The sequence below is a fragment of the Alligator mississippiensis genome, chromosome 5, assembly GCF_030867095.1.
Source record: "Alligator mississippiensis isolate rAllMis1 chromosome 5, rAllMis1, whole genome shotgun sequence".
In the NCBI taxonomy this organism is placed as follows: Eukaryota; Metazoa; Chordata; order Crocodylia; family Alligatoridae; genus Alligator; species Alligator mississippiensis.
This window is the reverse complement of record NC_081828.1, coordinates 209,231,660-209,375,348: the sequence shown is the minus strand read 5'-3', so window position 1 is coordinate 209,375,348 and position 143,689 is coordinate 209,231,660. Positions and strand designations below refer to the sequence as shown.

The following is a 143,689-nucleotide window of genomic DNA, read 5'->3' as shown; positions in this document are numbered from 1 at the left end:
GCCTGCCCAGGTAACCTGCTCTGGGGTCTTTCTTAATGTACAGCATAAATCTTCCTTGTTGCAAATGAAAGCTGGCTTCTTGCCTTCCATGTTCTCCAGTGAACTCAGAGAACATTGCTCCTTATCCTCTTGATGGTGAGCTTTTCCCGTTTGGATCATGGTTAGTGTCTTCTCTGTTTTCCCTTTCTTAAACAAACCAAACCCAATTCATTCAGCCTTTCCTCAAATTCGTTTTTTAACCATCACATCCTTGCTACTGATGAGATGGTTTCTGCAGTGGTTGCAGTACTCCTGCTAGCTAGTGCATCCCAGGATGAGACTTGCCTTTTTTGCAGTAGCAGCATAACCTTCTTGACGTGTTGAGTTTTTCTTATCCGTTCTGACCCGCAGCCCCTGCGCCTTGTTGGGAAGGATGGCATATAAATAAATAATACATACATACTGCTGTCTGGCCAGATATTTCCCCATGTTTTTGCATTTGAGTTCTTCCTGCGTGTAGTGGTTGTCAATATTTTGTCTTGCTGATTTCAGATCCTCTCTCCAATCGGCTCAGAATATTTTTAATCCCTACCATGTCCTTCATAGCGCTTGCATCCCCTGCTGTTGGGGAGTCAGCTGCAGACTTCATAAGTGTGCTTTCTACCCTGCTGGCCAAGTCATTAATAAAAAAATTGTATGGAACTGGGCCTTGGACAGACCTGGAGCGCCCCAGTTGAAATATCCACCCAGTTTGACTCTGATAATGATGCCCTTTGAGAGCAATTTTCAAACTGTTTATGAATCCATCTTGTAATGATTACAGCTAGACAATATTTGCGTGGCATATGAGAATGTAGTCGGGGAGAGCATCAAAAGCCTTCAAAATATATTGCAACTATTTTTTACTTTAGCCATTAAGCCAGTTACTGTGTCTAAGAAGGACATGATAGGTTTGAAGCAATCTCTTCTTGATAAATGAATTTTGACTGTTCCTAGGTTTGAGAGATTGTTTAAGTCGCCTTATTATCTACTAGGTACTGACAAATTAATAATCTGTTCCAAAATCTTTCTAGGGCTCAAACTTAGGCCAGCCGGTCCATAATTCCTCTTTGGTTTTCCTTTCTCCAGCTAGTACAAATTAAGAGCATAATTTTATCCCCTGCTGAAGATAAGACTTCAGGCTATGCTAAGACAACCTTTTTTTACCACAAACTAATGGACTGAGTTATAAATAGAATGATAAAAAATGAGAGGAGAGACTTCAAGAGGTCACATCTAGTCCAGCCCCAGCTAAATCATCCCAGCAGGGCTTGTCTGTTCTCAGTGGTGACAGATGATGGAACAAGGAGCAATGGTCTCAACTTGCAGCAAGAGAAGTTGAGACCATTGACACCACCTCTCCGGGTAACCTGCTCCAGTGCTTTACTACCCTCCTCGTGAGAAAGTCTTCCCTAATATCCAACCTAAACCTCCCTTGCTGCAACTTGAACGCAGGTAAGGGAGCTCACTTGTTTGTCAAGATTACTCTGGATACTCCTCTATGTCTTGCTCCTGCGCAAGTAGCTGTCTGCAATAGGAAACAGGCACTGTAACGGCAGCAGCAGCCATCAGGATGTGGAGAGGGTTTGCCATCTCTTCTAAGCAGTCATCCTTTGTCTTCTGGTACCAGCTGGGAGCTCATTGCTGAAGCCCAGGCAGGTCAGAGCACTGAATGAAGGCAAATGCCTGGTGCTGGTCCTCTTCCTAAGCACAGGGAGCAGCACAGAAATGAAGTTGTGGGCCTTTTGAGTCCTCTGAACCAGAAGCCCCAACTGTGAAGACCTAGACAGATTGGGTAGAGGCATGGCCCAGAACCAGATGCTGATCAGCAATGAGAAGTGCTTTCCAAGCCCAGGTGGGATGCAGCCATAATGACACATCCAGCCCTGGACTGGCTCTCCCATACTGCATTTCCCCAAACAGCTGCTGCCCACTATCCTCCACCTGCCAAGGTTACTTTGCCACAGTCAACAACAAGTGGTTCTCCAATGTTTTATAGCTCCCGCTACCTGCTGGCTCAGAAGCTGCCTGGAAGAGCACAACAGACAGGGACAGCTCCATCGGTGCCCGAGGGAGCCTTATGCAGCATGGGACACCTGCCACAGACAAGGGTCACGGAGGTATCAGAGCAGGCAAACTTTTCCATCTAGGCTTCTCATGAGAGGCTCAACCAGGAGCAGGCCCCTTGTCCAATGACCCTGAAATGCAGCCTCTAGAGGATACTTTCGGATCATGCCAACAGCATTGTCAGGATTGGCGTCGCTGGTCTTCCAACCTGATGTCCTCCCTGTTTGAACACATGCAGCATTTGTGTATCCTTCTGGTTCACAAGGTGTGAAAAAGGCTGATTTGCATCTTACAGCCCCCTCATGTCGTTTGCACCCTTATCCTCATGCTTTCTTCACCCTCACACACTCCCAGCCACCTTCCTGGTGGCTGTCCTTACAGCCGGGAGGGTTGGCACGATGCAGGCATTACTGGCAGATACCCATTCTCACTCCCACAGGTGAGGGGATGCTGAAGCCTCATCATTCACTTGAGCAAAGCCCTGTACTTCCCCAGCCAGCACACACAGATCCCAGAGGATCCAAGCTTCATGTTTTAGATGGCGTCAAGCACATGGGACAGACTGTGACAGATCAGGCTGTCTCCTCCCAGGGATCACTCAGTGCAGCACGCGCTGCACTCCACGCTGCTCCCATCTTGCGTCAGAGACACTCACCACAAGCCCAAATATCTTCTGCAATTCTCCTAAGAAATACAATAATTTTGCTCAGAGTTGGCAGGGGCTCGGGCCGTGCCTTTACTACGTGTTAGCACTGAAGTTGGCTGCCTTCCCACTGTGAGCAGGCTGCTCTGAAGTCTCTGCTGAGCTGACTGTAGCAGAGTGTCCTCGGGGCCTCCTGCTCATTGAGGATGACCTTGTTCATCACCAAGTGACTCTCAGAAAGCAGAATTTCTTCCTGGCGATGCTGTGGTTTGTTGAGATGTTGCATCTCCTCCCATGCCTGCCCTTATCCCCACTGCTTTGATGTCGATGGTGGATGGGGCCTCTGAATTGGTGAAGATACCAATTGGTGAAGATACCAAGCCAGCAATACATTGGCTCAAAGGCATGATTTTTTAAGCTGAGTTAGACTTGTGCAAGCTGCAGTGTGGACACTTATTTCTGTTTAAGCAACAGTTTTAGTTTAGCTTAAACCAGGGCTGTCCAACTTTGGTGCAGCCAGGGCCCATACTTGGCCCCCAGGCTCCTCTTCCCTACCCCCTCTCCCTTGGGGTCTTGCCCTACCCTGGGCCACTGGGGCAGCTTCACGCCATGTGGAAGGGAGGTTGGGGACACGATAAGGTGCAGGTGGCAGATGCATCTTCAACAGACTTTGCCAGGCAAAGGCTTTGACCTCCCATGTAGGAGGAATGTGCTCAGCAGGAGGGAGACCATGGAGACTGGACTTTTAGCAGAGGAACAGCTTCTGGGAGGTAAAGTGCCCCTTCTGTATGGGTATCATCACTTCTTTACACATCCGTGCCAAATAATCCCTTGGAGTACTGCAGGTGCAACTTGGAAGAGAGTTTGGCATAAAATCATCTCCCTTTCTCTGGGCCCTGTACACCGAGTTTGAAGAGCCACCCAGGAGAGGATTCATCCTTGCAGACACTGGAAGTTAGCTGCTGCCTGAAGACCACCCTCCTTGCCCATACCAGCGTGTCCTGCTCCCGGGCCCAGCACTGAGTACAGAGGGGGCCTGGGAGCAGGACACTCTGGTGTGGGCGAGGGTAGTGATGCTTAGGAGTAGTCCTTGGCATGGAGGTTCATGGCTGAGGGAGGTTTTCCAGGATCAGGGCCCTCATAAGGTACCTGTAACTATGCTGAAATCCCACCATGCTGATGGGGTGCAATAGGATCATAGCAGGCCAGACGCCCCAATGGGCTGAGAAGTGGTATGCAGTTTACCAGCCCATCTGCTCAGTTTTTAGTAAATGGTTTGCAGTCCCACCTAATAGGTCTGGAAAGGTGAAGGACTGAGCAGAAAGGGACAGCTAGCTGCCCTGGTCCAAGCAGGATGTGGAGGGACAGATAAGAGAGCGCTTTGGGCTCATTCTTCCATGGAGGGTGGCCTTGTCCTGTACAGTCGAATGAATTGGGCTTTGCCAGCTCCAACGGGGATAGTACAGCAAGCTAGGTTGGGGCAGCCTTTCTTGAAGACCCAAGAAAAAAAAAAAAGCTGAATGGGCTGCAGAACTTGGTACCACAACATGTTTTCTTTCCAGGGAATTGATCCCTTCCCAGGGCCTGAGGAAAAATCCAAGTGGAGACATGGGACTGCCCCTTGAAGTTTTCGTTTCACCTAATGAGGAAGAATTTGGGACCTGTTAAGCTCCTCCTGCTTCCTCCATATTTCATTCAGACAAGACGGCAACTTCTTGAAAGCCATCCAGTTGCTGTAATTAATTCTGGGTGGCCGGTCCGGGAGAACAAGCGTTACTGTTAACAAAGCTTTTTTATGTATTAACTTCCTGGCGCCTTCAGACAATTTGCAGAATGTGGCATTCAGGTCTCTGCAGATTAATGACATACAGCACCAGTGGGGTGGCCAACTGACTACAGCACTAGGGAAAGTGCGCTTTCCCCCCTACAAATACATCAGAAGAATGATACTTCTGCATTTCAAAGGCTAATGTTTAACAGACTCCCATTCAAAAGAACTGCCTGTGGCATGTGAGAAATCAGCCTGTACCCAAACGGCTGTACACTCGGGCGGGTGGGTGTTGCACGCAGGAGCTTGCTTCCAGGGAGAACTGATATCATGAAACATCCTTTATAGTGAGGGAGAGCAAGGGGGAGATGAGGGGGACGTGCACCTGGACTGCTCAGGTGAGATCAAAGGAGCACTTGTGGCAATACCCTGGCTCAAAGGCATGATTATAAGCTGAATTAGACTTGTACAAACTGCAGTGTGGACACTTATTTCAGTTTAAGTGAGTTTTAGTTTAGCTTAAACCAAGGCTGTCCAACTTCCTGGTTGGTTGCATGGACAACCAACATGGGTTCATTCGAGGCAGGTCCTGTCAGACCAACCTGATTGCCTTCTACGACCAGGTCACAAAATCCTTGGACGCAGGTGTTGCGGAGAACATAGTCTTTCTGGACTTTAGGAAGGCCTTCGACACTGTCTCTCACCCCGTTCTCATTAAAAAACTAGGGGACTGTGGCATCGACACCTACACGGTCAAATGGGTCACTAAATGGCTGGAGGGCCGCACCCAGAGAGTGGTGGTAGACAGGTCTTATTTGACCTGGAGGGATGTGGGCGGTGGGGTCCTCCAGGGCTCGGTCCTCGGACCCGCGCTGTTCAACATCTTCATCAGTGACTTGGACGAGGGGGTAAAAAGCACCCTATTCACATTCACTGATGACACTAATATGTGGGGGGATGTGAGCACGCTAGAAGGGAGGAATAGGCTACAATCAGACCTAGACAGGTTACAGGGGTGGGCAGATGAGAACAGGATGGGTTTCAGCACGGACAAGTGCAAGGTACTGCACCTGGGGAGGAAGAACCAGCAGCATACCTACAGGCTGGGGAACTCCCTTCTTGTCAGTGCAGAGGCAGAGAAGGATCTTGGAGTCATTATAGACTCCAAGATGAACATGGGCCACCAATGTGAGGACGCAGTCAGGAAGCCTAACCGCGCCTTGTCATGCAACCACAGATGCATCTCAAGCAGGTCCAAGGAGGTGATCCTCCCCCTTGATGCAACACTGGTCAGGCCGCAGTTGGAGTACTGCATCCAGTTCTGGGCGCCGCACTTCAGGAGGGATGTGGACAACATGGAGCGGGTCCAGAGGAGGGCCACTCGCATGATCAGGGGGCAGCAGGGCAGGCCCTACGAGGAGAGGCTACAGGACCTGAACCTGTTCAGCCACCACAAGAGAAGGCTGAGGGGGGATCTGGTGGCCCTCTATAAACTTACCAAGGGGAACCAGTGGGGAACGGAAGCACTACCCAGAGTAACAAGGAATAACGGCCATAAGTTGACCGAGAGTAGATTCAGACTAGACATCAGGAGGCGCTGCTTCACAGTCAGGGTGGCTAGGATCTGGAACCAACTTCCAAGGGAAGTGGTGCTGGCTCCTATCCTGGGGGTCTTCAAAAGGAGGCTCGATAGACACCTTGCCAGGATCGTTTGACCCCAGCACTCTTTCCTGCCATGGCAGGGGGTCGGACTTGATGATCTGCTCAGGTCCCTTCCGACCCTACCAGCTATGAAACTATGAAATGATGAAACTTTGGAGCAGCCAGGGCCCACACTTGGACCCCAGGCTCCTCTCCCCTACCTCCTCTCCTTTGGGGTCTTTCCTTATCGTGTGCCAGTGGGAAAGGTGGTTACAGGGACCCGTGGACCATGTTGACTGCTGGCAAGCTGCTAGATGGATAGTCCTATCTTAAATCAGTGCCTAATCAAATCTAAACTGAAATCAGCCTGGTTTAAACTGGCAGAAGATTTCATTCAGCATAATAAAATCTGTTTACAAATGGCGTCTGCAGTTAGGCCAGCGCAGCTTTCTGATGTAGAAACAGCGTTTGGTCCAAAATCCTGGTCTCTTGCACAGGAGTGCAAAAATTTAGTCTCGCACCATCTTTGGTACAGTATAACTCTAGTAAGTTTTGTAGCATTATGTTATAGCCCTAGATGTGGCCACCATGGTCCCCCTGCTTTAGAATCATAGAAAATGAGGGGTGGCAGGTTGCTCAGGAGGTCACATCTAGTCTAACCCCCTGCTCAAAATAGGACCATCCCCAACTAGATCATCCCGGCCAAGGCTTTGTCTACTTGGGTCTCCAACGATGGAGAGTCCACAGCCTCTCTGGGTAACTTGTTCCAGCGCTTTACTACCCTCCTCATGAAAGTTTTTCCTGATATCAGACCTTGTTCTGTTTTCTGCCACCACTGAGGACAGTCCAGCTCCATCCTCTTTGTAACCACCATTCAGGTAGTTGAAGGCTGCTATTAAATCCTCCCTTGGTCTTCTTGTCGCCAAACTAAAGCCCAGTTCCTTCAGCTTTTCCTCACAAGTCATGTCCCCCAGCCCCCTAACCATTTTCATTGTCCTCTGCTGGACTCTTTCCAATTTGTCCACATCTTTTCTGTAGTAGGGGGTCCAAAACTGGATACAGCACTCCAGTTGTGGCCTCCCCAGTGCTGAATAGAAGGAAAGAATCACTTCCTTTGACCTGCTGGCAATGCTCCTACCAGTGCAGCCCAGTATGCCGTTAGCCTTCTTCACAACAAGGGCACACTGCTGGCTCACATTCAGCTTATTGTCCACGGTCACCCCCAGGTCCTTTTCTGCAGAGCCCATTGGTCCCCGGTGGTCCATGGGATTGTTTCACCTTAAGTGCAAGACTTTGCACTTGTCCTTATTGAACTTCATGAGATTTCTTTTCATCCACTCCTCCAATTTGTCAAGGTCTCTCTGAATCTTAGCCATATACTCCAATGTATTTACTACTTCCCTCCAGCTTGGTGTCATCTGCAAACTTGCTGAGGGTCCACTCCATCCCATCTTCCAGGCCATTAATGAAGATATTGAACAAAACTGGCCGAAGGACTGACCCTTGGGGCATGTCATGTAATACTAGCTGCCAACTAGACATTGATCCATTGATTCCTACCCTTTGAGCCCAACAATCCAGCTAGTTTTCTATACACCTTACAGTCCATTCATCCAACCCATGCTACCTGTGTTATGTCTTGTGCTTGCATTAGGGTTGACAGTGTAGTTTTACTGATAGGTGTTCAACAATGGATTTGCATAGGAGGGTTTGGAAAGGGTTGATCCCAACTCTGGTGCAACTAGGTGAGCTGTGGAGGTCCCTTCCAGCCCTACTTTTCTATAATTCTATGAATCAGGCCCAAAGGAGGTCTTCTGGATTGACAAGAGTGGAAGTGAGAGCACAGCGTGGCTTTCCAGTGCCCCAGGTGTCCGAGTCTGTCAAGACAGAGCCTACAACACTTGTGCAAAAGGCAACAGGCCATGTGGGTGTTGTGCTCGGACCGTTGTGCTCTGCAGTGTGTGACTGCCCGAAGGAAACCAGTGCAGCTGAGAAATAAGTGAATGCAAATGAGGACATTTTACTTAGAACACGAGCTATTTTCAGAAATGCCAGCCCTCACACAAACAGTTTGTTTGGGTGGATGTCGACCTTCAGATCTCTCTGAACCAAGTGAAAACAGAGGGCTAAGACAGAAAGGACTTGGGAGACATTCTTCAGTGCCTTTAAAGTGAGGTCTGCTCAGGAATATAATGGTGAAGACAGACACCTTCTTATTCAACAGACCAGTTCTGGGTCTGAATTCAGAATTGTATTTGCTGACAAAGACAAAAACGCCACTGCTTTTACTTCCCACAAAGCCTGGTGTACATCAATGAGTCAAGATTTGTGGCGGTATTGCAGAAAGAACCCGGGTTGATTTTTAGAGCCCAGGTTTTTCTTTGAAGGGGCTGAAAACCTAAAAAATCAATCTTTTACTGATTAATTGGGAAAATTTTGAATTGAATTAGGGGTGAAAACCTATTTATCCTGCCTTTTCTCAGAGCAGTACCTCATCTTGCAGGTCAGCTCCTGGTACAACTTGTAAAAACAGGCTGTCAGGACCCAAAGGTACTTGTAACCTTTGGACTGCGACCTCACTCCGGCTCGCTGCAAGGGACCACGACAACTGCAATGTTTGAGACAGTTCCACCAATAGCACCTAAAGCTGGCCAAAGGGGAATCTAGCCTCCATGTCTTCCTGCCCTTGGCTTCTCTTCTGAAGCCACCACCAAGAAAATCAGCCCATCAGCAATAGGATCTGGGGTATTGCTGCTGGAGTTTGGCAGGGCAAACAGTGGATGATGCAAAGGTTGTTGGCTTGGACTTGCCGTGACATTGAGGATTCTGGAGCAGAAAACTGACTGCAGGAAAGTAGCTTAGGTTGCTCATGGAAGATCTTGAACAACTGATTGGGATATAGGAGAGTAACAGGAGGAATATGGTAGGGAAAGATCAGGCTGAGACGATTAAGAAGCCGATGGATTTCTGGTAGGAATGGATGGGAAGGGTGTAGTTATGCAATGGAGATGTGAACTGGAAAGCCTGCTCACTGAGAAGTGATCTTGCTAACGGTTACTTTTCAGGTTTCACCACACAGCAGTTGTGTTATGCTTTTCCATGCATGAGGGAGTTGATGTGAGCCGAGGTCCCAGATCTGTGCACACTGCTTGCAAATGACTTGCAGTTGGGTGCTTCAACAGCAAATACCGCGATGTAGCAACACCTTCTGCTGACCTGCAATCACCACTGTTTCTGAGAGCCTCACAAGCATTAGTGCCCTTATGCATATACCTCTGAAAGGTAAGGAACCTCACTCTCCACCTTACAATGGGGGGACTGAGGCACAGAGAGAGGTCTCCATGGCAAGCCCTGCGGCACTGCACGTCCTTTCACTCCTGCCCAATAGAGTCCAAGCCCAGACTTTGGACAGCATAGCCTTTTTGGTAGCATAGCCCTGAACACACACTCAGAGCCACCAGCTTTCTGCCTCAGGCATGTGCTTGGTATGTGTTCAGGGCCATAGTAAGCTGGATCCCCTGCCTAATTTCACCTGCCCTGAGCAGGTGAATGGGTGGGATGGGCTGGGACGTGCTTCCTGGTGCTGCTCCCACAGAGGAAGAGCAGACCACACAAGAAATTTGTGGCGGAGACAGGAACTAACCCCTCTATGCTCCTAAAACTTGGGCCTGTACCTCAACCATGGCACTAGTGCTCTTCCTTGCTGGTGTAGCTGCACAAGCATGCGCTGACACTGGTGTAACAAGCTGACAAGTTGATTTTGGTTTGACTGGAGCTGAACCAGAATCCATGAACAACAGTGAGGGCTGGCTGGTGAGTAGAGGCTTGTCGATATAGGGAAATGACCAGAATAGGTATGGCATAGCAGGCTACTCCACAGTCGCTAATGTGGAATAGCCTCTGTGTGGACATAAAGCCACCAGAATGATATGTCTCCTCCCAAATCCAGAGTGAAGCATCCGTCTGGGAGCTATTCCAACCCAGCCCCTCATGCAGAAAAAATCCAAGGTGTTCCTAGGCCACTCCTGACCTGGGCAGCCCTGCTCCCAAGGAAAATACATCATCCTAATGCATCATGAGTGCTCAGGACTAGGAGAATGAGAGGCAATAAAGATGAGAGGTTCTTTCCTCAGGAGGTTTAGAATTTAAATCAGACTTAATAGACCAAGGGATGGCACAGTAGAGTAGAGGCAGAAGATCCCAAGCTAGAAACTGCTTCCTGTAACCAGGAGCTGAACCACAGTCATTTCATCTGCGGATTGGGTATAGAGCAGGATGCAACAGTGATGGGCATGACTGCTTGACTGGAGACCCAGTTCCTGCTAATGAACACACTGGACTCAGATGCCACTGGGGTAAAACTAATGAATGCAGTAGATTGCAGTGCAAGGAAAGGGCCTATATAAACAAGGCCTGGGGTAGCAATAAAGTAAATACCTTTTCTTTGGCAATATGCTTTCTGTTGTACTCGGTAGAGGTGCAATAAAGAGCAGTACACATAAGCCAGATAGTTGTACATGTTGTCAAACACAAGGCTTAACCCTTTCCTGGGACAATTACATAAGCATTTCTTTGGTTTAGTAACCATAGGAACAAGCTGTATTTGCTGATATCGTTACCCTGGTAAAATGCTGGCTGGGTCCCAGCTGAGCTCTAGACATGCCCAGCCCTCTGTTACAAGGATCGTTAAAGATTTTTTCTTTAAAAATGATGTCCTGTGAAGAAATCTACTAACCACTAACAGATGTGCCTCTGACCATGCTGCCTTCTCTCCAAATCCAGCATTAGGAACAAAGCAGCAAGTCGAAACAATCCTGGACCTGCAGCAGGTTAAAGGAGCATGTCATAGACCTGCATGCAGTGTGCAGAGACTTTGGGGACAGACCCAAGAGTTCAGTGGCTTCTGCTGGTGGGACGTAGAAATGTAGTGAGCTCTGGGCAACACCGAGTAGTTTCCCTAGGGGTAAGGGGCTGGGTGAGAGTCACTGCTGAGAGAAGGGAAACCAGAAGGTCTCTGAATGCGGACCCTCTTACATGAGCCAAAGAGAACTAGCCACAAGTGTGGGTCTTCTTGTTGGGTTGGGGGTGAGATGACAAGCCTGGTGGATGATGACAGGCACTAAGTCAGGTTTTCGGCAAGCATATCCTTGAGAAGCAAAGTGCCCCAGGAGACAAGGGTGCCAGCCTACATCTCAAGAGACGTTGGCTGAAATTCGAGCCTCACCGAAGTCATTGTGTCACTGCTGCTTTCTTTCCTCAGCTTAGCCAGGGCCTGGGGCAGCTCCCTACCCTTTGTCTGTCTTGCCTACTTAGAGAGTAGCAACAGTCCCTCATGATATCCACGTTCAGCGCTTACCACAAAGAAGTCTGATCATGGCTGAGGCTCCCAAACTGCCTGGCCGCTGGCCTTCCCTGGACTCATGGCCACTGGTATCCAATCTCAAGCTGAGAGGCAGGTGGCTCTGCCCAGGTCATCGTTGGTTTGGACGAAGAATATGTGTCATACAATTTCCCCCGATTGTGGGACTTGACACCATAAAACAGGAAGGGGTTGCTCTTGATAAATAATGCACGGCAAGCCTAACACAAGGATTCCCTGGGTAGATATTGCGACCGCAATGCTATGCTTGACTTCCTTTCCATTTGAGAGCTTATGTGAGACTTAAATTGTGCATAGGCCTTTGGGTGCTCTCTCTCTCCATCTCTCTCTCATCCTCTCTTCCATGGGGTGAATCTCAACTCAGCTGTAAATTAGGGCTCACTGCAGAAAAGCCATAAACCAGCCCACTAAAATGGTTCTATCCTGCCAAAAGAAGGAAAATTAAGTCTACACTGATCGAGATGACAAGTGGCATTGGGCTGGACCAAAAGTTGTGAGTCTCAGATTTGAACCCTGTGCCGAGAAACCATTCTCTTCAATAAGTGTTTTTAGGAGGTCTCTCAAACCAGAAACCCAGCTTCTGCAAGCCAGGCCTACACCCATGGCAGTGCTGTTTCCAGCCCAAGGTGCCTGAGTAGTGTAAATCATAACTGTGGAATATTGAATAACAAGCCAAAGAGCAAATGAAATGCACTTTTCATAATTTTTGCACAGTTTCCAAAAGTGGCTGCATTTTTCAAGTCTGTGATCAACTCCCAAAGCAGAGAAAGAGGTTAACTGTAGTGAATACACTATTTGTTAGGAACGATTTCCTCAGCTGTAAAAGTAATAATAATTAAAAAAAACAAAAAAACCCCACCGTAATGACTATTATGTAACACACTGTTAGCTGTGAAGATGGCATGTGTTTCCCCCACACATAAGGAGCTGTTTAGTCATACTTTTAATTTATGGAGTCTGTGCATATTATTTCCCGTTATGTTAATTGTACTTCAATTGAGAGAAGAATAGACCCCATTGTATTGATTCATCAGCCATATGAGCTGTGAGTAATGGGTTTAGGTCCTGAAGGGATCGGGAAACTGTAATGATGGCTTTATGCAGCACTGCACATTTTTCTAAGCTGAAAGAGGATGCTGTTCTAGCCATGTCCTTCCGCTGTGCCCATCACCACGGCATCTGAGACCCAAGAGCTTGAGCCCGTGTCCACTCAAGTCAATGGAAAGACTGTCAGTGACTGGAGTGGGTTTTGTATCTCTCCTAATGACAACACTGGCTAAAAGTATAGAGCATAGGCAGACGTCTCCAGCTCTGTGGGTTTGGCTAGTACTGCCTGCCTCTCCCAGTGACTGGGGACTTGCTGTTCCAGCATGAAAGGGTTCACGGAGCCTGATCTAGCTTGCTTTGCATTAATAAGACTCCTGCCATGTTGTTCAGTGGGCGGCCTCTGTTCCCACCTAAGGGCAGCCACATGGTGGTGTGGGCATGTGATAGGATAAACAAGCTCAGGACATTGTCTCTCCCTTCTACACCTCCTTCATTTGCTGAGTCTTCCCGGACAGTGGCAGCAGGAGCTGGCAGCATATAGAATAACAGCAGACTTCATAATAGCCTCTTTGTGCCAAGAGGAGTTTATGTTTGATTTGAATAGTATGCAAGAGAAGGCCCGGGAGGAATTTCCTTCAGTGATTCAGTATCATGTCTCTGCAAGGCCATAACTTTAAAGTGACAAACACTTCATTTTTATAAGACTGACTTATAAAAGGCCACAAATCTGCCTAACCTATTTTCTTTTAATTCTATTTCTGGTGCCTCAAAACGAAAGGGAAAAAAAAATCAGCTTTCTGGCTCTTAGCCTCCATAAAATATCTTACCAGGCTATTCTGGTACTGCCAATTAGTGCCACTAAGCCACTGCAGGTTGTGCCAAGCCAATGGTGTCAGAGTATATTTAACATGCACCCCGTGCCCAACAGGCCAGACAGAGTCTGATGTTGGTGCAAAGGCAATGCCATAGGAGCTGGCAGTGCTCTGCCTGATTTAATGTGGAAATAAGAGTGGAATCGGGCCAGTGGACACACTGCAGGCACCGCTGTGGGCAAATGCAGGGTCACAGTTGGTGGCATCAAGAGGTTCTTGGCTCAGTTGCTTGGAAGCGGTGATGGGCTGTTCAGTAGATCCTTGCACTGTGTGTTTGTAATCCTGGGCTTGTGCTCCTTTCCAGGTCTTTCTGTTTCGCATGATCACTGTCCAGTCATTTCTTGCTTGGGGCTTTATTAGCTCTTGTTTTTCCTGTGCCAGGCAAATCACATGGGTTTTTCTTCTAATACTCATAGGCAAAGAATGACTGATTCCTTGCCTGTTTCATACCCAGTCTGGACCAGCATCTCAATGAAGAGTTAAACAGCACATTGAGCAACCGGTTGAGAGGTTTCCTCTCTGGGTCACAGAGCAGGGTTTCAGAAGAAGCTAAGTCCTTTTATGACCAGGAGTAACTATTCCCAGGATGCAGCACTGGGATCCTGGGACTTCTGCATAGGTAGCATTGGACAAGCAAAATCCTCAACTGTTGTAGATCTGCTGATCTGCAGTGAAGCCAAGTGGAGTTGGCAAGTGAGACTGTGGCATCACAGCAGAAAGTGGTGTGGGGCAGCAACTCCCAGAGCTTGGCATGCAAGGTGATCTGTGCAGGGAGACGCTTTCCTTGCATCACCATCATGGATGGTATTGCACAAGCAGCTTATGGGATATTCCTCTGAAACATCAGGCCCTTCTCACTGCCAGACCTTTCATTACCCATTCAACTTCATCTTTATCCAAGTACCTTTGGGCACTGACAGACGTCCAGCCCCTGCTCTAACGCATGGCGCTTTACATAAAGCACCGTGAGTTAGAGCGCTCCCCGCCACGACACAACAAAGTTCACCTCTTGGGTTCAGGTGGGGGATCAAACCTGCCTGCAGGAGCCCAGAAGCCTGCCTGCACCCTCTCTCTCCTAGCTCTGCCCCCCTCTCCCAGTTCCCGTGCTGTCTGCAGGAAGGGAGGGTGGTTGGGGAAGAGGGAGCAGGCTGCAGGCTGGGGTTTGCCCAGCCTGAGCTGGAGGGGCAGGCCTGGGAGCTCCAATCTACCCACCCTGCCTCCAGCTCAGGCTGGGCAAACCCCAGCTGCAGCTCGCTTCCCTTCCCCCATTCCCTCTCTCTTCTTGCAGACAGCACCGTGGGCAGGGCTGCATCAGCCCAGCCCAAGCCTAGGGAACACAAGTACCCTTAGGCACTCCAAAGTGGAGCACCTTCATCTGATCCCTCAGCTGATGTGGGCTAATTTGTGCTGCAATCAGCCACTTTAAAAGTGCTGTAGAGCGCTTTCAGGGGGCTGATTGTGTGGCAAACATAACTTCTGTCTGTGCCCTTAGTGCCCTTTTTTTCTGTAGCTGATCTGGGATCTGCAGGTGAAGAGCTGTCTTTTGGGACATTTTTGGCCCTCTCTAATTTGATATGAAACCAGCTCTTTCTTGTCTCACTTCCAGAGATTTATATTCAGAACGCTGGGCTCAGTCCTCATCTCATGTACTTAAGTCAACAAAGTTTTCTCCATTATTCAGAGGGAGAGAGAGACAGATCCAAACACTTAAGTCATTTTTTTCTTAAGCATGGGTGCTTCAAATTAGGCACTGGTGTACCAGCAGCTCGATTTTCAAAGCTGCAGCTCTCACATAGGTCAAACAAAGTTCTGGGTACCCAATGTCTTGCAACATGTAAGGCCCTACATAACAATTTAGGTGAAGACGTTCACAGCCAGATTCAAATCTACCTATGAGGCACAAGAGAGGATTTAGGCACCTCAGTGTGATTCTGTTCCACCCTGCTTGATCCCCAAGAAATCAGTTAATGCCAAAGGTGAAAGGTGAGTGGCATTAGGTGAATGACCTCTGCCTCCTTTGGTGACTCAGTCCTAAGGGGCCGGTGATTGTAAGTTGCACAAATAGATTCATAAATGGCTTTTCATGGACTTGAGCGGGGTAGAACAGCATCACACTTAGGCACTTAAGTCTACTTAGATGCCATGTAGTTGGAAAAGACTCCGGTCCTTCAGCTCCCAAAAGGGAATATTTTGGCATTACTATTTTCCCAGCGAAGGATGATTAAAAAACCACACACCCAACCATGTGCGGGAAAAGGAAGTGGTCGCACTTTAAATGATTAATAGGGAAGATTAACTTTTCTCCTTCACCGACAGCACCTCTTCCTATGACCTTTTTAAATGTGGATGCCTCTATCCATATTAAAAAGAGTGAGGCAACAGCTCAACAAATAGCAACATCACCACCTAACGGGCAGCACTGGCAGTACTCCTTTGTGCCACTAACTTCCTCTGCTAAAAAAGTAGCACTGGCTTTCTGAGATCTTCTACTTCGCCGTCTGCTACAGCACACAGCAGACTAGGATGTTCTGGGAAGCTCACGGGATCCAAATCCAGCTGTGGCTGCTATGAGCTCTCAGCAGATGACAGCTCTTGGATGGAGTATATGATGCGAGGCCAACAGTCTCAGGCCAGCACTCAGTGGTCAATAATTCATGCCACAGACCCACCACAGAGGGGTGTTAATTGGCATCCTTGTCTCAAACAAGAAGCAAAGGCCTGAATAGGCCCAGAACCTGAACTGCCTTTTTCACACCATGCAGTGCAGCCTTCCCTCTGGGCTGAGACACACGGGTCAGCTAGAAAGCCTGCTGCTGCTCCTACTGCTGCATTTGTTTCATGGCTAAACATTGAGGCTGCATCACTTTGGGGAGCTGGCCCATTTCACAAGGCTTGAGGCCTACAAAGATCCCAGCCTGGGACACCTGAGTCCATCATGTAGATCCTCAAACCCTAGCTCAGCCAACCTGGAGGCACCTATAGTTTCAACAACAAAGTTGCCTTGGTGCCTAGATGTCTGCTGCTGGGCATCTCCAGAACCACCTCACTCCAACAGGGCTGAGCAGCTGGGTGACCCGGTCCTTCTGGGCTTTACAGAGCACACGGTCTCTTTTCCACCTCTCGTCCAGGGCCTGCTCCGATGCCAATGAGAAGGCATTATCCCAAATCATGTCATGCACAAAACACAGCCAGAATGGATAGGAGGGTAGGTACTGCCTTACTGAACCCCAAATCTTAGGAGACAGAACTAGAAGTAGGAGATGTAGTTTTAATTCCTTTCTCTATGGGAAGGTTGCAAACACCCATCTCCCACCTGCCTGGAAAGTGCTACAACCACCAGGCCCAAAGCTATTCTGGGAGGTGGGCTGGGGACTATCTTCTACCAAAGCTTTACAGTAAATGCTGAAATATTTAATTGGAGAATGGACTGGAAGTCTGGTCCTTTCCCAAGGTGAGTGCCCTACCAGCAATGATGATGAATAATGTAGAAAGATCTAGATTGCAGATAGGTGGGATTCAATAAGCAGCAGTGCACTGGAGGCTATTAACTGTTACACTTCCTTGGAAGAATAAAGAATGGAACGTAGTGGTGTTTAAGTGCTTTAATACCTAAAGCATTCAAAGTGCTTTCCAGTAATTAAGGCTGAATAGTTGTCATGAGACAATAGAGTATTTTATTCATGCCTCCAAGTGCCCATAATTTTTGTCTGCTGGGACGTGGATGGATGAACAAGTGAGTCAAGAGAGGACACAGACGTGATTAGAGGCTTGGGAGCTAACTCCAATGAGAGACTTCAGCACCTAAAGCATGTCCTCGGTGGAACTGAGGCACCTTTGTTCTAACTCATGAGCCAAAAAACCCCTATTAGGGCTTTAATTATAGGCAGCTCCCGGAGCTCTTAACCCCTGGATTGTCCACATATTAACACCTGAAACTAGTTTCCAGCACACTTTAGGCAGCTTAAAGTTTTGCTATTCCAGGGTAGGTTTATCTCTGGCCTTGTTACACGCTGCACTTCGAGCTGCCCAAACGCTGATCAGTGTTAGTGCGAGCTCAAGTTTGGAGCAGTCACACCTTGAGACTAAACACTTTCTGATTGTCCCCTGCTTGCACAGCTGTGACTTGCCATGAGAGGCCTGGTGAGCCAGGACAGGTTACTATCCCTGCTCTATGGACAGGGGTGTGAGAGATTTGGGGGGGGGGACAGGACACAGACTTGAAGCTGGGAGGTGGAGAGTTAATGGGATGGGGGTGGGTAATGAAAGGGGAGGTGGAAAGGAAATGAGGGAGGGGGGGAAAGGTGGTGAAATGAAGGATAAAATAAAAAATAAAATAAAAAAATAATGTAAACAGAAATAAAGAAGAAGTAAATGAAAGACGGCCTCATGTTTTAATAAATTGGGATTTTGGATTGAGGTGTAGGGGTGCTGGTCATGCTTTCTGGGGTGGCGGGGAGGTGGGAGTGGTAAGGGAAAGTGCTTTTGAGGGAGCTACTGCCCCTGCCCTGGGAAGGAATATTAGGGGGAACCTCATAGAGCTAAATCCTACTTCACCCACTTTAGGTCTGGCATGTAGCCTGATAGTCCTGACATATGATCAGAGTGAGAAAGATGTCCAGTGTTGCCTGTGTAGACACATAGCTCTCCTATTCTTTCAGTGGGGCACAAGTATGGAGCTCACACACCCCCAGAGGTGACTACCTCACCCTGCGGGGACACACGTTCCAGCAGCCAGCAGGTTGATGCCTCTGGAGCTGGATTTGCAGTTAGGGAGATGCATCAATCCCCATTCGCACCAGTGGGATATTTTAACCTGGGGTAGTGGGCGTCCAGCTGCTCAGAGTCTCGCTTCCCCTCTGCCCCGTTTTTGTCTAGGCAGTTAGACATCTATGGCTAGGTACAGACATTCAAAAAGCCCGAGGCGGGATCTATTTAACTTAGGCCATTTTCTGGGAGCGGTGTCGTTTAGGTTGGTAGCGAGCAGAACACACATTTGTCCTTTCGCGGGAGAGACGGGATGCAAATCTTAAACCTGGCTCTGCCATTTTTAAACCAGTCTTTGTGTGCCCAACTTCTGTTCTGTTACAGGTATAGACCAGTTTCCAATCACTTATACTGGTAAAAGTGTAATGTCTGCACCTGACCTACATGAGCGGCATAAACATCTTTCTCCCATAGCCTAGTGGTAATAGGGGACTTGCTCTGGGCGTGAGAGGGGTCTAGGCCCATTCTGCTTCAGACAGTTTGAACTCACACCTCAACCTCCCAGCAAAACACCCTGACTCCCAGGCTGTGAGTCAGATGCCTTCAACAACTCTCCTCATCAAGCTGGCTCATTAAGCAGAGAAGAGCTGAGGAGCCAGAAGAAGCAAGCATCAGGGACCAATCTCCCTGCCCAAGGAGGAGGACACTGTCCTGGAAAGCACAAAACCCTGGGCTGTTGCTCTTGCTCCAAGGACCGTTTCTGTATTTTACCCACTGCTTCCTGAACGTTAAGTGCATCACCCATTCCCACGTAAGCCTAGGAGCACGCCACATAAGTCACAGCACGGCTCCGCATTGCATCTGAGTACCATCTGGCTCAAGAGAAATGCAGCAGTGCCGGTGGGTGGGGATTGTGGCCTACAGGGCCCTGGGGGCTCTGCGAACAATGGCCATCTCTACCTGCCAGTGTGCGCTGGAGGTGTGGGGAGAGGAGAGGGATCACCTGAGCAGTGTGATTTCAGGAGACCCTGGACATGGAGAGTCAGCACAGGGCAGGGTGAGCTAGTGACAGAGAATTAGAGCTGGCTGAGCACTGCACACATGTGGGCGCCCTTATTTTCTGAAAGAAAACCTCAAGATCTCAATAACCAACTCACCGGGCTTTTAACTCTGGCCAAACACAGGTGCACGCTCCTTCCAGTTAGGGATTCTGAACAAAGAGGCTTTCTGAATGAAGAAATGAGTCGTGTGAAGCAGACTGGTGCTCAGAGCCTGTGCAGACAGTGCAGTCTGAGCATCCTCCTCCCAGGGAGCGAGTGTTGAGCAGCACAGGACGAAGCCTGGTCCCTGCTGCCGTGCTGCCGTGGCAGTTTTCCAAGGCAAAAGCAATGGTGGAATCAGGAGCTCTCTCCCCTGCTGCTAGGCCAGCACCTGCCTCTCTCTGAGGCACAGGCAGGCTCATTTATGCCTGTGCTCCTTCTGTCCCCAAATTTTTCCCCCTCTTGGCTGCCCCAACAAGAAGGTGTCCTCAGGCCTTCATGACTTGCTGATTAGAGCAGTGTCCATGAAGTGAAGAATCAGCGTACAAATCCCCAGGGAAGGGGAAGCTAGGACCTGGGTCCACTGACCTCCCTTTTTGTAGGCAGGTGCTCAAAGCACTAGGATGCCATCGGACACTTGCTGTGGCTTTGGTCATCTACAATTCAGAGGCTTATGCTGTACTTCTGTGTTCACAGTGCAGATGAATTATAATGGACTGTCTCTTCTTCTGGCCTGAGTCACTTCTGAGCAAGCACAGTAGGGACAGGCGTAGTCACATAGGACAGAACAGCAGCTACATTAGGCAGGTAGCCCGGTACAAGTGATTCATGAGGTTACATGAGGTGAAACAGGATGCTGTTGGGTAACTTAAATGCCTAAAAACAACCTAAGTGATGCTTACATGTCTTAGCAAAAAAACAGAATTGGGGCCTGGAGCAACATCCACACCTCTGACCTTGTTATGTCCAGAGTTCATCTGGTTCTGCTTCACCTATCTGCTATTAGACTAGGCGATCAGGTACAGACCTTACACTTTTACCAGTATAACTGATTGTAAACTGGTTTACAGCCATTAAAAACATAAGTCCAGCAAATGTATGCTGGTTTAAAAATGATGGAACCTGGTCTAAGATTTCCCGCCCTACCCCCAAAGGGCAAATGTGTTTCTGTTCACTACATATCTAAAGTACACCACTTCCAGAAAACCACGTCATTCAGATCAATTCTCTCTCAGGCTTTTTGAATGTCTGTCCCTAGCCCATAGGTCTGGACAGGCCCTGCCAGAGGGCCCCAGCTGTAGGAACCATTGTCAGAAGACACCAGTCTGAGTCCTCATCTGACTGAGGAAAGGGAGAGGATTTTGCTGAATGCCGTTCTATGGCTTGTGTGATGCAGGACATTATAATGCCCCCTTCTTGCTTTAATAGCCATGACAGGCATGAAACACTTTCTCACGAGAGTCTTCTCCCAGAATCAATGAGGAAATGAGAATCCCATGCTCACAAGGCCATGCTCCTCTGGCTGGGAGCGCTGGAGAAAGATCTCTCTTTGTCTAAGCTTTTGCACTCTGTATTTTGCCCAGTTTCTAATAGCACAGAAGTAGACAGACGGACTCGCCAGGTGAGACTGGAGAGAAGCAGTGGCACCTCAGGTAGAGGAAATAAAGCAATGTGTGAAATGGGGTGCGGGCAGGGCCATTTGCAGTCTAGGCAGCCTGATTTAACCACTCAAAGCCTACCAGCTCTGATCCATTCACATTCGCCAGGCTCTAGGGCTAGATGTGGGCAACCCAGAGTCTCAGGCACAGCATGACATGAGATATCTCATCTCACACAATTGCGTCCATGCCATAGTCCCACCCTGCAAGAGGGTGGTGAGGACGGGTATCCTCAACCTCCCCAGAGGCAGCAGAGACAGCACCGATACTTCCTTTAACAACCAGACATTACGAGTTTGGGTGCACAGACCAAGCTCACTGTGCTTCTGCTCTTTCTGCCACACAGGGTCCTGTGTGGGAGTGGTGTTGGCAGGAGCAGCAATTCATGGAGACAGCAAACCATGGAGAGGTCACAGAGCAATTGGTTCAGGTTCTCTGCAGACGTAGGCATACATCTGCCGCACCTCACTTACACTTGAGCTCTTGCTTTCTTTTACAAGTAGGAGACCTACAGACGTGTTTTTGAAGGAACGCTGAGATTTTGATGGACTCGCATGACTCCAAGAGCCTGGGTTTGTAGTGCCGATGCCTTGATCCAGCCCAGCCAGCCCAGCACTTGAAGCAAGATTTACATTTCTGCTTCCAACACATTTCCAACACGCTCAGCATAGGTGTCCCAGTTCGCAGTCTGCAAACTACTGGAGATGGCAAAAAGCATAACTCCTAGGTGCTGCCATGGGAGACCCAAGTAGCGGTGTGGATTTCAGGAGGACACCTAAACAAAGGATTGAATTGACTCAAAGGGACATGCGTTCAACCCACAGGCACAGTACAACCACAGGTGCAAGCTCTTTGAAATGTTTTCCTCTGCCAACCAGTATAATTTCAGTCAGACTTAGGTTCAGCCCCAGTGAACTGTTCTTTGTGTATGAACTGATCTCACTGAGGCACTGGGCCATTTTGCTGGTAGTGCTACAGTTCTGGGTTGTGAAATATAGATAGTTTTGAGAATTGGGACATGGGTGATTTTACTTTGAGTTAGAAAGCAGGGGCCAGAAGTCTGGTCGAGGAGCCAAGGCCAGTAGTTCAAAGACATGCCAGAGTCAGGAGCAAAGATCAATGTCAGAAACTGGAACAAGGAGCCGAAAGGAAGAGTCAAGAGTCATGGGCCAAGGTCAAAGCCAGGAGCCTGCAGTGAGCAGCCAAAGTCTGAGAGGGCTGGGCTAATATCCTGAAGCCCAGCTTCTTGCAGCCAGTCAGGTAACTGGCCTATTGCAAAGAGGGAGCCAAAATATATGACAGCTAATAAAGCAAAAGGATTAATCTCAATCAGGTCATCCTTGAGCTTGATGCACACCCTTCACCCTAATGGGCAGTGTCACCTGCTCATTGCTCGCATTTGGGTCCATGTCATCTGAGCAATTCACCCAGGTGGCCTGAGGGGGACGGACTGAACTTTGTAGGACTCCACAAGTACAAGGTCTAGTCCTGAAGTCTGCCATCATCACTCATGGGGGGCATCCTTCCAGCATGGAAATCATTTTACCCTGGATGTTCACCTCTCAAATCAGACAGAGCATCTTATTTGTGACCGTGTGAAATTGTGTAGAGAGGACCAGCAGGATGAGCATGTGCATCTGCCTTCTAACCTATCATGACAGCAGGGGAGCATCCATCAGTGCCACTGAAGTGGTTTTAGTTCCAACTCCCAGCCTGAATCCAGATTATTCGAGGCCTCAAATATCAACAGCAATCAGAGCATGAAGTTGGCCTGTGGCTACCTTCAGTATGAGCCTGCTCAGGACGGCAGTGTTGGCAGTGTAGGGGAACTGGTTAGGGCCAGTGAACACAGGCAGGGGAGCTGAGCATGTGGGGGCCTGAGGGCCCGGGCCCCCCTCAGGAAGAGGACTGTCACCTGAAATGCATAAAACTTTATACATGTCCATCATCTTAGGCCTCCCTCCCCGACAAAAATAAAAGTCGGCATATTTGAAAATATGGGTGGTTTCTGCAGCGTTGGTTAGATTGTGGTGTGTTTGGAGGAGGCAGAGGCAGTGTCAGTTCTTCACGACTTTTTTACAAGTCAGAAAAAGCCGGGGTCAGATTCACAGGTCTTGAATCAAGACTCCAGTTGGATATCTAGATTTTCTTGATGAATGAAAGTACAGTGGTTGAGTACGGGAATACATTTAGCTGTTTGAGAAGCTATTTCAAATATGAGTGATCTTTGCAGCCTTCAGTGTCAGCACCTGCCAGGCTTAGCAGCTTCTCTTCCAATAGCTTTCAGTCTTCAGGAGAGGGCAAGGGTTACAGTGTTTATGAGGAATGAGATGAATCCTTTTACTAGCTGCAACTCAGGTAGGTCCTATGTTTGCAACAGGTCAAAAAAAATATGTTAGCAATGATCCAGATAGTCCACGATAACACCAGGTCTCCTGCCCTAGAAGAATGAACTCTTGTTTCTAACAAATAAATAGGACCAAAGGGCAAGAAGTCAGTTGATTTGCAAGAGCCAGCCTTGCTTTCTTACTGGTTAGCTTGGTTTCCAGCTTGGTTTAAGACTCAGGTTGGAGTCTTAAAGCTGCTGCCTATGAAACCTGTTCCCCCATGGCCAGAACAAGAATTTGCTTATAGACAATCATAGACAGGCCGGGTTGAATGGGCCCTTGAGATGCCATCCAGTCCAACCCCCTGCCTGAGGCAGAACCATCTCTATCCAAACCACCTTATACAACGCCAGTCTTTTATCAAAACTACACAGTCAACCATGACACAACAGAAGACATAACACCCTAACCTCAAGGGTAAAGCAGGGGGACCACAGGTCTGCTGCTGCAAAGGTTGTTAAAAAGAAAAGTCCCAGTCCCATCCTCAGCTCATTAATAGGGTGACTAACAAAGGGAAATGGCTATGGGGAATCAACTGAACTCAAGGGTTAAGATAGCTCTTTTACAGCATCCAGACTTCATGCTGTCTTTCTCAGTACACACCACGCTGTCTCGGGCTTAGCAGTTCCACCAGCCAGGCTGAGAACAGGTGGCTCAATCAACTACTGGGAAAAATCATTTTCTGCAATTTGGCAGGAAGGCTGCCACTATCTAAAGGGAAAGAACAGATGGAGAAACCCAGATTTGCATTTCATAGTGTCGCAGTATATGAGATTGCATGATGTCAGCTGGCAGGACACAACCTTGGGCGACCTCACACTACAGAAACGTTGCATGATTACTGTTTCCAAGGGCTTGGGTGCTTGTGCAGATGCAGGATCCCCACACTCCCATGTCAGCACAATGCCCACAGGCACACACGTCATGTAGAATCGTCTCCTTACAAAGCAACTAGACTGCAAACTCTTTAGAGATTCTCCTCTTTCTCAGTTCCTGCTCTCCAAAGCCTTGTCTTGATCTGGTTACTCAAAGCATGCCTTGCCCTCAGCGTAGATCCTCATTTCATAAAGACTACACTTTGCACATTTAGTAACAAATGTATGCATGCAGTTTCCTGATCTGTGCACATACATGGCTGAACAGGCATCTATCTAACTCTTGTGTGCATGCAAACCACGTTCTGTTTCTGTATGCGCGCAAGGAAAGTAGGCCTGTGCCTGCACCCGCAGAAGAAGGCTTCTATGAACTTCCTGAGCTCATCTTGAGCATCTTTCTCTCCTTCTCACACCATCCTAACTCTGCTGTATAACACCACAGTTTTCCTTGACTAGGCACTACCTATTGTCTTTTGCCCTGAGCAGCTGGCTGGTACTCAGATGATTTTCTTTAGGAAGAGAAATAGAGGATGGAGTCAAGGATTTATATGGTTCAGTCCTGCTGATTTACAAAGCATGTTCACCAAATCCTACATTCCCTTGTTCCCAGGTCCCAAGTTTGGCTTTCCAACCAGTCTGGTGCCCCAAAGAGCTCTGTTTCTGCTTTATCTCAGATTAATGATCACAACTGCCTCGCTGGCTTCTCCTTCTTTTCTCATCACTTACTGCTGCTAATACATACACATATATAAGCACAGCTGCAAAGAGTGTCCCAGCCCTTGTATTCACAGTCAGTCCCCAGGAAAACCCTTTTTATTCCTCCTGAGTTAGTTTTTACTCAGGCCTTCCATGTGGCCAGTACCTTGGGTGGTGGCTTCTAGTGTTTAACTTTTCTCTATGAAGTTTAATTGCTTTTCCTCCCATGTAACCTTCATGATCAGCTTTACAGAGGTCTGCAGTTGTTCATAAATCCATAGATATCTCTCACCCTCACTGGAAGCAACCAGTTCTGCAAGACAACACTGCAAACACAGGCACCTTTAAGTAGACTGCACAAGTTAGTGGATGCACGAGAAGCTGGTGTGCTCTAAACATGTGGCCTTATAATATTATCACAAAGGTCAATGGCATAGCACAAGCTGGATTTTACTGTGTAGTAAAAAGTGGATGCATGATCCGCTCTTTCAAACTGGCTGCCCTCAGTAGGTGCTATTAACAGTGCCTGGCTGCTAGGTGGAAGGGAGCCAGCTTGCATGAAGCCTACACATTAAATCAAGTAGGGGAGTAGATCCATGACACATTCTACATGGTGGCTTCCCAGACAGCAAAGTTACTATGTATTATCTGACAGGGTGTGAATGATGCACTGTGTGGTACGGTTGTGCATCAGCTGTCTGCTCCATTGTTGCTCCATAGTGAAGCCAATTTACCCTGTGATCCACCATGTCCTTCTTCTAGCAAGTCAGCTGGGAGGAGTTCAAGCCTGAGATCAAAGCCAAAAGGAGCCCTTTAAAAGGCAACACTCTTCATGAATAAAAGAAAAAGGGGCTGTTGCTTTAAATTACCCACATCCAGTACTGTTTGGATTGGTCTCCTTGATTAAACACCGTGTCTCTAGTGCTGAAATATCCCGTCATCCAGCTCAAACTGACTGTGTTCACTGTGAGCCATGCATGAGAGCAATCCATCAGCGCTACAAGTGAATACAAACTTAATTAACTCTCAGAGTCCCCTTTGCCCAGAGTCGTGCCCAAGGCATTGTAGCAGGCCTCGCTTTGTGGCTCTGGCTGAGAGCAACGGATCGCACCCACCTGTCAAAGGAAACATGATTTAAGACAGTGCTTCTTGCCACAAGGCCAGAATAGCATCCTGGGGTGTGGAGCTGTAAAGGGTTGTGGCATCTGGTTAACAGAATAATTTTGGAGCTATTTGATGAGGGGTGGAGTGATGCTTCTGTCTGAGGAGCTGTGACGGTGGAGGATTGAAGGCCCAGGGGGGCAGTTTTGGGAGAGGAGGCTCAACCTGCGGGGGTTTGGCTTTAGCAGGGAGAGTAGCTGCTGCTGCTGCAGGGGGACTGCCAGGCTGCCTATCTCCACTCTGGCACAGCATCGGTGTGTGCCGCTCACAAGCTCTTCATATGCACCAGGGGGCTGAGAGCATCCCTCAAATCCTTGAAAGGAACAGAACGGTGTAATAATGTAGGGTGAAAAGCCCAAAGCACACGTGGGGAACATACCTGTTGGTTTCCTTATCAGAAGACAGGGTAGATATGCACCCAAATGAGGTATATGTATATGTATATGTATATGTATATGTATAGAGAGAGAGCACAGGTTTTTGTGGGCTGAAACTCATGCCATCAGATCAAACAGCAAAGCATGCAGCTTAATCATTGCTGAGCACGACTTGGTGCCTAAATGCTCAGACAAGGGACTCTCAGATCTAATCTTCCCTCTCATTTCTAGTGCTTTAGCTCCTGGTGGGGAGGAGGTAAATGCCTGAACCAGTCAAATGTCAAACACTCATCCTGATCAAAATGATGAGAGGAAGCCCTGCGTCCAGCCCCAAGCAGTTCTCATTGCAAGCTGTGCCACTCACAAATTGGGCCAGTCAGCCAGAAGTGGAGTCTTGTTGTGTGCATAGATATATGGATATATACAAATCTATGGATCACGGTGCATGCGTAAGAGGTCTAATTCGGTGCCTGACGAGCAAGCCCAGTTCAAGAGTGACACGGCTTGTTAGGTGTTTCACAGATGTGTGTGTTGCCTGAGTTATGTGTGTATGAAACCTCTGAGGGGGCCATGCAGGCAGCGTTCTCAGAGCCTAACACACACCAGCCGAGGCAGACACCTCACCAAAAGCAGTGGTGACTGCTTCCATTTTTAAAAACGTGGCTGGAGGATGAAAACGAGCAAGCACCTACCAGCACTCACCCAGGATGGAAGACAGCTAGGTACAATACCCACCCCTCTGCCTGAGGGGGCTCAAAGCCACATCTTTTACCCCAGGAGAGAGCTCTCACCACAGTTTTATCAGTTATGTGGAGGTCCTGCAAGAGCTGTGCAAAAAGGATGCCAAGACTCACGGATCTAGAAGAACACACCTGGAGCCTGACTGTGGCAGCGTCCTGGTTAGGGAACCGCCTAGGAGAGGAAGCGTTGGGTTCCAGCTCCTGCTCCATGGACTGCTGATGTATAAGCTGGACAGATGCACAGACAGTCCCTGGCATCATCACTATTTGCAAGAGATGGGCAACAGCAATGCCTTCCCCAGTGTTTTACAAGTGTTGTCTCTGGTTGGTGTTTGAAAGACAGTGTAGGCACCTGCCTTTGGGAGAGAGCCCAGGCTGAAGTCCCCAGTAGATGAAGGCCCATCCCTGTGACCCCGAGTAGGATGGACACAAGACACCCTCCTGTGCTCAGCATTTCCTCTTGGTAAGCTCTAGGGCAGGGGGTGGCCAACCTGTAGCACAAGCCACCTCTCTGTGTGGCACGTGGCAGATCAGGGAGGGACTGGGGAACACAGCAGTTGATGAGGGAGCAGAAAGCAGAGCAGTAGATAGGACAGGGAGCAAGGAGCTGGGAGCAGAAAGCAGAACAGCCGATTGGGTAGGGGAAGGGGATTGGAATGGCTCTTAGGGCGGGCACAGGGCTTAATTTGTGGCATGCCTACCAAAAAGGTTGATCCCCACTGGTCTCGGGGGCTCCCTGCTGAGTGTTTTCCTGCCCAGCTTGCTCTCCCTTTGCACTCCCTAACACAGGATTCTGGATACTACCCCAGGGGGCAAGCATCTAAACACTAGGCTTTGAAACTTTTAGACACCTTTGTAATTTTTTGCATCTAGTCCTTGGTGCTCTCTCTAAACATCAGAGCCCTAGAGCCCTGGATATGCATCTTTTCAGCTATTATTGAAATCAAAATGAAGAAATTAAAATATAAAGGGTGAGGCATTTAAGCCTAACATCATTTTGCCCAGCTCTCTAGACTGTAGCCTGTCATATTTTACAAGACAGTACTTCACCGTTTGGATGACTTTTAAAAGTCTACTTTCTTTTGTCAGGTTCAAAATATTTTTACTTGATGCTACAGCAAAAAAAAATTACACACATGATGAGATAATGGAGTTAAAAAACATTCTGTAATATCAAAAACTGCTAAGGTGAGATACCCAATATTATTTTTTCACCATCAGGAGAAGGCTTTTTGTTAATATATGTGAGCATCTAGAATATATAATCAAGGGTAGTCAGATAACTTAGTGATCAGTAGCAATCAGTACAGATACCCAACTGTATTATTATAACCCTTACAAAAATTATTCACTGATTTCATCTTGGTGTGAACCTCTGATAATATACAAGTCATATTTGTAAATCAGTAAGGAGATCTTGCTGATAAACTGTACCTGAAAAGCAGTCATCTTTGATATATTTTATGTGAATATAAAGGATAGCATGCAAAATTTTATACATACCATTTCATCCTTGGATCCAAAGTGGCTTTGTGCAGATGGCTGCATTAAGTATTTCTTTGATGTGATGGTGCCCTCTTGTGATGAGTGTAGTTAATAGCAGGCAGGGTTTCTGTCCTACCGTTGGAGACGATTCGTTCAGGCAGTTGCTTGAGACTTTTCAGCTCTCAGAAGGAAGACAAGGCAGCACAAAGAAGTTAATGAGTTGAAATGGAAATAACGGTAAATTAATCAGGAGTTCTACCATTTAAAAGCATTATCTATGTACAGGGGCAGATCCGGAGGGGCTGCAGTGGTATAGCTGCATCCCCTTTAGGATGGGACCATGCCAAGATAGACCTCTGGGGACTTTTTTGAAGTCCCCAAAGCAGGTGAAAATACTCTCTCTTCCCCTCCTGCTCAGAGGCATGACCCTGCCCATAAATTCCCTGCTGCTGCTGTTTTCTGGACGTCTCAGGGGAGAAATGCTTCAGAGCCACTCCTGCCCACTCCAGCCAGGCTGTGCAGGGCCTGGGCTCAGCTGGGACAGTGACAGCAGCAGCAGTGGAGATGTGGGAGATGATTCGCCCTCCCTGTGCCTACTTCTGAGGGCCAAGCAAGGTGGGGGAATACACCCACCCACCCACCCATCACCACTGCTGCTGTCCTGTTATGTTCCCAACTGAGCCCAGCCCCTACGCAACCCCTCCAGAGCACGCAAAAGTGGCACTTAAGCTTCCCCAGGACAGCTGGGAAAGCAATAGGTGGGGGATGGGGGCAGGAGTGGGGAGGGGACATGACTGTGACCCAGGAGGGAAGGTGGGGGCAGGACTCTTACCTGGTTTGGGAGCTAAAAAAATTCCCAGACGCTCTCCCTGCCTGATCTGCCCACACCAGTGGGTGAAGGGGAGGTTGGGCAGAGGGAGATGCTGGCAGTGTGGGATGTAGCCATCCCTAGAGCATGGCGTACTGCTTCTGTACACCACTTTGCCAAATCCTGGATCCACCCCTGTCTATGTCTTCGGCATAAGAGGATTTAGCAGGGGAGGTTTTCCCCATATTTTCCTGCAAGATCCACCATGCAGACTATAATTAGCCATAAAATGAAACTGTTAGCTGCAGATACTAGTTACACTAGTTTCATAACCTACTATTATTGGTGAATGGTTCTGAATCATCCCCTAAGCAGCTTAAAACAGTCCACAAAAATACTGTATATATTGCTGCTAATCTCCAACTGTCTGGGATGTTGAATTCCAACATCCCCAAACCCCACTGCATATAAGTCATGGTAAGGGAAAAGTAATGAAAAAGACTTTACTTTCTATGGCCTTTCATCCAGGCCTGCACTCAGCACTCTGCTAGCAATACCGGCCTAGAAGACATTTGTCTCCCTCCATCCCTCATCTCTGTCCTTTTCTTCATATTACACCATGAACCTCAATGGGTAAGTACACACAGTCAAAAAGCCTGAGGCTTAATCCATTCAATCTTTGCAGGTTAGGCTAAGCTGCATAGATTGAACTGATAAACAAGTGAACAGACATTCACTTTTGATTCTGAAAATACAGCCAAGTGCCTGCAGTGGCCCAGGCCAGGAACCAAGGGGGAGGCAGGGGGCGGGGGGCTAGAGCAGGCTTCCCTGCTTGGCTAGAGCAGGTAGCTTGGGGCAAGGCTAGTTTGTCCACACTGTGAGGGGTACAGGGGGTTGCAGGAGAGATGCAAAGCATCCTGGGATGCTGAGGGACTGTGAGTTAATTTGAATCTGGAGAGAATCTGGAACGGAAGTTCAATAAACTGATTTAACCTAAATCAGTTTAATCTGATGTTACACCCATCCAGGTTTATCTTAAACCAGTTTTGGTCATTTTGAAAGCAGTTTATGCGCACTGAACTTCTGTTGTGTTACAGATTTGAACTGGTTTCTGATCACTAATACCAGTTTACATGTAATTTCTGTCCCTAGCCAATGAGTTCTGACATTCCCTCTTGGTGAGCTAGAATGGATGGAAATGTTCCTCATATAAGGAGTCAGGCCTCCAAGATACCACTTCATTGAAATGCATCCTAAAAATTCACCTTACACATCCACCATAAGCGATTTAACAATTAGTTTTTAAAATCCAGCCTAGCTCCTTTTTTCTGGGTTCCCCAATGCAAGGTGTTGTCACTTTTTCCCTGTGCCTGTCCATGAAAGCTCAGTCTTCCAGGCATCTTACTCATTTACAAGGTAGGTAGGTAAGGTGCGATTCAGTGTGAAGTTACTCTCACACTTTAACTTTACCTGTTGAGAGTTGTCTGAGTGAATTCAATGTGGTTACTCCCAGTGCTTAAACTGAAGCCAATGTAAAAATCTTTGCAGAATCAGGGAGTTGGATTGTAAAATCTTTGGGCTGGGATTAGTTTTGTTTTTGTGTCTTGTACAACCTCATGGGTATTGTCAGAGTGACGTAAATAATAATAAGCCTTATCTTGATTGAAAGCTGCACCAAAGACAAATTGATTAGTTCTGCTGTAGATTTTGTAGCTGGAGCTGCCCTCTTAATGAACTGAATGTTGCTAAACAAATCACTAATTAAAAGTCTTAAGATTTTTTTCTTCTTAATTAATTACTATCCATCTACTATCTCAGCATCTCACAGTCTTCAATACAGGCATTCTAACAACAAGATACATCTATTGATGTATCTACATAGTTCAAGGACTGACAACTCAGTGAAACATGACCCTTCACGTCGACAGCCTGAAAGGATGTAATGTTGCTGACTTGCAGTTTGAAAACCCAGGAGTTTCTTTCTGTGAAAAAGCTCCAGGAAGGTTATTTGTTCCATAATTTCTGCATTGTGTATGGTGCTATCTAATTGATAGCCCCAAAATCTTCTGTTCACGGATCATTACGCAACTGTCCTGATAATGTGTCTCACTCTTAGGCCTTTCCCTCATCACTAGGGAGGCTTCCATTGTGGTATACCACCATGAGATTCCTTCATGAAAATAGAGCCTTGGATGTTATCTCTCCAACTCAGTCTTCATGGTTCATCCAGTCCTAGGTTCCTCTACTAAAGCAACCAGTTCAGTTGCTCATTAGTGCCAAATGCACTAAAGGATACAATGTACTAATAACTGGACTGAGGCCAAACTCAGTTGAGACAGAACTACAAAGAAACCATGCTGTTCTTACTACCTTCGGATAGGAGTGGCTTTGAACTGGTGACTTAAAGATGGAAAATACAGTTGTTTACCAGCCCTAAACTGTACCAACTCTCCAAGTTGGGAGCTTGTCTAATAAAGTGTTAGGACTTGTGCCCTACTTGTGTGATGCCCATGTTAACTAAGTACAACTACACTATACTCTGCCTGAGCTGTTCTGTTTTACTAAATTGGAAGGCACAATAGTATGGGTTTTGAATTCATTGATTCTTTATTATCATTTCAACCAGTCTCTTCTATTGATGATCCACAGAGATGCAATTAGCAGGCATATCTTTTCGTTCTAATGATAGTTCATATCCACGTATAAGTTGATCCTTCCTTAGTAGCCACCATTTTTCTCCATAGTCTGAAAAAAATAAAAAGTGGATTCAGTGCAGAACAAATTCAGCTAGCTTTCCCCAGTGTTTTTAAATGAATGGAAGATATAAATACTGTTCCACTCTCCAGTTGCACCACAGTCCTACCCAACAGTCCAAAGGAGAGTCACGCGTATGATCAGAGGTCAGGAAAACAGGCCTTATGAAGACAGGCTGAGAGCTATGGGACTCTTCAGCCTGGGAGAGCGCTGGCTCAGGGGGGACCTGGTGGCTGCCTATAAGTATATAAGGAGTGTGCATCAGGATCTGGGGGAACGCCTGTTCACCAGAGCGCCCCAAGGGATGACAAGGTCAAACGGTCACAAACTCCTCCAAGACCGTTTCAGGCTGGGCAGAAGGAAGAACTTTACTGTCCGAGCCCCCAAGGCCTGGAACAGACTGCTGCCAGAGGTGGTGCAAGCACCTACTCTGGACTCCTTTAAGAGACATTTGGACATTTATCTTGCAGGGATCCTTTGACCCCAGCTGACTTCCTGCCCCTGGGGCAGGGGGCTGGATTAGATGATCTTCCAAGGTCCCTTCCAGCCCTAATGTCTATGAAACTATGAACACAGCAAATGTGGCTCTCCCAGTTCTGCAGATGGAGGCCGGGATAGGTGGGGAGGGGTGTTCTCTGCTAGAGAATTTGTCAGGGGCCCAGAAGTAGCTGGCCTATTGAGCCAAACTCTCTTGCTGAGATCAAGAGCTCTTCATTCATGTCCAAGCCCAAAAACTGATTTGGGTGTTTGTGGGTACAGCTTATAACTGAATCTGCTCAGTGGGGAATATGATACCAGATGAATGCAAATGACTGTGGTATATATGCAAAAAGTGCTGTACAGGGGTCCATCTCGAAATGTACTGGGACATTCATCTATGTTAAGAGCAGAAGAAGCCAGTAACATTATCTAGTTCAGGTGTGGCCAACCCATGGCATGCGTGCCACAAGTAGCACAGGCTGCTGTGTGTGGCATGTGAGCCCCAGACACTCAGAATGGAGGAAGGAAGCAGAGGGCTCTGTACAGCAGAGTGCAGAGAAGATGCTGCTGTAAGAGGAGGTGCCAGGTGTCACTGCCAAGAGCCAAGTTAACCCTTCCCAGGCCCTGCAGCTCCTGCCAAATCCAGGGCTTTGCATCCTCACTTACCACATAAAACTGTGGGGGTTGCAGAACCAGGGAAGGAATAACCTGGCCCCTAGCAGTGCCAGTTCCTTTTAGTGTCCTGCCCCTGTTCCATGTGGCTGTGGCCTGAGGCTGAAGCCTCCATTCTGGCACCCTGGGTACAAACTCTCTCAGGTCTGCCTCTGGGGTGGGGATCAGAGCAGCACTTGGAATGGAGGTGAGTCTTAACTTGTGGCGCACCTACCAAAAGGGTTGGTTGCTACCGATCTACTCTGATTTCTTGCATAACACAGGGCAGAGAATTGCACTGAGGTCCTGGTACCACATATATTATTGCAGTCAGTGGCTAAAGCTTGACTAACCAGACAGATAGCCCAGCAGGCAGATAGCCCAGCTGATCTTAGAATTCTCTCTTTTTTCAACTCCATTCTTCATAATGCCATCAAAGAATGGGCTCGGGCCAACTTCTCTCTGACGTAACCCCTTGACTTCTCTCTGGTGTAACCCCTTGAGCTTCCTGGGAGTTATACACCGGATGAAATAAGTCCAGTGACTTGAGAGGCACTTACGTCATAAATCCAATTGATGTAGGCGGATACTCGGGTGAAGACTGTGGGCTTCCTGTAGGTGTTGCAGTAGGGGACAATGCCAAAGCTAACGATCCCATGGATTTTCCAGTGACCTTCCGTGTGACACTGCAGAGGACCCCCTGAATCACCCTGGAACCAGAGGGAGGGAAAATGACACACTGTTGGTTTGACCCAAATTCTCAGAGTAATTCAGGAATCAAGGCTTAGAAAAGTGGAAACAGTTGATTAGCTGTTTGGGGTGACCGAGTTCTTGTAGGTACAGCCCATGGAAGAGCTAAAAGTGGAGCTATAACTAAAATAGTTTTACACCACCTTGTCTTGCTTCCCAAATGGGGGCCAGCCAAGGACTAATTTGGATGCAGGCACAAATTGGAGTGGCCTCAGGCGCTTGCATAGGAAGTCAGCTGGGCAAGGTAAGCATAGTATGCTTGGGGGAGGGCCAGGAGAGTAGAAGGAGAAAATTGTCTCTGCTAGTGGCCACCTGAAGCTGAAGGAGGCAAGTTAACACCTCCAAAGGTTACATTTCTGCAGCCTTGTTCCTTTGTCATGGAGATATCCCTCTAACAGGGACTCTGGACATTGCCAAAGCCTTGACTGCAGGGCTACAAGGGAGTCCTGGACATCCGTAGGAGATGCTGGTGAGAGAGTCAAGCTTCTTTGCTGCCTTCCCCAGAAGAGTTGAGGAGAAATGTGTAAAACAAGAACCTGGGAGCTTCCCTTCCATTAACCTCCCCGTTTCTGTGCACGGGGTGGGAGGAAGGAGGGATTTGGAACAATAGCAAAGCAATAGATGATTCTCAGGAGATGTAGTTTGCTTGCCAGAGGTGTTTTGCATTCCTAAGCTGCTGCAGGCTTTGGGAGGAGTGTGTTGTTGGGGATTACCAATTTGTGTGATAATTGGGTTGAACTGGAAAGGAAGGAAGGAAGACATGAGGAAGAGAGAAAGAGTCTCAGGAAATCCCCAAAACTATGCCTCTTACACTGCACCCGGATTTCACGCCGTCTCCACCAGCACAAACCATGGTCACCTTGGCTGCTGAGCCCCACCAGTCACTCTGAGAGCAGATGGCATGGTCAACCACTGGAAGTATCACTTCCTGCAGTGTGGCTGGGATGCCACCCCCGACTGAAAGGGAAGGAACAGTATTTAGCCACTCTCACTATAATAGACAAAGGTCCAACGCAGCCATCATCAATGATATAAAGCCCAACATTGCTGTGTAACCAGAGTCACTGAGGACAGCACAGCTGGGAGTGGCAGACGCTAGACTGGGCCCAAACCAAGAGTAAAATACCCAGTGGATCTATTCCCCATGTGTATTCAGACAGATCTGCTGACCTCAGTGGCTACAATACTACTTAAAATCACAATGACTGGTTGTGGATGCCAGGATAAACTGTGATCACTGACAGCATTTTAAACACAGTGATTCTGGTTCACACCGTGCGCTAAATAGCAACATCATGCTATTTCACATGTCAAAATGTGATGCATTCCCCCTACACAAGCAATGTCTGCCTTACAGAAGGTGCTGCTGCTTTAACTACAGTGGTAACGCGGTGGTGAACAAGCCCCCTGTTGTGGACAGGAATTTTTTTCTGCTGCCAGGTTTATAATAGCTCCCCTGAATGGCAGCAGCCTTTGGCTGCAAAGGTGAGTCCACAGCGAGAACTTTGTCAGCAAAGGTAGGGCAGTTATGCGGGGTGATCTTTCCACACCCTTCGCTGGCATAGCTCAACTGTCAGAATTTAATAATGCAGAGATGATACCATCCTCTTGGTCCTGTCACAGCAGGGCTGCAGCAGTGCACCGTGGTGAATTTTTCTCTCTTTCAGAATGTCTTGGCATTCGATTCATTTTGGGGCAGGATTCCCTTCCGTCACTCTTTGCATTGGAGAAGATGCATGTCAACAGACTTGATTCACACAAGGGCTTGAATCTGGCATGGTCTTTCTAAACTGCAAAACATTTTTTTCCACTTACTAGTAGTTACTCCCCATCCAGTAATGTAACATGGATAGTTATTAGGCAAGATGTCTCCTTCGGCTGGAAGTAATCCTAGCTCAACAAAGCCGTTATCATAGGCAGAAGCAGAGAGACGCAGCAAGGCAATGTCGTTGCTGAAACAGGACACAGATAATAGGCTTTCAGATGCCTGGCTGGAAATTCTAGTCAGTCAATAGCCAAAACCTGACACTTCAGTTGGTTTTCACTCACCTCTGCAGGTACGTGTATGGCCGCCATCACCCATGTGTCTGAGACCTCACACACAATAATGACCCCATGAGACAGGGAATTATTAACCCCACTCTACAGGTGGAGAGCTGAGGCACAGAGTTTAGGTACATCTAACACAGGACTTTAGAGACCTAGGTCCAAAATTGCCATTCTGAAAACCCCTTCTCAGGTACCATGTAACCCTGGAAGCATCTCACTCCAGAGATGGCAGAATCTGTGACCTAACAGTTCCCCAGGTGCCTGTAAAGTCTTTTTCTGCTCATGCACAGGCCTAAGTCTGACAGAGATCCAGAAACGTGGTGTTACTTCACCCAAGTCCCCTTGCCAGACTCCACCCCATGCATGTTCTCCGAGTATACCATAATGCACCCTAACAAAATTGGGCTCTCTGCAGTGGTTATTGCCACTTTCTTTGAAAATGTTGGTAGTGATGGTACTGTTAAAGCCCTTCTTTTATGTGATATCCTGGTGGCTAGAGATGAGCTATCAAGCATATGGCTCGCAAGCCAGATCCAGCCCATGGGGCCCTGTCACTTGGCCCCCAATGCTACCCCTGGATCTGATCAGGTATCCTGGAGGAGTAGGGGAGGGGGTTTGTGGATAGGAGAGCTGGGTTTAATTCCCTCCTCTGCCTGAGGGTATTGCAATCCACATCGCCCACACCTGCCTCACACACTAGGGAGGGGAGAGACGTGGGTCCCATTCCCTGGTCCCAGAACTGTTTTGTTTAATGACTGTGTCAAGAAAAATAGAGAAAGAGGCCTGGGAGCAGGCACCAGAAGCCTCTGCCCTCCTGGGAAAGTGTCCTAACCACTCAACTACAGAGCAGGGCTCCCTTTTGCCCACGCTTTCTAGCCTACTGAACCTTGAACAAATCTGCAGCATGTTTGGAGACTGCCTCCAGACAGCCTAGCCTCTGAACTAGTGGTTTTAGGGCATTTCTCCTGGGAAGAAGAAATGGGTTTGATCCCTCTGTGGCTAAAGAGGGCATTGAGCCTAGACCTCCCACTTCCTGGCCAGGAGTCCTACCCACCAGGCCATTACAAACAGAGGGTGACAGCTTGTCCCCCCCAGCAGTCATGTCGTAGAAGAACAGAGTGAGCCGCACTCCTTCTTGGACAAAAAGAGCACAGGTGCCTCTCTTCCGGAGTAGAGTAGAGTAGAGTAGACGGAGTTACCTTGGGGGTAGGATTTCAGACCTTCCCTTGCCCTTAGCATCCCCCATTGATGCACGCTGGGCACGTCTACATGTGTCACTACAGCAATGTTGTTACTGTGCTGTGATTTGGTACTTCCGTTTGGAAGCACTAAATCATGGTGCAGTAACAGCCCATACTTCACCCTATGTATGATGCATGGTTATTTTGAGCAGCTACATTGCCGTAGCAGCGTGCTATACTGGGGAGCGTGTCGCTACAGCAAAGTAGCTGCTGGTCTCAGTATTGTTATGCCCTACATGTAGGCTGAGCCTCTGCTGAGCCGGCTGGCTATTTTGGGTCCCATTGGGAGCCACCTAATTCTCCCCATGCACTGTGTAGAGATCCCAGAGTTCTGGACACTGCTCCGGATTCCATCTGGGGAAGGGGCACCCAAGAGTCACCTACTTTTTAGTCTGTCTTTTTATTAAGTCTGTCCCTAAGCAGCTTGCAGGAAGCTAGCAGACCAGGAACCCAGGTTCAGGGCTTCCCACAAGACTTTCCTCAGCAGATATTGGAGAGAATCTGGGCAGGTACATTTGTGGGAACAGGCACTAGTATGCCTCATCATTCAGTCATGCAGCAAGGTGGTATTTGAGATTAGTTACCCATTTGCAATGTCAGAGGGGTCCCAACCCTCATGAATGAATATTCCATCAACACCGATAAAATACTCAGTGCCATCAAAGTTGAACAGATTGTGGTCACCCAGAGCCACTCGGTATATTGTTCCAGTTCGCCTAAAAATAAATTGCAAAAGAGTTACTGTACAGTATCCCCCTAACTCCACAGGAATAGCTTTGTACCACAGATTCTGTGGCAGTAAACTTCCCTGCCCACCCCACCTCCCATTACAGTCATCTCTATAGCATTTTCCATCTCAGGATAAGTTTCAGCCAAATATTCTATTGTATTAGGGATGTACATCTGCATTTTGCTGGTCAGGGAACAAAAGCTGTTCTGTCTGTCCTCTTGTTCAGCTGCTTACAACGTTCTCAGACTAGCAGGAATCTGGAACTGTTCATGTTGCAATTATTGGTCTGTCTAGAATGGGATGATGAGCATGCTATGAATGCTTTGTTTAATGATGTATTGGCCAAAGGCATAAGCAATTAAAGATGTGTTCATTTGTATATAATGCATTGTATATATGGTTTATTATTTATGGTTTATATTATGATCTTAATTATATGGGCGTGTTACAAAGCACATAAGCTATGGCTGAGAATGGATGAAGGCAGGGTTTCTCTCTCTCCCTCAGCCTCTATGCATAATAATACCAATTTAAATGTATTGAAAAACTCAAATGTATGCTATCACATATACCATCATGTAAATGTACAATCAACCAATTGCTTTCCAGAAGTCAGCAGTTATGTGTAAATATATTCAGTGAATCTAATAAGAGATTTTCTATATATCATGAAACTAACTGTGTATTAATACCAGCTTGCCTTGACCAGAATGAATGTGCTGAGAACTCGGAGTGTTTGAGCGGCCCAGCAGCGGTCCAGAGTGAGATCTGGGACTTGTACTGAGAGTTTAAAGTCTCTTACTATTGTACTTACGCGTTGATGCAGTGGGCGGCTGTCATGACCCATGTAGTACTAATGAGTGTGCCACCACAGACATGGTAAAAATACTCAGGAGCATTTGCATAAGCAAGTTGGAGGGACACCTGGATCAAATGGCAAAATATGATATGTCAAAGTTTTGTTCATGACTCTGCCATGGCGCTTGTGTGCACTATTCTGATTAGCGATGTGGCACATAACCAGGCTCCACCTGTGGCTGGCAAAAATAACGAGAGGTTCAGAATGACTGAAAACGCAAACAGGCAGACACTTGCTTTTTGGGTGTGCTTTGTTGCCAGCTGCTACTAGTCCAGGCTCAGCATGATACAAAGCAAGGCTGTCTCCAAGGTCTTGCCCGACCTAATTAAAAAGGCCCCTTTTCAGTGAAATTACCTCATTCCAGCTGATGTGACTCAATTGTTCACTAAAAAGCAATATAGACAAGGATTAACACTTCTAAGAGCTATCTGGGTGGAAAGAACCATTTTTTCCTAGCATAGACAAAGGCTGATGAAGGGGTTCAATATAATAGCAATATATATGAACACTCGAGTCCAGTGTGCAACAGAAAGCTACTCCTTTGGGATTCATCTGCAGGTGAAATATCTGAATTTGGAACATCCTTATCATGAATCTCTGAAGAACCTGCAGGCTTGGGTATAATTCTAAGGTATAAATGAAGCTTTATGGAGCCAGGGAAACACCTGTTTACGACCTGCCATTCTTTGGGATGAGCGGTCAAAGAAAAATGACCCATAGGGGTGGGACCACGGCTGGGTGGGGTTTGGGGAGAAGAATTCTGCCAGTGACTGCAGAGAACCATCTGTTCAAATCTCTCTGTGCTTCAGTTTGTCCAGCTCTGACATAGGACTATTACTTAAGAACACCTTTCTCCTAAATAGCTGCATTTGATTAGCTCACAGGTAGCAGTGGCTCCTTGAGCTCCCTCTGAGACATCATTCTGCAAGTTAAACTCAAAATAGTTGGTCTCAGCAGAGTCCTTTCCAAGGAGTGCTGCTGATCAGGAGAGAGTTACAAGGTCTCTCCGGTATATCTGCGTGACACAATGCAAATGCAACACAGAGAGATGCATGTACTGGTGGCAGTACAGATACATTAGTTGTGCTAGCGTGGATACACTGCTTCCAGTACTTCAGCCAGCTTCTTTAAAGCTAGTTTGGCTTTCTGTGCATGGCACTGCTTTGTGCCATGAAGATAGAGGACAGAAGCATCCCTTCAGTGTCATTCTTAAATCAAAGCTGATATATTCATCTTTTATTTTACAAAGTAGGATTGCCAACAATTGAGGCTATACAAGGATTTACTTTTAATGTAAGATTTTTAACACTAACAGTCTTAACAGATGCTCCTCTACACAGACTGTTTCACATTATCCAATAGATACAAAAGTAAAAGGCTTGTAATTCCAAAGTGCAAAAATATCAAAAGATAGGATATAGAGCAAGTGAAGCATAGCTTGGTAAAGTAAACCAAAGAAATCCAGAAGTATACTCAAGTCAAAAACTCACTAACCTATAGAACCAATGTTCATATGTATTTAACATTAAGTAATATCAGAACAGTATGCTGGAAGAAATAATACACAGCAATAGCATTAAGAAGTAAATATTGTTAGACCCCAATCAATGCGGCGCCCAATGACCAGGGAGACGACGATCCAATTGCCCATGGATCCTGTTACTCGTTAGCCAGAGCGAGCAGGGAGCAAACCCCAGCACACATTGCTCGCAACAGCTTTATTCAGAATGGAGACAGCTTCGGGCTAGCTCCCAAACAACCAACAAACCGGAGAGCCACACCAAACAATAGTTCTTTCCACATTTATGCACCTTGGTTCATACTTATTAACATTTACCCCGCCTATGTCCCTCCTTCGGTCCCACCCATTTCTCCTCCCATCTCAAGCTTCGCCTCTGTTTCCTGTTTGCTTCCTTAGCACGGTATGGCCTACGCATTTCATTCATTTACATGCCTCTCTGCTAAGAGTGCATGCGTAAGACTTTGACCCCCATCTTCTCCCAGTCAGTGTGGTTTCTTGCTGGTTCTTTCTGGTTTCTTGCTGACTTCAGCACCATCTCCAATGCCATACTTGTGCTCTGTCCCCTAACGATAGCCGTTGGTCTGTATCCTATTTTTACACAACACATCATGCACTTCGCACCCTATCCTTTTGTTAGGAACCTGCTTACTTAAGCATTAGCAAAGTTACTTTTAATGTATCATCCAGCCTTGTGACCAGCAGCTTTTGCTGAGACACAGGAAAAAGCCTTTATTCAGCTGCACGCCCAGTGCTCCCCAAGATCCAAATATCGTCACCCTAACAAATATATCCTGATTCATATTTTCCTTTTATTTCTTATGGGGAATTTCTTTATTTGCTTTAAGAATGGGAATTAGAATTCTACCTCAACTGTAGAATAATTCATGCAGTATAACCATCTAAAATGAAATACTCTTTGAGTCACTTAAAACTTTCATTCTGTGATTTTAAAAGGAGATTCACAATAATTGCTGATGGATTCTTTTAATTGCTCCTAGTTTTGTTATTTTTACTGAGGGCATGTAAAATTGTGGATCGTATCGTACCACTAAATATTACCAGTGACATCTAGATATGAGAGGTCAGTGAAACTAACCTCATCTTCATAGTGAGGGTGAATATTATTTGTTAAATGGAAAGTACATTTGTTAAAAAGCAGTTACATTCTTAGAAGAGGCTCTGTAAAATTGTCAAGAGGTTCTATGTAACTACGTTAAATTGCTTAATCTATGAACAAAAAGATTTTTTTTAAATACAGGGAATATGAACTCACACTGGGAGCGGAAATTCACAGAAGTCTTTTGTAGACTCACACATCATTGCTGCCATGTCTGCTTAGGAGAAGAACTACATTGTTAAACTTGTGTTACCATATATATTGCAGTGTAGCCCCAGAAAAACATCATGACCAATGGAGGTAATGAAAGGATTTCCCTCCTCTATCTCACGTATCTGACAAATTTTAATTTCCTTGGCTGTATTAGGATTTTACATACATTAGATACCATGAGTTAAAAATATGCCTTTTCCTTAGTGGTGACCAAGCCTAACTAATAAAAATGCAGAAGCTCAATTAACAATTCTGTCGAAGAAACCTAAACGACACATAGCATCAACCCATTCTTCCATAGCTCTACCAGCAAACTGGTGCTAAACAGGAGTAAAAGGAAATAAGGAAAACATGTATTTTTGATGAAAAAAGACACAAATGATTAGAGCTGTACTAGACACAAACATATATAAGGACGTGCCATTTTTCATCTAATCGAACACTTGTCTAATCAGAATCATACTTTAAACAAGCAGTCTCTTCTAGGAAACTGCAGCCCAGTCAAAGCAACTGTCTGTTAGTTTTCTCTGTGGTTTTAGGAGTAATGTTTTTCTAAATTCTTGATGCTGAGCCATTCCACATAGAGACTCCAGGCTGCTGCACTTAGGGCAGTGGTGGGCAATTATTTTCAATAGAGGGCCGCTTACTGAGTTTTGGCAAGCCATCAAGGGCCACGTGCCAGGCAGCCAGGGGCAGATATATTCATTTTCTAATTTTTTTAGGGGCCCTGCGAGCCAGATAGGATGGCCTGGCGGGCCAGATAGAATGGCTTGGAGGGCCTCATCCGGCCCGTGGGCCGCATTTTGCCCACCCCTGAGTTAGGGGATGGTTTGTGAATGCCAGCTGCTGTTTTGTATTTGTGTGCTGGATGGACAGTAAGTGTTACTAAGGTTATTGCTTTGCCCTGACTAGACCCAGCAGCACTCTGGCTACGTCTGACATCCTGCATTTTTGCTTTGCTGTCATGTTCTCAAACTTTCTGTTTTACTGTGCAGATTTCAAATTTAAAAAAATGAAAAAGGCTTTACCTGCCACTTCCAGCTGTTCGGTTGGGCCTCGTGTCCTCCAATTACTCGCTCCGTTAACATCTCATTGTGAACAGCATAGCTCGGGGGACTTCCAGAAATTGCCCCTAACCACAGAGAAATGAGCATAGTTTGCCACACAACTAATCAGTGTCAATCAGCTTGGATTTAAGGTCAGCACAAGCATCCTACAACCAACTAAAAGAGTTTGAGAGATCAGGTAACTTTCTCAGTGATGAAAGAAATTGTGGTTAGCATAGGAGCCAATTTTTATTTTTGATGGGGTTGGGGGGGGTAAGATGATACCCCCCCCACCCCACTCCACTCCATGGCACAGCCAGAGCACAGCTGAGCGGTCCCCGTGCGGGGCAGGGGTGCAGACGGATACAGGCAGACTGCTGCAGGCTCGGCGCTCCTCACCCTGCTGCCCTCTCCCTGGGAGCCCTGCACCGCCATGGCAAGGTACCCCCTGCCCACCTGGCAACAGCGGGGGGTACAACTCTTGTGCTGCTGCCCCTGCTGCTGCCTCATTGTGGCAGCGTGGGGCTCCTGGGGAGAGGGCATAAGGCAGCGAGCTCCAAGCCTGCAGTAGGCAGCCTGCATCTAGGGCTGTGCGAGGCTTCAGACAGAGCTTTGGATCTGGAGAAGCTTTGGATGCTTCGGGGTCCAAAGCAGCATGTCCAGGTTGAAGCGCTGGCCTCGTTCGGCTTCCCGAAGCAATTCAGAGCCGCCTCGGAGATCCAGCCATAGGGTATAATGGGGAAACAATAAAATATCTATAACTTTGTTGTTTTTTGTCCAATTTCAATGAAATGTTCAGGGGTGGTAGACTCTGTGGAAAACATGAAGCCTGCCAAGTATCAAGAAGATCAGTGCAGGGGTTTGGGGGGAACTGCACCTCAAATTCTTGAAAGCAAAACTCATGTCATCTCTAGGTGTTACACCACAGGGGGGTCAAGACTGCAGGGCTGGTAGCTCTCACTGAGGCCACAATGCCTGCCAAGTTTCAAGAAGATCGGTGTAGGGGTTTGGGGGGAACTGCCCCTCAAGCTGTGGACAAGCAAAACTTGTGCCATGGGTGACCCTGCGTGTGTTAAGGCACAGCAGGGTGACAGCTACAGGGATGGTGACCCCTGCTGTGGCCACGAAGCCTGCCAGCTGTTGAGAAGATCAGTGCAGGGGGGCTCTGGGGCCCTGAACTCCTAGCTGCTGACAGGCAAAACTTGTGCCATGGGTGCTTGTGGGGCTGATGTGTCTGTCTTGGGGTGTGGGAGACACTACTGCAGGCCTGGCTGCTAAGCTACTGTGTTACCAGTTACCAGTCAGTCATGATTCACTCAGGGACCAGCTCAATACACAGGACCTAGCTAATGTAACCAGTTAATTGCCATCAATTAGCACCTACAAAACCAGACTAAGGAGTGAAACTGCCCCAGGTCTGCCTGCAGTCGTTCCCTACCCTCCGGAGTGTGCACTTCACCCCACAATTAAGTATCGTCTGCAAACTTAGACAGAGTACACTTCACACCCACATCGAAGTTGCTGTTGAAGATGTTGAAGGGTACTGGTCCAAGGACTGAACCCTGAGGGACCTCACTACCTACATCCTTCCAGGTCGATACCTACCCATCTACTACCACTCTGGGTGTGGCCGCTAAGCCAATTTGCTACCCACCGGACCATGTAAACATGTGTGTCACAGCCTCTTAATTTATTTATGAGACTGGGATGAGATACCGTATCGAAGGCCTTACTAAAATCCAAGAAAATGACATCCACCTCTACTCCTGCATCTAAGCATTTTGTGACCCTGTCATAAAATGAAACCAGATTGGTCGGGCATGATCTACCTGCTACGAGTCCATGCTGGTTTCCCTTCTGCATTGTTTTTCCCACTGGACTCCCACAAATATGATCCTTCATAATCTTTTCAAAGACCTTTCCAAGGATGGAGGTGAGACTGACTGGCCTATAATTACTCAGATCCTCCTTCCTCCTCCTCTTGAAAATAGGGACCACACTGGCCCGTTTCCGGTCTGCCAGGACCTAACCTGAGTGCCATGAACACTCAGACAGCTGTGCCAGTGGTTCAGCAATGACACCAACCAATTTCTTCAGTACTCTCGGATGAAGCTCATTTGGGCCTGCTGATGTAAACACATCCAGTCCATCCAAGTGACTTTGCCCCAAGTCAGCGTCATCAGTTGGTAGGCTGGTGTCCCTCTGATGCCCATGTAAGAACCCATTCAGAGACTTACTTTGACCCCTCTTGAGGAACACTAAGGCAAAAAACTCATTGAAGAGCTCATCCGTGGCCCCCCTCTCTGTCACTAATTGCTCCTTCTTGTTCAGTAGGGGTCCTACACTGGTCTGTGCCTTCCTTTTACTCCCTACATACCTAAAAAAAGACTTTTTCTTGTCTTAGTTTGTGTTGCCAGCCTCAGCTCTGTCGTTGCTTTGGCCTTTCTAACTGCCTCCTTGCAAGTGTGGGACAAGTAGGTATACTCCTTCTGATGCCCAAAGGGCCCCTTGGTACTTACCTAGGGTGTACTGCTGCATGTCTTGCAGTTTATAGGTTCTGTTTGTAGTTTTTCTTTCAAACTCATATTGTTTTCAAGGTCAAATGGTTACTTTGAAAATGGAAACTTTATACTGCACCACACAGTTCCCTTTTTATCCCAACTCAGCTCACCAATACTTGGGCTAGCGAGCTATGAGTTCAAGACTCTTGCAATGAATTTGGCATTACCTCACTGAAATGCTAATGGTTGCATAGGCCACTGGGTACAATGGTGGAAAAAATTTAGGGCAGCAGTTCTAGCATAAACAGGATCATTGACCTCCCTTAGAAATGAGAAACTGATCTCTCTTCTGCCAATGACTGCTAAAGATCCCATTCCACTATCTAAAAGGAGAAGGGTATGTTCCTAGCATTCTGAGTAATTCCTCTTTCAAGAAAAACAGATCCAGGGTGTTCAAGAGTTTGAACTTGTCTTCCATTAAAACAGGTTGCCAGCATATATATATATATGCACACACATATATATATATGTAGTGGTAAGACTGAGGCCTACCAGGGTATCACCCTACTGGAGACCAGTTTTTGGAATGGAATAAGCTATTCTTGCAAAAGGATTTTCTGGTTGGTGTAAATGAGCGTACAAACAGGTGTTACAATATGTAGTACTACAAACACCTTTATAGTGGCACAGAAGTCAAATGCACAGATGTGTACACTAGGGCTGTGTGAAGCTTCAGTCCTTGATTAGATTTGGTGGAGATTCGGCCCGATTTGGCAGCTGAATCGCCGAATCCAAATTGAATCAGAGAACCCTTGAATCTCTCCAAGTCAAATCAGAAGCCTCTGAATTAATTCGGCAATTCGGACACAGACACAATTTAAATGTTTTTTCTACATACCTCAAGGTACCAGGTGGCTCATCAATGCTGTGATGCTGGGGCGGATGGAGCATCCCACAGGAGCACGGGGGGCTCCCCAGCACACTCGGCAGCAGACCCAGAAGTGGACCAGAAGCACTTCCAGTCTACTACTGGTCCGCTGAGGAGTGAGCTGGGCTCCCTGTCCCGCACCCCCTCAGCTCAACGACTGGTACCTCCTGGGCCTGGGGGGGCACCCAGGGTCCCCCTGCAGTCGATCGCCGAGCTGGGCCCCTCAGCACACAGCAATTGAGCAGCTGTGGCAGCATATGCTGGTTTTGTGCCTTCCCGAGTCAGTGCCCAGGATTGGGGCCCTGATCACACTAGTTACACTACTGTCCTGCAGCTCCCCCATGTCCCTCCCAACCTACAGGCACTGGAAGGAGGAACCCCCTGCTGCCACTGTCATCCCTGGGGTAACCCCCATACTCAGGTCAGCTGGGACAAGAGCAGCAGTGGGCACGTCCCCGCTTTATGTGCCTGCTCTCTGCCTGGCTCCCCAGAGGTCCCCGCCAGCTTGGGGACTCCAGTCAAGCCTTGCCTCCTTCCCCTATGTTCATTCAGCCACATGACCACCAAAGTTCTAGTATTTCATTCATTTTTTTAAAATTGATTATGAGAAAACTTACATGTCAATGGAACTTCATAAAACCTAGCTTTATTTTTTCCCAAGAAATTCTCATATTGCTAACAATTTATATTGCAGATGTATTTAAATAAGCATGACAAGATTCTCATACACTTCCAGGTGTGTCTGTAGGGGTACATCTCATTTGGATTCAGTGGTATAAAATAAAACCACCAGAAATGCAAAATGAATTTCCCCAAACCAAAAGATCCAGTCTTTTTCTCTGTACACTGTGCAGTATAAATGCTGCAGTAGCAACATGCTTATGTCTTAATGTGAAACTTCCATTTATTTAAAATTAAATTTTTCTGGTGGTTAATCAGTACTGACAAATTCTGAGGGGATTCTTGTCCATCCCACCTCAACAAAAAGGAGGGTGCTACTAATAGTACCTTAGTGCATCTGGAGAAAAAGCAGAGATGCTCTAGGCTCCCTCACATATTCAAAGACTACACCCTCCAACCCGCTCTCTCTCCCACCTGAAATCTTCTAATTATTACTTACCCAGGCAGCTAAGAAGGACCAGGTAGCAGAGCATTTTTAAAATGAAATGGGATGAATTTTCCAGTGAAATATCTTTTTATACTGCTCCATCTGATAAACACTGTATAAGCTTGTTATTTATATCATTTATCTTTGCTCCCTCACTATTACCCACTAAAGTGACCCAAATGGTCTATGTATAGGAAAAACAAATATAATGTGTTAGTGACACAACCCAAGGTTACAAAAATGTTTCCTCACCTGCACAATTCCCATGGAGTGGAAAAAGCTGAGTAAGATATTTAGTATATACTCAAATTAGGAACAGAGGGGAAACCCATGTGAAACATCCCAGCACAGCATATTAATAGGTACCAGTGTCTATATGTATAGACTTACATGTTATGTATACACACACACACACACACACACATATATACTATACATAGAGCATTTCCTGCAAAAGTATCTCTAAATTGTCTTCCCCTAAGCCACACAAATGCTACACCAATTAAACATAACCCTCTTAAGATGGTAAATGTAGCCACAAAGGCTGAATCCAGATGTGCAGGCATGTGCAGTCATGAACGACACGTGCCCCCGGTGGCTGGGGGGGTCATGGCGACAGTGGGAGCGCAGCGGTGGGAGCACTGTGGCAGTAAGCGGGACCTCCCGTAGACCCCTCCAGCGCTGTCGGTGGTGGGGGAGAGCGGGGGGGCTGGCAACCACCTGCGGATGCCGCTGGCAGTGTCAGCAGCGGTCAGCGGGGATCACTGACTGCCTGTAGACACCACTGCCAGTGGCATCAGCGGCGGGGTGGAGAGTGGTGACCGCCCACAGGCACCACCGACATTGTCAGCGGTGCCTTTTTGTAAGGGGTGCACCGCCATGCTCAAGGGATGCACATGCACCCACGTGCACCCCTGACACATTGCCCCTGCATGCAATTTGTGGTGCCACAAAAAGGTTTGTGGCACCACAAACTGTACACCCAGCAAGGCAAACAACATGCTGGCATGCATTAACCGTTGCATCTCATTCAAAACTAAGGAAGTGATACTCCCACTGTACTCCGCAGTGGTAAGACCGCAGTTGGAGTACTGCATCCATGTCTAGGTGCCGTACTTCAACAAGGACATGGAAAACCTTGAGAGGGTTCAGAGAAGGGCCACCCATATGATCAAGGGCTTGCAAGGCAAGCCATACGAGGAGAGGCTGAGGGACGTGGGGCACTTCAGCCTACAGAAGAGAAGACTGAGAGGGGACTTGGTAACAGCTTACTGCTACATCAGGGGAGTATATAAAAAACTCAGTGAACAGCTGTTCACAAGGGCACCCTGGGGAAGACCAGGACCAATGGATATAAACTCCTGGAAGGCTGCTTCAGGCTCAATTCCAGGAAAAACTCTTTCATAGTCAGGGTGTCCAAACTGTGGTATAAACTCCCTCCAGTGGTGGTACAATCGCCTACCCTGGAAATCTTCAAAAGGAGACTGGACAGTCATCTCGCTGGGGTCACTTGACCCCAGCTGTCTTTTCCTGCCTAGTGCAGGGGGACTGGACCAGATGATCTACAAGGTCCCTTCCAGCCCCACAACCTATGAATCTCCTGTGCTGTAGCAGAGAGAACCAGTGATGATGGGAGCTTCCCCCGTGTTGTGGTGGCAGCAGCAGCAGCCACCTTCCTGCCCATGCTTCTCTGACCTGAACTGGCTCACACCAGTCCGCAGCCTAAATACATTGCCAGCCACTGGTTTAAGACATAAAACCAGCCATGTAAGATCAGACTTGAAGTCAAATCTTGCTTCAAAGAAAGGTTCAAGAAACTTCATAACTTACACACACAGGGAGGCCGCTTTCCAAGCCCTGTCAGCTTGTGGTTGTTTTATGTCTTGGAGTCTGAGGGTTTATACAGCTTAAATGTTTTTACTGCGTGATATATAAGTGCAAATATTATCATAGAAAAAGTCTCTTTCCATAAGAAATTGCAGTGAGGTGGTGAACAAGCAGAATAAAATTACCTGGCTGATGTTATAACTAAAGAGGGGTCAAAAACAAAGACTCTCCAAACCTTGTCAAATGTCAGTGGCATTCAGATTTGAATTAATGAGGGCCTATTTTTTCCTAGCTCCACCTCAAAGAAGCTGAAATCTCTTGAGAACAGCCATTTGCACAAAGTTGTACCTTAAGATTGTATCTCATGGGGCAACCATCAACTGAGATGATACAAATCTTGCAAGGTCACTTGGTCTTATCTAGTCTTCTCTTCAGGACTTGTTAGATTTTGATGCCATCAGATTTGAACCTTGGTCCTGACACAGCCGCAACTACAACTGTTGTCCAAACTTGATTCACACATCTCCTTGATCACGCTTTGCCAGATATTTTTCTAATTATAACAGTAAAGATAAGTCTGTCAAATTTATAGTTCCAAACAAGACAGTACTTGTGAGTCTGGACACGGTGAAACCCTAAGACACCACTTAAATGTAAAATAATGCCAGATCACGCCCAGTCCTTGGATAAGCATGTCAGGAAGGAGAGAGCAAGATGTTTTTACTCCCTCCAACTTTGCAGATTCCATGCAAAGGAAAATGATAGTTCCTGGACTTGATGGGAATGCCACAGCTGCTCTGGGCATGCACCTCTTGGGCCACATAGGGTGTGTCTATACATACATTAAATCTGGGAGCAAACTGCTCCCACTTCCTGGGACCCTGCAATTAGCCCCTGCCACCACCAGTGGGAGCTCTAGGGGGCCAGAGGCCAACACAGGGAGCTCTACACAAGATGCTTTACTGTGCAGTAGCATAGTTTACTGCATGGTAAGCATGTGCATCTACACATGCCCTCACTCCCCGATCGTGATGGTGAAACAGGGGCTGGGAGATCCTTATGTCCTAACCCTAGCTCCCTGATCACGATCTTGGAGTGGGAGGCTTGGAGCTCCCTGCTGCTGGGCAGGGGGACATAAACCCTGCCCAGGCTCTGGTGGTGAAGCCCACCCCAGCAGTAGGCTGCTCCTGCAGGCAGGGAGTAAACTCCTGGCCCCTGGTGGCCAGCTTACCAGAAGCAGATTTGTGTCTACAAATTTACTTATATTTAGTGAGATTTACTGTGCAGTAGGTATGTGCATGTGTAGACACACACACTTATTACACAGTAAACTATGCTACTGTGCAGTAAAGTGTCTCATGTAGATGCACCCATAGAGTATCAACAGATAAGTTGCCTAGCCAACTCTTATCCTTTCGTTCTGGACCATGAAAGCAACACTCATATGTGAACAGTAGCTAAAACATTCCCAATGCACTTTGAAAGGCCTGCAGTATTACCCCAGAAGCTGGCTTTAGATGAAGTCCTAACGTTGCAACCTAGCCTAGGGATGGGCAATTATTTTGTCTGCAGAGCCACTTGACAAGTTTTGGTGAGCTGTTGAGAGCCACACATATATTTCAGAAGATAGCATTTTAACAAATAATAGTTAAAAAACAACTCATATACTAAAAATCAAACATCTACTCTAACATATTTTAATTTCATTTAAAAAATAATTTTTGTCCTGATTTGTTTTTTGAGTAGTGTATACAGAGCAGGGGCAGGTAGTTATTTTCAGTGGAGGGCCGCTTACTGAGTTTTGGCAAGCCATCAAGTGCCACATGACAGGTAGCCAGGGGCAAATAAATATTAATTTTCTACAGTTTTTAGGGCCCCCCTGGGTTGGATACAATGGCCTGGCGGGTTGCATCTGGCCTGTGGGCCACATTTTGTCCACCCCTGATATAGAGATTGCATAATAGCTCAAAATAAAGTCTAACTCTTTTATGTCATGTGTAGATGTGTGGGGGTGGGGATGTGGGGTGGGTGTGTATGGGAGGTGGGTGTGTGCATGTGTGTGTGTGTGGGGGGGGGGCTGCCTGTGCATTATGTACTAGGAGCTGGCCTGCGGTGGGAAGAGAGGGATGGGGACAGGGGGCGCATGTAGCAGAGCTTGCATTTGACAGACTTATCTTTACTGTTATAATTAGAACAAGGTGAAGGTGCAGGGGCAGGTGTGGTCCATCTGTTCCCCATCCAGCCCATGGCACCACATACCCAGCCAAGTTGGGGGAAGCAGCTGGGTGGTTCCTGTCCCGGTGCACGGAGTTCCAGCGCCTGGCTGCCTTCCACTTGGCTGGCTGCATCTTCTCCCCACCTGGCTGGGCGTTTAGTGCCTGGCATGTGTCCCTACACTGCCTGCTGCCTGGAGGACTGCAGCATGGGCAGTAGGAGGAGGAGGAGCTCCTGGAGACGGTGGGAACTGAGCGGTACCTGAACAGCTGAAGCCACACTGGGAACAACCCCTGCCGGGGAGCTGTGCATGCTGGCTCGGATGGGGGTGGGCATGAGCATGGCACAGGCTGCCCTGGGTGGGAGTGGGTAGAACTTGACCCCATGTAGAGCGCTGTGGGCTGGATATAATTGATTAGCAGGCACCTATTCACAGACAGGATCCACTCAGTTGGAGGGCCAGATCCAGCCTGTGCACTGCATTTTGCCCACCTCTCATCCAGACCATAAAGAAGTGTTAATGAAACAAACACTGGAAACAATAGTAAGGAACATACCTATTACTTTATCAGTGGAGTCCAACGATTTGTCTTCTCTTGTCCATATCCTGTCCACAACACTGGCATGGCACATTTGTTTTAGAGAAAGCCATAAGAGGTTTGATGTGATTTTTCAGTGGATGTGACTGATGTTGAGAAGAAAGGATCCCCACCCCCTGCACATGATGATTAATTTTTAGCTTCTTTCTTCCTCAAGCAGAGAATGGCCTTCTACCCAAAACAATCTCTTTACTGACTTTCACTGAATTCATCTTTTCTGTTAGCCCTGGCAAGCCTCCATGCTTTCTATGGTTTATTTGTTATTCCAAAGGCTGTTACTTGTTCCCTATGTACAATTTTATTGAAAGACACTGTTGTCTATTTATTCTCATTTTAAACATCTTGCCACTTAGTTTGATTAATTGTTTGTCCATAATCTGTACTCTGCAGTGATACACATGGTATCATACTCATTTTGCAGCTGAATGGTTTTGATGTAGGGTTATGTTGTAAATGCCCAAAGGAGAAATAAATTACATTGAGGATGATGAACTACAGCTGTTTTCGGCAATCTGCTGCTTTAGTCACTGTTTTAAAGTGCAGATCTGGAGGGACTGTCTGATTTCTATTCTGTGCGGTGACTGCAAACCTCGTGAAAGGAAAGTCCTTAGAAGGTATCTGAATGAAAACAGGGTGGGGACTGCTGGGTCTAGGAAGTTGCTCCATGTGAGGGGTTGGCATAAATTCTGACCATGAAATTATCAGGTTCACCGTCCGCCGTAAGGCTGACAAATCAACCAACAGGATTGAAATCCTGGACTTCAAAAATGCTGACTTTGACAGGCTCAGGACATTAGTAGGGGAGGCAACGTGGGACAAGGAAGGGAAGGCGAATGGAGTGCACAAAGAGAGGTCATTGCTCAAAGATATGATCTTCAAAGCACAAAAGAAAACCGTTCTTGGAAAGAGGAAAGGTAGCAGAAGGGCTGGCAAGCCCTCCTGGCTTAATAGGGACATTGCGATCCTCTTAAAAAAGAAAAAAGTGGTATACGCACAGTGGAAGCTAGGGATGGTCCTCAAGGAGAACTATACAATAGTGGCCAGCACTTGTAGGAAAATGATCAGGAAAGCCAAGGCGGTGACTGAGTTTGGGTTAGCCATGGGAGCCAAGAACAACAAGAAGTCCTTCTTTAGGTATGCAGGCAGTAGAAGGAAAACAAATGGAAGTGTGGGACAGCTGCTTAACACCTCGAGACAGCTGGAAACCGACATCCAGGAAAAAACTGAACTCCTGAATGCCCACTTTGCTTCGGTATTTCACCAGACCAGGGGGATCTATGTAATTAGGGATCTACTTAATTGGAGGGGGCTGCCCCCCGATTTTGTGGGGAGATCACAGGTGCAGGCAACCATTTCATAAGCAGGACACAATGGTCCCCCATACCTCTGATTGGCCGAGGGGCCCTGGTGGCTCTGCCCCTCACTGCTGACTGGCTGCAGGGGCTGCCTGTCTTGTGGCCCAACCCCTCACCACTGATTGGCTGCAAGGACTGTCCATTATGCAGCCCCACCCCTCACTGCTGATTGGTGGAGAGGGATGGAGCCACATGACAGGTAGTTCCTACAGCCAACCATCAGTGAGAGACAGGGGTGTAGCTTGCCTGTAGCTCTTCTAGACAGCAACCCTTCCCCCCACCCTATTTTCCATCGTGCTGGACTGCTGCAGGATGCTGAGGACTGCTGGCTCCCTCTAAGGAGAGAGCAGTTTCTTTCCTGGAAGTTTTTTTCCCCCATGGATTTTGCAGGCATTGCTTGGATTTCATGGACAATACTGGATTTTGCAGAATCTGCGAAATCATGAATTTGGTAGGTCCCTAAAATAATAGAATATAATAGAATAGGGGTGGAGGCAATCATTTGGAAACAGGTTCAGTACACTCCTCAGTCAGACAGGGAGATGGCTCCTTGGACAGGGACCTCTCCAGCTGACAGTCCTAACCATTAGAGCAGGGGCAGGCAATTATTTCACCTGGAGGACCGCTTAAAGACTTTTTGGTGAGCTGTCGAGGGCCGCAAGGGTAGCCCCACCCCATGACAGGTGCCCCACTCTCTGATTGCCATCTTGGGACCAGAAGTCTCACCCCCTCACTTCTGATGGCTGTCACCAGAAGCCCTTCCTCTTGCCCCTGGAAGTACTCCTTTTGGGAGGGGGTGTTGACATCTTGGAACAGGAAAAAAAAACAAATTATATGCTAGAAATCAAACATTAACTATAACATGCTTTAAAAAAAATGTTTTTGTACTGATTTATTTGTGTTTGCATGGTGTATATAGAGGTGGTTGCATAAAGCCTCAAAATAAAGTCTTATTCTTGTATATTGTATGTATGAGGGGGGGTGTGGGGTATGGTTGGGAGTGGGTGTAGGATGTGTGTGGGGGGTTGTTAAGGTGTGGGGGTGCATGGGTGGCTGTGGGGGGTTTGTGAAGGGATGTGGGAAGGTGTGGGATATGTGGGTGGGTGTTGGGTGGTGTGGGTGTGGAAGTGTGTGGGATTTGTGTGGGGGGTAGGTGTGGGCCCTCCTGCCACGTGCCCCCTCTTGTGCACAGCCCCTGCCACTGATGGCAGCAGCCCCCCTGCCACACGCACCCTCCTGCACACATCCCCCGCCAATGGTGGCAACAGCAGCAGGAGGCAGAAGGCTCTTGGGGCACTCATGGCCATGGCAGGCAGAGCTCGCCAGCAGTGCATGGCTCCAGCTGAGTCCCAGGAGCTGCACATGGAGGCACGGATCCAGCCTGGCCCAGCCCACTGACATGCACCTTCAGACCAGGCTGGGTTGGCTCCATGCTAGCATGTGGGACTTGCAACACTGCTGGTGGGAGTTGCATGGCATCAGGCCAGGCCCAGCCAGCTTTGTGCCTCTACATGGGGCTTCCAGTACTCTAGCAGGGAGCTGCACATGGTAGCAGAGAGCCCGCCTGGCCTGATGACGCACAACTCCCTGCGGCTCCTGGTTGGAGTGCTGGAAGCCCCATGTGGAGGCATGGAGCTGGCCTGGCCTGATGATGTGCAGCTCCCACCTGGAGTGCTGATTCCCACATGCTGGCATAGAGCCAGCCCAGTCTGGGTTGAAGGCATGTGGCAGTGGGCTGGGCTGGGCCAGGCCAGCTCCATGCCGCCACATGCAGCTCATAGTTTCATAGTAGCTAGGGTCAAGAGGGACCTGAACAGATCATCTAGCCTGACCCCCTGCCACAGGCAGGAAGGAATGCTGGGTTCACAAGACCCCAGACGGGTGATCATCTAACCTCTTTTTGAATTTACCCAAGGTAGGGGTGAGGACCACTTCTCTAGGAAATTGGTTCCAGATTCTGGCCACCCTAACTGTAAAATATTGCCTCCTATTTAGCTCCTATTTTAGTGATTAAAATAGCTCCCGGGCCTTGGCTGCAGCTGCACCTGCACACTGCTAGGGAGCTCTGCCTGCCATGGATATGAGTGCCCCACGGGCCAACCACATACTGTTGCTGGTGGGGGCTGTGCAACATGGTGGGGTGCTGGGGGGGGCCCATACCTACCCACATACACCCCCATGCCCACCCACAAACACAGCACCATCTTCCCCCTGCAGGCAAGAGCTCCCCTTCCCACTCACCAGCTATCCACTTGCGTGCCATCATGCCCAGTGCCTGCACATGGGATTCCCAGCTGGAGTGCTGGGAGCCCCATGGAAGTAGAAGCACGGAGACCTCCCAGTCTGATTCATAGATTCATAGATGTTAGGGTCAGAAGGGACTTCAATAGATCATCGAGTCTGGCCCCCTGCATAAGCAGGAAAGAGTGCTGGGTCTAGATGACCCCAGCTAGATACTCATCTAACCTCCTCTTGAAGACCCCCAGGGTAGGGGAGAGCACCACCTCCCTTGGGAGCCCGTTCCAGACCTTGGCCACTCGAACTGTGAAGAAGTTCTTCCTAATGTCCAATCTAAATCTGCTCTCTGCTAGCGTGTGGCCATTGTTTCTTGTAACCCCCGGGGGCGCCTTGGTGAATAAATACTCACCAATTCCCTTCTGTGCCCCCGTGATGAACTTATAGGCAGCCACAAGGTCGCCTCGCAACCTTCTCTTGCGGAGGCTGAAAAGGTCCAGTTTCTCTAGTCTCTCCTCGTAGGGCTTGGTCTGCAGGCCATACAAGTTGCCCTTCTCTGGACCCTCTCCAGGTTATCCGCATCCTTCTTGAAGTGTGGCGCCCAGAATTGCACGCAGTACTCCAACTGCGGTCTGACCAGCGCCCTATAGAGGGGAAGTATCACCTTCTTGGACCTATTCGTCATGCATCTGCTGATGCACGATAAAGTGCCATTGGCTTTTCTGATGGCTTCGTCACACTGCCGGCTCATGTTCATCTTGGAGTCCACTAGGACTCCAAGATCCCTTTCCACCTCTGTGCCACCCAGCAGGTCATTCCCTAGGCTGTAGGTGTGCTGGACATTTTTCCTCCCTAGGTGCAGCACTTTGCATTTCTCCTTGTTGAACTGCATCCTGTTGTTTTCTGCCCACTTGTCCAACCTATCCAGGTCTGCCTGCAGCTGTTCCCTGCCCTCTGGCGTGTCCACTTCTCCCCATAGCTTTGTACTTCTCCCCATAGCTTTCAGAGGGGCAGCCATAAGACAGTAATAATTGTTTTTTGGAGGGGCCTTGTGGGCCTTATAGAATTTTGCCTGCTCTTGCATTAGGGTCAGGCTCCTTCAGGTTCTCTTTCTCTCTAGCCCACATTTTCCACTAGAGGGATGGAATGACCCAGCTTAGGTCTGACATGGGCAAGCATTAGGACCTGGACACCTTCACTACTTCTCCCTGATGCCTAGATGTGGTTTGGCCCAGAGAGAACTTGTCCATCACTAAGACCCCAGGCATCTGACTGTCATGGTGCAGGAGGAGCTCCCCCTCCATTAAATGTTGCTGAAGTCATAGCTGTGCAGGCTGGATCCAAAGAATTTACAGGCTGGATCTGGCCCATGGAGCAGAGGCTGCTAATCCCTGCTCTAACCTGATAAAACTTGCATTCTTTGCTGTGCAATGGCACAGCTTTAATCGCACAGGGGAAACTGCCTCCCCTGCAGCCATACAGCCTACAGCCTGATGATTACATACTCTCTTGAAAAATGGTTGATGTAAATTTGAAGCCCTCAGGCAGGGGTTTGGAGTACATGAGCTCTGGAGGTCCCTTCCAGGCTTACTTCTCTATGACTCTATGAACCCAGCTCTCCCGGTTTCTGGATAACCTCTCTGACTAAATGGCAGAATGTGCCAATCCCTATCATCACTTGAAAATAAAAGGGTGAAACCTACTATGGAAAAAATGGATATAGATGCACGCAGAAGAGGTTCTGGGCTCTGGGTCCTGAGTAGATAGGGATTCCTGGCTGAAGCTGATACAAAGCACATCTGATCTGGAGATGGACAGAATCTGGGACAAACCATTTTCTACAGCAGTAACTATTGCCTAGCTCTAGGCTCTGGTCACAAGCATGAAAGACTCGGGAGGAGTAACTCTGGTGGGGGGCTGCCCTTGCCTTCTCAGGTACAGACAGCGGGCAGGGAGAAGGCATCTGATGAAAAGATTGGGGCACGGATGGCTGAGGTTCTGTCCCTCCTGCCCTCACCTGGCACATACTGGATCAGTGGTCCTAAACCTTTGTAGCCTTAAGGCACCACTGCATAACTCTTCTGATTTTAGATTCCAACTCAGTGATTTTCAAACAGGGTGCCAGTAAATTCTGAAAAATCATGGTGTGGTGCTTTGAGGTTAAAAAGGTTGTAAACCATTGACATATATGATAAAGCTCTGTCCTTCTTTACCTCTTTACACATTTTTAAAAATAATGCCTCAACAAACAACTAAAAAGTACAATAAACTTAATGAAGCATTGAAAAAAAAGTTCAAAACCAGAAACCACAAAATGTCATAGTATAGTACTTGCTCATTTATTTTTAGTGAATAGATTAATACATTTTTTTTCAAAAAAGATGGTTTAGTGTTATTAACTATAAAATATAGCCCATATTTGCTGGTAAAAGAACTTGAAATATTACATTTAATAGGTCTGTGAGGCCCCAGGAATGCTTAAAGTAGGGGTGTTGAACACATAGCCTGCAGACTAGATCCAGCTAGTTTCTTGTGCACTGGACTACCCTCCTTCACAGGTCTGATTTGACCTACAGGCTTGTTGTTATGACTGCCAAAGCCCCTGAAGCAGTGACGTTAATCCCCATGGCCCTTGGAACTACCGTTTCAATGCAGCTCTGGAAACCAGGGAGTTAATGCCACTCACTTCTCCCACCCCAATAGCCATTGCTGAAATCAGGGGTTTAGTCACACTTAGTGACTAAAATAGGTGACAGGGGAAAAACGGGGAGGGCAAACAGCAATGGTGTTTAGTCTTTGGGTTTTGGAACCATGCTGAAATGGTGGGAAGAACGCCATTGCCACTCACAGGTTGCCCAGCCCCTTTAGAAAGTCTAAAATTCATAATCCTTACTAAAGATATGTTTTTATTTCTAGTATAAGTGACATATTTCTATGTCAGAAAATTTTATATTAACAAAGAACTCTATTTTTAGGGTTTGAGACCTCTTTGAGCCTTTTCCAAAATCTCTTCTCTAATTTTGGGGTAACTTGGGCACACCTTCAAGACCTAATAAAAAAGAAAAGATTGTCAGTTATAACTTAACTTATTCACCCTATGTTTCATGATGTAATTAACAGTTTTATCATGACATGTAATTAACAGAACTTACATCATGACAAACTTCTATTGCTTCCACATATCTCTTATCTTTTAGGTAATTGAAAGCAAGTTTGAAACCTGGAAAAAAAAAAAAAAGGAAACGAACATGCTGTAATTGGAACACAAGCCTATATGTCCACTTAAGTTGAAAGATTGTATTAGACAGTGCTTCAAACAAAAAAACCCTATAATTAACTAAAATTAAAATAGGATATACTAAAATTGAACAAAGGATAATGAACTTGAAATTGTGCTGCAAAAATTTTTCTGTGTATGTTTAATTGGATTAATATATGTGTTGTGTTTGGTTATTAAAAAACAAGGACACAAAAGAAAAATTGCTAATGGATACAAAGAGGTTACTTTAATATAATTCAGCTTGCCAGGATGTGATAGACATTTTTCAAGATGAAACTATTTCTCCTGGGATGCAAACGGGCATTAAATCTATCGTAAAAAGTAATTGGGGATCCTCCTGTGCTCAGATGCTTGCAAAATGGCCCCTATGTGACTAACTTCTCAGGATCAGATCTGGACTGGCAAACTGGTATAGAAGGGGTTGGGTGAAATTTAATTTTCAATTTGCAAAAAATGTTTCAGAAAATTCCACTCCAGGCATCACAAAACCCACTCACAGCGACTACATTTTGGACTGCCACAATATAGTGTCTAAACATAGGTTTCTACACGTGCACAGAAGTGCTCCAGTCTGAGGAAGTAGGCGTTTAGCCGCTGCCTGCTCTCTGTTGTTACCCAAATGTAGGGGAGACGCTCATCCTTTTGGCATGCTCCAAGCATGTATAGCAAACACAAACAGCAATGAGTTCAGTAGGAAGCTCAGCAGCCAGTCTCTTTCACTCAAAATAGAAAAAATGGTGCCTACCTATAACGTAAGAGCCCAGTGGATAGAGCATTTGTCCAGGAAGCAGGAAACCAAGCTGTAGGCCCCAGAGTGAAGGGATTCAAACATATTTCCCAGCTCCACAGAGATTGCTCATACCACCAAGATATACAGTAGTCTGAGTGGAGGCATTCCCTACCCCTTCTACTGAAACTGGACCACTGAGCACTACCATGGGGATTGAAGGGCAGGCAGAGGGAGGCTGAGTTCATAGTCTCATGGGTTCCTGCCAGATGCTAAATTAAATCATGCTATGGGATCTGAAGAATTTTATCTGGATGCCAAAACGAGTGTGTGCTAGGGCAGACGTTCAAGGTCTGGCATGGTAGGATGCATGATTTTGGGGATCTTGGATAACACTCCTCAGATCCTATTGTGCATCTACCAGTGCTCAGGGAACCTAACATCAGGGAACAGCTCCTTGGTGCTGGGCTGCCTGCATGCCCTTTAAATATGCTGCTGCATGGGCAGCCCTGGATCACGGAGCGGCCGCCAAGTCCTGGACTCTCTGTGCCGGCATGTTCAAAGGGCATGCATACAGTTGGGATGCACACATGACTTTTAAAGGAGCAGGCATACAGGGAGCCTGGGTTTGGAGAGTGGCTCACCAGTCTCAGGGTTTCTGTGTGCCAGCATGTTCCAGGGGCACTTTAAATGGGTGCATGAGCAGCCTGGCATAGAGGAGCTGGTCTCTGATGAGAGGCTTCCCATGAGATGGGTTCTCCCTCAGCTCTGGGAAGATTTTGTTTCCAGTTCTTGTTCTGGGATGGTATATACATTTTACTTATTTGGAAAAAAAATCCTGAGTAGGGACTGGAACTAAGAAATCTTGTCCAAATGTACCCCATCTCTATACAGGACTCTTCTGAATTTAGTCCTTCCTATACATAAAAAGTACCATGTACCTGGCCAAACAATAAGCTTTCACTTTTTCTCCAATATTATTATTAGCTGTCATTAAACTCTTGGCAGTATTAAACTTTTAGCTGTCATTAAAACTCTTCTTCCTGTCATTTGTTATACCTTTTTTTAACCCCACCAACGTCATGTTGATTACATCAGTATAACTGAAGACAGAAATTACCATAGCCCAAGTATTTCTTGCATTTTTAGACCATGTAAAATAAAGTTGCAGGATATTTAATATAATCTTTTACAATGATTTAAGAATGAATATGCTGGCTAATTTTCAAGTAGGATTTAAAATAGAATAAATTTCTATCAACTCACCAATGGCAGGGTTTGCTTGATTACTATATTTCCAAGCTAATTTGTAATTAGCTGCAGCATCCTTATAGGCCTGTTCTTTCTCCATAATAAAACCCATGTATTCATAAGCTTTTGAACACGACTAAAATGGATTAAAAATTAATATATTTTGACATCATTTTAGCATTCTCTAGATTGTAAATCAGGATCCTAAATTATATTTTCTATTTAAATACATCAGTAAAACAATACAAAAGTACTAGATCTTGTCTATTTTTTTCCTTAAAGGTGTAGCTTGATGCTTTACTGTCTATCCCATAAATATGTACACTAAAACACACAGGATATTCAACTTGGCTAATCTCACATTGCTGTTACAACCTTCACTTTTACATTTCCTGATTTTTATGATTTTAAATCTGAAACCATAACTAACTAGTTAGCTATTCAATTACAAACCACTTTTTGCATTTAGGGTCAAATTCTGCTCCCACCAAAATTAACTGTAAAATTCATGTTTTGGTAGTGTAGGAGTGATGTTGTAGCTGTGATGATCCAGGAATTATGTGAGAAGCTAGGATTGTTGTGGCTGATATCTTTCACTGGACCAACTGTATGGTTGGGATAGACTTAGACAAGCTTTCAAATGTGAAGCATTCTTCTTCAGGTCATATTTGAAAGCTTGTTTAAGTCTATCTCAACCATGCAGTTGGTCCAATGAAAGATGTCACCCACAACAATCCTTGCCTTTTGTCAAATTCACAAACTGAATAAGATGAGAATCTTAATCATCATGACAATCACATTGATTTTATTCCATTAGTCAAATTTACTGAAATACAGGTTCCAAACTGTAGCTGGTCTTTAGAGCTTTTACTTTTTGGGTTAACTTTCAACGGTTCTTAATGAAAACAAATTTCCCAGCATTGCTTTGGCATTCATACTCCAAACTAATCAAAACGCATTTTTACCTTTCAAGATCTCCTTGTAAACATCTTTTCTTCTCACCTTGTTGTATTGTAAACAGCGTTTCAGTTGCTCCATTGCAAGATCATACTTTCCACTGTTGCAGTATATATCAGACAGTAAAATCCAGCTTTTTTCCAACTCTTCTGCATCTGACACAGTCCAGTTAGCTTTAGCTAACCGTTTTAGTTGGGTTCTGGCCTTAGGAGTCTGCTTAAGGATCATGTAGGCTTGGGCCATTGCCAAAATGGCTTGAACATTTTCTCTCTAAGAATATATACATATTGTAAAGATTAGAAAAAAAAATAATTAAATAAAAACTGCCAGTTTGAAGAACAAGCTCTTTCCATGATTTGGAAATATTATGGGTTTAATTGTCTTTTATAAGGTTTAGCAATACTGTCAATAGTTTATTAAAATCAATAGGCTTCTCAGTATTTCTGATTGCAGTACTTAATTTGCCATGAGAAGATTAGAGATGCCAATTTAACACATACCAACACTCCTGCTCTGTTCTTAAGAGTCCATCCACATAGTGTCAACTGTATCTGAATGAAAGCTCTATAACAAAGCTAAGTATATAATTGTGACAGGGGGCAAGCTTGGGGCCGAGTCTCAAGTTGGCCCGCCCACTTCTCTATGTAGGGCAGTCTGCCCAGTCTCGCCTGCCACGACATTGCTATTACAATAAACTGGTGATAAATACAGGAGGCTATCCATTCTATGCCCTGATGCCAGGGAGCGCTATCCACAGCTCTGTACCTCCCCTACACCATGGCCCACGCCTTGCAGACAGCATCCAAGATATTATCATACTCCTGGCCACAAGTTGGACCAAACCTAGTCCTCCACCAGGTCACACACACACCCACGCACACACTCATACTGCCCCCCTCTCACAAGAGCCTCTTGCACTCCACCCCCTCTCACAGGGTCTCTTGCTTGCTGCAGTATACTGTGACCCCTCCACTCTGCCCTGCTGTCTCCTGGAGCAAACCTTCTGGTCATCAGGCTTATCTGAATCATGCCTTGGTTGGTGACATTCAGTCTCTTGAGTCTCTCCTGTGACCCTCACCTGGGTAGTGCCAGCCAATTCACCAACTGGAGGACCAACTTCTCCTTAGCCCCTCACTGGGCTCCTTATACACAACACCATGATCTTGTGGGGGGTTGGCAAGTGTGTTGCCCTTCTGGCCATCCATCAGCCCTACTCAACACACCCCCTGGGGCTGCCCTTCCAACAATCCCTTCAGCCCTACTCAACCCCGAATTACACCCAGTCCTTCAGGTTGTGAAGACACATCTTACTCTGGTAGGGCCCACCAACACCCCTGCTCTCTCAGGGTCTCTCAACTGCCCCCTTCTCTAGGACTCCACAACTGCCCCCTCCCTGGGGCCTCCAGGGTGTTGCACCCTTGTGGGCTCAGGTGGCTGCAGCCATACCTGGCCCCACTCCTCCCTCTTAGTAATCCACCCAAAGGTGGGGGCTTGGGTTTAGGTGCCTCAATCCGCCTTACACAGGGGAGGTTCATGGTCCTGGTATTTTAAGTGGGGCTGCCACGCCACTGGCAGTCCCACCAGGCCTCCCTATCATGGCAGGGTACAGTTTTAGATCATGTCCAGGACCACTGAGGCCTCCTCTGTCCCCATAGCCTCACCCTTACCCTGAAGGTGTTCCAGGAGCAGCTCAGCCTGATGCTGCCTCTTTGGCTGCTCAACACAGACTGCTGCCGCTCTGGCCTATGTTAAAAAATGGCTGCCCTCATTAGGCACCTGGTGGCTACCTGCTCCTGCCTGTAAAGTGGCAGGCACCAAAGGTAAGCTGCTAAGTGGCAGGCACCACAGTAAGCTGCTAAGTGCTCTAGCTCCTGTTTGGCGAAGCATTTAAACATATGGATAACTTTAAACCTACATAATCATTTGGAAGGGTACTTGTATACTTCCAGTTAAGCAAGCAATGAAAAGCTTTGCTGGAACAGGAACACCCTTGAATTGCAGAGTGAAGCCCTTGTTCCCCAATATCCATTTGACTGGAATGAAAATTCCTTGAGTTAACCAGAACCTCAATAATGCAAACTTATTGTGCACTTCACATGGTTAAGGATTTATTAATGAAAAATGATAAAACACTACAATTTAATCAGGGCATTTAAAAATATTCTTGATAAAAAAAAAAAAAACATGCATGGGGCTGTTAGCATTCTACAGAAGAACAGAATGCAAAATGCACTGAAGAACTTCTTACCTCGTTTTGGGCCATTTCTATAAATGCACTAAGAGCTTTCTCCACATTACTTTTGTCTTTCGTAGTCATCAAACAGCAGTTCTGTAGCATCTTTAGTTGATTTTGATCATCTTGGGATCGAGGATAAAACTCCTTCAGTAGTTTCTCAGCTGTGCACACCCCATGTTGCTGAGCTTCTTGCTTCTCTTTTAAGTTACTGATAACATTAAACTTCTGATATTTCAAAATGTGTTAAATACAGCTGAATGGTAAAAGCAACTGCTATGCTCATCCTTCACTTTTAATCACAACAGAGCAGGGATGCATTTATAGTCGTACATACACAGAAGCAGATTTTATACATATTCAATGTTATTAAATCACAAAACCACTGCCCCTATCCAGAACAGAGCTGAAGCACCTTAAATTGCCATTACTTGTATACCTACTTTGTGACTAAGTGCAGGCTATTATGTTTTAGGCTTCTTAGTCTAGTAGTTTTCACAACCATTAAATACTTCTCAACATTTTTAAAGACAGGCAGAGGGCAAGGCAGGTAGCACTTTAGAGACTAATTGGTTCAGGGAAGCATAAGTTTTTGTAAGTGACAGCCCACTTTGCAGACTAACATGGCTAACTATCTCTCTCTACTCATGGATGGCAACATTTTTAGAGGGAAAACAAGTATGTCAAAAGTTTCTATTTTGTGCTCGTGAATATAGTGAAGAGGGGGCAGCTGAACTAAAACCCTCTGTCTCTGTACAGAAATGACCAGACCTTGAATGTTATTCTCAAATACTTCTTGGTAAATTAACTTGATAGTCCAAGACTTTTCTCTGTTACTAATCATTTCCAGAAGTGCTGGTCTGGTTTCTTACCTGTTCTCTTCATTAAGGCCTTCAAACACTTCTCCTCCTAATATCTCATTATCAGGATTTAGACAAATCTGAATCATACTGCTGATGGCTCTCTGGCCCCACTCACTGTCCTTTCGAGCTTTGTTGAAATACTTCAGTGCTTGATTGGGTTGTCCCATGTGCCTGTTTGAGTAAAATATATCATGCCTAGTTATAACATGTGTGAGACTGTTGTCAATCTTAATGATAAAGGCATTCCCATATTTATTTACATAAAGTATTAATAAAATCTAATATTTCTCTTAAGTATATTATGGTTCCACGTACATGAAAAATTATCTTGGCAGAGTACTAAGTTAATGTAGTTACATTGTTTCTAGAACCTGAGCTAGTGCATTTAGGAGTATCCTGTAAAGATATCTACAGAATAAGGTTTTCTGTTGCTTTTTTTGGTCTTTGAGCACTTTAAAGCCCCTACAGGCGATACTAAATGAGCTGAACTGTGCATTGTATTGTATCACGTGTCTTGATAAAGCTGTTTATTAATTTCCAATCAGGTCTACCTGTGCAACCCACTGCTGGCCATCAAGTTTCACAAGTATCCCTGAATATGCAATTTGAACTCTGTATGGCTTCAGAGCTCAATTATGAGCAATTTAGGCCTGTGGAGTTTTTACTATACATGAGAAGGAAAGAACCCCAGCCTGACTGTCAGATCCCAGATGGAGCCTGTAATCTGAAATCTTTCTACTTGTCCTAATCTTATGTATGAATCACTGAAATATAGTATAGAAATTTGCACACAATGTCAGTTTTACAGTCATGTTTTAAAGCAGGACCAAACTTTAGGGTTTAATTAAAGTAGGAAATCTTCTACCTTGATTTTCCTGATTGAAAAAGGTGTTTTATAAAGAACCATATTTTATTCATTGCAAAACATTATTTGATAGAATTTAATGTATTAAACCAAAAGACTTCTGGCAATAACCTGACCCTATTGAAATCAATGAGAGTTTTGCCAGTGACTTAAAAGGGGCCAAACTTTCACTCCTTGTTGTTGGAGCTGTATACAACCTCAAGTCTCTTGTAATAAACCTTCTGAAGTTGACATACAGGTCAACCAAATGTCTTCTATTGTACTCTGTTCTTTTATACTACCTATGACTGTACTGTATTCATTTGGCCTTTTTCGCTCTATGCTCTAACACACTTCCTATTTCCACACAAAACCTATTTGCTTAAATTTGTACTGAATTCAATTTCCAAGCAAACCTATCTGCAAAGAATAGTTCTCACAAACCAAAATGCTTGGTTCAGTTCACCACCTGAACCCTGGAAGTGGAAAAATAGGTAAAGGTGGAATGATACAATCCTGCTTGTCAGAGTATTCATAATATTTACAGAAATTACTTTGTACAATTACCAGCAGTAAAGTCCTTTGCAGTAGTTATAACCAGGCTCTAAAGGTATTCGAGTTGAATGTTTCCTTGCCATGTCAAAGAAGAATGTAGCTTTATCAAGCTTACCACTTCTTCTTAGTAAATCAATTAATCTTTCCATGACTGAGAAGTTATCTACAAATTACACAACACAACAAAGTAAACCTTATCTTCATATTTAACTAATGCAGATTGTATCAATCTTTTTTAAGGTAAAACTTTGATTTAAAGTGTTTTGCTGTTGAGTTATCAACATATGGTAATGCTGCTTGAAAAATTCAAAGCTGGGAAGAGGCTAAGACTCCCAATGATGAAACAAAGGAACCTCAAATTCACCAACTTTTTAACATCTTTAAAAGTGCTAAAGCAGGGCTGTCCAACTGGCAGCATGCAAGGAGTTAAGTCATGGCCCCCAGGCTCCCACCCAGCCACTGCTCTCTCCATCACTCTGTCTCTCTCTATCACTCCAGCTGCAGCAAAAGCTCGGGTCTCCAGGCAACTCTTCCCTCCTTTAGCTTCTACTTCTCGCCCCTGCCCCAAAGGGTGGGGCAGCAGGGCACAGCCTGCAGTGCTGGGGCAGCCGTGACATGATGCAGTAGAGGACCCTGTGGCTGGTGAGCTGAGAGTGAGGTAGGGCACTAGCATGTGTAGTACAGTGTAGGAAGGCATCTGCTTGCACAGTTCAGGGAAAGTAGGGAGGTGCCCACGTGCTGTGCTGTTGTGGAAGGAGAGGGGAAAACCCAGGAAGCATGCAATCAAGGGGACCCAATGGCTCGAGCTGATGTGACTTGCATGGCAAATAACCCCCACTAGTGTGGTCCAAAAGGCGCGTGCTTCCAGTCACTTAGGATATGGACAGCCCTGTGCTAAACCATAATCCCTATAATAAAGTTTCAGATTTATTCATCTTGTTCCTTTAAGTGTCATGGCATCACAAAAAATCTTCATACTATAGATGGTACTTGGAAGCATCGTAGATGAAATTAGAAAATAAGGATATCACATAATTTCCTTAGTTATCCTTTTAAAGTGGAAAACTCCAGAAAAAGAATTTGATTTAATAGTAAATACCTGGTGCTTTATCCAGAACCTTCTGGTAAAGGTATATAGCTTGCTCACACTTTTGTTTTCTAAACATAAGATCTGCCATCATCTAACAAAGAACAAAGGTGTTGAATGAAAAGTTGCAATGAGTTAAATTCCTTGCAATAACCAGGAATGTGAAGTTATTCTACTTTTCTTGAAACAAGATAAACAGAAAAAGATATATTAATAATAATGGGGAATGGAAACTAAATGCAATAAAAAACCCTCTACAACATCCTTGCTTAATTTACACAAGGGCTGCATTCAGACAAGCATGCACGTGTGTTTCTTTGGAGACAAACAGCAATGGCACATATTTGTGCTGCTGTTAGTTGTCCCCAGGGGAATGCCCCTGCATGTGTGCTCTGGTACAGGGCAAATTATCCCAGATGGGATATGGGAGGCTGGGGCCAGCACCTGGGCTGGCCCCAGCAGCCTTACCTGAGGTCCTGGGTGGCTCCTGGGCTGCAGTGACAGCGACCTGTGAATGCAGAGCTGGGCTGGCAGCCAGAATGTGGCTCTGGCTGGCCAGGCATTAGTTCTGGATGGCACATGCTGCTGCCACATGTGCTTTGCCATTTTCTTTCAGCATGTTTTTTTTTTATACCAGGATTTCCCAGTATCTAAATTTGGCTCCATGCTGCAAATATGCGGCATGGAGAACCAAATCACGTATGTGGGGTGTGTTTTGTGGTCCCTCAAAAGCCTTTGAGGTGCTGCACAGTGCAGGTACATACTCATGTGGATGCACCCATGGAGTTATTCTGGAATCACGCTATAAAGGGGTGCAAAGATGGCTTTTTTTCCAAATTAACTTAATCAATTTAGGAAACAAATCAAGCTAAACCATAAAAGGGCCCAGTGATCCCAAAATAAGAGTGTTCATATGTAAAATTATTCCAAAATAGCTATTCTGCTACCTTATTCTGGAATAACTGTCATATCTACATGAACCTTTGCATGGACACTTGAATATATATAAGAATACTGTAGCTTCTTGTTTTGGGGCTGAATGCTGTCATACTTCCTCAGGGGGCCCAATGTATTCTGTGTCTGTGGAACATGCCATGAAATTAAGTCCTTGTCAAAGATATTAAAGCTTTCAAAAAGGTATGAGAATTTTCAGTTTAAATATTTCTCATCATTATGATTACAGTAACCAGAGCCTCAAAACATGAACCAACAGTAAACTTATACAGAACTGTCCTTCTGCAGTCAGTCTGCTGACAGACACAGCAGTTGAGAAGCATGAATAGCCCCATTCATTTAAATAGGTTAACTATAAAATGCAGATAAGACAATTTAATTGTCAAGATTGCTAGCTATTCCAGATAAAATGACGACTGCACTGAATGTCATATCATCTGACTTAAATTGCATTTTATTAATATGGTGTATGTCTAAACTGCAGCCCTTATTGGAAGGTCTAGAGATTCAAAGAACAGGCTATCAAGGCTGTGTGGCTAAAGAAATACGATAATGAATATGTAAGGGGAAGAGCAGAAAGGATAAGGGGAAGAAGAGGTTAAAAGATTTTTCTGTGTGCTTGTGGCTGGTTTTGTTTTAGTAGGCTTGTTTCTTCAAATAACATTGAAGAGCCTTGAATTGGGAAATTGTTTCTTTGACTGTTACATATTGAAAGACATAATATAACAAGTAAAAACATATCAATTTAGCATGTGGAAAACTTCCATGCCATCTACTGGCTCAATCTTAGTTTTATGTTATAGGAAACTGATAGGTAGTTTGATGTCACCAAATGATGGTTAAATGCATAAACTGAAAAGGAATTCTTCAGCCCCACCGTCTACTTTGTACCGCCCTTAATGGCATCCTTTATGAAACTATCCTGCTTCCTAGCATTCTAAAGAGACATTAACAGATCAGGATGGGCCTGTCAATTTCAAGGCTGCAATTGAAGGCCCTCATGAGAAACAAGATGATGAGCCCCCATGAATAGGTTGACCAGTTTGGCCAGAACAATCTTGGATATTGGAGGCTAGTCTTCGGCCTGCGAAAATTAAAATGAGCATCCCGGGTGCAGGGCGGGGAGACTGAGTGGCATGAGCTGGGAAATAGGAAGCCCTAGCAGACAGCAAAACTGCCCTAAAATCGATTAGCTTGGTTAGAGGAATGACCATTAAAAAGGGGAGATGATCGTTAACACCTGTGAAGTAAAGAACGAATGGGTCATTAACAGGCCACTGATTTCCTTAGGTGCCTGCACAGTAATGTCAGAGCTGCACCAGTCCACCCCCATCTTTGCCTGCAGCTGTGTCCCATATAGTTACCCTATCCAAGCTGTTCCTGTAGTTAGTGAGCATTGTTTACCATGAGTTGTGGTAAGTGCATACAGTGGATGACTGCACAGCCTTTTACCAGTCCCTAGGCTATGCGCTTAAATGGAGCACCCTATACAGAATTCATTTCTGGGATATATACATTTGATTTTCCTCTTTCCCCCTATTTTTCCCTAGGATCCTTCCCATATAACATGTTTTTAGTAATCCCAACCTAGCTTACCCTCTATTTCAACACAGATGCTTGGGCAGCAAGCATAATATACTAGTATAAGAGTAACAGCCTTTAGAAAGTTCTGAAAAAAAGTCAAAACAATTCTCTGATGGTCGGACTGTCATCTATTATATACTACCCATTTATACCATTGCTGCAATTTCATTACTATTGTCATCTTGAAGAAGCAGAGCACACTGATGTTCACATGACTCGATGTCGCCATACAGCAAATAAAGATGAGCCAACTGCAATGTAACCTGGGAATGAGAGAAAGAATAATTAGTAATGAATAATTTTAATGATTATTGCAATTGCTACTAAGAGTCATCTTTGTTTTCTTGTTGATTTAGAATTCTAATCACAGAGGTTAGATCCAGCTAAGGTCTATCCAGTCAAAATTACTCCAATGCAATTCTGATTGACTTCTGTGAAGTTACATTGAAGATAAATTTGTCCTGTTATGAAACCTACTCCATCCTCCTGCCAATGAAAATTATTCCCTACAGTAGGTTCTTCAATGCTTTGTCTAGTCTAGTTTTAGTAAACCCAGTGATGAGGATGGAATTATTGCTCTTGAAAACAAACAGGCCCAAGTGATTTAGTTTCCAATTACAGAAACGTCTCCCTACACAGTACTTGAATTTTGTAAAACAGAGTAACATATTGCAGAAAAATATACCTATGGTAGTAGTGCTCTCATTTAAATGGAAGGTTCAGATGTTCATCAGAAACTCAGCCTTGTAACATACTGATTGCTACTGGCTCTCAGTGGAGCCAGCTGAAGCTGAACATACATAATATTTTAAAGCTGTATTCACCATGGAGCCTTCATGAAAAAGGAAAGTAAGAATCTGATCTGGGAAAATCCTGTTGAATTCAATGAAAGTTTTGCTTGTGCCAAAGGAATTCCTCAGCAGCAGTCACCAGTCATTTGAATGCCACTTTGCATTACCAAGCAGACCTGAGAATCCAGCCAACCAAATATAAAAAGGAGTTTTCTGGGCTCAGTCTTTACTGTTCCAGCAGTCTAAGAAAAAATTATCATTTTTCCTTACTTGAAATCAGGATTGGTGTTTCATTTATTCTATGAAATTGTCTTTCTGCTGCTTCTGCTTATTACTTTTATATATGTGTTCATGAATTCTCAGGTCAGCTTGCGAAGGCACTTAAGGCAAAGGATGTAGTTGTCATGGGTGATCTAAATTACCTGGACGTCTGCTGGGAGGAGCAGTCAGCCAGGTCTGACCACTCATGAAGGTTCCTTGCTAAGATACAGGACCTCCACTTAACCCAGGAGGTGCACAGTCCCACCAGCGGAAATGCCCCGCTGGACCTGGTCCCGGCCACAGGCGATGACCTGGTGAGGGGACTCCAGGTTCTTGACCACCTGGGTGACAGTGATCATTGCCTACTGGAATTCACCATCCAGTGCAGGGTGCCAAAGGCCTGCAGCAAGGCAGTAGCCCTGGACTTCAAGAGGGCCAACTTCAATGAGTTGAAGAGATTGGTAGGAGAGGCACTGGGGTCCTGGAGAGTAGGGGAACTGGGTGCCCAAGATGACTGGTTATTCCTTAAGGAGACGATACTCAGAGCCCAAGGGGTAAAGATCCCAACGAGAATCAAAGGGGGCAAGAGTGCTCAAAAGCCCCCCTGGCTCACCAATGGCATTTGGGAATGCCTGATTGCCAAAAAGGAGGCAACCCAGTGGAAGGGAGGAGCTATCACCAAAAAGGAGTATACCTCCATCACCTGGGTCTGTAGGGGGGCTGTTAGGAAAGCTAAGGCAGATATGGAGCTAGGGCTAGCATCAAGGACAACAAAAAGTCCTTTTTTAAATACATAGGGAGTATGAAGAAGGCACCGGGTAATGTGTGGCCCCTGCAGGATACGCTAGGAATCTGGTGGTTGCACCAGAGGAAAAAGCGGACCTTTTTAACAAATTCTTTGCCTCCATTTTTTTGTGCAGTGACCCAGACTCCCCCACTAAGATTTGGGACAGACTCAGGAGAGACTCCGCCAGGCCTAGGGTCAGGGAGAACCGAGTTAGAGAACTTCTGGAGGGGCTGGACGTGTCCAAATCAGCAGGTCCAGACACTCTACACCCCAGGGTGTTGAGGGAATTGGCAGGGGTTATTGCAGGGCCCCTGGCATGGCTTTACGAGCACTCGTGGTGCTCTGGCCAGGTGCCAGATGACTGGAAGAGGGGCAATGTGGTCCAAAAAAGGGAGGAGGGAGGACCCAGGCAACTATAGGCTCATTAGTCTTACTTCGATCCTGGGGAAGCTCTTTGAAAAGATTATCAAGGAGCACATCTGTGAAGGGCCAGCAGTGGGGATGATGCTCAGGGACAACCAGCATGGGTTCATTAGGGGCAGGTCCTGTCAGACCAACCTGTTTGCCTTCTATGATCAGGTCACAAAATCATTAGACGCAGGTGTTGTGGTGGATGTAGTCTTTCTGGACTTCAGGAAGGCCTTTGACACTGTCTCCCACCCCATTCTCATTAAAAAGCTAGGTGAATGTGGCACTGATGCCTACACGGTCAGATGGGTCACAAATTGGCTGAGGGGCCGCAATCAGAGAGTGGTGGTGGACAGGTCATATTCAGCCTGGAGGGATGTGGGCAGTGGGGTTCCCCAGGGCTCGGTCCTTGGGCCTGCACTGTTCAATGTCTTTATTAGTGACTTAGACGAGGGGGTGAAAAGCAACCTGTTTAAATTCGTGGATGACACCAAGATTTGTGGGGGGGTGGGCACACCAGAAGGGAGGGACAGGATACAGCTGGACCTGGACAGGTTACAGGGGTGGGCAAATGAGAATAGGATGGGATTCAATACTGACAAGTGCAGGGTGCTGCACTTGGGCAGTAAGAACCAGCAGCATACCTATAGGCTAGGGAACTCTCTTTTCAAAAGCACAGTGGCAGAAAGATCTTGGAGTCATTATCGATTCCAAGATGAACATGGGTCGACAATGCGAGGACATGGTCAGTAGGGCTAACTGCATCTTGTCATGCATCCACAGATGTATCATAAGCAGGTCCAAGGAGGTGATCCTCCCCCTCTATGTGACACTAGTCAGGCCACAGTTGGAGTACTGCATCCAGTTCTGGGTGCTGCACTTCAGGAGGGATGTGGACAGCATCGAGAGGGTCCAGAGGAGGGCCACTCGCATGATCTGGGGACAGCAGGGCAGACCCTACAAGGAGAGGCTACAGGACCTTAACCTGTTCAGCCTTCACAAGAGTAGGCTGAGGCCATCTATAAACTTACTGGGGGGACCGGTGGGGAAGGACTTACTAGGGGGGACCATGGGAGAGACCTTGTTCCCCCGAGCACCTCCCAGAGTAACAAGGAATAATGGCCATAAGTTGCTAGAGAATAGGTTCAGGCTGGACATTAGAAGACACTATTTCACAGTCAGGGCGGCTAGGATCTGGAACCAACTTCTAAGGGAAGTAGTGCTGGCTCCTACCTTGGGGGTCTTTAAGAAGAGGCTTGACGATTACCTAGCTGGGGTCATTTGAGCCCAGTTTTCTCTCCTGCCTAGGGCAGGGGGTCGGACTAGAAGATCTGCAAGGCCTCTTCCAACCCTACCTCTATGAATCTATGAATCTATATGTTCCCCTTGTTTTTGGATGGATGCATTTTAAAAAATGAATACATTTAAAAAAACACTTGGAAAAAAAATATTTCTGTTTTTTCTGGGAGTTCTGAAATGCTTGGAATACAAGTTTAAGAATTCATCCATGGTGACCTTTCATTTTTGTACTATTCAAAAAAATATCTTGGAATTAAAAAAAATACAGCTGGCTAACTGTTCTTCTACCTCAGTGTTTCTCAACCTTTCTAGACTCATGGCACTCCTCCATAACTTTTTTGAATTATGTTGCACCCCATTTCAAATCTAATTTCTTTCTTACAATGCTTATCTTTGAATACCCCATGGCACACTTAAAGGATCTCATGGGGTGGCAGAGTATCCCTGAGCATGGTGGGGGTGGCACATATGGTCTGTGCTGCCAGAGGCTGCTTAGCAAGGCAGACTGGGACATTAAGGGTGGGACATTAGGCTCCTGAAGAAGGCAGCGGTCCCTGCAGGAGGTGGAAGGGGCAACAGTGGCCACAGGAGGTGCCAAGGCTGGTGCTAGGTAAGGGCAGCAGGGGCAGGACCCTACTGTACCCCACTATTTCCATTGTCTGCCCCCTCCTTGCCCGCAGTCTGTACCTGGTAGGGTGAGCACAGTCCCCAATGCTGTGACTATTGCTTTGGTGATTTGCTCCAGGAGTATATGAGGAGAAAGTGAAGAAGTTGGTCTAAAAAGCATGGCTCAATGGCCCTACATCTATCTGCCCTCAGCAGAGTGTGCTGCTTGGAGTGCGAGGGTGGTCAGTGCAGGAGTTGGTAAGAGGCAGGGGCACGAGACCCCAGAGGAGCAGCTAGGGACAAAGCCAGTTGCCTGCAGGACACTGGTGGGTGCCTGACTGGTGGAGGAGTGAGCACTTACCTCCTTCATAGAGACCTGGTGCCACAGCACCCCTAAATAAATCTTGTATCCCAGGGTGCTACCACACGCTAGCTGAGAATCGCTGTTCTAACTTAAACACACACATAAGTACTGTTGAATAGACTGACTTGGGTTTAAGAAGCTGTTTACTTTACTGTCTGTTGGAGTATAAAATAGTGCCTCTTTGTAGTTCTTAACAGCTTGCACATAGTCCTTCTCGCTTAGGTAATGTTCAGCAAACTGAACGCAGATCAGTGATGCACACCGCTTCTGAGAAGGAATCAGTTCAGGTTGTTCCAGAGGTATACGGTTCAGTACCCTCACCTGTATGTCAAAGGCCTTAAGGAATAAACAAATAAACAAAAACTTGTCATAATATTCTTGGGCAATAGTATATTGTAAACTTCCATGGACTATAAATGAGTACAGATGTTTCAAAAAGGATTTTTTAATTCACTATTTTAAATACATTGGGTGCATCTACACGTCACTGTGCTTTAGTATTTCCTTGTAGAAGTACTGTGCTGTGCATGTAGTGCGTGATTAGATTTTGCTGTTACGTCGCTGTAGCAGCACACTAAAATGAGGGAGAATGCTGCTACAGCAATGTAGCTGCTGGTCACGTGTAGACCCATATGATCGCTACGTTGCTGTAGTGCACCATATGGCAATGTAGCACATCGTGTCATGTAGCAGATCGTGTCATCACACATTTTCTATCAAAATTCGGCAGCTACTTTCATTTTAAGCACATTTAACTCATCCTTATTGTTTTTCGATATATTAAATCTTAGGTCTATTGCTTAAAGCACTCCCCTGCTCCTCATTTTTTGATGCAAACAACCAGCTACCATAGTGTGCATAAGTTTATGGTTAGGACATTCACTTGGTAGGTGGGAAATTGTTTTTGAATCCTTGCTCTGCCTGGTTTAGAGCAGCAACTTGAACTTAGCCCACTTTGCAAGCAAATGTCCTAAACACCAGGCAACTGGACATTCTAGGATGAGTTCCTTTCACACTAACTAATTATCACAAGGCAAGATAAGATCTGAGCTTGCAGCAAAACAGCTGCCTTGCAATAACTGCAGTAAAGCTGATAGGGCTGGGCTAGCCTATCTAACTTTGACTGAGGAATAAGCTCCCTTGCATTACAACAGCATAAGGGCATGCATGCAGGCATTTACTCTGAAGAGGCCTATGTGATATGATTTTGAAGTAGCATGTTCATACCCACACTTTAGTCTGAAACTGTTCTGCTTTGTATAAACTAAATTGTAAATTGTAATAAGTAAACTATAATTGGGATAGGGACTTGAACCTGACTGCTCATATTCTTGGTGAGTCCCCTCACTACTGGCTGTAGAGCAGTGGTCTCCTACCTTTTTAAATAGGAGATCATTTTTGACATTTAAAAGCAACCCAAGATCTACCATGTGCTGCCGCCCCCTGCCCCCACAACCCAGCAGGTAAGTCTGTGGGGAAGGAAAGGGGGCATAGATCAAGGCAAAGGAAGAAAAAAGTATTTGGGGGAGCAATTCCCCAGCAGGTAAGGCTCACCTGGCCAAGTCCCTGCTCAACCTGCCTCTGTGGCACTGTCCCTCACCACGGGTGCATCGATCTAGCCCCTGCCCCTTCCCTCCCTGATGGACTGACCTTCTTAGCTGAGGTGCGTGCATGCATGCACGCGGGCACTCAGCTTCCCATCCCAGCCTCGGATCAACTCTAAGAGGCTCCGAGATCTACCAGTGGATCGAGTGATGTAGAGTTAATCTCAATCTTCACCTCTTCTCTCTGGCCCACTGAATATTTATTTATAGAAAGTGGGGATAATGGGTGCATCTTTCTCTTCCACACTTCCCTTCTCCCTCTAGTTTTTCATGAGAAAGTTTAGTGTAGGAACCTAACTCCATAAACGGGGCTTACAGCTGAGAATCTCAGGCAGAGGTAAGTGTGTTTCCCCTTTCCCTATCCCTATCTTTGGCATTTCCTACTGGTTTAGTTAGATGGCTCCCCATTCTCACATTACTGACTTCTGTGAATCTTCCTGTACTATGTGGGAATCTCTGGCACCTCACTTAGAACTATGAATTCCACCAGGCAGCAGAGCGGGCAAAAATTAAGCATTACAAAAGTAAGTCCTTTCTTGGATATAGTTCTTGGTTCATCTGCTTGTTTCAGTAACAGGTGAACATGCTAAAGGGATGAAATCCACCACCGTTTAAAGAGGTAACAGAAGCCTAAGAATTCCAGCGGCACTGAAGAGGGGAATATGACTGTGCTAACCCTGGGCAGAGGGATGCTTTTTTCAGGATCTAATATTCTATCTAACTTTTATGGACACATTTTCCTTTAGAATAATATAACATTTTAATGTGAAACAAGATATTCTTTGACTACCTATAAAGAATAATTAATTAATAGAGTCATACATTTTAAACCCCTTGTTATTCCCAGATGATGTGGATATCTTGAAATAATTCACAACCATATTAAAAACACACTACCGCTCTGAGAAAAAAGGATAAACAGAGAATGTCATATATAGAAAGATGATCAGTAAAATTTTCTACATATCAAGTAAAAAACACTAAAGCCAGATTATTTGCTGGTGTAACTCTATTTAAGTCAATGATGGTGTTACAGCAGCAGATAATATGCGCTATTATTCTTTTATTGTTGAGAATGAATGGAATCAAAAGGCAAGGAATTCCACAGCTTAAGGTCCATGACAGTTATGATTTCTGCTTTTCAAGGATGTGTTTCTGGGAAGTGTAAAAGTATAAATACTAGTTAGAATCAGGCTCAAAGAAGGAGATCATGAATATATTCAAAGCCTATTAGTACTCTTTATAGTTATTGCAGTGCATAGTGAAGTATTTGAGCTATGAACTGAGGGAATGGAGAGCTGAACTCTAATTCTAATCACAGTCATGGAAACTGTATATGTTCAAAGCCTCTGATAAATTATTCAAACCCTTTATACGAATATATTATTAAGGAAAATGTCTAGCAATATAGAAAGCATATATATCTTTTAGCAATTACCTTCTTCAAAGTTCCCACCACTTCTTCTTGTTTATTACTTTTGTAAACTTTTGCTAGTAAAATCAGGCTCTTGACATCTTTCATCATAGAAGGCAAGTCATTAACTAAAAGATTAAAAATGACAATATATTATATTTCTAGCCTAATGTTCTTGGCTATCAAGAAAAAGAATGGATGTTTAGGGCCTATGTTGAAGCATTTACACCATTCTATCCACCCACATATGGAAAAGCAAGGCTTGAAAGACAGCTCTCACACAAGATAATTTAAACATTTGTTGAAAGCTTGAGAGTCTAAAATATAAGTTGCGTAGAATATTTGTTTATGACAAAATTCATATAAGGCATTGTAAATAATTCACAGAACACAGCAAGTTTAGTATACATGATGAAAACTGTTACCAAAGTCATGGTCCAAAGCCTGATTCAAAACTCTTTCTGCTTTGCTGAACTTCTTGAGTTTGAGGAGGAGTCCAGCAAGATCATGGCACAAGAAATCCTGCTTACTCATCTTTAGAGCCGCTTCATAGTAATTAATAGCCTATACAGCAATTAAAAAGATTCAACAGATTATTCCAAATGCCAAATTACACTAGGTCAAATTACCATATTCATTTGTGATTTATCATTTATTAATTTATTAGTTTTCTTTCTTTGTTCTTACGACTTAAAATACTCAAGAGAATGTTCAAGACCTTATTATATTGATGTGTTTTCACATACGCTTGTCCAATTTTTCTGGCCAGTGCTGCATCCAAAGGATTCTTCCTTTGAGCTGCTTCATATACTTCCACAGCTTTCTCTGGCTAAGAAAAAAGAAGTTGGAGTTATTTTCATATTTAACATGAACTGTTAAAGAAATATTTTGCCAGTGACTCAGTTATATTTGTTATGCTATAGGAGTGCTCAGTATTATTATGGTTAATAAGAAATCCAGCTTTCTAGTTAAATGTATCTTTGTCTGAATTTGCTACAGATTTATTGGACAAATTCATGCTAACCTCTTGAATATTCATGTAGGCATCTCCCAAGAGAAGGCTAGTATGAGGACTTGGCAAATGTTCACAAAGTTCACTATAAAAACAGAATTAAGAAGAGAATTTAGAATCAGGGATTAACAAGAAACAAATGTTGCAACCCACTGCATGGAATGTATTTTCATAACTTGATAGACCTTTGGGAAAACAACATCAATTATGTCATATAAAAAGAACCTCAGCTGGTATATATCACAATAGCTTTTTTGATTTTGGTAATAGCCATCCCAGAAGGTTGTACAATCTGAAAGAAGCTGAAATACAATACATTAGTGTTACAAACAAATACAGAGGTCAGGGGTAGAAGAATGAAGATATCAGTTGACATGTCTACATGAGACATTTATTGTGGAATAGACTAATTAGCTCTGCAGTAAATGTTGCACATCTACATGAGTGCCCCTATTAGGCTGGAGTAATTAATTGTGCAACAGGATAGTACTTGTAAATACAAGTACTATCCTGCTGTGGAGTTTTTGACTCCACAGCAGCACACATGTAGATGCTGCCCCGGCTGCCTGCTGGCTAGCCCCACATTGGAGCACTATCATGCCCCAGCTAGCCCTTCCACAGCACATTGAGCCAGGTCAGAGCAGCCCTGGGTTGACAGTCTGACCCCCAGGGCCCCGTTGCAGCTGCTCTGACCCGGCTCATTGTGCTGCGGTTCTGGTTACACATTTAAACAGCATGCCTGGGAGCAATACACTCCAGAGCAAAAAGAACCAGAGTTTATTGCTTTGCATTGATTGCATGTGTAGATGCACCCAACGATCAGAATTCCTGGCTATGAAGATTAGGCACAGAAGTTGCAGATTTTGAATAAGAAGTAATCATTAGTAGTGCAGGAGTTAATATTCCAACAATTTGATGGCTCCCCACTAACTTCAGTCCTCAGTCTAGACCATGCTGAGATGGGTCCAGAATTGTGTCCCTTAGGTAATATCCAAAGCATGCCCACAGTAAGGCCTGAATTCAGGCATGGGTGTTTGATTTTACTTCCTGGAGGTAAGTCAGATCCCTGTAACAGCTTCTACAGCCTGCCCCCCACACCTGTTCATCAATCAAGGTTTATCTAGACCTTAAAACAGGAGATATGATGTGAGATCACCACTGGTTGCTCAGCAGCACCAATAGGAAGACCTCAAGGTATGAAAGAAGGCTTTTTGTTTGCAGATCACTAATTTTTTTAAATCAGAGAAGAAACATAGATTTTTTAATCATACCGTTGGGATCTACTGTATTTACTTTACAGCTACCTACAGCTAAAATGTGGTAGACCTGAAGACTGGAAGTCCAGGATAGCAGCTCTTTGGTCCAGACATTGTTTGAGATTCCAAAACAGGTATAGGAAAGTTCTGGTACTTTCAATTTTACAAATAAATAGAATAGCAAAATTGTACAGCTTTACTAAGTATTTTGGACAAATCTATCAGGGTTGGAATGTGTACACAAATATTATCAAGTGTATGCCCAACAAGGCTAAATTATTATGTTTTGGGGGAGCAGGTACACATTTTTTAATAAGTAAGACTGTTGAAATTAAGGAACATTCAAACTTCCTATAACCAGCACCAGTTATGTTGGCATGTCTTGAGTGCTGGCATGAAGTGTCAAAATGTTTGTACAGCTGTAACAATCTCACAGACAGTGCTTAAATACCAGTGCATAACAAATGAATCCAAGTTGTTATGAGTTGGGAAAATATGCAAAAAATTATTGATAGGTAAAGCTGCTGAAGAAATATGCAGCCAAGAATAAAAACCTTAACTTTTTAGAGGTTTTAATTCTGTAAGTAAAACATCTCTGAGAAAATAACTAGTTCTGCTCAACTAGGAGATTTATATTATTTATCTTGTATCTCTGAAAAAAAATCCTGATTGACACTAGTTTTAATAATAATGATTCATTTCTTTACTATAATGTTGGTGGGAAAAACCTGTATTTTAACTCTATTTTAACTTCCCCTGTGTTTATTATTATTTTGAAACTGCGTTTTAAGTAGTTTGCATATGTGAGTATACTTGAACATTAAGAAATAATACTAACTGAAATTCTGCTTCTTCCCTACACGATGCATAAAGGTAAATGGGAGAAACCAAGAGGAATATATACCACTGTACATTTATCCTGTGGTGGAGGCACAGGGGACATGTGCCCCCTAGATCTCTGTGTGGGGCAGAGGCAGGCTGCCGCTGGGGGCTGGGCTCTGTTACCCATTGCTGCTACCTTGGGAGCTGCACAAAGCCATGTGCCTGCCACCGCCGAGCAGACAGGGGATGCAGAGCAGCCTGGCAGCAGCAGGTACGTGACATCACACAGATCCCGAGGAAGTGGGTTGCAGAGCCCCAGCCCACAGTGGCAGCCCACCCCTGCCCCATGCACAAATCTGTGGGGCACGTGTCCCCTGTGCCTCCCCTGTGGTGCGCACAGTGGTGGGGAACCATGCCTCCTCCCGCCCCCGCCCCTGGACGAGCTGCCCAGGCTCTGACTGTCACACAACCCATCCGGGGCCCATTCACCCCAGCTCCTGCTCCTGCCTCTGCCTCACTCCCTCCCTCACTGTGGAGGCCTCAATCTTCTCCCCTCCCATGCACCTTCCCTGTCCCCACACCCTTTCCCCTCCACAGACTTACCTGCTGGGCTGTGTGTATGTGTGTGTCTGTGTCTGTGCCTGTGTGTGTACTCAGTCGCCCAAATAATATTTTCTCCCTCTGCCTATGGTGACTAGGGATGCTTGCCGGCTAGCACCACACTGTAGCACCCTTGTGCCCTAGCCAGCCCCTCCTCAGCATGTTGAGCTGGGGTGGAGCAGCTTCAGGTTGGCAGGCTAACCCCACAGGTCCCCCGCCAGCTGGGGCTTCTGCGCCCCAGCTCAATGTGCTGTGGTTCCCGGTGCACGTGTAAATGCTACACCTGGGAGCAATAAAATCCAGCACAAACTGCACTGGAGTTTATTGCAACAGGCTAATTGCATGTGTAGATGCACCCAGTATGCAATATTTTTAAAAGGGATTTAACAAGGAGTGTTTTAATGCCTAGACTTTGTTTCCTGAGTTTTAGAGGTACATAGAGCTTCCCTTCAAATTTGTGGCAAAAATATCTGTATGCCCCTCAGAAAAGATCTATATAATTCCATAGCAAATGTTGGTGTTTTGTATTGATATTACACTTTGCTTGTTTGTTTTTCTTTAGTATACATCCCTAACATATCATTTCATTTTAAAAATAATGAATTTTTCCACTATAAAAAAATTACTTGGACTTTGCTTAAATGCTTTAAAAACACCCTAAATAATAGCAATATTTTAAAATAAATTGTATGCCTATTTCTTATTTGCTTTAGTCACAACTTCACCCACAGTTCTGCTTACCAGAAAGATATCTTTTGGCCAGAGTATTCTTCAGCTCAAAAGACAAAAGAGTCATTACAAAAGGAAAAATTTCCAGCACTAAAACTGCCAGGCATTGAATTCTGTTACATAGAGGGGAAAAGCTAGTTTTTTCTACTGTTTTACATTTTTTTAAAATTTGTTTTCATTTTTCATTTTCATTTTTTGCAACAAAATTAATTGTGTATTTGTATCTATTTTATGGTTTTTTAAATTAAACAAATAGTTGGCAGTAAGTTTTCTGAAGTCACAGACAAACTCCAAGCAGAGAAAATCTGGAAAGAGAGCAGGAAACCTAATCTGAGACCTTTAACATAAGAAACACAAAACAGCAGGGTATTTCAACCAGAGAACCAGGACTGCCCAGTGATCAGGTATATGCAGTATATGACAAAACAGAACACACAGTAAAAAACAGACAATGCAAAGATTGTCATTTTCTCAGTGATAGTCATTTTACTAACACCTAATAAAATTGAAAGAGATAACACTACCTCTTTTATCCCAGACAAAATTAAAAAGCAAAGGTGGTGTTTCAGGAACTATGAATAAAAAAATAAACCCCTCCAAAAACAAGGATTGAAGCTCACACACTGCAGTATGATCTTTTTAGGAACTGTATAATAATGTTTGTAAAATATTCTCTGTTCAGAGAAACTGACATCTTTTAAGGCTCCTCGTAAAGGTGAGAAGGCTTTAAAGTGAGAAGTAATTGAAGCTGTAGCTTCAAAGGCTAGAATTCTGGAGAAAAGTAAAAACCAGCTCCAGTATGACAATGGCTTACATGCTGCATTTTAAAAAATGTGAAACAGTTTCTTGGGCTAATCTCTAGCTTTAAACAGAAGTGCCACGATGTGGAAAGCAATCCCACAAAGATACATAGGGGTGAGGAGTGTTCAGTAGAAGAGAATGGGAATAATTTGAGAGGTGAATCGGTTTAGGTAAAAACAAGGGTACAAAACCATCCTCTGGAAAAACTGCTTATGGGTATAAATATGGCTTTAAGGAGTAGGGGAGTAAGTACTTTGTGGGTAAAAAAATCAAGGGACAGAGTTATCCTAATAGTGAAACTAAACAGCTGCTTTTGAGCTGCAAATGAGAAGCCCTCCAGAGGAGTAACTCCCAAGCAACTGGTGTAGCTGAGGCATCCAGTCTGACCTGGATGATCCCAAGGCCATCTTGGGATAAAGCAACTATCCATCTCAAATTTTCCAGGACAGTCCTGAATGTTGAGGCTGTGTCCCAGTGTCCCCAAACTTCCTGAGAGTTTTGTCCTGAATTTGATACATTGCTCCCATATTGTCTGAAAACCTAACAAATGTCTTGCGGCACCAGGCAATGTCCTGCTGTCCCTGTGAGAGAACAAAACGGGCACATCAAAACATCCAATTGCTGCTGGATGGGTTTACTCCAGAATAATTTCCTCACCCTGGGCAGGTATCTACATGAGCAGGCATTTGGGAGTAGATTTGGCTTTTTAGGAACAGTTAAAGAATGGCTTGGGCTTTTCTCTTTGGACTAAAAGATGGATGCTTCTCCTGCACCAGTCCCATATATCACAGGTGCAAAGGCATAACGTGAGAAGAACGCATCTGGGGCAGTACTCTGTTTTTCCTCCCACTAGGCAGCACACAGGAACAGCAGCAAAGCTGGCCTGGGCAGTGTATAATGGAGCGCAAGGTGCTCTGGGAATCATAGCTTTAAAGAGCAGCAGTGGATTTTGCTGCTGTTGGAGAGAACTCTCACCCCATTTTTTTGCTAGCAAAAACTTGGGTCACTTCTCCCCTCAGCAGCAGCGGACACTGCTGTTCTATGAAGCTATGATTCCCAGCACATCTTGTTGCAGGGAACCCTAGAATGGATTTCGGGTTCTAGCTTACCCCAGGAAATAAAACACTATCTACCCACCCACAATACATTCCCCAGTGGAGCAGGAAATGAGTAATAAATAAACAAAGGGTTTCTAACATTTATGATCACATCTTTTTTCCTTACCAGAGCAGACACCCATAACAAATAACAGGAGGCAATTTAGGGCCTCAGTTGGGGACCTATTTTTTATTTCATATGGGCACATCTACACGAGATGCTTATTGCTCACTAGATTGGCTGACTGTGCATTACGGCATTATGGCAAAAACCATGCTCTTAGGCTAATGTGCAGTAGTATTAGTCTACTGAGCATTAACCATCACAATAAAAGCATGCGATTGCACTAATCCAATAGGGCAGCCTGCTGCACATTTTTTTAGTACTTTCTTTTGCAAGTACTAAATTTAATGCACGATAGGCACGTTAATGAATGTGTAGATGCGCCCACTGTGTCACAAATGAGTGAAATCACTTAACTTCTTAATGTGTCAGTCTATATCTATAGAGCAGACATAATGAGCACTTACACACATGCAGCAAAGCTGCTCTGACGCGCTGTAAATCCAGCACGTTGCACCAGACGCACTGGATTTACTGACGCAGATTAAGAGAGTCTGCTGGAGCATGGAAATTACTATGGTCCGGCAGTCTCCTCCCTGCATCATGTGTATCAGTGTCCCTGTTCTGAAAAATAGCATGATGCTCAGGTGCTTTTAATTAGCGCAGCTCACTAATTAAAGCATCCCACCCCAGCTCCCGGAGCTCTTCTATAAATGCCCAATATTTACTGTGCTTTGAAGAAGCTTGATCTTGATTACAATCAAGTCAATGAAAAAAGCTTCTGCTGGCTTCAATGAGGCTAATCCAAGCTGTGGCAGAGCACCAGTGGGGTGCTCGCCACTCTTGGTCTGTTACAAGCTCCATGGGCCAGAGGTGAGGCCAGAGCCTGTGTGGCCAAAGGTCCCAGGGGGGCCACGCCTAAGAGGGAGAAGAGTGCAGGGAGCTTGTCAGCCCAGAATGAAGGCGGCGTAGGCCGTCTGGTGGGAAGGGATCTAGTTGGGGTCCAGGCTAGAGTGTTATGGGGCCCAGTGTGGGGCCAGAGATGTTAAGAACTGAGATGCCATCTGTGAGGCATGGGACACGTTAAGGTGTGGTAGGAGCATATTCTTTTGGCCCTTAGACATCAGGGCCCTGAAAGGGCAGCCTCCCGCCTAATTACCAACTAATTATTTAATGGCAAGGTGTGGCAGGAGAGTGGCAGGTGGCATGCCCAGAGGCAGTGAGAGACTAGCACTGTGGTTGGTTGGGGACCTCCCACTTCACCACACAAGACCAAAGCAGTGTGAAATCCTCAACCCTACTTTTTCTGTATAAAAAAATCATACTCACAAAAGTCATTCTAATTTTACTTCAGCAGAAATACTTGCTGAAACAAGGAAACAATACATCAAAAAGCAATATATCAATAATGTGAGTGAGGGCTGATGCCCAGAGAGGTGTTGAATGTAACGTGTTAACTATTAAGTCCCATCTTATTTAACATCACAAGGAATGATCTGGAAGTGGAAAAATATTATAGATGACACCAAACTTGAAGATACATGAATATCAGGAAAGCAGAGCAATTATCATAATTAAGTAATATGCATAAGGTGACAGACAGTGCCTTGAAGCTAGTCAGGCTCTCTTCTGCTTGGTGCTGTACAAGCACAGGAAATTACTGGTTTTGCCCAAAAGAGCTTACTATTCAAAAGGAAGACAACATAGTTGGATAAGAGAAAGAAACTGTTAGGGATGAAAGGTGTAAAGCAATAAAATAATAATATATGACAGGTCTGAGCTAATTAGTAACAGTAATCAACACTCTGCATTTGCTTACCTGTATAAGAATTATACAACTAGAGCGCTAGAGAGCTTGGAAATGTATCAGGAAGCAACAAAATGTTAGAATTTGGAAAAATGTCAGATAATACATCTGAGGGAAAAGAATCTTAATTTGAGTAGTTTGTGTAAATACTTGCATATCAGTGAGGAAATAGATGCCAATATCAACATTCAGGTTTTGACAGAGAGAAAAATAATATTCAGAATATTATTCAATATATTCTTTAATGCCATTCATTTTTATGGAAACATGTTACTATTACTACATAAAATGTTTTTCATTTATAGAAATGCTGGGCTAAAGGTTGCAGACAGGCTGTTATATGAATGATTTGCTGTCAGGAATATGTAAGAATTTAATAGTTTTATCCATATGAAATAGTTTGCTGGTTTTTCTACAATATACTAATCGTTTAACTGTTCAAAATTAAGACATAATTTAAAGTATAGTAAAGAGTATACACAAACAATGGACTGCATGGTAACCAGCGTTACTGCACAGTACCATTCCTGCATGTTTTTTCAGTCACTACCACGCAGTAGTAACGAGCTACTGCACAATAGCTTGTTTCTACTGAGCGGTAGCGGCACGTTATGGTTAGTGCCCACCAACATTACTGCACAGTAGCAACGACCTACTGTGCAGTAGCTCATTGCTATTGTACGGTAGTGTCTCTTGAAGATGCGCTCAGTAAAAACTGTCTTATGAGATACACTGTTGTAACAAGCTCTTCTCTTTTATCACTAATGGGCAATATGTTCTACTGTGGAATTTGTAGAAATTGGCAGGGCAGGGGGTCAGACTTGATGATCTGCACAGGTCCCTTCCGACCCTACCAACTATGAAATTCCAGTGTTACTGGAGGCACCAGGACCAAAGTCCTGTCTTTTAGCTCAGGATACCAAAAGTGCTCTTCCAAAGGAACAGAAACACTGCAGCAGTCAATTCTTAATAATAAAATGTTCACATATTTCATCATAATTATTGGTTTGAATTATTATTTAAATATTAATTATACATCAATAAGATGCATACTTCCTTGTAAAGTTATTAAAGATCTAAGTTTACTTTTAGAGGAGAAAAAACAATTGTTACAAATTCTATTCTGGTCATTTCCAACCTGCCAGGGTTCTCTGACTGAGATGAAAAGTTGTTAACAGAAAGAAAATTATTAGGTAATTTTTTCCCCCTTCTGCTGCACAGTTCTTCTAATTTATTACTATGGGGAAGCAATCAGGACTGAATCACAGAATCAGAAGGGGGAAGATAAGCAGAGTTCAATTGTTATTGGCATAACAAGCAGTTTCTGCATCTAGGAACTTTGTAATTTAAAGAATGATTTAAAAAGCAACCCAAGAGCGCCTTGGGAATGAAATCCTTCTTTGCAAAACTTCCTTCAACGAGGCTCTGACATTCATCTCCAAAGTGTCATTAGGTTCCTTAGAGAGGGAGTGTCAACTCCTTTTTAAATAGTTTTCAAGATTCCTAGAATGACAACTAATGCAGAATTGTACCACCATGCCTGTAGCAACTTTGAAGCCCTAAGACCTTGGCCTTTTAGACAGAATGAGTTGTGAAGAATAGCACCATTCTGCCTGCTCTGTATGTTTCAGAAGAGATCTTTAGAGCTCTAGAAATACCAAAATGAGGGAGAATTATGTCCCAATAATCATGCAATGAGGATATTGACATTAAGGGAAAGGCTTCAGAAACTATACACATATTTTTTTCTTTGTGGTAATAGTAGTTACAGTTCTGATCTAGAGAAGGGAACTAATTCCAAATACTGCCATGGAGCTGGAGATTAAATGAGGTGCAGGTGCCTCCAGTGCTGATATTCATCACAAAAGGGCATAGGAAAATGATCAGGTGGCTGAACTGGGTTGCTTTTGAGCATGTGTACTAGGCCAAGTTTGGCATCCAGAGACTTTTTTCAGGCTAACGTGGAGGCACCAAATTTATATAGCAGGATTCTAAGCAGCTTTATGGCATCTAAGAGGGGATGACTTAGACTGCTTTTTGTGATTTAGGTGCCTATATACTGCCTGAGTCCTGTTTAGGCTCCTTAGAGGATTAGGCTCTGGCCCTTAATCGAGAAATACTCTTTTTCATTTCTGTGGAGGAAGGCAGAACTCAGCATAAATAAAGATAACAGAATGTGGCCTTAACAATGTAGCATGATTGTTTTTGACATAAGATACTTACATTATTTGTTCTATACTTAAATATTTCCTTAATATTCTCAATATTCTCTTGTAGTGGGTCTCGTTCTACTGTGCATAGAATACTGACATATTTACTGAGCCACAGAGAAATAAAATGATTCCATAACCCGGTGGTTAAAGGACTTTCTCATTCAGTTTCTGATTCTTTTCTTCCCCCAAGTTACTTAGAATTCTTATTATCTTAACAAAATTGTTAAATCTTGTGAGAAATAAAACATTAAAGTAAATAACTGTTTAGATCTCAAAACAAATCTATGGCAAAGGTGAAACTGGAATCAAGATCTCCTAATGCACTATCCTAGATTCCAACCCAGTATTTTTAACAAATATGCTTTATTTCCTAAAAGCTCTAAAATTATTTTGACTCTATTTTGTTTGGATTTTTGTGAAAATAAAGCCACTTCTTCTAAGTATAATATCTGAAAACGAATACATATTTATAGAATCCATTAAAAAAAATATTACCAATAGCATCCAATGTATAGCCTCTTATCCTTTCGTATATGAAGGTATATCTGAGCCATCTTTTCTTTAACCTCAATATAATATGGTTGGCTTGGTGTGATATTTCGCAGCGCGCTTAGTGCTACTTCCACTTCCCCTTTACTCAGAGCCAAATCTATGTTAGCAACAGTGATGCGGATTTCCTCTGGAGTTCCACTGAATTCATTAATGGCATCCTGCATTATCTTAGTAGCTTCATGCTAGAAAATTGAAACAATAAGTAAACTTGTAACTATATTATTTTATTATTATTTAGTACAAACTTTGGCTCATTTGGTACAGTATTTAGCCACCTTTTAAAGTACTAAGACATGCCAAATATATTTTAAGCAGTATTCCACCGGAGGTCCAATTTAACCGAGAGCCCTATACAATAAGCAAATACAGTCTGATACTACAGACCAGTTTTGTCTCATTAGCCTGTATTTCCTCTGTCACACTGTTGTAACTATTCATGTTTCCTTAAGCAAAATAGGTAACTATTACAAGGTTTAGAGTTTTTTTTAGCTAATCCCTAATTGAGGAACCTAAACATATTTGTGACTTAATAGGTGCATCTACACATGCTCATTTACTGTGCAATAACCAAAATTACTGTGCAGTATGGGTGTGCATCTACACGTGCATTACCATACTGCACAGTAAATATGGCAAATTACACCAACTTGTGAATAAATTTGATACCCACATCATGCAGGTATCAAATTTATACTTGATTAGTTACTGTAAAAAGTGGGTATCCAGGGGCCAGTCAGTTGTTGGCCCACCCACGTGCTTCTGGACTAACTACTTGCCTTCCTTTCCTGCCATGCCTTGATAACTGATTATAAGAAGTCACTAAGGCGGGAGGCTGCCCATTGACTTGCCCTGGACACACAGCTCCAACCACCCTTACCATGTCCTATGCCTCACAGATGTTCCTCCGGTGCCTCACACTAGGACCTGAGCTCCAGAGTCTCACATGGGACTGTCATTCTCCACCAGAACTCATGGTCCCAGTGCCTTCTCACTGGGCTCTCTGTTGTTCTTCATTCAAGGCCCCAAGACCTCACCTCTTCAGGGCTCCAAACCCAATCTCAATTTTGGGCTTCAAGCCCCTAACAACTCTGAGCTCCAAGCTCCATTCCCATTCAGGGCTCCAGCCCCACTCTGGGCCTCCAAGCCCCACTCTGGCATCAGGCCTCCAAGCCCTGTCTCCTGCCTTCCCTAGGCTACAATCCTTTTATCCCTTCACCCCAGGAGCTTTATGCATAGCTCCCCAAAGGCTCAGGGCTCCACACTCCTGAAGACACACACAGCCTCAGAACTCCACTGTGAGTCTGGGCACTGCCTCAGGTCCCTCCACCTGACCTGGGCCCTGCCTCAGCACTGAGTCTGGGCTCCCCCTGCTTGATCTTACTATCCACCAGAGATGTGGGTGCTGGGGTTATAAGGCACCCCATACTCACCTTTCACTGGGGAGGGGACTGGCCTGGCATTTCCAGGGACTACCCCACCACAGTCAGCCCCACCAAACCATCCTTCCCCTGCAGGGTGCAGTTTTCTGTCATACCCAGGACAGGAGCCTCCTGCCATCCCCATAGCTCCTTCCCTTACCTCCAAGATGTTCCAAGCAGCAGCTCAGCCAGGTAGTGTTCTTCCAGCTGCAACAGCAGACTGATGGGTTTGCTGTTCAGGGCCCAGCTGAGCTCTGTTCCCAATCAGGCAGCCCTGCCTAATAGGAATGGCAATCAGCTACAGGCTGCTTTGCTGTGCTGTGCTCTGTTACAGTTACTAAACAGTAATGCACATGTAGATGCCTTACTGTGAAGTAACAGTGTGTGCGTGGATTGACTTGGGACTAACTTTAGTCCCAAGTCAGTCCACACGTAGTGTTAATGCACTTTAACACCTACACATGTAGATGCCAGCCTATTTCCCCTACTTCTTAGTAGTAAATTAAAGCTAGCATAAATGCTTGTGTAGACATGCTCAATGCGGTTGTATAATACTACTACATAAGTAGTAACTTTCTGTTATTTAAATAATGTAAATGTTTTTGACAGTTTGTATTATCTGCTTTGAATACCATTAGTCTAGCAATGTTTTAATTATTGCTGAATAATATTTTTCAATAAGTCATTTAGTCACCGAAGAATATAGTGTGCAAAAAATTGGAAATACAGGTCAAACTCATCATAGATTTTCAGTCACAGTGAAAATATTATTGTTTCAAAACAGAATCACAGAAAATTAGGATTGCAAGGGACCTCAGGTGGTCATCTAGTCAAGCTGTCTGCTCAAAGCAGGACCATTCCCAACTAGATCATCCCAGCCAAAGCTTTGTCTAGCTGGGTCTTAAAAATCTCCAAAGAAGGATGGAAATTCTATAACCTCTTTGGGTAACCTGTTTCTGTGCTTTACTACCTTTCCAGTGAGAGTTTTTCCTAATATCTAACCTAAAATTCACTTGCTGCAACTTGAGACCATTGCTCCTTGTTCTGTCATCAGATACCACCGAGAATAGTCTAGCTCCATCCTTTTTGTAAGCACACTTCAGGTAGTTGAAGGCTGCTGTTAAATCCCCCATCTGTCTTCTCTTCTCCAGACTAAATAAGCCCAATTCCTACAACCTCTTCTCACAAGTCATGTACCTTAGCCCCCTAACCATTTTCTTTGTCCTCTGCTGGACTCTCTCCAATTTGTCCACATCTTTTCTGTAGTAGGGGGCCCAAAACTGGACACAGTAGTCCAGATGTGGCCTCACTAGTGCCAAATAGAGGAGAAGAATCACTTCCCTCAATCTACTGGCAACACCCCTACTAATACAGCCTAGTATGCTGTTAGCCTTCTTTGAAACAAGGATACACTGTTGGCTCATATTTAGCTTACTATCCACTTTAACCCCCACATCCCTTTCTGTAGAGCTGTTGCTTAGCCAGTCAGTCCCCAGTCTGTACCAGTGCATGGGACTGTTCAGTCCTAAGTGCAGGACTTTGCACTTGTCCTTACTGAACCTCATGAGATATCTTTTGGTCTAATCCTCCAATTTGTTGAGGTCTCTCTAAATCCTAGCTCTACCCTCCAGTGTATCTACTACTCCTCCCAGCTTGGGGTCATCTGCAAACTTGCTGAGCGTGCACTCCATGCCATCTTCCAGGTCACTGATGAAGACATTGAACAAACAGGCCTCAGGACTGACACCTGGGGCACTCCACTTGATACCAGCTGCCAGCCAGACATTGAGTTGTTGATTACTCTCCTTATAGCCTGATGATCTAGCCAGTTTTCTATTCACCTTACACTCTATTCATCCAAGCCATACTTCCTTAGCTTGCTTGGGAGAATGTTGTGGGAGACCGAATCAGAAGCCTTGCTAAAGTCAAGGTATATCACATCTACTGCTCTCTGCACATCCACAGAGCCAGTCATCTCATCATAGAAAGCAATAAGATTGATCAGGCATGACTTGCCCTGGGTGAATCCATGTTTACTGTTCCTAATCAGCTTCTCCTCCAAGTGCTTAGATGTGGATTTCTTGATTGCCTGCTCCATGATTATTCCAGTGAAACCTTAATTGAACTAAACTGTTTGATATTTCTGGATGATTTTTTCTTTTGACTTTTGATGAAAGCCATGGAAACAAAGGGCTAAATTTACAATGGATGTGTAATTTCTCAATAGTTAGAGCACTCAGCTGCAATGTGAAGAACAAGGTCCAATTCCTTCCTCTCCCTGAAAGCACTTAGTTCCACATATTTCCCACCTTCTGAAAATAATTTCTACTCATCATGCTGTGACATGTTCTGTGGTGGGTCTCCTGTGATTGTTGTTCTGCTATACACAGAACACACATATTTACTAAGCTATAGAGAAGAAAAATAGTCCCCTAACCATTGGGTTATGGAGTCTTCTCAGCAGATGGGACACTGTGGTTCAAATCTCTGCTCTGAGCCAGGCAAGAGGGTATCAGATGAGGATTGCTATAAAAGGGACTATATTCATTCTTGGGCAGAATGGACATTTATATATGTGCCCTGGGAGGGAGGAGTAGGTGCTTTAATTAGAGCGCCTTCAAGAGCAGCTCTAATTAAAGGGCTCAAAGCATCTCATGTATCAGTGTCCCTGCACTTCAAAATGGCAGTGGGGGCACTTTATCTAAAGCTCTTTGAATGATATTCAGATAAAGTGCCCCTGCCACCACTTTGAAGTGTAGGGATGCCGTTACACAGGATGCGGAAGCCTGCTGGAGTGCAGTCTCAATTAATTGAGTCTGCTCCGATGCACTATAATTACAGCACATTGGAGCAGCCTCCCTGCACCCAACGAGGTTTAAATATGTAATGCAAAATGGAACAGCATCAACAGGACACAGAGACAGCAACCTACCCCAGAAGTTTTAAGCCTCTCAGGCAGGGGGAACTGAACCCATATCTTGCACATCTTAGGTACATCCTCTAACAACTGGCTATTGGGGTATCACTGCTTCACCAGTTCTGTTAATTTCTCTCTTCATTTGTTAATGCTTCTTTTTTTCATTTGGAAGGCCCAGAGCCTTTAGCACTGATTACCATGGTTTCAAGCAGTAATTGTCACTTCTTCACATTTCATTTTGATGGTTCTTGATTCTCCCTTATACATCTCCATGTTATATCAGATACGCCCTGTTGACTTTTACATTGAGGATTCCAATCTAAAGCCTACCTTTTAATGCTGCTTGAATCTTTTTTCCATATCTGATGCAACCACTTCCATTTTCATTTTGTTGTTTCTAGCCCTAGTGACTGTTTTCTCCTCCTCAATAAGGCATCATTTTTCTGACCACCATATATTAAAAGATTTGATAAAGGCAGCTGTTAATGAAGTCTTAACAGCAGGATCTTAGTAAGTCTCCAAGTTTCAGCACTATACTATCTTTACACTCATGGCAAATTTATGGAGTTTAGTTTGGGGAGGAGTAGGGTTTTGATTTCTCTACGTTGGCTTCGGCATATCTATTTTTTGCTATTCTGTCTTCAGTGTCTTTGTTTCTTCTGTCTCTTTGCTTGCCATGCTGCTAGGACATGTGAAGTGTTAAATCTCTTCTATGTCAGTCCTCCCAACTGTTACTGACATTTTTTTCTGAATGTTCGTTTTCCTGGTTTGAGTTTTTTTCTACATTGATTTTCAACCCAACTAAATGTATGTACATCACTCATTGTGACTTGCAGATCTCTGAGGAGATGGGACAAAAGGCAGATGATATCTGAAAAGGCACTGCCCTCCAACTTCTGTGTGGGAGGGAAATCTATCATATTTCCTCTTAGTTGTGTTTAACAGTATTTCTCATTACCCAGTCCATTACCAGTAGGAGAAGTCTGGGTGACATATGACATCCCTGTCTGATGTATGAATTGACCTCCAATGATTTAGTCCGGTTGCTGATTATATGTTACTTAAGTTGTCATATTTTTGCAGTACTTCATAATGATGTTCACAGATCTGTCAGAGATCCCACAGTGGTGTAGGAACTTCCATAACATTATTTTGTCACTAATTAAAAAACTGTTAGGGTTACTACTTGATCTAGGCATGATTTTTCTTGTCTGATCCCTGCATGTTCTTGTCAGAACTTTGACTCTACCACTTCAGTCTGTTTGAGATAATGTAATGGTACTGTATGAGTGATGTTGTAGCTGGATCTGGCCCGCCAAGAGATTTTATCTAGCCTATGAAGAGTCCCTTAGCCCTGCCCAGCCCGATCTGGGGGGCAGCCTGGGCCATGGCATGTACAGCTGGTCCCACTGATCCCAGGTGCACAGTGGGACCCACAACAGCTCACCAAAACTCCCTAAGTGGTCCTACAGAACAAATAATTGCTCTCCCCTGTCTTAGCATGATATCTTTTATTGGAACAACTATATAGTTGGGATAAGAGTTAGGGAAGCTTTCGAATGCTAGACATTCTTGAGACTGGACAGAGAATGATTTGCATTCAAAAGCTTGTCTAACTCTATTCCTAGTATATAATCATGGGTCCAATAATAAGACAGTAAGAGATATCACCCTAAGAAATCCTTGCCTCTCACATAATTTATGGACCATCATGGGTACAACTTCACTCTACATTACCATAACGTGGAAGATACCAAAATCTGCCAGTTACAATGGAAAATCCACAACTGAGACCTGAGGAATCACAGAATTGTAGAAATTAAGGGCTGGAAGGGACCTCAAAAGATCGAGTCCAACCCCCCTGCTTTGGGCAGGAATACTTCTGAGATCAAATGATCTCAGCAAGGTGTTTGTCCAGTCTCTTCTTGATGACTTCCAAGGTTGGGGACTGCACCACCTCCTTGGGAAGTCTATCCCAGATTCTGGTCACCCTTACCATAAATAAGTTCTTCCTTACATCCAACCTGAAACCATTCTCTAACAGTTTATGGCCATCACTCCCTGTCCTCCCCTGGGGCACCCTGGTGAAGAGTTTTTATCCCAGCACCTGATATTCACTCCTTACATACTTATAGACAGCCACCAAGTCCCCCCATGGTCTTCTCTTCCCTTGGCTGAACAGTTCCAGATCCCTTCGTCTTTCCTCATAAGGCTTGTCCTCTAGGCCCTTAATCATTCTTGTGGTCCTTCTCTGGACCCTTTCAAAATTTTCCATGTCTTTTTTGAAATGCGGCTCCCAGAATTGGATACAGTACTCCACCTGGGGTCTCACCAGCGCTGAGTAGAGAGGGAGTATCACTTCCTTAGCCCTGCTCGCGACGTATCGCCTAATGCATCCCAGTATGCTATTAGCTCTGTTGACTACAGCATTGCACTGGTGGCTCATGTTCGTCTCATGATCAACCATAACCCCAAGGTCCCTTTTAGCCATCATGCTTGCCAGGACATCTCCTTCTAACCTATATTCATGTCACTCATTACTTCTCCCCAGATGAAGCACTCTGCATTTATCCTTATTGAGCTGCATCCAGTTCTACTCCACCCACCTTTCCAGCTTGTCCACGTCTACTTGGATCCACATCCTATCCCCTAGTATCACCCCTTTTCCCCATAACTTAGTATCATCCACAAACTTGGCCAGAGTGCTTTCCACACCCTCATCTAAATTGTTAATAAAGATGTTGAACAGCACAGAGCTAAGAACTGAACCACATGGGACACCACTGGCCACCTCCTGCCAAGACGATACAGACCCATCCATTAACACTCTCTGGGTTTGACCCCTTAGCCAGTTCCCAACCCACCTGACCATGGACACTGCCAGTCTGCAATTCCCCAGTTTTCTTATAATAGCATCATGGAAGACCATATCAAAGGCCTTTTTAAAATCCAAGTATATGACATCAACCGCATCTCCCACATCTAAGTGGTTCATTACTTGATCATAGAAGAAGACGAGGTTGGTCAGACATAACCTGCCAGCAATGAAAACACGTTGGCTATCCTTCAGCATCATGCCTTCTGTCAGTCTCTCACAAATGGACTTCTTGATAATTTTTTCCAAAATTTTACCTGGTATTGAGGTCAAACTGATGAGCCGATAGTTTCAAGGATCCTCCCTCCTCCCCTTCTTAAAGATTGGCACCACATTGGCCCTTTTTCAGTCTTCTGGGACCTCTCCCAAGAACCACTAGTCTTCAAATACCTTTGTCAATGGTCCCACAATGACTCCAGCCAATTCCCTCAGCACTCTCAGGTGTAGTCCATCTGGTCCTCCCGACTTGAAGACATTCAGCCACTCTAAGTGCTCCCTTAACAGTTTGACACTGCCCACTGGTTGGCAATCGTCTCTCCTGCATCTGTCCAGTATACGACCATCTGGTGGGTGATCACCATTTGCATGCAGGAACACTGATGCAAAGTACTCATTAAAGAGTTCATCTTTCTCCTGACTGTCTGTTATCAGCTATCCTGTCCCATTCTGGAAGGGCCCCACATTGTCTTTGGTCTTCCTCCTGCTCCCTCTATACCTAAGGACTTATTATCCTTGGTTTCAGTCGGCAACCTGATCTTGGTCTCCACCCTTGCCTTCCTTTTTCTCTCCCTAAAAATACAGGCTATACTTGTATATTCCTCCTTGGTGTGTATCCCTTATTTCCACCATCTGTAAGCCTCCTTTTTCTTTTTTAAGCAGTTCTTGACTCCTCTGGTAATCCAAGAGGGCTTCCCAGCCCCTTTACCACCTTTCATGCATACAGGAATGGACCTTTTTTGTGCTCTGAGGATCATTTCTTTGAGGCTTAACCACCCTTCCTGAACTCCCTTTGCCTCCCATCCATCTTTCCATAGGGTCTCTCCCACTATTTTCCTATGCTCATTGAAATTAGCCTTCCTGAAGTCAAGCACCTCTGCCTTACTGCTTGACTTCACTTCCCCTACGATGGATAGTAAATTCTATCATCTCATGATCATTTTCTACAAGATTACCCTCAATCCTCAGATTTCCCACCGGGTCATCTCTTTTCGCTAGAACCAAATCCAACAAAGCCTTCCCTCCCCACTCGCCCGCTCATCTCCTGTACTAAATAAAGTTCTTCCATGCAGGTCATAAACCTACGTGACTAGTCAGATCTAGGCAAGCTCTCCTTCTAGCAGATGTCAAGGTAATTGAGGTCACCCATAACAACCATGTCCGTTGAATGTGCAGCCTACATTGGTTCTCCAGAAAATTTCAGATCCAGCTCCTCCTCCTGGTGTGGTGGTCTGTAGTAGATGCCTACCATCAAGTTCCCTTCTCCTCCACCCTCCATATCTTGACCCACAGGATCTCAAGCTGCCCTTCTCTTGAACCAATTTGGGTCTCCAAGGAGGCAAACAGTTCTTTTACATAAAGAGCTACACCTCCTCCCTTCTTCCCAATGCAATCCCTTCTGTGCAGCCTGCATCCCTTTATGCATTCAGCCCAGTCATGCCTGGTGTCCCACCAGGTCTCCGTTATTCTGATGTAATCATATTCCCTATTGGCTAGCACAACTGCCAGTTCCTCCTACTTATTCCCCATACTCCTAGAGTTTCTGTATAGACACTTAAGTCTGCCATTGTAACCCCCAGTTTCTCGCTGGCCCAATGTTGTTCCAGCCTCGCAGCACCTGCCTGACTGCTCTTTCTATGTCCTTCCTGCTTGGCTGTCCCCCAACTTGCATTCCTGTCTGTACACCCATCCCCTGATGCACCTAGTTTAAAGCCCTCTCCAGCAAGTCAGCCATCCTGGAAGAAAACAGCTTTTCCCCACTTGGCATGAGGTGGATGCCATCTCTTCCCAACAAGCCTCTATCCCAGAACAGTGTTCCAGGATCATAAAATCTGAAGCCCTTGCTGTGGCACTATCTTCTAAGCCTCCAGTTGACCTCCTCAATACAACTATTCCTCCAGGGGCCCTGACCCCTGACTGGGAGTGGGAGGATAGAAGAGAAAACCACCTGTGCTCCCAATCCCTTGAGCCCAGCCTGCAGAACTCTGTACTTACTTGTGACTTGCCCAGGGTTGTTCCTGGTCATGTCATTCATGACCAAATGTATGAGCAGCATGGGGTAGTGGTCAGAGGACTGGATGAGTTTTGTAATCCTCTCTGTCACATCCTGGATACAGGCCCCCAGAAGGCAGTAGAACTTCCATGCAGAGTGATCCAGCCAGCAGATGGCACCCTCCAGGATTGAGTCACCCACTGCCACCACCCTATATCTCCACTTCTGGACAGCAGCTTGCCTCCTGTCCTCCCCTGAAGCAAGTGCCTCCGGTCCTTCCTTCACCAGTCCTTCTTCCACCAGTGGTGCAAGGGTCCCATACCTGTTGCACAGCTGAACCAGAGAAGTTTCCCTTGCAGCACGTGGCCTGGAGCCTGAAGCAACTACCTTTCACTTGGCTCCATTCAAGTCTTCCCATTTTATCTTGTCCTCATTCTTTTGCTGGAAAGCCTTGCTGTACAACTCATCTATCTCCTGCTCATCAGCCCTGATGCTGCACAGCCTGCTTATCTCTGCCTGGAGCTCCTTCACCCAGGTCTCTAGAAAATCCACCAGACTAGAGCACACCCCCCACAAATGGGGCTATCACTATCCCTGCTCCCACCAACTGGAAGCCAAGCTAGGCACCCTGCATAGTCTGGGACCTGGGCCAAAGTGATTAAGTGAAGTGTCCTCACCATATCTAGGTCCTTCCTTGCAAACCTCTTTCCTCTGAGAAAGCTTAAGGCCCCACTTTAAAGAGGGGGGTGGCAAAATGACCTGTAAAGTGCTAGCAAACTGCCCTGTTTGCTCTTCCCTGTTCCCTCACTCCCTGGCCACTTGGAGAGCCTGCTTTTAGACTCCTCTTCTGGGCTGAACTGCCTGCAACTGGCTAGGCCAGCTCCGTAGAACCTGAAGCTCCTACCCAGCACCAATCACTAGCAATCAGCCAGCAATTTAGCGAACAATGAGGCCTCAGAGCACAGGCCCAGACCCGCTTCCACACAGACACAGACACACAGTCAGAAACACACACAGCAGCTCACCTGACTAACTCAGTTTCCCAGAGCTAGATCTGGCCTTGCTGTCTGGTCCCTTCCTCGTCTTGCTCCCTGCAAACAACTGCCCTGGTTGCTCTTCCCTGTTTGCTTGCTCTTTGGCCAAGGGAAGTATATCTTGCATTTTAAAGCCTGTCTAACTTGATACCAGCTACACAGTTGAGTCAATAAAAAATATTACCCAAAGAACTCCATACCTCTTGCATAAGGTAATGGCAGTAATTTACATGGGAAGCAGAGTATCTGAATGCTCCTTCAGTTTTTGCACTCATTGTGAATAACCTTTTTTGGCAACTTTGCTACATGACATTTTCTATTCATTTGGCATTTTTATTTCTTTGCATATTTTTGTAAGAACTTCTGTGAAAGTATTCATTGTATTCTATAAAGCTACCTTCAGGACTTCCATTGGTAAGCTGTGCAGATCTGAGGCCTTTCCAGTTTATAATCACTTAAGTGTCTTCTCTCCTTCACTTTACTGAAATGCCCTAGTTCAATGTCCAGATCTTCTTCTGTGTTTGGGAGCCTGCTCACTGTCTTTCCATTTAGTAGCTAAAAAAATTTTCTGCTATAAAATGTAATCATTTTAATGTCATTATTATTAAGCTGCTTTTATTGTCCTTGGTTGATTGGCTGGTATCTGTTTTAGTTCCTGACAACAATCTATTTGCACATTCCTGTTACTAATTAGTGGAACTCTGGTATTTGCTTGTAACAATGGAAATGAAATGGCAATATCAAGTTAAATTTATCACATACAATTTAATATACATCACAGAGGAAAATAAAAACTCTACCAAAAAGACCACACATTTTAATTATCTAATTCCAAGAATACTTAACATTCAAAACTATTACTGGCACATCCCAGAATCAGAGTAGACTAGGGCACAGAGATGATATACACACAAACTATATAAGATTTCATAAATTTTATAGGCATTGGGGCTGGAAGGGACCTTGGAAGATCACTGAGTCCAGCCCCCTGCCCCAGGGGCAGGAAGTCAGCTGGGGTCATAGGATCCCTGCAAGATAAACATCCAAATGTCTCTTAAAGGAGTCCAGAGTAGGTGCTTGTACCACCTCTGGCGGCAGTCTGTTCCAGGCCTTGGGGGCTCAGACAGTAAAGAAGTTCTTCCTTATGTCCAGCCTGAAATGGTCTTGGAGGAGTCTGTGACTGTTTGACCTTGTCATTCCTTGGGGCACTCTAGTGAACAGGTGTTCCTCCAGATCCTGATGTACACCACTTATATACTTATAGGCAGCCACTAGGTCCCGCCTGAACCTGTGCTTTTCCAGGCTGAAGAGTCCCATGGCTCTCAGCCTTACATCATAAGGCCTGTTCTCCTGCCCTCAGATCATGCATGTGGCTCTCTTCTGGACTCTCTCAAACTTCTTCACATCCTTTTAAAATTGTGGAGCCCAGAATTGGATGCAGTACTCCAGCTGTGGTCTCACCAAGGCCGTGTACAGCAGGAGGATGACAGCCTGGGATTTGCTAGAGAAGCATCTAAGGATGCAAGCCAGAGTTTTGCTCGCTTTACCAGCTGTGACATCGCATTGGTGGCTCATATTCATTTTGTGGTCAATCATGATCCCCAAGTCCCTTTCGGCTGTGGTGCTAGCTAGCATAGCACTGCTGAGCCTATAAGCATGCTGCAGGTTTTTTTTCCCCAGAGTGGAGTACCTTGGATTTTTCGGTGTTGAACGCCATCAGGTTTTCATCCACCCATTTTCTGAGCCTGTCTAGGTCGGCCTGGATCACCATCCTGTGTTCAGGTGTGGACACTTTACCCCAAAGTTTGATGTCATGGACAAACTTGGCCAGTCTGCTTCTGATACCAATGTCCACATCATTAATAAAGATGTTAAAGACTTTGGGCCCAAGAACAGAGCCTTGGGGGACCCCACTGGTCACGGTGCACCACGATGATTGACTTCCATCAACTACCACTCTCTGGGTCCAACCTCGGAGCCAATTCATCGGACTGTGATGTAGCTGAGGCCACAGTTGGCCAATTTTTCCATGAGATCATCATGGTATACCAGATTGAAAACTTTTTTAATCAAGATATATGACATCAATCTCTTCTCCCTTGTTCAGGTGATATGTCACCTGGTCATAGAAGGAGATGAGATTGGTCAGGCAAGACCTACCAGCAACAAACCTGTGCTGGCTATCCCTCAGGATATTGCCATCAGCCAGTTTGTCAAGAATGATCTCTGATAATTTCTTCCAAGATCTTCCCCAGGATAGAGGTCAGGTTGACAGGCCTGTAGTTCGCCAGATCTACTTTCCTCCCTTTCTTGAAGATAGGCACCACATTGGCCTTCTTCCAATTTTCAGGCACTTCACCTGAGCGCCACGAGTTCTCGAAGATCCATGCCAGTGGCTGAGCTATGATGCCTGCCAGGTCCTTAAGTACTCTGGGTTGTTAACTGTCTGCCCCGGCTGACTTGAAGGTATCCAGCCTCTCAAGGAGTTCCCTCACATGGTCTACATTGATGAAGGGTAACAATTCTTCCTCACCCTGGCAGTCCCATACCATAGTGAGCAGGGCCGTCCCTCGGGGCTGGTGAAAAAATGATACAAAATATCCATTAAGCAGGTTGGCTTTTTCCTGGGCATCATTTGTCAGTTGTCCCATATGGTTTATCAGGGGTCCAATGTTACCCTTGCTTTTCCTCTGGCTCCCCACATATCTAAAAAAGGACTTTTTATTGTCTTTGATATGTGTAGCCAGTTGGAGTTCAGTCGCAGCCTTGGCTTTCCTGGTTCACTCCCTACAGGTCCGGACCAGTGCAGAATATTCCTCTTTTGGGGTGGATCCAGTCTTCCATCCTATATAGGTCTTTCTTTTTAGATGCAGGAGGTCCACAAGTTCCCTGCAGAGCCAAGGGGGCTGCTGTGCCCTTTTGCTGCCTTTCCTTCGAGATGGGGTAGACTTTGCTTGTGCTTTCAGAATCGCTCCCTTGAGGAGCAACCACTCATCCTGAACTCCCCTCCTCTTCTGGTTGTGGCCCCTTAGGGCCTCACCAACAAGCCTCCTGAGCCTGTCAAAGTCAGCTTTCCTGAAGCTGAGGACTTCTGCTTTGCTGACTGACTTGCCAGCTTTACAGTGGATGGTAAAGGTAATCAGCTCCTGGTCACTGTCTCCCAGCTTCCTTTCGATCATTAGGTCACTGATTAGATCATTCCCCATTGCCAGGACCAGGTTGAGCAGCACTTTGCCTCTCGTCGGCCCATAGACTTCTTGAGTCAGACAGAGCTTGTCCACGCACATGAGGAAGCTTTGTGACTGTTTGGATTTGGTGGAGTGCTCTTCCCATGAGATATTTGGGTAGTTGAAGTCTCCCATGACAACCATGCACCAGACGCATACAGCCTCAGCCAGTTCCTTGGTGAATTCCTGGTTAAGCTCTTGATCCTGATTAGGCGGTCTGTAGTAGACTCCTACAATTGTGTCCCCTGTACCACGTTCACCACAGATTTTAACCAAGAGGGTCTCTAGTTGTCCACCCTGGATGCCAATGTCAACTTGCAGAGATGTGTAGCTTTCCTTGACATAGAGAGCTACCCCTGCCCCTTTTGTCTACACAATCTCTCCTGTACAAGGTATAACCATCTATACCTGTGGCCCAGTCATAGCCAGAGTCCCACCAGGTCTCCATTTTCCCTATGAGAGCATAGTCATTCTTGTTTAGCAGGAGGACCAGTTCCTCCTGTTTGTTCTCCAGACTCCTGGCATTGGTGTACAAGCACGTAAGTGTCCCATTGGAGGCCCTAGTCTTCCCTACACATTGTTCCGGGGCTGGTGAGTGCCTTAGCCTGCTGGAATTGCAAAAGTTGCCCAGTGCACTTGCTGTGGTGGTAGTGCCCACATCCCCTGGCAGGCTTAGTTTAAAGCCTGACCAAGCAGGTCAAAAAGCCCAGTCAAGCAGGTCAAACTAGGTAACATCAATAGCAAAATTCTTTTAGAATTTAGTGGGGTTAGGATTTCACTCAGTACTATTAGGGAAAACCACTAACATGTTGGTATTTTGTAGAAAAAATATTTTCAGCTTAATTACTATTAAGAGGGCAAATTACTATCTACTACAGTAATATAATTTATTATCGATAATTTACAACACAAATTTTTGCTTTTCAGGAATCATTATCGTTTTGTTATTAATTGATTAAACCTTAAGTGCCCTAGAATTTACAAACTATGGTCATATCTTATAAAATGAATGCAGAGTTTGGTATAACAAACGGACTGTAAACCAAAACAATTTTTTTTTCTGAACAATGGTTTTTATCACAGTTGGGTTCAAAATCTGTACAGTTCCTCTTGGAACATGGTATGACAATTGTATCAGTATCAAAGGATACTGATACAAGCTATCTGAATGCAACTGTTATGTCTGTATGATTCTGTAGAGATACAAGTGTAACAAAACCACCCCAACATTAACCTGCTTTATTCAGGGTCAGAGTTAAGATGATAGAGAGATGTATCCAAAAGGTGGCCAACCTTTTTAGAGAGGACTGCCCTAACTTACGTCCCCAGGTGTCGCTCTGATCCCTGTTCCCCAAAGGTGAACCTGACAGAGTTTGCACCCTGAGGTGCCGGAATGGAGGTAGGGGCCCTCAATCCTACAGTTCCACAAAGCAAAGAGGAGGTTGGACTCTGCTGCAAGAGAAGTGTCAGTACCAAGAGCTAAATTCACCATTCCTTGGCCCTGCCGCTGCTGAAGTTTTATATGGTGAGCATGGACCCAGAGTGCTCAAGTTGGTGGTGACTGCATAGCAAGAGAAGGGTAAACCTTGCTCTTACCTCACTTCACAGCAGCATCCTGCTCCTGGTCTGCTTCATGTGACTGGAGGCTGGAGCTCCCGTCTCTATTCCAGAGCCTCTGTTCATTGAGCACCTGCAGATCGGGTGCCACAGACAGCAGCTGCCCAAGCTGCTTCTGGCATGCTTGCTGCACGTTGGCCATCCCACTTGTATCACAACAGATCATGAAGACATAACAGTTAGATCACAGCAGCTGCTGTATGTTCTGGAGCAGCAGCTTCACCTCCTTTTTTAAAGCAGCTAAACCATCCATTTGTCCATATCCTAAGACTTTTTTGCTAGGCAGAAAGCATATCGCTCCTGTGTTCTTGCTTTGACCCAACACATGACTGGGCAGTGAATATCAAGGGCTATAGGCTGTACAAGAGGGAAAGGACAGGGAGAAAACGTGGGGGTGTGACACTCTACATCAAGGAGGAATACACATCCACATCTAGTAGCACAAGGTCAGATGAGGGGCACACTGAAGTGCTCAGGGTTAGAATACAAGGGAGTCAAGGGGAAAGGGACTTAATGGTGGGGGTCTACTACAGACCACCCAACCAAGGGGAAGAGCTAGACCGGGAATTCTTAAGTCAGCTCATGAAGGTAGTTAGGTCAAAAGACGTGGTCATCATGAGTGACCTGAACTTTCCAAACATCTGCTGGGAAGAGCAGTCAGCCAGGTCTGACCGCTCACGTAGGTTCCTAGTCGAGGTACAGGACCTCCATCTAACCCAGGAGGTGCATAGCCCCACCAGGGGAAATGCCTTGTTGGATCTGGCGCTGGCCACAGGTGACAACCTCATGAGGGGGCTGTGGGTGTTCGACCACCTGGGCGACAGCAATCATCGCCTGCTGGAATTCACCATCCAGTGCAAAGTGGCAAAAGCCTGCAGCAAGGCAGCAGCCCTGGACTTCAGGAGGGCGGATTTCAATGAGGTAAGGAGAATAGTTGGGGAGGCACTGAGGTCCTGGAGGGGAGGGGAATCGGGTGTCCAAGAAGAGTGGTTGTTCCTTAAGGAGACGATCCTTCAAGCCCAAAGGGAGGTAATCCCAACAAGGATCAAAGGGGGCAAGAGGGCGCAAAAGCCCCCATGGCTCACCAAAAGCATACAGGAACGTCTCCGAGCGAAAAGGGAGGCATACACCCAATGGAAGGGAGGGGCCATCACCATGGAGGACTACATCTCGGGTGCTCGGGGCTGCAGGGGGGTGGTCAGGAAGGCCAAGGTGGAGATGGGACTAGCGACCCGGATCAAGGACAACAAGAAGTCCTTTTTTAAATACATAGGGGGCAAAAAGAAGGTACTGGGTAACGTGGGGCCTCTACAAGACACACTAGGAAATCTGGTTGTCACACCAGACAAGGCTAACCTATTTAATGATTTCTTTGTCTCCATTTTCCTGAGCAGGGACCAGATCAGCCCGTCCGCCGGGACCCCCTCAGGCCCCGGGGGAGGTGCACCCAGGCCCAGGGTCAGTGAGGATCTAGTCAGGGAACTTCTGAAGGAACTGGATGTATTTAAAACAGCTGGTCCTGACGACCTCCACCCCAGAGTGCTGAGGGAATTAGCAGAGGTCATTGCGGGACCCCTGGCATGGCTTTACGAGCACTCATGGTGCTCTGGTGTGGTGCCAGAGGACTGGAAAAGGGCCAATGTGGTTCCCATTTTCAAAAAAGGGAGGAAGGAGGACCCAGGAAACTATAGGCCAGTTAGTCTTACCTCGATCCTGGGGTAAGCTTTTTGAGAGAATTATCCTGGTATATGTCCACGAGGGGCCAGCAGGGGAGGTTATGTTTAGGGGCAACCAACATGGGTTCATTAGAGGCAGGTCCTGTCAGACCAACCTGGTGGCCTTCTATGACCAGGTCACAAAATCCTTGGATTCAGGTGTAGCAGTGGACGTAGTCTTTTTGGACTTCAGTAAGGCCTTCGACACTGTCTCTCACCCCATTCTCATTAAAAAACTAGGGGACTGTGGCATCAACACCTACACAGTCAAATGGGTCGCTAACTGGCTGGAGACCCGCACCCAGAGAGTGGTGGTGGATGGGTCATTTTTGACCTGATGGGATGTGGGCAGTGGGGTCCCACAGGACTCGGTCCTCAGACCCATGCTGTTCAACATCTTCGTCAGTGATTTGGACAAGGGGGTAAAAAGCACCCTATTCAAATTTGCTGATGACACTAAGATGTGGGGGGATGTGGGCACGCTAGAAGGGAGGAATAGGCTGCAATTGGACCTAGACAAGTTACAGGGGTGGGCAGATGAGAACAGGATGGGGTTCAACACTGACAAGTGCAAGGTGCTGTACCTGGGGAGGAAGAACCAGCAGCATATCTACAGGCTGGGGAACTCCCTTCTTGTTAGTGCAGGGGCAGAAAAGGATCTTAGACTCATTATTGATGCCAAAATGAACATGGGCTGACAGTGTGGGGATGCGGGCAGGAAGGCCAAGCACACCTTGTCATGCATCCACAGATGCATCTTAAGCAGGTCCAAGGAGGTGATCCTCCCCCTCTATGCGGCACTGGTCAGGCTGCAGTTGGAGTAGCGCATCCAGTTCTGGGCGCCGCACTTCAGGAGGGATGTGGACAGCATGGAGAGGGTTCAGAGGAGGGCCACCTGCACGATCAGGGGGCAGCAGGGCAGGCCCTACGAGGAGAAGCTAAGGGACCTGAACCTGTTCAGCCTCCACAAGAGAAGGCTGAGGGGGGATCTAGTGGCCTGTTACAAACTAGTCAGAGGGGACCAGCAGGCATCGAGGGAGTCTCTGTTCCCCCGAGCACAACCAGGAGTGACAAGAAATAACGGTCACAAGCTGGCAGAGGGTAGATTCAGACTAGACATCAGGAGGCGCTACTTCAGTCAGGGAGGCTAGGACCTGGAACCAACTTCCAAGTGAAGTGGTGCTGGCTCCTACCCTGGGGGTCTTTAAGAGGAGGTTAGACGAACACCTTGCTGGGGTCATTTGACCCCAGTACTTTTTCCTGACATGGCAGGGGGTCGGACTTGATGATCTGCTCAAGTCACTTCTGACCCTGCCAACTATGAAACTATGAAAGATATGCTGTGTGAGACTTGTAACAGAGCACAAGGTGCTCTGTTACTATCAGGGGCCTGAGCAGCAGCCAGGCAGCCACAGCTGGCTGCAAGTCTAATCAAGCCAAGCTGGGCTCTGCATTGCAGAGCTGGCAGCAGTTTGCTGCCAAAAGCCAGAGGGTCAGCACCAGCTGAGTTCCTGCTCAGCACCACTTGGAAGTAAGGGAGGAGCTATGGGAGTGGCTGAAGACTCCCGGTCCTGGGCAGGACCTGAAACTTCACCCTGCCGGGGAAGGGTGGCCTGGTGGACCTACCTGTGGCAGGGTAGCTTCCCAGAAATACCAGGCCAGCTACCTCCCCAGTGAAAGGTGGATAGGGGCACCTGAAAATCCCAGCCCGCATATCCTTGGTGGGTTGTCATCCGAGACAGAGGGAGCCCAGGCACACAGGAGAGCCTGAGCACGTTAGGGAGCCAGGAATTAGTATCCGGGGGGGTGGAGCCCTGAGCCCTTGGGAGCCATTAGGGAAGCTCCCAGGAGAAGGGATACAGGGTAACTTAGAGAATGTAGTGGGACAGGGCTTGGAGCCCTCGTCCCCGTTGTGAGGGGCTTGCAGCCTGTAGTAAAGTGGTCTGGAGCCCAGAGACACAGAGAGCAGTGTGATGCCCAGGGACAGGGCTTAGAGCCCGAGGATGGGGCTTAGAGCCGGGAGAAGCTTATGGCCCAAGGACAGGGCTTGGACCCTGAGAACAGGGCCTAGAGCCTAGGGAAGGGGCTGGTAGGCCTAGGGAAGGGGCTGGGAGCCCAATTACTAGTGAGATAATGGTAAGGCTGGGTGTTAGGCCAGGAAACATCTCTGAGGCATGGGACACATTAAGGGACGGTTGGAGTGTATATAGAGGCCCTTGTGATCAGGGCAGGTAAAGGGCAGCCTCCTGCCTGATTAAGATCAATCAAACAATCAGGAACATCAAGGCATGGCAGAAGAGATGGGTGGGTGGTCTGCCCAGAAGCAAGTGGGCAGGCATACATTGAGAGCAGCCCCAGGACGCCTATATGTTACAGACCCCAAAAGATCAATGCTGAATCTTTCTCTTTATTTCTTATTCTTCTACAAGGTCAGGCATAGACTGCACCCCATAAGAAATTCCTATCAGTCAACATGGTAGCAGTCTGCAAATTTGAAAATATGTTGCTGCCTTATGAATGTCACACAGTACTTTCAATTCTACTTTCAAAAGTCATTTTAACACCAAAAATCAATCTTGTTGTTTTCTATTAATTTTTGTCTAGTTTGGTTTCTCAATGGAATTTTGTTTAGATTTTCCTAATGAGAATGGTTCCTGACTTTGTAATTAAAATCTTTGTTAAAAAGTATGGAATACATATAATATCTTACCAACTCCCCATTTAGTCGAAGAGCTTCTGCAAGTTCTAGGTATATGGATACTTGTTCACTGGTTGTCACACGGGTACCATGGACTTTTTTAATTTCACCTTTCTTCATAAAAGGTAAATTGATAATCATTTTTAAAATTTTGATGGCTTCTGGATGATTTCCTGCTTTATTATGTGCTCTAGCCTTGATGAAGTGATATAGTGGATAATCACGAACCTGGAAAAAGTAGTAAGAGCATGTTTTATGATGAAGGGAGAAATTCAGATACTTTACTACTAGAACATGCTCCTAAAATAATTACTTAATCAAATATTAAAACTCAATTCTCAATTGCTTTTTGATGTGAAACCATTACTGTGGAATTTTCAAAGTGCATTGGAACAGTGAACAGCTTTTTCAGATACAGAAAAATTGCTCTCAAATAAAAAAAAAATATTAAATTTGAAAGTAAAGCAAAGAAGGTATCTCCAGACCAAAAATGTTTTAAATATGCCTACTAGAAAGATACTCATTCTTCCAGAGGGGAAAGGGCATCACCAGAAAAACGAGGAGTAATGGCCTCAAACTCCTGGAAGATCCATTCAGGCTCAACATTAAGAAACTATGAATCTATGAAAAAATGACCACTCTCAGGGCATAAGACTATATTCCTTATAATATCTCTTACCCTACCTCTAGTGTGGTGACAATAGACCCCCCCAAACAAATTGCTGTTTTGGGAATATCAGCTTTTCTGACAGTATAAATATACATGCAGAAGTAAAAAAACAGGATGAGGATGTATCTGTGTGTGTCAGTGCCTAGTGCCAGGATCGGTTTATATGCATTTTCACTTCTGCTGTATGTCAATGACTTGACTGTACTGCCCAAAGGGCAGATCCAGTTTGGTAAAAGAGACTTCTGCACTTAATTGTTTTGCCCAAGAACCATAATCCCAAATGACCAGGTGCAGGTGCCTGGAATCCCTGGAATATAGTCAATGGTGAGGCTTAGATGCCTTTGAAAAGAGATTCTGAGAGCCGGAAGTTGTCTAGGACTATTACATAGGAAATCTAAGCTAAGCTATAGTTAAGCTAAGGCTCTGAAAAGGAGCTTGGGAAGAGCAGGCTTCACTGGCCACTGAATGGTTTTACAGGTTTCCCTTGCCAACCGCTGGGGTTAGGTTCCTGAAAGTTCCCATGGTTGGCAAAACCGTGCTTGGTAAGACAAAAGGTTTATGGGAAAATGGCAGGTGGTGGGCTCATGCACAGCCACAGAAAACCATGGTTACTCAAAACTGTATACCATGCTAGCCAAAATGGTATATAGAATATTAAGTGTGGATACTCAAAACTGTGGTTGGCAAAACCGTGATTGGCAAGGGAAACCTGTATAAGAAAGGTAACAAATAAAAGCACGCTAATGAGCAAAGGAGGTGATCCAAAGAAGACACTAGCTAAATGACTTGAGAAGTAATGTAAAAAGTAAGAACCCATTAATAAGGAAAGAATTTAGTCTGAGAAGGGAGAAGCAGGCAAAAATAAATTAAGGCAAAAATAAAAAGAACCGAAGATGCATATGAGTGAACATGACAAAACAGACAAGCAGAAACGGACATCACAAGAAAAAGATCAATAAACACTGGCACAAGACTAGGGAAATTTGGGTATAAATACAGGGGCTGCGAGCCTTGTTTTTCATAGCATCCTAGGGGAGCATAATCGATGAACTGTGTTGCTACTTGTCATGGGCAAGTTTCACAAGGTGGGTGGACTGTTAAGCAGACCAGCTGGTGTACTGTCCAAGTGACAATAAATCTCTAAGCTTTCTCCACTGAACATAAATGTAAATCGCTCTTAGTGAATTGCATCCCAGGCTCCAGAGGGCTGCTTAAAGACAACAACTTCTTAAAGCACACAAATCCAAGCAGCCTAAATACGGAAAGTGACAGTAAGCAAAGTCCCACCCAAACACCCCCATGCCTCAAAATTCCACTGGTGACCCCAATGTGACTCAAACATGCACCTTTTAGAGAACCCGGACTCCAGCAGCATAAGCACCAAAAGTGACAGTAAGCAAGAGGAAGCAAACACCACAACAGAGAACACTGTACAAAGGGGCTTATATGAATCCCCACTCCATTCCACAGTTTAGTCAAGCCCATTAAGCTGCACATTAAGTGCTGGCATTCATTTAAAATCCAGAATATCCAACTCATAGGGTAGAAAACTAACTGACTGGTAGCAGCAGCAGCAATATCCACTGTTTCCACACTAGGTTGGTGGTCAGACCACTTGCCCAGGAAATAAGACTTAGGTTCAAGATCCTCTTTGGTAAGAGAGTCTGTGGCAAAGTGGGGATCCCCGCCTAGCCACAGTGCTAGGTTTCCCACATATAAGATATTAATTATAGTGGGAGGCTGCCCATTCTTGCCTCAATGCCAGGGGGCGTTATCTGCAGCTCCGTACCTCTCTTACACCACAGCCCATGCCTCGCAGATGGCATCCAGCTGTTGATCTCACCAGCCCCACACTGGGCCCCAGAATCCTCCAATCAGGACCCCTATACAATCCCTCCATTCAGGTGGCCTACCCCACCTTCATTCGGGTTGTCTGGCTCCCTGAAACCATTTCGCCTTTTGGGCGTGGTCCCCCGGGACCTTTGGCTACACAGGCCCTGGCCTCACCTCCAAGGCCAGTCGGGACCCCAGGCTCTCAGCTCTGGACACCCTCGTGGTGGGCCCCTGGCCCTTTTGACCTTTCTGGTTCTGGCCCCAACATTGACCAGTCAAGGGTATTCTACCTCAGGCCTCTGCCACTAGCCCCTTAACTCTCTTGGGTCTGCCTTCTGATCCCTACTAGGGGGTAACTCCCAGGTTGAGGGAGCTGGGGTGACTCACACCATGACTGGTGTTCCAGGGTCTCATGGGGACTCTCGCTCCCTTCCTGGAGCAGCATGTCAGTGTGCTCTCTCTATATAAACATATTGGGCTCTCAGCCCTCTGGTTTTCCTCCCCCTTCACTGGGGCTCCTTATCTCTACCCCCTCACTTGGGGCTCCACAGAGTCAAACCCATATCTCACTTGCCATGGTTACAGAATAGGCTGGGTAGGGAAACCATCCATCCCTTTTGTTGAAGAAAGGCTAGAGCAATACACAACAGGCAGCTGCAGTCACTGCTGTCAGTATGACTTAGATACGCCTGAAATGTTAGATATCCCTGTAATAGCAGGGATGAAGGCAGAGGTTAGGTGCCTCCTAAACACTAATCTGGAACACAATGGAGATCAGACAGGAGGTAGTGATCAAACTGGATTGCTTCTGAGCATAGACAAAAGCTTAAATCTAGGTGCTTAGATTACTCCATAGTGAAAAATGGAGGATCTGATGAAAACAGGCACCAAAATGTGATTTATGTCTGTTGAAACAGGGTTTATCCCGATTACCTTCTGGGATTAAGCGCCTAAATTCTGCCTAAATCCTGCGTAGGTGCCTATGGAACCAATTCTGGATCTGAAACTAAGAGAATGTTTTGTGTAACTTAGGCGATTAGCAGACATTGTGATTGTATATTGTGAACGTGTACTTTCAATATAATGATTTTATTTTATTCATTACTAGTTCTCACCTGAAAATTGTGACTAACCCCCACCTCCAATGAATACGAACATTCCTTAAAGTTTCCTTGACATAGATAGATCTGGGCCATTAGAAGATGTACATCTGCTGAGGTAGGATCTAAATCCAGACAGCGTTGCAGTGTACCTTGTGCATTTTCTAATTCTCCTGCAAAACAAATAACCATTTTTAATTGCCCTTGACTTGCATATCTTCAGGACAGTCTCAAATAAGCAACACAAATATTCTAGTAATGTAATAGTAGACACATGTGTTGTGATGCTGTCAGTGTTTGGCATGCGAAAAAGCCACAGCCTATAAACCTAAAAAGTATATAATTCCTAAGAAAGCCTGATTAAAATTAAACAATGTGATGTACAGAAAATGTTCAAAGTGTCACCTTGTCAAATGTATTCTGTAGGACTCTTCAGCATTCTGATTGTAATTTTTACTGAATATACAGATATGGTAAGTACTTTCCTTCTCTGTTTTGTTCTCAGACTGGTAGAGGGTCATCAGTCAGACAAGCCCCTTCATCCAAAGAAAAGAGAAGTTACTTGCTAAAAATTAGAGTCCTTCACAACTTGTGAATTGCATAAATGCCCAAGGCTCTTGATTGAAGACTCTAGCCTTTATAGTATATATAGAGCACACTTAAAGCTCTTCTTTTTCTTTTGCCCCATACTAAGGGAAGAAAAGATGGTGCAGTTTCTGTTCTTCAGTTTTAGCTATTGCTTGTAATTCAAACAAAGGGCGGGATGAAGGTGTGCGTATGGACAATACATCTTGAAAAACTCCAATTTCTGGTATCTTCTCTTTTTCCCTTGCAGTGATTGCCCATGTATGCATCCCCACAGTGGCTGCCATCTCAGCAGTGCATACATACTGGGAGCTGGATCTTGGCATTTCACAGGGGAACCTAAAATTATCACAGGCAGATAAACAGCCCTAAGAAAGGGCAGGGATATTTGAGCTCAGAAGGCACGAGGCTTGGAAAAGAACATGTTTTTTTCTGGCTAAAGGTGGAATGCAGTAGCCACTTCTGGCAAAACTCTGAATGAATCTTTATGACAACTTGTCTGGGTAAAAGACTGTATAGGAAGGATAATGGTTTGGATCTCACCTATCTTTCTTACTAAAGTCATTGTCAAGTAAGTTATTCCCTTGGAAAGGTGAAACAGAGAACATGTTGCCATGGGCTCAAACCAGTGACTATTATGTTATTTTCTCATTAAGGAATCTTGAGATTGTTGGGTGAAAAAAACAAGTGCCAGGGGTCTTTACACCAAAAGAGGAAAGACTGGACTAGGTGGGGAATCTTCTCTCTTGCTTATTGGATGTTTTCCCAGGCTATGTATAGTTTGCCACCAGAACTGCATACATCTCAAATGAAGTCTGGCATGCCCTGTCATAAAAGTAGGCATAAGCATAAGAAAAAGGCAGGGATTTCTTTGGATGATATCTTTTATTGGACCAACGGCATAGTTTGGATAGAGTTAGGCAAGCTTCCAAATGCAAAACATTTTTCATAAGGTTTTCCTTATGAAAACCTTATGAGTTTATGTCCTTGTGGACATAAGGAAATACGCCTCTTTTAATCAAGAGGGGCAAAGTAGTCCCCTTCCTGCTGAAATGGTATGATAGCTACTAAGATTACCATCTTGAACTTGAGATAGCAACTGAAGGCACTGAAACTTCTAAGCCTGAGATACTCCTGCTATTTTAGCTTCCTCTTTGGAGCTGGTTAATAAAATCTGAAGGAATGTACGGTAGTTCTGTCAGTTCTTATGCTGAACAGTTCTGAGCTCTCAAACAGAAGGTCTTAACACATTCTGGACCCTAGACTCCTTTTGGAAAGCCAAACCTCATAACCAGGAAAACTCGCATACCACTGCTGTAGCCATGGCTCCCGAGGCAGTGTTGATAACATTCAAGACTGTTTCTAGTCAAGTCTAAGTGACCAACTGCCCCTCAACAAGGGATAGGCAGTTTTCCCCCTGTTTTGAATACGACACATTTGCATATGTGGAATGCATATCTGGTGAGGAGAGCTTGATACTTCACTATGCTAAACAGCAACTTAGTAGAAGAGTGACTTTCTTAGTAGAAGAGTGACTTTCTTCTGATTAAGTCCAAAATATTAGGCTTCTCTTTTGGGGTTGACCTCAGCTTGCTCATGAGCAGTAGTCACCACCAAGGGAAGATGATGCATGGTAGGGATACAAATACTTTGCCCCTTAGATGGTAATTTTTGCTCATCCTTTTAGCAGTTGAAGGAAAAGTAGCCAGCATCTCCCAAACTGTTTTGTCAGAATCCATGATGGCCTCATAGCTTGGGCTGCAGTGATGCATGATGTCAACTAGTCTGTGTGAAAGCTCACTGATTTGAAGCAACTGTGACACTTGGCACACTGATTCCTGAAACTTCTGAAAAATACCTGTGTAATGGAGCTACTGGAGGACAAAATTCTTATCTGGGACCTGTGTCAACAGGATCAGTGGGCATCTGGTTGAGAATGAAACAGCAATATTTTTACTAGATCCAAAAGTCTCTTTTCTGTTTTGAGAAGTAATAATGACTAGTTTGATCCCAATAATGTTAATATTCTCCATCACTGTGTTACTTCCCTGCCAGTTTCATCCTTGGCCCATGACTAGTTTCAAAGATATAGTTTTCTAAATAATTTGCTATTTGTGTCTTGAAAACCACCACTTGCATAAACTAACATAAAAAAATCTATGTTTTAAAATAGTTCTTTAATGCAATTTCATTGAATAAACTGAAGGACAAAGAAAACTAACATTTAACAATTATTTTTTAAAAGAGCAATATGAAATCTTAATTTCAAAAAGAAATAACTGTTTAATCTAAATTGCTGAAAGTGTTCTGAATACTGTTAATTCATGAGAATTTCCTTTTTCATTGTATTTGAGAGTATGACCCTGACTTACCTGATAAATATTTAACTTGAGCCATTAGATAGAGAGGCTCCATCATGCCAGGGGCAGCTTTAACCACTGGATTCAAAATTATAGATGCTTGCTTAAGAATAGGAGATATAATTTGACCAGGTAACCGAGGCTATGAAAAAGAAAGAATAAAATGTCCTTGTTACTTATTTCCAGAACTGTATTATACGGCCCATGCTTTCAAAAGGAAAATCAATTAGTTTCTAACCCCCTGCTCTGTTTCTACATATGCACCCTAGTAAAAGCAAGAGAAGTTATTCAAGAGAAATGTAATACGGAGAGATTTAATATTTAGATTTGTAACTGACAACACCAGTATTAAATATAAAGCAGGAAGAAATGAACACTAAATATTTAATCTAAAATATTCCCTACCTGTTTGGGACAGAAGACCAAATACTCCTTTACAACTTCAATCAAAAACATGGGATTTAATTTTTCATAATATTCCATACTCAGAGGAAGGCCATGCAAGGCAGAAAAATGAAGTTCTGCAGCTTCATTCAAAAGAGTAATGGCAACCTGTTCATTCTTGCTTTTCTTTGAAGCCATAACTGCCTGAAGATAAATTAGGACCTGTAAGAAGGATAATTCTGTATTTTAGAATTTAGGGTGAGCAAATTGGGTGAAATTCTGCCTGAAGACTGCACACAGCTCCAGGAGATTTCAGTGTTAGTACAGTGATCATCTGAAGGTAGCTGTATGCCACTTATGTCTTGTTAACATCAAACTATATGTTTCATATATGGATCTCTCTCATCACTCATCTATGTGGTCCAATTCTTCACTTCCCCCATAACTTGAATAAACATTGGCACTTCTGCAAATAAAAAAAAAAGTGTAAAACACTGCTAAATCAGAAGTTAAGCACTTAAGTAATTTGCTAGAGTGGACCCAATGTGGTCAGTGACCTGTGCAATTATAAGTGAGATTTTACCTTCAAACTATTCAGAAACGGTAGCTAAAGCAGAATGTGGTCCTCTTGTTAAGCAGCAAGTCCAATTTTATAAATGTATTTGTGTAATTTCTGGATATTATTTGCTTAAGACTAGGTTGGTAAAATAAACCCCTGGTTAAACTGGAGGAAGTTGGACGTAGTTTCCATTAGTGGTCCTTGACTCTGGAATTTTTTTTCTTACTTCAGTCTGCCAGAGTCAAGATTCGGTAAACTCCAGAGCATCCTTTAAAATGCAGAGATTTTCCTGTTTCACTTCAGGAAGATGATATGGCGGGGAAGATTTTTAAGATGCTTGGCTGTGAAGACTTAATTTATTTTTAAAGAGTTTGGGGGGATGATTTTGAAGTCAATGAATTCACTGATTTGATATCAACATAGGTGAGCAGAACTGCTCCAGTGTTTTTAATATGTTCAATCTGCTTGAAGTGTGTAGAAATGAAGAACACAAATAAATAAAATAAGAAATTGCATTTATATATCTTACTGCAGTTCTCTCAAAGGACTTCTGAATTTCTTTCAGAAATTCCAGCTGGTGCTCTGCTTCTTCAAACTTCCCTTCCAAAACCTGGCACCAAATAATCCCTGTAATTCAATGAAACTAATACAGTAATGCATAAAGTGCTAAGACAACAAAAAAGAAATTTAGGCTCAATCGCTACTTACTTTATAGTTAATATGATAGTTTAAGCTGTTTTATTCACATATATTCCCCCCAGGTACACATATATCCCATTAAGCATGATCTTAGATTCTGTTTATTAGCAGTGTTAGTTGGGGGCATGCATTCATCCTACATGTTCTCAGTCCTGTAATCCAGTGGTGCTTAACCTTTTCTTCCTGAGGGCCAAATGGACATCCAAATGGACATCCTGAGGGCCATCTGTCTGTGGGCTGGATTTGGCCAGTGGTCTCCATACAGCACCTGGGGCAGGCATGGTGGGCACCATTTGGCCATGCAGAGGAGTGTAGGGAACAGTCTGGCCCCAAGCCAGGCCTGCAGGGGAAGGGGCGTGGGTCGGACCTGTGTAGGAAAGGGGGTGTGACGAGCCCCAACCTGGCCCTGGGGGGGGAAGGGATTGGCCCAGACCCAATCCGGCTCCACAGGGGAGGAAGGGGAGGAAGGGGCTGTGGCCCAACCCAGAGGAGGTGTAGGGGGCATAGCCCAGCCCCAACTGGTCCCACATGGGGTGGGACAGAGGGGATGGGAAGGGGGCATGGCCCGGCCCTGATCTAGATGTGAAGGGAGGGGGTGTGGCCCAGTCCCATGGTGGGAAGAGGGTGTAGTGTGGCTCTGATGGGCTGTGTGGCACTTGAGGTTTAGGAATTTGGCTAGAGTGGGGGGACCCCGGGCCCAGGATGCCTTGCCGACCTGTAGCTTCCCTCCTGGGGTTGGGCTGGGCTGGAGAGCACAGCCCGGGGACAGGGCAGCAGAATGCAGACTGCATCCTTGCATGTGTTCTCCTGACTTCACCCCTGGTGTCTGCCATGATGCTGAGACTTGTAGCTGCTCTAGAGAGCCTGGAGCAGCACCTTAAAAATCTTTTTTTTTTTTTTAAAAACATTTTCTCACACACCTCCTGGCATGCCAATGAAAATGCCAGGAAAATATCTCTGCATGCCACTATTTGGCATGTGTCAGGGGTTGCCTATCCCCATTCTAGCAGTTTCCAAACATAAAAGACAGATTCCCTTCCCTAAGTGAGGTGTCTTGAGGTGTTCCCCTCAAGACAGACTCGAGAGGAATGCTTCCAGGCCTAAGGTTGAGGAGGACCAGGCTAGAGTGCTTCTGGAGGGGCTGGATGTGTTCAGATCAGCAGGTCCAGATGCTCTCCACCCCAGGGTGTTGAGGGAGCTAGCAGGGGTTATTGAATGGCCCTTGGCACAGCTTTATGAGTGCTCGTGGTGCTCGGCCCAGGTGCCAGATGATTAGAAGATAGCCAATGTGGTCCCCATATTTAAAAAAGGGAGGAGGGAGGACCTGGGCAACTATAGGCCCGTCAGTCTTACCTCAGTCCTGGGAAAACTCTTTGAGAGGATCATCAAGGAGCACATCTGTGATGGGCCAGCATTGGGGATGATGCTCAAGGGCAACCAGCACGGTTTCATTAGGGGCAGGTCATGTCAGACCAACTTGATTGCCTTTTACGATCAGGTCACAAAAGCATTGGATGCAGGTGTCTCCATGGATGTAGTCTTTCTGGACTTCAGCAAGGCCTTTGACACTGTCTCCCACCCCATCCTCATTAAAAAACTAGGCGACTGTGGCATTGATGCCTACACAGTCAGATGGATTGCAAACTGGCTGAAGGGTTGTATTCAGAGAGTGGTGGTAGACGGGTCATATTTGACCTGGGGGGAAGTGGGCAGCGGAGTCCCTCAGGGCTCGGTCCTTGGGCCCACACTGCTCAATTTCTTTATCAGCGATTTGGACGATGGGGTGAAAAGCAACCTGTTCAAATTTGCTGATGATACCAAAATTTGGGGTGAGGTGGGCACGCTAGTAGGGAGGGAAAGACTGCAGAAAGACCTGGATAGGTTGCAGGGGTGGGCTAACAAAAACAGGATGCGTTTCAATACTGACAAGTGCAGGGTGCTGCACTTGGGCAGTAGTAACCGGCAGCACACTTATAAGATGGGAAAATCCCTTCTTGAGAGCACGGAGGCAGAAAGGGATCTTGGAGTCATCATTGACTCCAAGATGAACATGGGCCGACAATGAGAGGTCACGGTCGGCAGGGCTAACCGCACCTTATCGTGCATCCACAGGTGCATCTCAAGTAGGGCTAAGGAAGTGATCCTCCCCCTCTACGCGACACTGGTCAGGCCACAGCTGGAGTACTGTGTCCAGTTCTGGGCACCCCACTTCAAAGGGATGTGGACAACATTGAGAGGGTCCAGAGGAGGGCCACCTGCATGATCCGGGGACAGCAGGATAGACCCTACAATGAGAGGCTACGGGACCTGAACCTGTTCAGCCTTCACAAGAGAAGGCTGAGGGGGGACCTGGTAACTGTCTATAAACTCACTAGGGGGGACCAGAAGGGTTTGGGGGAGACCTTGTTTCCCCTAGCACCCCCCGGGATAACAAGGAATAACAGCCACAAGTTGTTGGAGAGTAGGTTTAGATTAGACATCCGTAAGAACTACTTCACAGTTAGGGTGGCTAGGATCTGGAACCAACTTCCAAGGGAAGTGGTGCTGGCTCCTATCCTGGGGGTCTTTAAGAAGCGGCTTGATGCCTACCTGACTGGGGTCATTTAAGCCCAGTTTTCCTCCTACCCAGGCAGGGGGTTGGACTTGAAGATCTACAAGGTCCCTTCCAACCCTACTTCTATGATTCTATGATAAGTGCTTAAAATTTTCACTTATATTAAAAAAAACCCACAGAAAATGCACCTGTTATTGCATCTACACTGCCTTCATCCAGCTGTATAGATTTTCCATACCACACAGAAGCATCTTTCCATTTCCCCTGAAGGATCAGTTGATATCCTAGCTCATTGGTAAAATCAACCTCTGGCATTATTAATTTCATAGCTGAATGTTCAATGAATCGATATATTTTCTGTAAGATACATTGATTCTTGCCACACTGAAAGCAACAAAATTCACAATGGATAGATTACTAAGCAAAGCAGTATACAGAAAAGAAACATTAATTTCACATCTATATATAGATATGGGGCATATATATACAGGGGAGGACCCACAGAGTTGTGGTGGTGGCACGGTTGCACCCCACTTTGGTTGTGTGATGCATGTGCAGTGACCTCTCTGACCTCACCAGCATGTCAGTGCACCTCCTGCCAGAGCTCTGCACGTGCCATGAGCTCATAACTGCTGATCTGTGCAGATGTCTAATGTTAGCCTAAGTTCTGCTGTGATCATATTTGGGGGTGAGAAGAAACGTACGTGTCTGGGAAGACCTGATCTGATAGCACAAAAGTCACAGATCCAGAAGAAGCAAACAAGAGGAAACATCTCTCTGTTGCTTATTAATTACAGCCCTCCCTTGGGAGAAGGGAGCCCTGGGTTCCAGTCTCTGCTGCCAGGACTATTTATGCATTTTACATTAGATCAGGGATGGGCAATTATTTTGGCTGGAGGGCCAATTTTGGAATTTGGGTAAGCTGTTGCAGGCCGGGAGGGAGTGGGGCATGGAGAAGGGGAGTGCTGAGCTGGCGTGGCAGGATGGGGCAATTGATACTATCTGGCAGGTGTGAAGCAGACAGGCTGGGGTGCCTCGGCAGTGGGGCCAGGTCTGGCAGTGATGATGACACTATCAGCAGCAGCCAGGAGCCAATGCCAAAGCTGCCAGGAAGTGGACTCCGTCTGCTGTGCTACCCTTGCCCCACCACACACCTGGGGATAGTGGGACCAGCTGCACATACCACGGCCCACGCTGCCTCCCATGTCTGGCCAGATGGGGCCAAAGGACATGCTGTGGGTCAGATAAAATCCCTTGGTGGGTCAGATCCGGCCTGCAGGCCATATTTTGTCCACCCCTGCATTAGATAGCTGTTTGTTAAAAACCAGAAAATAACCCTACCAGAAGGAACTGGAACTGAGGACTCTGCCAAGTGCTTCTGAAAGTGTCATCAACACTAAGTTATAAAGTGATTGTCCCTCTTTTTTTCCTGTGCTTTTGGCCACCTTAATTTTTACATTACTGGTTTTGTAATGGCCCAGCATGAGCAGCTGTAAATATTCTGAATTCAAAGTTGAATGGCTGTGGTAGGTGCCTACATCAGAAAGAGGACTAGACAGAATGGATTCCAGGAGAATGCAGGTGACTGAGCTCCTGAGAGGGACAGGAATTTCAAAGATACCCCTATGCTTAGCATTGCCCTCTGGCTACTTTAGGTGCCTCTGAGCTTCCTGGGCTATTTTCCAGCTTTCCTTGTTGACTGTAGATAATATTAGGTTGCCTATGGTTGGTCAATTTTGATCATTCTCCTGGCTTAGTGCCCACATTTTAGTCACTGAGATATCTAAATGTAAGTACCTCTGAAATCAAATTGGATCACACCCATAACTATCATCAGTTCTTACACAATATGCTTACCAATCTACTGATCACACAGATTTTCTGAAAGTGAAGGTCTGTGTTTTGAGGTTCATTAGTTTCCAAAGAATGAATCAGCTTTCCAAGCTGAGATGATGCCTGCGGAACAAATTTAATATACTGCTTATTTCAAAATGATACGCACTAGTTCAAATACCAGTATTTCTTACACAACACTCAACTGAATACTATTTATTCATAGGGGTAAAATTCATGGCTGCCAAACGAAGTCCAAGTAAAATGCCTTTGTACAAGGAACTAAGTTGGTTTGGGGATATGATACAGACTCTTATAATCTAATTATTAAGAATACAGGCCAGCTGCACGATCTCTCAGTGGCTGCTACCCAACCACATGGACTTCATAGTCATGGATCCACTGGCCTTTTCTCATGAACCCTTTCTCTGTGATGGCCTGTACAGTGCTATGTAATTTTAAATGTGGAATCATGCTTGATATCTGCTGTGCAACAGAATTATAAATATTCCCTTACCCTTAGGACCTTCTATCACCATGGTACTGCTGGATGAATTCCACATTAGCTGCAAAAAATACTTATCAGCAAATCAGCATTGGTATTTGCAATGTATATTAATAAGATGTTGGCACTAGTTTAGGCTATTACTGACTTGTGTAGCTTCTAGACCAGGGGCGGGCCAGATCCAACCTGTCAACTGACTGGATCTGGCCTATGGGCAGGTGCCTGCCAATTGACTGTACCTGGCCTGCGACTGCCCCCACAGCACTCTGCATGGGGCTGAGTCCCACTGGCTCTCACCTGGAGCAGCCTGTACCATACTTCTGCTGATAGCCTCAGACCTGGCCAGCATGCACAACTTCCTAGCAGAGATGCTCCCAGTGTGGCTGCAGCCACCCAAGTACTGCTCAGCTGCCTCCGCCTCCAGTGGCTCCTCCTCTTCCTGCCCCTGCTGCACTTCTCTGGCCAGCAGGTAGTGGTAGGAGGCAGTGACGGTGGCCATGGGACACATGAGAAGCACCACACGCCTAGCCAGGTGTGGGGTAGCTGCAGCCGAGTGGCTCCTGCCCCAGCACACAGGGTTCCAACTACAAGCTACCTTCCACCCACTCAGCTGCCTGCAGGTGGCTGACCATCGCACCAGGTTGCTGAGTGGGTAGAAGGTGGCCATGAACTGGAGGTGAAGCCCCTTGTGCTGGGGCAGGAGCTGCCCAGGTGCAGCTTCCCTCCACCTGGCTGGGCATGTGGTACCCAACACATGTCCCCATGGCCACTGCCCTTTCTTGTACTACCTGCTGCTTGAAGTGGCACAGCAGGGGCAGGAAGAGGAGGAGGAGCCACTGGAGAGAGGGGGGAGCCCTGCAGTACCTGGGTGGCTGTGGCAGCAGCCCTGCTGGGAAGTTGTGCGTACTGGCCAGAGCTGGGGCTAGGGCGGTGCTGTCTGGTTGATGTGGGGTGGGCGCAGGCAGGAGCATGGCACAGGCTACCCCATGCAGGAGCAGGCAGGGCTCGGTCCCATGCAGAGCACCGTGGGGGCAGCCATGGACTAGAGGTGGGGGGGCAGACTGTATCTGCACCGTACCACCTGGCCGAGAATTGATGCATGCACCCCCACCCTTCCCGCCCGCCCCCCACCCCAGGCCAGCTCCAAGGACCTGGCGTGTAGGCAGCCCCCACACAGATGCGCACCCCTCCACCCCCCCCATGCCCACTCCCCCGCACACCCTCTCCACACACACACCACCTCCTAAAACCCCCCTCATACAGTATACAAGACTAAGACTTTATTTTCAGCTATTAAGCAATCACCTCTATGTACAGTACTCAGAAACACATACATCATGACAAAATGATTTTTTAAATAAAATTAAAATGTGTTACAATAGATGTTTGATTTTTAGTATATGATTTATTTCTTATCTATAATTTGTTAAAATGGTATCTTCTGAAAGATTTATGTGTCCGGCCTCGACAGCTCACCAAAACTTGTTAAGGGGCCCTCCAGCCAAAATAATTGCCCACTGCTGCTCTAGACAAGGACATGTCATTTCACCACTCTTAGAATCATTGAAACTCATGGAAAGAACATCTAGGATATCATTTAATCAGGAGTGGCTAACCTGTGGCCCGACTGCCACAACTGGCATGGGCAGCCTCTGTGCATGTCATGTGGCAAATCGGGGAAGGGACAGGCAGCACAGTGGCAGATAAGGCAGGGAGCAGAAACCAAAGCAGCAAATTGGGCAGGGAGCAAAAAGGGAGCAAGCAGAAAGCAGGGGGGGCAGATTACGCTGGGAGGGCAGGGAGCAGAAAGCAGAGCAGCTGATTAGGCATGGGAAGGGAACTGGAATTGCACTGGGGGAGGAATGTAGGGCTAAATTGTGGCATGTATGCCAAACAGGTTGGGGCTACTGATTTAGATCATCCATGGCACTTCAGAAACCTGGAACTAGTGCTGAAGTTGGGGTTCATGCAGGTGAATTTCTCAGCCTGCACTCCCATACCAAATATACATGAAAGAAAAATAGTAACACTGGAGATCAACTGAAATATATCCTGATGGTAAAAGAGGAAGGTTTTGCATTCAAGTACTGGAATGTGTTCTGTGATTAGATTCTTCTTATACCACTCCTCTGGAAGAAGTGGAATGAGGTTTTTGGGTATCACAAAAGGTCATGGCCTCAATAGGAAATCTAAGATATTAGTTATTCTATGATAATACTTACCTCATCATAATTTCCAGTCCTTGAAAGCTCATTTACAATAACAGTTTGAAGTCCATCTATATTGGTCTCATCTTTGCTCAGGATTCTTAAACAATAATTATATGTTAGTTGCATAAAACTTTACAAAGCAAAACAGATTAAAGTGCAGATAAATTTAATGTTTTAAGAACCTGCATCTTCTTTCACACTGTAAAGACTAGCTATTGACAGAAAGACAAGACGGACTTCCATTTGTAGAAAACAGAGGGTGTAACGGTAGGAAAGATAGTGACTCTATAGGATCTGAGAATTTACACTACCTGACATAAAATGGAGCATGCACTGTTGACACAATACTCATGACATTTTGTTTAATGCTAGAAAAAATAAATAAATTGAAACACTTTGGAAGAAAACTGTTTAAAATATTTTAAGTTCAGAAACTTGCTCCAAAGCAATAAACATGGGAAAAACCATGAATATATCTACATAGTTTAACCTAGTAATAAGCATAAGAGGATTAAATAGATAAGTAGCAACATTTTGGTTTATGTTTTTTATCAACCCCTACCTTCGTGCAGTCTCTAAAGTTTGCTCCCAGTCTTGCTGAGCTAAATATAGCCTCATCTTTAGGATTAATGCTGGCATGAAACTGGGGTAAGCAACTATTATTTGATTAACAACTTCCAGAGCAGCTGAATAATTCTGTTGCATCATGAAATATCTTATCTATGGAGAAAAAAAAGGAAAACTATCCTGCTGTTTCAAAAAGGTGGCATATTTTATCGGTGTTAATTACATATTATTAAATTGGTAGCAAATTATCATCTGCTCAATTAGTTGAACTGAAAAAGGATTCAGACCAAATGTTATTACAGCAGTAGGAGCCAACAGTGGGGTGGACTTAAGGTAGGCCCTCAGCCTTCTCCACGTAGTCATTATAAGGCTCACCAGTAGCCACTATTGACAACTGAGTCCCTACAGTTGCCTCCCCTATCCACATGCATTGCCAGGATTAGCAAGGATGGAGCAGGTAGTCAGGGAGAGTTGGGCACTTTGTCTCCTTAGGTACCTTGGAAAACCACACTGGGTACTTAACTGAATATTTAGACACCTAAAAGACCTTTGAAAAATTGGTCTTTGTCATAGGGCAGTAAGGTGCCTGCTCCTTTAAGAGCAGAAACGGCCTAGGGAGAGGGCCCTAAGAGCCAGATAGAAACCCCGCAGGTGCAGGTTGCTATGGCAGCCAGCTAACAGGAGAATTAGCCAGCACCTGCAACCGGTCAGCTGATAGGAAGAGGCAGGGCCCTGGGCACATATAAACCCCTGGGCTGGAACTAGAGGTTGAGTTCTCTGTCAGCAGCCAAGGGGGAAGGAGCTCTCAGAGAGGAAGCTCACCAGAGAGGATTAACTGCCTGTTCTACCTCTGGTAGGATTAAGGGGCTCCAGGAGCTCACCAGGGACCCTGGCCTACAAGGTACTTAGTGCTGGGGGAAGTCTGACTTTTTTAAAGGGACAGAGCACACCTTGAACTCCTTGTATTATGTTATAGCCCAGGGGCTCAGATTTTAGTTGCTGTTTATAAACCGATGGATTGGGCTGAGGCTACTGGGGGAGAAGGAGGCCTCATTCGGGGCCCACTACAGTGAGCGGACCCCAGCGCCAGGGGCATAGTGACAAAGGGGATGAGTGGACCCAGCGCCAGGGACTGTGGAGAGAGAGAGACAGGGCTGCAGAGAGAGACAGGGCTGTGGAGAGCCCCATGATGACTGGAGGCCCTGTTAAATTAAGGCCTCAGAGGGACAATGTCTGAATGTCATCTGCAAGGCTTGGGGCGAGGTAAAGAGGCAGTTTTGGAGCCATGCATCTAGCCCATAAGGCTTAGGGTGTCCTGTGAGGCATCCGTGTTGAGCGGGACCCAGAAAGGGGCCAAGAATCCATGGGGGTCAGCAAGGTCCAGCAGGACTGTGTCCAGATAAAAAGATTGAGGGCAGCCTCCCTATATTACAATTACCAGCAAGACGTGGCAGGTGAGGAAAAGGGTTCCTGCTGGGCAAGACTGGCACAGTCAGGGAGCCCTGGGGGCATCACTGCCATCCATGGGGACCCCATCCCGTGACAGTCTTATATTCCCAGAAAACAATATGGGGTAAACACTGCAATGGGTGATCACAGGAAGAGGAAGGTGTCCTGTGTCCTCTTGGCCAAAGTCTGGTAAAAGTAGAAATACAAGAAAGAAAGTATAAAAGAGCTATAGAAAAATTTAAGAATCAACAGTCATACCTTTCCCATCATCCCAAATATATCAGTAGTGTCTTGTGTCCCTTCATCTAGGTATTTGATAGATTTCTTAACAGCATTCTGTTTGTCAGAGGTGGAATACACCCATCCTTTAAGCACAAGGCCCTGTAAAAATTCAGATAAACTGTACTTTGGGCACATCATATCAGGCAACTGAATTACTTAATTTGTTTAAAGTACATTCACTTTTTGTTTATGTTACAATGAATTAAATATTAAAAGGATGCTGATCACAAATTCTAAGTAGCTTGGAAATGATTTAAAGCAATGAAGCAAGCTGCAGAACCTTTTGCCATATAAGCAATATTTGATACAGTTTAATAGCAATGTCATCTTACTTAATATGTATGCCTCAATTGACTTGCATCAACAAAAAGGAGCATAGATTTTAGCCCACCATGTTATACTTATGAAATAGTTGTTCCACTTTCATGGCACTATAATGGAGCAGTTTATCTATTCCTTTCAAACCAGTAAGAGTATACCCACTATCGTTTTGCTTAAGTGTGTAGAGTGAAAATTGCTTACTCAGTTTTTACAGCATATATAATTAGACACAATAATAAATCAGTGAATATAGCCAGTTCCATTTTTTACTGCAGAAACTCAGCATAGTTATTTTTCTTTGCAAAAAACCCCCACATTTGCACTAGAGAGATTTTCTATAAAACAGGACATGGGAATCCAACTTTAGATATAGTACATATTTATGTATTTCTGGTTAGTATTTTATTATATAACTGAAATGTGATGTTCACATTTTAATTTTAAATCTCAAGAACTTCTGCCATTGTTTTGTCTTATGAGAAAAAATCTAATATATACTACCTCTCTAGATCCATTAGAGATTTTCAGCATTCTGTCAATGTATTCAACTGCTTTATCATTTTTACCCATTAGCCACAGAAACATTCCTGCATAGTACAATGCATTAATCCCTATATTCTTCCGAGTTTCCTTTAATTTGTTCTCCAGCTCCAAAACAGCCTCACGATCTGAAAGCAAATATTCAAACCAATAATGTTTAAAGTACATCAAGAACTTCTGTATTGCCAAAAGTTGCCAAATGAACCAAAGGGCCAATCCTTCAAATATTTATACGCATGGATAACTGTGCAGATGGGTAGGCCTACTGAATTCAAGGAAAATGCATAGAAAAGTTTGCAAGGGCAGGGAGACTAGGCCCACTGTGAGCAGCCCACACTTGACACCACCCCACACACAGATCTGTGGGGCACAGGTCCCCTGCCCCCCCAGTAGTGCTCACAATGGCAGGGAGCAGGTCCCCTTCCTGCCCGAGCCCACCCCTACCCTCCACATGGTCTGTACTTCAGCTGTGCTGCCCAGGAAGGAGGGGGAGCTGGGCTCCACACTCTGCTCTGCTGCAGCAGCTGCCACCTCCCACGGGAAGCAGCTGGTGTTTGGGTACTGGAGCAGGGGGTTGTGGACTTGGGTCACTGGCACCATAGTCCTGGCAGCTGGGGGCCCCTCTGGCAGGGCTGGGAAGGCAGGGGGCTGCGGGAGGGGAATGAGGGGCACCAGCCAATCTGGGGGCCTGTGAGTGTGGAGTAAGGGGCACCAGCAGGGCTGGGAGCTGTGGCTTGGCAGTGAGGGACTTGGCCCTGTGCTCTGTGAACTAAGGGGACAGGGGGAACTCTAATTTTCCATGATAAAAAACCTGAAATCAAACACCAAAACATATAGGTATTTCAAATTAATTTTATTATAGTGATTGAGGCACTGACAGGCTTCTAAATTGCTTTAAAATTGTAAATATATCAATAAGACATTGTGTTCAATTAATACCTATATATAGTGGTGTTTCATTTTATTCGCAGATTTGGGGATTTTAATCAGAGAATTTGTGATTTTTTTTTTTTATCAGGGATAACCAGGATCCCTTCAGTGATCTTGTAACACTAGCCCCCCAAATTTTGCTTCATAAGATAACTGACTCAAGACTGATATCTCATCATAAAAACCTAGTGAATACAAGTTATGGCAGATTTACTGCAAAAGAGCTGGTTAAGATGAAGTCATGGGGCACATCGCCACGAATGGGAACGTGTGTTTCCCTGGAGACAAGTAGCAGCAGCAGCAGTGTGCTGCTACATGTCCCCAAGGAATGCCCATGCCACATGTGCTCTGGCGCATGGCACATTGCCCCAAGTTGGGTAGGGGAAGCTGGGGCCAGCAACTGTGCTAGCCCCAGCAGCCTTACCTTACCTGGGGTCCTGCAGGAGTTTCAGCTGCGGCACTCCTCCAGCAGGGAGCCTGGCCAGGAGTCAGAGTGTGCCTCCAACTGGCCAAACTCCAGTTTCAGGCAGTGTGTGCTGCTGCCACATGCGCCACCTCACTTTTTTTTAGGCACGGGTTTTTTAACCCTGGGATCTCCAAGGGTCAACCCCACCCTGCAGTGTGGGGAATATCTATGTGTGGTGTGTGCAGTACTGCATACTACATGTTGGCGCTCATGTGGATGGGCCCATTGTGTGTATTCTAAGGTTTATGTCAACCAGTTATATGAGATTAAAACTACAATTTTTTTAACTAGGATTTTTACAATGAGATATCTCTTATAACATACACCTTATTGACTAGTGAAGGCTCTAAGCTGCCTGATACTTAGCACATATGTAAGTTCACAAGTTCAAAGTGCTGTACACATATTAAAAAGGCGAGAGGTTTTGTGTTGTCTTACTGGACCAAAAGCTTACAAGTTTTTGGGAACAAATATTAACACATATAATTATCAGAACAACAGAGAAGCAGGTTACTGAGCAGTCAAGCAGATTTTCCTTTTCAACTTTTTTTTGGGTTTTTTTTATTAATGCAGCAGTTTTTTGGGCTATTACATCGATCAAAAAGTGTACTCTTATTTAACACATCTGGTAAAGAACATATAATTCTGTAAAACAATCTTCATTTTTATTCTACTGTCTATACCTTAGTTTAATGCATGGACGTAGCAAAAGATTACTGAGTTTGCAGGTTCATGATGAAGGACACGCAACAGACAAGAAAAACTCACCAATGGCTTCACATCTTTTGTGTGCATAAATGAGTGCCAAAAGGCAACACAATGACATATCAGTGTGACACTTTCTGGCATCCTCCAGCCACAAAATAGCATCTTGTATTTGACCTGAAAGACATAACAGGGGACTGATTCACTAATTCTTATTGTTTTAGCAACTGTTTAATTAGTTGTACACAGTAGCTGTACATTTTACTGATGTGCTGTGAGTCACAGGAGTAAGCTAGTTTCTAAATGTGTATTTGTTTGTATGTTGTTCTTGCAGAATGTTTGCCGCACCAAAGTGTTATGGAAGCACACAAATGTGATCAAGCCTGTAGTTCATCATCATTGGCTTATTTGCTTATTACAGCAGAAGAAATAAGAACTGCTCAGAGATGAGTTGTTCCCTTCCATTTCTTTCTAAAAATGGAAAATAAGATAGCATACAGACTTATGTGTTCAGGGAGGCGTGAGCTTTTGTAAGTGACAGCCTATTGCATCATATATGCTATAACATTGGATGCGGTAGGCTGTCACCTAGAGAAAGCTCATCCCTCTCTGAATAAGCCAGCCTCTAAGAGTGCCTGTAGACAAGAGTGCCTCTAAGAGTGCAGGGACACTGCTTCGACGCTGTAATTACAGCATGTTGGAACAGACTTGATTAATTGTGTCTGCTACAGTGTGCTAATGAGCATGCTGTCATGTATGCTCCTGCAGCCTCCACATCTTGTGCATTCAGCATCCTTGCGCTTCAAAATAGTGGTGGGAACAGTTTAGCTAAAACTTTAGTTAAAGCACCCCTCTACCAACATTTTGAAGTGTCGATGCATGAGACCCTGCAGGCACTTTAGAGTGGCTCCAAGAGCCACTCTAATTAAAGCACTCCTCCGCCCACGTGTAAAGATGCATCCTGCTCTGTATAATTATACTGATACCATTTCTCACATGGACAAGCCCTGTGTTCACTGTGTCATCTGTCTCTTCCCTTAGCAAGTATGCAGAGGACACCAAGCTGGGGGGTGTAGTAGATATGCTAGAGGGTAGAGCTAGGATTCAGAGTGACCTAGACAAATTGGAGGATTGGGCTAAAAGAAATCTCATGAGGTTCAGCAAGGACAAGTGCAAAGTCCTGCATTTAGGACAGAACAATCCCATGCACCGGTACAGGCTGGGGGCTGACTGACTGGACAGCAGCTCTGCAGAAAAGGACCTGGGGGTCACAGTGCACAATACGCTGAATATGAGCCAGCAGTGTGCCCTTGTTGCCAGGAAGGCTGATGGCATCCTGGGCGGCGTTGGTAGGAGCGTTGCCAGCAGATCAAAGGAAGTGATTATTCCCCTCTACTATTCAGCACGGGTGAGGCCACATCTGGAGGACTGTGTTCAGTTTGGGGCTCCCCACTACAGAAAGGATGTGGACACATTGGAGAGTCCAGCGGAAGGCAACACAAATGGTGAGGGGGGCTGGGAGACACGACGTGTGAGGAGAGGCTGAGGGACCTGGGCTTATTTAGTCTAGTGAAGAGGAGACTGAGAGGGGATTTAATAGCAGCCTTCAACTCCCTGCAGGGGGTTCAAAAGAGGATGGAGCTGGACTGTGCTCAGTGGTGGCAGACGACAGAACAAGGAGCAATGGGCTCAAGTCGAAGCAAGGGAGGTTTAGGTTAGACATTAGGAGGGATTTTCTTATGAGGAGGGTGGTGAAGCACTGGGATGGGTTACCCAGAGAGGTGGTGGGATCTCCATCCTTGGAGGTTTTTGAGACCTGGGTGGACAAAGCCTTGGCTGGGACGATGTAGCTGGGGCTGGTCCTGTCTTGGGCAGGGGGCTGAACCAGATGTGACCTTCCAAGGTCCCTGCCACCCCTCCCGTTCGACAGGTCCACGAACACGTCCTCTACCGACGCCAGAAACGCAGAAATGACGCGAGACCCAAAAAACCAAAGCAGCACCGCTCCTCTTCCCCACCGCAGTCCGTCCTTCGCATTTACCTAAATGTAACGCCGCGTACGCCTTGAAAAACAGCCACACGGGACCGCCGGCGTGCTCGTCCAGCTCGAAACTTGCCGTACGCATCGCGCAGTTGAAATATTTTTCCTGCGCGTAAAATATCATACAAGCCTAGAGGGAAAAAGACCAAGAAAACTCATCTTATGTTATTATTATTATTATTATTTTTAACGTGCCACCCCTGTGAGGAGACTCCTGCCCGGGGAGGAGCGCTGCTGCTGGTGGCTTTGGCGGGCCGCACGGATTCATTCACCAGCCCGCACCGCGCAGGAAAAGGGGCCCCTGGGGCAGGAGCGAGGGCGGTTCCCGAGGGGGACACCCTCCCCGCCCCGACCGTTTGCATGAGGCTGGGACACGGCCAGCCCCGCCCCGCCTAGTACCAGGGCCTGGGGGTCGGGGCCCGTCATGGCGGCGGCCCCTCGCTGAGGGGAACGCGCTCCCAGCCGCCGCGTCCTAGCAACCGGCGGCCCCGCCCCGTTGCTAGGTGCGTCACTATCACGTGGAGGGCGCGGAGCCTATCAGAGAGCAGCCAGGCCGGAGCCGCTGTCGGGTTCGGCGTTCGCTCGCTCAGGCCTGCAGCGGTGCAGCGCGCTGGGGGTGGGGCGCGGAGTCCCGCGGCCGCCGCCGCCGCCGCGCCATGGGGCTGAGCTCCAGCTCGGAGCTGCCGGCCGGGGGCAGCGAGGGCTTCCACGTGCACGGGGTAGGGGCACCCTCCGCCTCAAGGTTGAGCAGAGGGTGACGGTTGGTGGCGGTTGTGAGGGACTCCCTCCCCCCCCCCCCCCGCACTCTCCCAAGGCTGAGCAGGGGGTGGCGGTTGGTGGCGGTTGGGGGAGCTGCGCCCGTGACAGCTGTGACGCGCTCCGCGGCCGAATCGCGCCAGACGCTGGGAGCCGACACAGCGCTCGGCCCTCCGGCACGGCACCGCGGCCCGCGGGCTGGAGCGGGGCCAGGCCTCGCCCCGAGCTGCCAGCCAAGCTGTTTGCTTTCGGGAGGGGCTGGGGTGGTTTAACGTGGCCGCCCCAGGGCGTGTCGGGTACTTCTCGGTTGTCCCGGCCCTCGGGTTTGCAGCTCAAATGCTTGAGGTTTCTTTGGAGATTCGCATTGTTATCATACCCGCTTTATCAACTCAGCATCGCCGAGCCTAGTTACGTTGTGCAACGTTATGGCTGCTGTAGGGTTTTTTAGGGCTGGGGTCTGTGAGCGGTTTTACGGCCAGGGCAGCTGCTTCTGTCCTCTGGACAGATGGGAAAGAGTTCAGCGCAGAGGCGCGGCAATGATCGGGGGCCTGGGAAGCACGACGTGCAAGGAAAGGCTGAACGAGCTGGGGTTATTTAGTCCAGAGAAGAGAAGAAATTCGGGGGGGGTTTGGTAGCACCTTGCCGTACGTGAAGGGCGGTGCGGAGAGGACAGAGATGGGCTTTTCTCTGGCTGGAGGGGACGGGCTTCGGAGCAGCGGCCTCAAGACGCAGCAGAGGAAACGTAGGTTGCAGATTAGGAGGAGCTGTCCGACAGAAAGAAGGCGATCGAGCAGTGGAGCAGGACCCCCAGACAGGTTGTGGGATCCCTGTCCTTAGGCGTTTGCAAGAGTAAGTTAGACAAACACTTGGCTGGGACAGTTTAGTTGGGTTGAGGCTTCCTTGGTCAGGGGGCTGGACTGGACGAGCTTGTGAACGCCCTTCCGGCCCTACTTTCCTGTGATCTGATCTAATACACTATAAATTACGAGGTGTCCAAGACGAAGTGTCCTGAGTAAACGTTATCCAGGTCTCGAAAGCGTCTGGTGTATCTTCAGATTCCTTTTGTTTAATGGTGCGGTATAGAAAAACGCTGCCAGAAGATATCCAAACTTCGTTAACGAAGGAGTCGTAATTATCGATCCCGCATTCTTTGTTTCGATTTCACGTGCAGTGATTGATCCAGTAGCCGGCTGTTTAGCGTGACCGTTCAAGAAATCCTTCCGCAGGTGTCTTGTCATGAGTTTCACTCATTTGGTTCAATCCAAATTCAGATACTAGATCTGAAGACCACATCAAGTACTGTTGGTGCATGATGTATGTTAACTACTATAGATCGTTTGTACTGCGCTGTAAACTGAAATTGTGCAATTCTGTAGGTTCAAGAGAACTCTCCAGCTCAGCGTGCCGGGCTGGAGCCTTTCTTTGATTTCATCATCGCAATAGGACACACCAGGCTAGTAAGTATTGGAAGAGACTCAGCCTTAAAGTGTATTTTACTTTTTTGTGCCCATGTAGGGTGCTGATTTGTCAGTACTAGAGACTGAAGCTGTCCCTAATCCCAGTGGCGGCATTGCAAGCATCCTTATTCTTTTCTACCTGTGTGCCTGAATCCTGACCTGGAGGGCCCACTGTGGAGAAAGATAGTTTCCTTTGATCTGTGGCCCTTCTGTTCAGATTGCAAGTAGCTTAGATACGTTTATGATGCAGACTGGCAATTGGAGGCTGGGGTAAGGACCAACCTCCGTTCTTTTAAATTCCATAGTCTTTTCTTGACTAGAAAATTAATCTTAGAATATTCTCAAATGTTGGTGTTCAGCCTCTCAAAGTGATGTGTCAAGGTATGATCTGTGGCTATCTTGGACCTCATGCATGCCACCTTGGTACATGTTATGGCTGCTCAAAACTTGGTTGCAGCAGGGATGGAACCCAGGTCTCCCCCTGTTCAAATGAAAGATTCCTGTGAAAGGAGACTGTGAAGTCTTTTTCCTTTTGAGAAGGAAATGGATGTCACTCATGCTGAAGGAGTTGCCACTGTTCCTCAGTTGAAGCAGACTTCACTGATACAGGGAAGAAACTGGTAAGGATTTGTGTGCACAGCCCCAGGCTGTGTCATGCAGATGTAGACGTCATGCTGGCTCTGGAACCAGAAGCATTCAGCAAAGCCTACTAGGCTGCATATACCAGTAAAGCTGTACTAGTACAGCTACACTGCATCCAGTTTTGGAACTGATAGTGGGTATGTCTATGCCATACAGCATTACCCTGAGAGTGAAGCCAGGCTGTCTTTATGAAAACCTTTTTTTTTTTTTTTTTTTTTTTTAGAAACCGTAGGAAAAACTACGGAAAGCAAACCTAGGCATGACCCAAGATGTGGTCCATTTTGTATTAAAATCAGTAGGACCTGGGTCAGGCTGTCAAAAATTTGTACAGCAAAAAAGAAAGCAGTGTTTAGGACCTCCTACGCCTCTTTCCCTGTGGTGCTTCGTGGTCTCTGACTCCATGCTGGGCTGCCTTGGTGTCTCGCTGGGTTGTTCCAGCTTGTGGTTTTTGGGGATGGAGTTGTGGTGCAGGGTCCTCGGAGACCAAGAAGTCACTACTACTGTCTTCTTCCCTTGGTGAACTCTTGTTAAGTGGCCCTGGGTTTTAATCTGAACCTTGCCTGGTGTTAAAATAATGTTTAAAACATCTTTCGCTGATGACCTGCTTGCTACTTCCACAGTCCTTAAGTCTGTTTGGCCTGTTTTCTAGGCCTCATGACTCCCTGGTGGACTAAAGGACTAATCCTTTAGCATTCTTTCCAGCTGTTTTTTCTGCTGTAGGCTAAATGTCAAAATCACTTATTTTCAAGTGGTTGGATCTCAACACTTGTTTAAACTATTTGTTTTAACACTTGGATAAACATGAGAGATAATCATTAACAAGTAGGCAGCTGCCATGTCACCAGTCGGAACACTAGATGTAGAGAATGCAATCCATATCTGCATTTCTTATGAAAGAAAAGACTCTTAGGTGTCGTAGGCCAAATGCCTTCTTTTTTTACTCTTTGATTAACAACATTTAAAATAAATCCTCACAACTGTGAAGATCTGCCTTGTCCCACTGAGAGGGACACTGAATTTCTTTGGCCTTCCTTACTTGTATCAGCCTGGATATCTTGCTGGAAACTACAATATAATGCAATGAGGGACCTGTCACTCCATTAAGTGGATGGAAATAGTGATAGCTAAAAGCTGTTCTTAGCAGTCTCACCTGCTCTGCTATAAGGAACTTTATAACTAAGTTACTACTACCTTTTTCAAGATATCCGTTTTCAAGGTTGTTGCATTGGAGGGGAAAGGAAAGGATCCAAGACATCATACAAAGCATGGTGCTCAATCTTCTGGCCCTACAGGCTGGATGAATGGCATGGGCTGAGTTTGCAGGTTTTCACATCGGCCTGGCCCCCACGTACCAGCACAGGGTCACATAATCTAGCCAGGGGGCTCCCCATGGATTTGGAAATTTGGCAGCAGGGGAGTGGCAGTTAACGTTGCCACCATTCATACCAAATACTGGACCTGTGGGAAGACCCATGGGCTGGGTGACATAGCCTTGCAAGCCAGAGGTTGAGCACCACAGATAAATAGCACTGTCTCTTGATATGCATGCATATCAAAAGTCTACTATAATTGATTGAAGCTGTTCTCTTTGCATTACAAGAAAGTGAAGGAGGAGTGATAGTGATGGGATTGAGCAGTAGTGAATAACCTTGCTCAGGGTTAGACTCTGTTACCTTGTACATCTAACGGAAATGGTTTTGTTGTGGGGGGCAGTAGCAAAGCCCTGGGTGTTGCAACGCTGCTTCTTCGAAGCCTGATGTTTTTACATGTCTGATCCATCTAGAAAGGAGTATTTATTTTTCCTTAGAATAAAGAAAACAACATGTTGAAAGACCTGCTGAAAGCGAATGCTGAGAAGGCCGTGAAGCTGGAGGTCTATAATACAAAAATGATGAGAGTGCGTGAGGTGGAGGTGATCCCCAGCAACATGTGGGGAGGGCAAGGGCTTCTCGGAGCCAGCGTGCGGTTCTGCAGTTTCCAAGGAGCCAATGAACATGTGTGGCATGTTCTGGTGAGCAAAAAAAAAATGTCTGCGGCTTTTGGTATATATAATACTCGCTATATAACCTCAGCATCTCAAAGCATAGCTAGTTACCCTCCTTGCAGAATTATCAATGAAGTAAATTGCAGGAAGTCATGGCGGCCCTTGGTTTTACAGTTCAAATTCCTGAGATTTCTTTGGAACAGTGATATTCTCATTATTCTTCAGAAGAAAGGTGATATTTTGATTTCTGGGCCTTTGTGCCTGATGCTCTTGCAAACTTTTAGAAGCCTTTTCATGAGTTTCTGAATTGGAATGGGAGTTTTTGTTTCTCTGAATTGGGTGGGACCCTGTGACCCTAAGAATATTCTTAGGAGAATGAAGCCTTGGAGGTGCTGGAGAGCCTGCTTAGTGGTTTGCTGCTCTTAATACGCAGAGCCTTTCAATGCTACTTTCAGTTCACATTTGCTTGCTAAAGTACCAGCACTATTGAAATTGGAGGAAGGGAAGAACAGGAGCTGTTTTAAGTTGTCTCAGCCAGTGGGAGAAGCTCCTTTGGAATTGGGGAATGTAAACCTGGGAAATGAATAGTATCATCACCAGCCCCTCTTCCAGAATATCTATCACTTTTTGTTTTTTTAATTTTCATTTTATTAGCATGTGAAGAATTGTTAGCAAAACAAAAGCATTCCAGTTGAATTGGCTTCTTTAGAATGGCTGAACTTTATTTAAATACCAGACAAAAGCATGCAGAAAACCTTTATTGTTAAAGTTAAAATCAGTATTAGCTTTGTGGAGAACCAGAAGATTCTGGGAAGTGTCTCTAGCAAAAAGTGACTCCGCTCATGACTGCTTTCTTCTCTTGTTGATGTGTATATTGAGGTTTAGGAAGAGATTACACTTTGATTTTATACTGAAGTTTTAACTGGTTGAATTTTAATGAACCTTGACAGCCAGGTACTGCTTCTAGATATAACTTGTTCTGAAAATTCTCATCTATTTAAAGATAAATCTTCTTCCCTTGTCACTTCTTCTGGAGTTATATTTTTCACTTTCTGCTATCTTACCCAACTGCAAAGGAAAGTGACCTGTAATTGTTTTCCAGGATGTAGAGCCAGCTTCTCCTGCAGCTCTGGCTGGCCTGCTACCCCACACGGACTACATTGTTGGATCAGATCAGATATTGCAGGAGGTAGGGCATGGTCTTAACCACTGATGTATTTTGTGCATTTAGAACATGGTAAGAACTGCAGCTGCTTTGAGTAGTCGTGACAGCTTTCTTCATATGACCTCTTTATACTAGATCAGTGGTGCTCAACCTTTCTGTCTGGCAGGCTGGATGGGCAATGCCTTATCCCTCCATGGACCAGATCTGGCTGGTAGACCAGTGTGGCACCTGAGGCAGGTGTCTGGCCACACAGAGTGTGGAGGGGGACAGCCAGCAGGGCTGTGCAAAGCTTCGGTCGCTGATTTGATTCAGCAGAGATTCAGCCCGTTTCGGTGGCCAAATCCGAATTGAATCAGGAGACCCATTACTCTCCAAATCGAGTCGGAAGCCTCTGATTTGATTTGGAGAGATTTGATGATTCTGACATAGCTTTATATTTGTTCTTTTTTCTCATACCTCAAGGTACCAGGTGGCTCATGAACGCTGAGATGGTGGGGCAGATGGAGTGTCCCATGGGAACGTTGGGGATGGGGTCCCCATTGCACTCAGCTGTGGACCTGGAAGTGGACCAGAAGCACTTATGGTCCACTTCTGGGTCCACCACGGAGTGCGTGGGGAACAACCCCCCCCCCCCCCCCCTCCCCATTTGCTGAGCCAGGGGGGTGTGGAGGGAGTTCCCTGCGCCCCACCATCTTAGCATTCATCAGCCACGCCTGGTACCTCAAAGTATGTAGAAAAAACACCTAAAGCTGTGTCTATGGCTGAATCTCCGATATTCTGAATTGAATTTTCGGATTCGGCCGAATCAAATCGGGACAGTGATCCAAATCACTGTCCCCCCTGAATCAGACTGAATCTGAATCAAATATGGCCTGCTTTGCATACCCCTAACACCCATGCCCCTGATTCAGCTGAGGTGGGGCGGGGGCAGCCTGTCCCTGAACCAGTTGCACAGGGGGAGGGGGCATGTCCTAGTATAAGCTATCACTATTCCCTCACTGCCAAATTGCCTGATCTGTGGGGACCCATGCAAGGCCAGATTCCAAGGCTTCATAGGCCGCATTTGGCCTGTGGGCCAGAGGTTTAGCACCCATGTGTTAGATTATGAATCTAGTTGCCTTTGAGATCAGATATCTGTGACTTCTTAAAGGGAGGAATGAATAGGAAGTAGTGAGTTTGGTCTTTCCCTTTAATAACTGCTCTTTGAAGTGGGGAGTTGGTGATAAAATGCTGTGACAGTTAACTAAGTGTATTTTGTGTCTTATCAGTCAGAAGATTTTTTCTCCCTAATTGAATCCCATGAAGGGAAGCCACTGAAGCTGATGGTCTACAATACTGAAACAGATTCCTGTCGAGAGGTAGTTGTAACGCCCAATGGAGCCTGGGGTGGAGAAGGAAGGTACTGATAAGTTGTGTTTTGTAAATAAATTCTATCTCAATTCCTAACTGAAACCACTTGTCTAATCAGCTGTAGCAAAAGTGCACATTTAATCTCTCCAGGTTCTTTTACTCTGCTCTTCTCATGTAGTTTAGGATGTGGCATTGGATATGGCTATCTGCACAGAATTCCAACGCAACCTGCTCTGCCAAAGAAAAAGCAAGAAAGCACACCACCTTCACCCTTGCCCTCAGAAGATGGAGCTCCTGTACCATCTGTACCCTCTACCAATGGCTACATGGAGGTAAGAAGTTTATGTATCTCTTTAGAGTGCACTGTGAAGTTATTTCTGGGCATTTATGAATGTATAACAGGCTAGCTAGTATGGAAATGAGCTGAGTGAAAGTTGAGTCCGAGGTGTGAGGCTATGAGAGAGGGGAGGGTCCGTGAAGGAGAGATGAACCCCCAAATGTCTGGGTGGCTACTACAAGTACTCCTTCATTTATAATTGAGGACATGGTTATAATTCTTCTATGCCCTAGATTCAGCAAGATTTGTGCGTCTTTATCCTATCTAATTTGGGTTAAGTGCTGCACGTGAATCTAAACTTTGAAGACCATTCTTGTATAAGTCTGGGGTCCCTAAGCAGTGTTTCATGCATGGTATATTTTAGCCTGTTTTAACTGTTTGATACTGATTCTATAGTAGCCATATGGGTGCAATTGGATCTAAAGAGATGCAGCTTGTGGGGAGGGGATCTCAAGCCGACAACCCTATAACTTTTATATTTGAGAACAGGGGGCAGAGTGTTTACTTATGGGTCTTTATTAGATGGCATGAAAAAGATGCGTTATGTTTTTCCCCCTGTTGTGTTTAGGCTCCGCTGTTAGCACCTAACAAACAAAATGACAACTTTGAAAATATTGTGAACTTGGAGCCATCTACAGATGAAGAAATGAGTGGTTTTTCAAGGGAAAGCTCCCTTTCTCCTCCTCCTCCTGTCCAAAGAGTTATGGATCCAGGTAGGATCTTTGTATTAATGCCTATGTTGAATATATACCTCCATAATCCTCACTTCTCCCTGAACTCCAATCCACCATTTATTATTTAAATATAGAAGAAGTTTGATCTTGTATATTTTTTTTTCTTTAAAAATCAAGGGAACCAAAAGTAATGAGCTACAGAGTTGTAGTAGGATTGGAGTGGTGGTGTTGCCATGATGGTCTGGGATAGATATATATATGAGGCAAGGATTTTTAGTGATATCTTTTATTGGTACAACTCTATAGTTCGGAGGGCTGTTGGACAGCCTTCCAGGCATCAAGTGCCCTTCTTCAAGTCTAAGGTCTGATGCCTGAAAGCTTGTCCAACAGCTCTCCAGATAGCTGGTCCAGTAAAAATCCTTGCCCTTCTTGCAGAATTGTGACATTCACATGTTTGATTATCAGCTGGACCCAAAGTTCACTGTAATCAATGGGAATTGTTTTACTGGCTTTGGCTCAGGCCCTTACAAATTGAAGAAGGGTACTTTGCATGAATGCTTTTTTGGGACACCATCTTTGTGCTGCAACCAGAAATTCTGCTGTGAAATGTGCACTGCCCGTGTGGCCCAATTCATCATGCTCCACTCCTGGAAACAAGGTCATGCAGCTGCCTTAGTGTCCCATAGTATAGTCTTGCACCTGCTTATGGCTTCTATAAAAATGACTGCTTGACTTTTTGGGGGATTTAGTGCACATGGAGATTTAGTGCACGTGGGGTGGGAGTGAGTAGCTGGGGTATTTATTTGGGTATGGCATAGAGGCAGGAGGAGGAAACCTTTGGTGTTCTAGCAACTTTAGCTTGTGCCTTTTCCAAGGGAAAATTTCACTGACTAGGAGTCCAGAAATGAAATTTTATACCCAGAAAAATACTTATAGTTGAGTTTAAAGCTAAATCCTACCTTGTTCTTACTTGTTTAGGTTTTCTAGATATGTCTGGAATTTCATTTCCCGAATTTACAGACTTAACGAAAATGCCAAATACATCTCCATCTGTTCCCTTCAACTTGTCAGCAGAAGACACTTTGTCAGAAAATGAAAGGTTGCTAATGAATAGTGGAACGGCTACTTATTTTGGTAAGAGTGTGTAACAATGGTCAGACTGTTTAGTTCAGTTGGTTCCATGCAGGAGACCCTTTCAGGGTTATGCTTCTTGAGAACATGTACAATGTATTTATTTTGCAGAGACGCTCTCAACTGCAAAACCTTACAAGAAATGCAACTAAAACCAAAGGAGGGGAAATAAAATGAGCAGGTTGATTAGCCGAAGGCTTCCAAATCTGAGGAGGAAGCGTAGGTTGTGTGTGGGTTTTGTATTGGGAAACCTTATATTTAGGGTTTTCTAAAAGTGAGGCTTCATATTTAAAATGTCTGGGTGTCAAGGTGCAAAAATTTAATATCTAGATCTTGTAAATCTTTATTGCAATGAGACTTTTGTAGTAGATTCCAAGTAGTTGAAAAACAGACTGTAGTGAAATTGTATTCTAACACGTTGTATCTATTTTTTCTTTCATTAAGATTTTCATTCTTTTGACTCTCTCCCTTTCAAAAAAGAAAAGACCATGATTTTAGCTTGAAAACAATTTTTCCCCTCTTTCAAAGAGACTGAAACATCAGAAATGCAAGCCATCCTAAAATGTATATTTCAGGATTTTAAGATTACCCCAGTTCTGAATTTCAGAACTGAGCGGTTCATTTGTCTAATGGGTGGCAGCCTTGAAATCAGTGAACGAGAGTCTTTAATTTCTGAAAGAGGGGGGAAGAACTTTGCTTAAGTCAGGGGTGTCCAACCTCAGTGCAGGCAGGGGCCACATCTTGCACCAGTCACAGGCGCAGGGCCACACACACCACTCGGTTAAGGTGCGAGTGTGAGTTTGCATTGCTGCTTCCTAGTCTGCCTGTTTGATGCATTTTTTTTTTTTGATTTAGGAATTCTTTTTTTTTCTCAGAACATGTCAAAATGTCAGTCCCTGAAGAATTAGCCACCAGTCTTGCTGGTGCAGTTCCACAGTCTGAGATGGACCATTTGATGCCTTCAGTTTCTCCATTACCATCCTTTGTTCTTCCTAATGACATTACTTCAACAGCAACACTAAGAACAAATTCTAGTGCTGAAGAAACAGAATTGCTCTCGGACAGTGCTGACAGTCCATCAGCCCCTAACCAACTGGACCCTGAGAGCAACGAACAGGCACAGGAACCCAAAGAAGCAGTGACACAAGATGAGCACTAGAAAGGATGCCTCCTGCCATCAGTCTGCCACATGCTGTCCTACTACACCTCAAACATTTGCTGTTTTATCCCTTGATAATTGCAGCTGTTCTATTTTGTTAGACTAAGCAGTGCTGTAAAAATATACTGGGAAGGCATACAGCCCCCTTCCCTCCAGACAGTACTTGTCCTATTGTTCTTGCTTCTCGGCAGTATGCAATAGATTTAACTTCATTTAAATATTATTCAAATGCAAATCAGAAAATGAAATAATCTGCCAGTGATAGGAAGACTTGCATTTTTCCACTGTCAGTACATATGAGGTTTATGTTTGCTTTTAATTTGTTCTTTCTAATAAGTAAAATACTGTAGTTGCCTTTGCTTGAAACAACTTTTAATTACCATTTTTCCTAGTATCTTTTATAGCATTGGAGAAAATGCTTCTCAATATTTTGACTTGCTGAAAAATTAACTTTTACAATTCAGGCCTATTCCTTCCAAAAGCATCTCTCCTATTTTTAGACTATCATTACAGATTTTTATCTATGACTTGTGTGAGGAAAAATTAATGCAATTTTATTTAGCTTGTTTGGGAACTGGATGAAAGTTCCTTGCACCTGCCTCTTGGGGATATGTGGGGATGGGCTTCTTGGCTGTCACAACATTGTTTTTGCAGGAAACGAAGGGAATGGCTTAAGTTAAAACTGTAAGCGGTTGTAATCAGGCATTCATTTCACTGCAAGACGTGGTGCTGTCTTGCAAAGACCATTTTAATGAAGTTGCAAAGGGAATGTCCTGGTGCATGTTAGACATTGAAGTTGATTTCAGTTTGATAAAAGTGGCAGCTCTAAGATGCATATGGAATTGATTATGGGATCATTTTAAATAGAAAATTGATATTCTAATAGACTTTGAAGCAGTCAGTGGATATGTAACTTTATTCATCTCTTCTGTTTTTCCCAGCTCCTAACTATTTTTCATATAAAGCAGCGGGGTAAAGACACTGGAATGAACCTTCTGTGTAACAGTCTGCACTGCTTTTATAAGTTGAGGACTTCTTGTTTCTATAAATCTATGCCTTTTGTATCTGTAAATGTTTGCTTTACACTTGTAACTTGGTTACTATTGTTCAGGCAATTTCATAGCTCAGGCACCATCTTTCTGGGAATTTTTAAACATAATGGACCCAATTCTCTTTTTGTATGGGCATTGATCACAGATGCTACCACTGTAGTCACTGTTATAAAAATAAAGAAAATTGGGTCTAGTTTTGTACATGTAAAATTGAAAATGCAGCCTACTTGAAGCACTGTGCATGGCAAGAGACATGTTTTTTCCATTATGGGGTACTTTACTGAGACCCAGCATTACTTATCTAACAATCTCCAGAGGAGGATTGGTTTCATTTGACAGATTGATATCAACACTTAAGATGACTGGGGGTCTGCCTGTCTTGGATAGCTCTGCGTGGTTCTGGTTGTAGGTGAAGTCATAATACAAGGGCTTAACACTTTCAACTGGTGGAAGTTCTTATTGCATAAGGAATTTCCTGAAGCTTCTCTAAATTCTTATAAAACCTAGGAAGCACAGCACCAGTACAAGTATCTGAGCGTGAAAGGATTTCAGCCACCCTGCTCATACAGCAAGGTGTATTGCAAGTACTAAGTACAGGGCATTCTGCTTCTGAAATATTTTCAATCTATCTATAACTTCATTATATAATCCTTAAATTGCTTCTCAAAACAGTAGCAAAAAACTATTTTTTCTAGATGTGAATTTACATATGTGATGCTTAACATTGATAAAATAAAAGTCCTGTAACATAAGCTACTGGTCAAGCATGTCCATGTTCCATTTTACTGTTTTCACAGCATGCTCAAAACTTTCCTTCTTCAGGTAAATGAGGATTAAGGTAAGGATAGTCTTATTCAAAACTTGAATATAAAAGCAGCTCAATTTTTAAGGAGCATTAAGGACTTAAGCTATCCTAATTAGATATTTGTCACTAGCTGTAGCTGCAAGCAGCACTTTAGAAATTCCAGAGTGGGGAATGTCAGTGCTAATCTAAAATTGCAAATAACTTAGTAATAAATCATTCTCTACGCTGGAGAAAGCATATAAAGCCTTGCACTAGAATTAGATCTTAAGGTAGGAAGCCTTGGATGATTGCTGTAACAGTAAAACTCCTCTCGTCATGATTTTAAGATGCCAGAGCTTCAGTAGACAACATAAAACTAATTAAATGTAAACTAGGTGTGGTTATCATCACATTTATTTACTCTAGCATGGGACATTCATTGTATCAGCTAGTTAAGGATATGTGGTTACAGTTTATCCACAATTTCTGGGAATCAGTAAGAACCAAGGAGATGTCAAACTGATGCT

General features: G+C 45.4%; 3 protein-coding genes and 1 long non-coding RNA gene across 7 annotated transcripts; 1 reads left to right on the top strand and 3 right to left on the bottom strand.

The window, feature by feature from the left end:
* Positions 1-32,002: 32,002 nt before the first annotated feature.
* Positions 32,003-34,953, bottom strand: LOC132250676 (uncharacterized). The gene is made up of 3 exons (XR_009462283.1): positions 34,814-34,953; positions 33,813-33,962; positions 32,003-32,112 (listed from the first exon to the last, which is right to left on the bottom strand). It is a non-coding gene; the product is annotated as an uncharacterized LOC132250676 (long non-coding RNA).
* Positions 34,954-35,755: 802 nt separating this feature from the next.
* Positions 35,756-38,943, bottom strand: LOC102576128 (chymotrypsin-like elastase family member 1). Its single transcript, XM_006264790.4, has 3 exons — positions 38,837-38,943; positions 37,877-38,008; positions 35,756-35,954 (listed from the first exon to the last, which is right to left on the bottom strand). Exons 1-3 carry the CDS (start codon positions 38,860-38,862, stop codon positions 35,756-35,758), a joined length of 357 nt encoding a protein of 118 aa, XP_006264852.3. The 5' UTR covers positions 38,863-38,943.
* Positions 38,944-57,869: 18,926 nt separating this feature from the next.
* TTC21A (tetratricopeptide repeat domain 21A) lies at positions 57,870-131,170 on the bottom strand. Of its 3 annotated transcripts, XM_014608965.3 has the most exons (29): positions 131,071-131,170; positions 130,672-130,801; positions 128,694-128,807; positions 126,491-126,657; positions 125,645-125,767; positions 123,933-124,090; positions 123,383-123,467; positions 120,680-120,778; positions 119,011-119,206; positions 116,099-116,196; positions 115,032-115,232; positions 114,639-114,768; positions 111,697-111,854; positions 108,091-108,306; positions 88,312-88,550; positions 78,440-78,512; positions 78,134-78,244; positions 77,841-77,979; positions 77,440-77,543; positions 74,545-74,733; positions 70,034-70,144; positions 67,356-67,437; positions 66,269-66,419; positions 64,867-65,028; positions 64,010-64,205; positions 61,807-62,031; positions 60,820-60,940; positions 58,699-58,766; positions 57,870-58,595 (listed from the first exon to the last, which is right to left on the bottom strand). In XM_014608965.3, exons 1-29 carry the CDS (start codon positions 131,095-131,097, stop codon positions 58,518-58,520), a joined length of 3,951 nt encoding a protein of 1,316 aa, XP_014464451.2. In that variant the 5' UTR covers positions 131,098-131,170; the 3' UTR covers positions 57,870-58,517. The 3 variants fall into 3 exon arrangements, with proteins under 3 accessions (XP_014464451.2, XP_019354809.1, XP_019354816.1); XM_019499264.2 differs by lacking the exons at positions 57,870-58,595; positions 58,699-58,766 and having other exon boundaries at positions 60,828-60,940; positions 61,770-62,031; XM_019499271.2 differs by lacking the exons at positions 57,870-58,595; positions 58,699-58,766; positions 60,820-60,940; positions 61,807-62,031 and having other exon boundaries at positions 64,112-64,219.
* Positions 131,171-131,250: 80 nt separating this feature from the next.
* GORASP1 (golgi reassembly stacking protein 1) lies at positions 131,251-143,130 on the top strand. 2 transcript variants are annotated; one of them, XM_019499239.2, is made up of 9 exons: positions 131,251-131,390; positions 132,804-132,884; positions 135,334-135,537; positions 136,613-136,699; positions 137,944-138,074; positions 138,204-138,357; positions 138,931-139,075; positions 140,015-140,170; positions 141,023-141,166. In XM_019499239.2, exons 1-9 carry the CDS (start codon positions 131,328-131,330, stop codon positions 141,073-141,075), a joined length of 1,074 nt encoding a protein of 357 aa, XP_019354784.1. In that variant the 5' UTR covers positions 131,251-131,327; the 3' UTR covers positions 141,076-141,166. The 2 variants fall into 2 exon arrangements, with proteins under 2 accessions (XP_019354784.1, XP_014464558.1); XM_014609072.3 differs by having other exon boundaries at positions 131,253-131,390; positions 141,043-143,130.
* Positions 143,131-143,689: the final 559 nt, after the last annotated feature.

Excerpts from the sequence above, each read along its gene's own strand:
- LOC102576128 (XM_006264790.4), bottom strand. The coding sequence starts at position 38,862 with ATGACAGCCGCCCACTGCATCAACGC. Across the intron at positions 38,009-38,836 it reads GCCGCCCACTGCATCAACGC|GCGAACTGGAACAATATACC; the intron begins GTAAGTACAATA and ends ATTTATTTTTAG. Across the intron at positions 35,955-37,876 it reads CCCTCTGACATTGCAAATGG|CAACGACATTGCCTTGCTGC; the intron begins GTAACTAATCTC and ends GTCCTGTTTCAG.
- TTC21A (XM_014608965.3), bottom strand. The coding sequence starts at position 131,097 with ATGACGGGCCCCGACCCCCAGGCCCTG. Across the intron at positions 128,808-130,671 it reads GTACGCGGCGTTACATTTAG|GTCAAATACAAGATGCTATT; the intron begins GTAAATGCGAAG and ends TATGTCTTTCAG. Across the intron at positions 58,767-60,819 it reads TCAAGCAAACCCTGCCATTG|GTTTCAAACTTGCTTTCAAT; the intron begins GTGAGTTGATAG and ends TTTTTTTTCCAG.
- GORASP1 (XM_014609072.3), top strand. The coding sequence starts at position 131,328 with ATGGGGCTGAGCTCCAGCTCGGAGCTGCCGGCCGGGGGCAGCGAGGGC. Across the intron at positions 135,538-136,612 it reads AACATGTGTGGCATGTTCTG|GATGTAGAGCCAGCTTCTCC; the intron begins GTGAGCAAAAAA and ends ATTGTTTTCCAG. Across the intron at positions 140,171-141,042 it reads TGGAACGGCTACTTATTTTG|AACATGTCAAAATGTCAGTC; the intron begins GTAAGAGTGTGT and ends TTTTTTTCTCAG.